The 131,757-nt window shown below is 39.8% G+C and overlaps 2 protein-coding genes and 1 pseudogene across 2 annotated transcripts; 1 reads left to right on the top strand and 2 right to left on the bottom strand.

Annotated features, from left to right (window-relative positions):
* The first annotated feature begins 29,832 nt into the window (after window positions 1–29,832).
* LOC149121419 (phosphatidylinositol N-acetylglucosaminyltransferase subunit Y-like) lies at window positions 29,833–30,034 on the top strand (annotated as a pseudogene).
* A 20,637-nt stretch (window positions 30,035–50,671) lies between these two features.
* On the bottom strand, window positions 50,672–58,120 carry LOC127486311 (vomeronasal type-2 receptor 116-like). The gene is made up of 5 exons (XM_089316318.1): window positions 57,857–58,120; window positions 56,687–57,493; window positions 56,053–56,280; window positions 55,583–55,706; window positions 50,672–51,606 (listed from the first exon to the last, which is right to left on the bottom strand). Exons 1-5 carry the CDS (start codon window positions 58,055–58,057, stop codon window positions 50,672–50,674), a joined length of 2,295 nt encoding a protein of 764 aa, XP_089172444.1. The 5' UTR covers window positions 58,058–58,120.
* Window positions 58,121–59,419: 1,299 nt separating this feature from the next.
* On the bottom strand, window positions 59,420–129,743 carry LOC149121418 (vomeronasal type-2 receptor 116-like). Its single transcript, XM_089316317.1, has 8 exons — window positions 129,732–129,743; window positions 114,180–114,343; window positions 110,785–111,070; window positions 109,612–110,418; window positions 107,752–107,979; window positions 107,285–107,408; window positions 101,827–102,719; window positions 59,420–59,563 (listed from the first exon to the last, which is right to left on the bottom strand). The coding sequence occupies exons 1-8, from the start codon at window positions 129,741–129,743 to the stop codon at window positions 59,420–59,422; spliced, it is 2,658 nt and encodes an 885-aa protein (XP_089172443.1).
* Window positions 129,744–131,757: the final 2,014 nt, after the last annotated feature.

Here is a 131,757-nt window from a genome sequence, read left to right as displayed (position 1 = left end):
GTACAATATAGGACATGCTCAAGCTAACTTGCCCCAAATGGTAGAGTTAGAAATATACCAGGGAAGGCCGGCGCCACGGCTCACCAGGCTAATCCTCCGCCTAGTGGTGCCGGCACACTGGGTTCTAGTCCCGGTTGGGGCGCCGGATTCTGTCCCGGTTGCCCCTCTTCCAGACCAGCTCTCTGCTGTGGCCAGGGAGTGCGGTGGAGGATGGCCCAGGTGCTTGGGCCCTGCACCCCATGGGAGACCAGGAGAAATACCTGGCTCCTGCCATCGGATCAGCGCGGTGCGCCGGCCGCAGTGCGCCGGCCGCGACGGCCACTGAAGGGTGAACCAACGGCAAAAGGAAGACCTTTCTCTCTGTCTCTCTCTCTCACTGTCCACTCTGCCTGTCAAAAAATAAAAATAAAAAAATAAAAAAAAAATAAAAATAGAAATATACCAGGGGACTCCAATTTAATCCCATCAAGGTGACATGCACCAATGCCATCTCACTAGTCCAAGTGATCAATTTCAGTTCACAATTGATCATAATGAAAGGACTAAGAGTCAAAGGGAGCACATAAACAAGTCTAATACCTGCTAATACTGACCGATAGAATAAATAAAGGGGAGAGTGATCCAACATGGGAAGCAAGATATTCAGCAGACTCATAGAATGGCGAATGTCCTAAACAGCACTCTGGCCTCAGAATCAACCCTAAAGGCATTCTGATCTGGCTGAAAAGCCCATGAGAATATTTCAGGCATGGATAGCCACACACTCTGGCAAAAAAAAAAAAAAAAAAAAAAAAAAAAAAAAAAAAAAAAAAAAAAAAACAAAACCTAAATGAATGATCTCTGTGAGTGAGATCCCAGTGGAAAGAACAGTCTTCAAAGAAGGAGGTACCTTTCTCTGAAGGGAGGAGAGAACCTCCACTTTGACTATGACCTTGCCTAAGCAAGATAAGAGTCAGACAACTCAAGGGGCTTCCATAGCCTTGGAAACTCATGACTGGTGCATAGGGAGATTACTGATGCCATAAACAGGAGTGTCAATTTGTAAATTCAACAACAGGAGTCACTGTGCACTTACTCCTCATGTAGGATCTCTGTCCTTAATGTGCTGTACCTTGGGACTTAATGCTATAACGAGTACTCAAACAGTATATTTCACTTTGTGTTTCTATGGGGGTGCAAACTGTTGAAAGCTTTACTTAATGTATAATAAACTGATCTTCTGTAAAAAAAAAAAAGAAATTATCAATTCCCAACTTGACTCTCACTGGGATTAAACATGACAATAGGTCTGATCTGATTTCATCATCATTTAAAAAATCATCTATTATTTTTCACTATATGTTTCTGTGTGGGAGCAAACTGTTGAAATCTTTACTTAATGTATGCTAAACTGATCTTCTGTATATAAAGGGAATCGAAAATGAATCATGATGTGAATGGAAGGGGAGAGGGAATGTGAAAGGGGAGGGTTGCGGGTGGGAGGGACGTTATGGGGGGGGGAAGCCACTGTAATCCATAAGCCGTACTTTGGAAATTTATATTCATTAAATAAAAGTTATAAAAAAGAAGTGAGCAAGAAAAAAAAAAAAGAAAAGGAAAGGAAAAATGTCTCTTCTCGAGGCAGGAAATATGTCTTTGACAGAGGCCAAACTCATGTAACTTGATCCCAATCTTCCCAGCCTCAGCAATTCAAAAAATAAATTCCTGTTGTTAAGTAAAAAAATCATGGTATTTTGTTACATGGAAACTCCAGTTGACTAACACATCAAGGGAGATTATTAGGAAAATGGAATATTCTAGTCTCCCACCACTTTAAAGCATGATTAATAACTTTTGGTGTTGAGATTGTACATTATGGCTGTCATTTTATGCTGCATGTTTTTTTTCTCCCCTTGTAGCTGACCTTTGGGCATTTTGAGCCTGTCCTCTGTGACCATTCAGTTTTCATTCTCTCGGCTGACATTGAAAAACACACCTCTAATCCATGCATGGTCTCTTAGATGCTGCATTTCAGCCCAGCCTGTGTGGGACTGGCCATCTCTTCACCTGAAGTGTATTCAATTTCTATCAGACTTGAAAGTTAGAAATAGGAAAGAATGGCATATATGTAGCCCTTGGGGGACTGATACCAGTGACCAAGAAGACGTGTTATGCAACAGCCTGGCCATCATCAGCAAATGTGGTTATTCTTTGCTTAGACAACAAAGTCTAAAATCTGGGCCCCCATCTCCCAGTGGGATTTTGACAACAGTGAGACACATTTCCTGCTCTACTCATTCCATTTTGTGCTCATTCTATTCCATTTACTCATTTGCTAGCTTTCAAAATTTATAGGCAGCTAACACTTCCAAAAATCCAGAAGACATTTACATCACCAGATTCTGGTTGAGGTTTTTATTGCTCAGTTTCTAAGGGCATCCTGCGACACCTTCTAATTCTGTCTACTGAATGCCTCCTTGGAATGAAAGATTTGGCATGAATTTGAAATGACCATGGGTGATGAGGGTTACAGGATAGACAATACTATATATGCTGTGGCCCACAGCATTCATGAGATGCTTCCACAAGAATTAGAAATGCAGCCATGAGCAATGGGTCAAAGGTATCATTTTCTGCCTGGCAGGTAACCATTTCCATTGCATGACATGCACCTTTGAAGTTTAAAAACTTTAACTTTTATATTTTTCTTTTTTCTGTTATTTATTTGTTTAAGGTATACAAACTTCATGTAAAAACCAATATTGGGGCTGGTGTGGTGGTATAACAGGTAAAGCCTCTGCCTCTAGTTCAGGCATCCCATATGGGCATTGATTCCAGTCCTGGCTGCTCCATTTTCAATCATTTTGGACTTGGAGAGAAGTAGAAGACAGTCTAAGTGCTTGGTCCCCTGCTCCTGCTTTGGAGATCTGGAGGAAGCTTCTGGATCCCACTTAGATCTGCTCAGCTCTGCCCCATTGTGGCCATTTAGAGAGTGATACAGGGGATGGAAGACATTCTCTCTCTTTCTAACTCTCTCAATCTCTCATTCTATCACTTCTCATTCTATCTCTCACTCTCTCCCTCTGCTTTTCCAATGAAATCTTTAAAACAATATTATTGTAGCCAATGGAGAATATGTGAGGTGGTATATCAGTGTGGCTTTGAATAGTATTCAAAGTTTACTGATGATTAACACCCTCAGTGAGGCCTTTTGCTCATCTATTTGTGGAGAAATGTCTGTTCAATTCCTCTACACATTTTTGATGATATTTTTATTGTTTCTTCTGCTTTTTAAAATGTAAGTCTTAAAATGTATCTGGAAGAATACGTAGCCGTATTCTCCCATTTTCTATCAGGTGTTTACTTGAAACACTCCTCCGGACTTATGTAACCAGTGGCCCAGGACTGTAGTCTGATCTTCCCTCCCTCTCTAGGCTGTTGCTTTCTCCAGCTCTCGGCTGCTGGGATTGTGTGTTGTGTCCTTGACCATATTGAATGTCTGCACCTTCCACACTGATCCACAGCATTATTCTTCCTTCCATAGAATTCCAACTGCGGTTTTCTCTCCAACTATCAACTGAGAACTTATTTCCTCCACTTTTACTTTTACTGTCTACACCTAGCCTAGAACTGTAAGCCCTTACCTATTCAGCCATCTTGGACTCTTCCCAGTAATCAGCAGTATTAGTCCTAGGTTAGATGGATATTGGTAGAAGCAGATTCTGTTACATTCAGAGGAGCTATATAAGATTCAGTATGTAAGATGGATGGTGTGTGGCTTCTTGGGTGGGACATAATACAAAAATGCACTTGTGTAGACTTTACATACCAGCATAGCTAATTTGGAGCTAATGAGAATTGATACAGTGAGTGCTGACATGATAGATCACCTCTGCATTGTGAATTTTCTTAGTTTCTTTTTCTGCTTACTATGACATTAATCTTTTTTTAACTTTTATTTAATGAATATAAATTTCCACAGTACAGCTTATGGATTACAATGGCTTGCCCCCCCCATACCTTCCCTCCCACCCACAACCCTCCCCTTTCCCACTCCCTCTCCCCTTCCATTCACATCAAGGTTCATTTTCAATTCTCTTTATATACAGAAGATCAGTTTAGCATATCTTAAGTAGATTTCAACAGTTTGCACCCACATAGAAACACAAAGTGAAAAATACTGTTTGAGTACTAGTTATAGCATTAAATCACAATGTACAGCACATTAGACTTCTGCACTATTCTCTACAACAAATTAAGCTTTTTCATTATATACATTTTCTGACCCCTTTGAAGATTGCTCTATTTGGGGGTTTCAAAAGTTTTGCAAAATAAAATTATCTTAAATTTAATTTTTCTTTAAACTCTTTGAAGTACTCTCTTTACACACACACATACATAATGCAAAAATGAATCATATTCAGGAATGAATATCTGAAGTGGAAAACTCCAGAACCACATGACTTGCAGGAGTTAACAAATGAAAAATTGCATAGTTGATTGAATGGTGGCCTTTCTTCAAAGACTTACTATAGTAAAATGAAAACATACTTGTGTACTGAAACTGAATAACTGATTGCCCAAAAACATGTATGTCTACCCTTAGCATTTCCTGTAGCCAGGGAAAGCACCAGGATTACACTGACTAGAATATTAATTTAATTAACTTAATTCTTTTTTTATTGATTTTATCCAGTGGGCAAACTTTATTTCTATTCCATTGCATTATTTAGGATTAACAGAATGTTATTGAATAGGATTATGAGAATACTTTTTACAATGTCATCTTATTGCTATAAGAACAAAGATATAACCTATCAAATTTTAATGTGCAATTGACTATTGTTGACTGTGCAATGTTATACAGCATGTTTTTGGAAGATATTTCTTTTGTTTAGCTAAAAGTTTATGCTAATTAGCAACCCCCGTGACTTTGCCATGACCCGAGCAAACACCAGTCTTCATTTGTGTTAGTGTGTGTTTGTTTGTGTGTGTTCAAATATTTTTTTAAAACTTTTATTTAATGAATATAAATTTTCAAAGTACAGCTTATGGATTATAATGGCTTCCTCCCCCATAACGTCTCTCCCACCCGCAACCCTCCCCTTTCCCACTCCCTCTCCCCTTCCATTCACATCAAGGTTCATTTTCATTTCTCTTTATATACAGAAGATCAGTTTAGCATACATTAAGTAAAGATTTCAACAGTTTGCTCCCACACTGAAACATAAAGTGAAAAATACTGTTTGAGTACTAGTTATAGCATTAAATCTCAATGTACAGCACACTAAGGACAGAGATCCTACATGAGGAGTAAGTGCACAGTGACTCCTATTGTTGACTTAACAAATTGACACTCTTGTTTATGGCATCAGTAATCACCCTAGGCTCTTGTCATGAGCTGCCAAGGCTATGGAAGCCCCCAGAGTTCACTGACTCTGATAATTTTTAGACACTGCCATGGTCAAAGTGGAAGTTCTCTCCTCCCTTCAGAGAAAGGTACCTCCTTCTTTGATGACCCGTTCTTTCCACTGGGATCTCACTCGCAGAGATCTTTCATTTAGTTTTTTTTTTTTTTTTTTTCCCAAAGTGTCTTGGCTTTCCATGCCTGAAATACTCTCATGGGCTTTTCAGCTGGATCCACATTCCTTAAGGGCTGATTCTGAGGCCAGAGTGCTGTTTAGGACATCTGCCATTCTATGGGTCTGCTGTGTCTCACTTCCCATGTTGGATCATTCTCTCCCTTTTTGATTCTATCAGCTAGTATTTGCAGACACTAGTCTTGTTTATGTGATCCATTTGGTTCTTAGTTCTATCATTATGATCATTTGTGAACAGAAATTGATCACTGGGACTAGTGAGATGGCATTGGTACATGCCACCTTGATGGGATTGAATTGGAATCCCCTGGTATGTTTCTAACTCTACCGTTTGAGGTAAGTCAGCTTGAGCATGTCCCGAATTGCACATCTCTTCCCTCTCTTATTCCCACTCTTATATTTAACAGTGATCACTTTTCAGTTAAGTTTCAGCACTTAAGAAGAATTGTGTATTGATTACAGTATTCCACCAAAACTATTAAGTAGAACCAACAAAAAAAATACTAAGAGGGATACCATATCAAGTTGCTCATCAACAGTCAGGGCAAGGGCTGATCAAGTCACCGTTTCTCATAGTGTTCATTTCACTTTGACTGGTTTCTTTTTTGGTGCTCAGTTCGTTGTCACCTATCAAGGAGAACACGTGGTATTTTTCCCTTTGGGATTGGCTTATTTCACTAAGCATAATGTTTTCCAAAATCCTAACAGGGATCACTTTTCAGTTAAAATTTAAACACCTAAGAATAATTGTGTGTTAATTACAGAGTGCAACCAATGGTACTAGAAAAAAATACTAAAATGGATAAAGTATTACATGACATTAATCTTACAACTTGCTTACAGTAATTTCTACTTTTGATTTGGCATGTGTTGAGCCTGAGAAGTTATTCCAGGATAGAGTCCATTGGAGACAGTGTTCTCAATGCAGACTGAGTGTAAGTTCTTGTGTGTATTCCCTGTTCACACAGAGATATCTTTACCTACCAACTCAAGTGTTCATGTTTTTATTTTTGGAAATTGCTTTACAATAACCTAGATGTTATTGGACTTCAATAGAAATTATATTAAGTCTCAAAGAAAAATATATGAACTTTCAAGATAGTTTTGCTAAAATTCAATTTATACAGAAATGTATGATCTCAGATTTTTATACATTTATTCAATTGGAATATATATTTCCCTATAAAAATACTGAAGTTCTACATTTGAGGCCTTCATTTCAAGCTATAAAAAACATCAAATTCAGCATGAAGAATGTAGAAGATAAAAATGATAAATATGAGAGAAACACTTAATCAAAGTGATGAATTTATCTGGCTGCTAAATTTTTGAAATTATTTCATAACACACATTTTCCATGAGTTTTCTGAAGCCTCCTCATTGCATGGAGTTATTTCTCTCCATTCCCAACCTTTGTTCAGTGAATCGTGTACATTCAGAGTGACTCTACTTTTAGTTTCTACACATTACAGAGAGCAAGAGATAATCGCTCTCTGATTTAGATTTACTGAATAGACAACAAGTTCCATCATTTTACAGGTAATAAGTCTAACTCGTCAAGACATTATATTTTCATTTTTATACAAGTCATTGAATTCTGTTCTATATTTTGGGCCTTTACTGCGTCTTCATTTGCATGAGCCACTATTCAAAATCTCACTAATTGCATCAGAATGGTGGCTAGGCAATGAAAAATATGTTTTGCTTAAACTCTTAGGCATCTCATCGATTGCAGTTTCAGTTTAGAAAACTTTTGAGTGGAATAATAGAGCTCTCTTATATGCTCTCTTGTCCCATCCTTATTAGATATACTCAATTAGCAATATATCACACTGGTAAGGAAGCACAAATGATTAGCCAATGTTGATCATCATTATTGCTTACAGGACATGCTATCCATTGTGTATTGTGAGTCTGTGAATTTGGCAAAGGTTTAATGGTAAATAGCTCTCCTGATGGTGTCCATAATAATCTTGAGAGTCACTTGCATTCAAGAAGTACAGGTGTCTGCAGGCTTCATCCTGCTCTTGGTGTTTCTGGTGGTGGGAATAAAAAGATGACTTCCAATGGGTATTTCCTGCTTTAGAGTAAAAAGTGAAAAGTACTGAAATCATCCCTAGCTCTTCTGAGAGCATCAACCAAGGTTGTAGGTGCAAAACCATATCATGGGATTACCGTGGTTAACAGCAATGTGGAAGGGTTTCATGATTTACAACTAAAAATGAAGTGATTTGACATCCTGAATGGGAACTTCTGAATTCCGGGTGATTACTGGATCCACAGTGATTGAAAACTGCATGTCCTCATGGGTATCTCTGTAAACAGGATTGGTTTGGGGTCTGTGTGGCATCAAGGCAATGGATGGCTGCCCAGAACAATGGCATGGGAGGCTGCCCTATTGCTCTTTGACTCTTTGAAGTGTGTGACACTGGAGTTTTCTGGTATGAAACTTGACTGAGAACCTTGCCTGATGCATCCCTTTGTGCCCTCTCATGCAATCCAGGTACATAATTGCAAAAAAAAATCATGGAGTGGTTTATTGATAAGCCAATGGGCCATAAGTAACTAATAGGAGTTTCTCCCTGAGTCTTTGTATCCATGGACTTGGAGGAAATTCTTCACCTTTTGTGAAGAGAATGATTCACAAACATGTTTTCCTTCTTGTGTTTTCACCAGAACAGAAGACCTGAGCTGTAGAGCTTTGGGTCAGAAAGGGTTTCAGATTCCCCCATGGGTGGGTGGACAGCTGGTGGAAAGAAGTCAGACAGAACAGTATTAAAGTGCCTTGATTCAAGCAATCACACACACACACACACACACACACCTACATACGTGCATGCTATATGTATGCACCTGCATGACACTGCATGTTCCACTGCAGTTGTGATCTAGGGTTTTTCACAGACTTCAAAGATATTTCTTTTGATTTTTCTGTTGCTCTTTATGCAGCTGTATCTCCTTATGTTTTCATAATGATCTCAACTGCTTTTTCCAGATCGAACGGAGTTATTACAAAGATGGAGATATTAGGCCAGCACCATGGCTCAATAGGCTAATCCTCAGCCTGCGGTGCCAGCACACCATCTTCTAGTCCCAGTCGGGGTGCCAGATTTTGTTCCTCTCCCAGTCAGGCTCTCTGCTGTGGCCCAGGAGTGCAGTGGAGGATGGCCCAAGTCCTTGCGCCCTGCACCAACATGGGAGAGCAGGAGAAGCATCTGGCTCCTGGCTTCAGAACAGCATGGTGCACCAGCAACAGTGCACCTGACACAACAGCCATTGGGGATGAACCAATGGAAAAAAAAAGACCTTTCTCTCTGTCTCTCTCACTGTCCACTCTGCCGGTCCAAAATAAAACAAAACAAAAAAAAGGATGGAGATATTGAGGTCAAAGCTGTGCCCACCATTAGCGAAGCAGAAAAAAACTGACTCTGGTGGGGAGAAATAACAGGAGGTTAGAACCTAGTGAATGTGTGAAGCTAATTAACTGAGACTGTGAAAAAATAAAACAACTGAGGGTGTGTGAGAGAACTCACGGAGTACCCAAGACGTGAGTACTCTCCAGAGACGCCACAAACTCGGTTACCTTGGCACCTGCTGGCAGACTGCAGGGAAATTTGAGCTTACAATGAAGACTACACAGATCCTTTGTGTGGTCCTTGGGACAGAGCAGATGAATATTATATCCACAGTGGCTAGAGCTCAAACACTGTGCATTCAATTCCACTCAGCTATGCGGAATTACTTCCCTTCTGAAAAAAAGAGAGAGAGACAGACAGAGACAGAGAGAGGATTTACCAAGCCTAACATGGGTGTGTCACCTTTGGCACACCCTTTTTTTTACTTTTATTTAATGAATATAAATTTCCAAAGTACAGCTTATGGATTACAATGGCTTCCCCCCCATATCGTCTCTCCCACCCGCAACCCTCCCCTTTCCCACTCCCTCTCCCCTTCCATTCACATGAGGATTCATTTTCAATTCTCTTTATATACAGAAGATCAGTTTAGCATACATTAAGTAAAGATTTCAACAGTTTGCTCCTACACAAACATAAAGTGAAAAATAATAGATGATTTTTTAAATGATGATGAAATCAGATCAGACCTATTGTCATGTTTAATCCCAGTGAGAGTCAAGTTGGGAATTGATAATTTCTTTTTTTTTTTTTTTTACAGAAGATCAGTTTAGTATACATTAAGTAAAGCTTTCAACAGTTTGCACCCCCATAGAAACACAAAGTGAAATATACTGTTTGAGTACTCATTATAGCATTAAGTCTCAAGGTACAGCACATTAAGGACAGAGATCCTACATGAGGAGTAAGTGCACAGTGACTCCTGTTGTTGAATTTACAAATTGACACTCCTGTTTATGGCATCAGCAATCTCCCTATGCACCAGTCATGAGTTTCCAAGGCTATGGAAGCCTTTTGAGTTCACCGACTCTTATCTTGTTTAGACAAGATCATATTCAAAGTGGAGTTTCTCTCCTCCCTTCAGAGAAAGGTACCTCCTTCTTTGAAGACCTGTTCTTTCCACTGGGATCTCACTCACAGAGATTTTTTTTTTTTTTTGCCAGAATGTCTTGGCTTTCCATGCCTGAAATACTCTCATGGGCTTTTCAGCCAGATCCGAGTGCCTTTAGGGCTGATTCTGAGGCCAGAGCACTGCTTAGGACATCCACCATTCTATGAGTCTGCTGAGTATCTCGCTTCCCATGTTGGATCACTCTCCCCTTTATTTATTCTATCGGTTAGTATTAGCAGGTACTAGACTTGTTTATATGCTTCCTTTGACTCTTAGTCCTTTCATTATGATCAATTGTGAACTGAAATTGATCACTTGGACTAGTGAGATGGCATTGGTACATGCCACCTTGATGGGATTAAATTGGAGTCCCCTGGTATGTTTCTAACTCTACCATTTGGGGCAAGTCAGCTTGAGCATGTCCCAAATTGTACATCTCTTCCCTCTCTTATTCCTACTTTTATGTTTAACAGGGATCACATTTCAGTTAAATTTCAACACTTAAGAATAACTGTGTATTAATTACAGAATTAAAACAGTCATATTAAGTAGAACAGACAAAAAAACTACTAAGAGGGATAATGTATTAAGTTGTTCATTAACAGTCAGGGCTATGCTGATCAAGTCACCATTTCTCATAGTGTCCATTTCACTTCAGGAGGTTTCCTTTTTGGTGTTCAGTCAGTTGTCACCGATCAGGGAGAACATATGGTATTTGTCCCTTAACCCTGAAGAACCCAACAGAGCTCTCTGGCCACACCCATCAGAAGCCTCTAAGGATCCATCAAAAGCAGACAGATCACTTAATTTAGAGTCATAGTATAATGAGAAAAAAACAGCACAGTGAGGAAAAAAAAAGAAACCAATGAATATCTCTACAATGCCAAGCAAAAAACGCAGAAACCAAGGAAACTAGAATAAGGAAGACACTATGATGCCCTGAAATGAACAAAGCACCCAAGTCAAGATTATGAAGGTGATGAGATAGAAAATGCAAGATAACAGATTTAAAAAACTTTATGATAAGAACATCTAGAAATTCTCAAAAACAACTTCTTGAACTACAGAAATCCTTACTGGACAGGAAATAAAATCTCTCTCATGAAAGTGAAATCTTGAGGAGGAATCAAAATGAAATGAAGAAACTAGTAGAACATGAGCTTATGATAGTGAAGGGACATAAAAATGAAATGAAGAACTCAATAGACCCAATGACAAACACCTTGGAGAGCCTTAAAAACAGAATCAGTGAAGCAAAAGAGTGGGCACATTTACAGTCCGGGAAAAGACAGTTTAATAAAAGTGGAGATACTGCAGTTTCAAGGAAGAATTAGGGAAGAAACAGCAGAGGAACTCTTTCGGAACTGCAGGTTCATGGTGGACCTACATGGAGGGCATGGCCACCCACAGCTAGGGACCCCAGCCACAGAATTTATGCACCAGTGCTGGAAAGGGAGGTGAGCCAGAACCTCAGTAGCCCAAGATACCGGTGGGAAAGCTAAAGGAGCAGCTTAGAGGGAATGAGGCTTGAGGCCCCATGGGGGAAAGTTCACCAGGCTAACTAGAGGAGAGAGGGAAAAAAGGGACAAGTATGGACACGAGTCTCTCTCTCCCCTCAACTTTCAAGGGTGAGCAAGACAAAGAGCAGGCACCATTTTGGACAACATAGGGGTTGCACTCGGCATTAGCCAAGCAGAAAAACCTGACTCTGGTGGTGTGAAATGACAGGAGGTTGGGACCTGGTCAAAGTGTGGAGCTAATGAATTGAGACTGTGAAGGACTGAAGGTGTGGGAGAGAACTCATGGAAATGTGAGTGATCTTGGGAGAGTACACAACCTCAGTAACTTTAGCAACCCAGTGGGAGACAGCAGAGAAATTTGAGTTTACACTGAGGATTGCATAAATCCTTTGTGTGGTCCTTGGGATAGAGCAGAATATTATACTCACAGGAGTCAGAGATCAGAAATTGATTGCCTTCAGTTCACTCAGCTGTGCAGAATTACTTCCCTTCTGAATCAAAAAAAAAAAGAGAGAGAGAGAGAGAGAGATTTACCATGCCTAATCTGGGTGTGTCAGCTTTGTTGCAAGCTTAAGTCTGAAGAATCAAACAGAGCTCTCTGGCCACACCCATCAGAAGCCTCTAAGGATCCATCAAAAGAAGACAGTCCACTTCATACAGTCATAGCATAACGAGAAAAAAACAGCACAGTGAGAGAAGAAATAATCAAAGAATATCTCCACAATGCCAAGCAACAAATGCAGAACCAGAGGAAACAAGAACAAGGAAGACATTATGATGCCCTGAAATGAACAAAACACCCCAATCTAAGACTATGAAGATGATGAGATAGAAGAAATGCAAGATACAGATTTAAAAAACTTTATGATAAGAACATCTAGAAATTCTCAAAAACAACTTCTTGAACTACAGAAATCCTTACTGGACAGGATATAAAATCTCTCTCATGAAAGTGAAATCTTAAGGAGGAATAAAAATGAAATGAAGAAACTAGTAGAACATGAGCTTTTGATAGTGAAGGGACATAAAAATGAAATGAAGAACTCAATAGATCAAATGACAAACAGCTTAGAGAGCCTTAAAAACAGAATCAGTGAAGCAAAAGAGAGAATACCAGACTTAGAAGACAGAGCACAGGATAGTATACACTGAAACCAAAGAAAAGAAGAGGAAATTAGAAATCTAAAAAATATTGTGGGGAATCTACAGGATACTATTAAAAAACCCAACATTCGGGTTCTAGGAGTTCCTGAAGGTATGGAGAGGGAGAAAGGATTAGAAGGCCTTTTTAGTGAGATACTAGCAGAGAAATTCCTGGGTTTGGAGAAGGACAGAGACATCCTGGTACAGGAAGCTCATAGAACCCCTAATAAACATGACTAAAAGAGATCCTCACCATGACACGTTGTAGTCAAACTCACCACAGTGAAACCTTCAGAAAAGATTCTAAAATGTGCAAGAGAGAAATGTCAGATTACTCTCATAGGATCTCCAATTAGACTCACAACAGACTTCTCATCAGAAACCCTACAGGCTAGAAGGAAATGGTGAGATATAGCCTAGGTACTAAGAGAAAAACTGCCAGCCCAGAATATTATATCCTTCAAGCTCTCATTTGTGAATGAAGGTGAAATAAAGACCTTTCACAGCAAACAGAAATTGAAAGAATTTGTCGCCACTCATCCAGCCCTGCAAAATATGCTTAAAGATGTGCTACACACAGAGACACAGAAACAGGGCCATCTATATGAAAGAAGGTAAAGGAAGAAAACATCCCAGTAAAAGATCACAGGAAACAAAGCATATACTAGAAATGTGCCAGGGATTCCAGTACAATCCCATCAAAGTTGCATGTACCAATGCCATCTTACTAGGCCAAGTGATCAATATCAGTTCACAATTGATCACACTTATTTTGACTAAGAGTCAAAGGGATCACACAAACAAGACTAGTGTCTGCTAATACTAACTGATGTAATAAAAAAAATGAGAGAACGAACCAACATGGGAAGCAGGATACACAGCAGACTCATAGAATAGCAGATGTCCTAAACAGCACTCTGGCCTCAGAATCAGTCCTTAAGGCATCTGGATCTGGCTGAAGAGCCCATGAGAGCATTTTAGGCATGGAAAGCCAAGACACTCTGGCAAAAAAAAGAGGACCTAAATGAAAGATCTCTGCGAGTTAGATCCAAGTAGAAAGAACAGGGCCTTCAAAGAAGGAGGATGGCCAGTGCCGTGGCTCACTTGGCTAATCCTCCACCTTGCGGCACCAGCACACCAGGTTCTAGTCCCGGTTGGGGCACCAGATTCTGTCCCAGTTGCCCCTCTTCCAGGCCAGCACTCTGCTGTGGCCAGGGAGTGCAGTGGAGTCTGGCCCAGGTACTTGCGCCCTGCACCCCAAGGGGGACCAGGATAGTACCTGGCTCCTGCCATCAGATCCACGTGGTGCACCCTTGGAGGGTGAACCAATGGCAAAGGAATACCTTCCTCTCCGTCTCTCCCTCACTGTCCACTCTGCCTGTGAAAAAAAAAGAAGAAGGAGGAGGAAACCAGCCATCCCACTCCTTGGAATTTAACTAAAGGAAATTAAATAGGCAAACAAAAAAGCTCTCTGCACCTCAATGTTTTTCTTCTACTTAATACTGTTGGTTGAACTCTGTAATTAACCCACAATTATTCTTAGGTGTTTAAATTTAACTGAAAAGTGATCTCTGTTAAATATAAGAGTGGTAATAAGACAGGGAGGAGATTAAGAATTTTAGGGAAATGGTTAGATATTTAGAAACATAAAACTGACCAAAATTGAGTCATGAAAATATAGAAATCCTAAATAGACCAATAACCAAAGCAGAAACTTAATCAGTTAAAAACACCCTCCCAGCAAAGAAATCCCCAGGACCAGATGGCTTCACTGCTGAATTCTAACAGACATTTTGTTAAAGATTTATTTATTTATTTGAAATCAGAGTTACATAGATAGAGTAGGAGAAGTAGAAAAAGAGAAGTCTTCTATCTGCTGGTTCACTCCCCAATTGACAGAGGCCTGAACTGCGCTGATCCGAAGCCAAGAGCCGGGAGCTTCTTCCAGGTTCCAGTGTGAGTGCAGGGGCCCAAGGACCTGGGCCATCTTCCACTGTTTTCCCAGGCCATGGCAGAGATCCAGACCAAAGTGGAGCAGCTGAGACTCGAACCAGCACCCATATGGGATGCCAGCACCACAGGCAGAGGCTTAGCCCATTGTCCCAGAGCATTAGCCCCTCTACCAGACATTTAAAGAACTAACTCCAATTCTTCACAGGTTATTCAAAACAATTGAAATGGAGGGAATTCTCTCAAACTCCTATGAAGCCAGCATCACCTTAATTCCTAACATGAAAAAGCTGCAACAGAGAAAGAGAACTATAGACCAATATGCCTGATGAACATAGATGCAAAAATCCTCAACAAAATCCTAGCTAATCAAATCCAACAACATGTCAGAAACATCATTCATCCAAAGTGGGCTTTATCCCTGGGATGCAGGGTTGCATTCAATATTCACAAATCAATCAATGTGATATATGACAGTAACAAACTCAAGACAAAACCATATGATTATCTTAATAGATGCAGAGAAAGCATTTGATACAACACAATACCCTTTCATGGTGAAAACCTTAAGCAAATTGGGTATAGGAGGAACATACCTTTGCTTAAGGTAATGTATGACAAACCGAGGGCCAGCATCCTGTTAAATGGGGGAAAGCTGGAAGCATTCCACCCAATATCTGGAACTAGACAAGGATGCCCACTGTCACCATTGCTATTTAATATAGTCCTGGAAGTTTTAGCCAGAACCATGAGGGAAGAAATAAAAACAAATTGAAAAGTAGGAAATCAAACAACCTCCATTTGCAGATGACATGATCCTATATATAGGGAATCCAAAAGACTCCACCAAGAGACTATTATAACAGCCTAGTACTGGCACAAAAGCAGAAGGATAGACCAATGGAACAGAACTGAAACACCAGAAATCAACCTACACAACTATGACTAACTACATCTGACAAAGGAGCTAAATTCAATCCGTGGAGCAAGGACAGTGTCTTTAACAAAAGGTGCTGGGAAAACCAGATTTCCACATGCAGAAGTTTGAAACTAGGCACCTACCTTACACCTTACATAAAATTCCACTAAAAATGGGTCAAAGTCCTAAATCTATGACCCAATACCACTACATCATTAGAGAACATGGGGAAACTCCACAAGACATTGACACAGGGAAAGACTTCTTGTAAAAGACCCCAAAATTTTGGAAATCAAAGCCAAAATTGACAAATGGAATTACATCAGGCTGAGAAGTTTCTACACTGCAAAAGAAAACATTCAGCAAAGTGAAGAGACAACCAATAGAATGGGAGAAATATTTGCAAACTACACAACTGATAAAAGGTTAACATTCAGAATCTATTAAGAGAGCACAAGGGGCCGGCACAGTGTCGCAGCGGGTTAAAGCCCTGGCCCATATGGCTGCTGTTTCTAGTCCAGGCTACTCCTCTTTTGATCCAGCTTCTGCTATGGCCTGGGGAGCAGTAGAAGATGGCCCAAGTCCTTGGGCCCTGCACCCACATGGGAGACCAGGAAGAGACTCCTGTCTCATGGCTCCTGGCATTGGATTGGTGCAGCTCTGGCCATTGCAACCATCTGGAGAGTGAACCAGCAGATCAAAGACCTCTCTCTGTCTCTACCTCTCTCTGTAACTCTGTCTGTTCAATAATAAAATAAATCTTTTTTAAAAAAGAACAGCAGCTGATGTTCAACAACTAAACAAACAATCCAGTGAATAAATGGGCAAAAGACTTAAACAGACATTTTTCAAGATTGTAAATTAAAATGGCCAGCAGGCACTTGCAAAAATGCTCAGGATCACTAACCTCAGTGTAATGCAAATCAAAATCACAGTGAGGTTTTCCCTCACTCCAGATCATTTTTACAATGATCTGTTTTTAGTATACTTAATGATCATATAGTTAACCCTACTCTAAAGGATTTCAACAAATAGTATGAACAGAAAGCAAGCAAAACGAAACACTGTTCCTCAATGGAAGAGACAAGGGCTATAAACAAACATTTATTCTCAAAATGTCTATTCCACTCTAGTACATTACTGTTGCTCCCCCATTCGCGTAGGAATGACACAGGACACTGCACTGTTCTTTCGTCTGCTCGGCCCTTCCCGGGTTTGCTGCTGGTCCTTCCTGGGTTGGCTGCCGACCCTTCCACCTCCGTAGAAGGGCGGCTCCCCCTGCCACTTTCCCCACTTCCGCGGGGGAGCGGCACACCGCCGGCCAGCTCTCTCGGGGGCTGCTCAGATGTTATCCGGATGTTCCTGGTGCATGTTGTCTCTCTCCTCCTTTATAGTCCTCTTCCACCAATCCCAAATCTGCTACCCACACGCTGAGAACGCTGCTCTCCTCCAATCAGGAGCAGGATCAGCTCCTGCAGGTCATCAGTCAAACTGGCGAGAGGCAGCTGTGTAGAAGTTGTTTACTCCTCTCCCAGCGCTATATTGTAGGAGAGCAGATGAATAGAATAAGTCCTAATTCCAGTAACTTAGTCTAGTCAGAGTTGCTCCCCACACATTACATTTCAGATAAACTATTAGTTACATCAGATCAGGGAAAACATGATTTCTGTCTTTTGGGGACTGGCTTGTTTCATTAAGTGTACTGGTTTTCAGTTGTGACAGTCATATTGCAAAAGACAGGCTTTTGTTGCTTTTTGTGACAGCTGAGTAATACTCCATAGTGTATATATACCATAATTTCTTTATCTAGTCAACCCTTGATGGACATCTGGGTTGATTCCATATCTTTTTTATTGTAAATTGTGCTGTGATGAACATGGGGGGAAGATAACTTTCATAAACCAATTTCATTTCCTTTGGATAAATTCACAGGAGTGTATGGCTGGATCATATAGCAGATCTATATTCAGATTTCTGAGATATCTGCATAATGTCTTCCAATGGCTTACCAGTTTACATTCCCAACAACAAAAGATTAAAGTACCTTTCTCCCCACATCCTTACCAGCATTTGCTATTTGTTGATTTCTGTATGAGGGGCATTCTAACGAGGATGAGGTGAAACCTTGTTGTGGTTTTCATTTGCATTTCCCTGATGGCTAGTGATCCTGAACATTTCTTCATGTGTATATTGGCCATTTGAATTTCCTCTCTTGAAAAATGTCTGTTCAGGTTATTTGTACATTTCTTGAGTAGGTTGTTTGTTTTGTGGTTGTTTAGTTTCTTGAGCTGTTCATAGATTCTGGAAGTTAATCCTTTGTGTTTCATAGTTTGCAAATATTTTCTCCCATTCTGTTAGTTGCCTCTTCACTTTGCTGAGTGTTTCTTTTGCAGTGCAGATGTTTCTTACTTCAATGTAATCCCAGTTGTTAACTTTGGCTTGATTGCCTGTGCTTCTGGGGTCTTTTCCAAGAAGTTTTCCCCTATGTCAATGTCTTCTAGGGTTTCCACAATGTTCTCTAGTAATTTGATGGTATCGTGATGTAGATAAATATCTTTGATCCACTTTGAGTGGAATTTTGTGTAAAGTGTAAGGTTGGAGTCTTGTTTCATGCTTCTGTATGTAGAGAAATCCAGTTTTCCCAGCACCATTTGTTGAAGAGACTCTCTTGGCTCCAGGGGTTGTTTTTGCTCCTTTGCCAAAGATAAGTTAGTAGTAGGTGTGTGGATTAATATCTGGAGTTTCTATTCTGTTCCAATTGTGGTCTCTCTGATCTGCAGTAATTAATAGAGTACCTAAAATGTAATCTATAGGAGCGAAACTGACACTTTGAGATACAATGATTTTGAACAGCCACTGCCTTGACAGTTGAGGAAGAATATTTTTTTGTGTTTGTCTGTTTTTGTTTTTTCTTCATAGTAATTGGTGAACTCTCTAGTTAGTGTAGAGTTAATTTTATGAGTAGAAAAATTAACTGAAAAAGTGATCTCTGTAAAAAATAATAATGAGAAAGGAAGAGGAAGGAGGAAGAAAGGAGAAAGTATGGGTTGGGGGGCAGATGGGGGAAATCATCATCATGATCCTCACTTGGTGAGGAATGTGAATCTAGTTCATTCGTTCTGTATACAGATATCCAGTTTACCAAATCCTATTTAGTAAATAAATTTCTGGCACCTTTGTGGAAGACCACTTTGCTGCAGATGCATGGTTTAATGCCAATGGTATATTGATAGAGATTACAATGAATTTGTAAACAGCTTTGGAAGCATGAACATTTGATATATGTGGAGTCTTCAAGAACTTCATGGAAAATGCACATTATTCTCTAATTTGATTTCACCATGGACATGTTGACATTCCATCACATTCAGTCTTCTAATCCATGAACATTGGAACTCTTCATTTTTTATCCATCAGAATTTCTTACATCACTCCTTTTTTGCAATTTTCATTGTAGAGATGACCATCTGCCTTCATTAAATCTTCTCCTAGGTAGCTTTTCCCTAGCTTTTATGAATGAGATTGTCTTATTGATTTCTTTGTGAGAAAATTATTTTTGGTATATAATGCTAATGATTTTGTCTGTTTATTTTGTACCCTGCAACCTTCTGAATTTGCTTGAGCTCTAACGAAGTTTTTTGGATAAGTCTTCAGATTTTTCTGTGTATGGAATCCTATTATTTGCCAACAGAAATAATTTGATTTTTCTGTTTCCTGTCAGTATGCCTTTTGCTTCCTTCTCTTGCCAAATTGCTATGGCTAACACTAGTAGAATCAATTTTAATAAAAATAAAATGGAAATCTTTCTTTTGCTTCAGATTTAGAGAAGATGCTTTCAAGCTTCACTTCATTCAGGACAATGTTGGAATGGGTGTGTCATGGATAATCTCCAGTATATTGTGATATACATTTGTATCTAATTTATTAATTTTATCACAATGCAATAAATTTCATTGAATAACTTTTTATAAGGATAGAGATGTTCATAGGATATCTAACCTTCATTCTGTCTATATAATATATTAAGTTTCTTGATTTACATAGATTGAAACATCTTTGCATACCTAGGATAAATCCCACTTAAGTATGATATATAACTTTTTGATGTGCTCTTTCATTCAGCTTCCTAGTATTTTCATAAGTTTTTTTGGATGTTTGCCCATCAAGGATATTGGTCTGTAATTTTCATTTTATGACTTTGCTATCAGGATCACAGAATGAGTCTGGAAGAATTCTCTCCAAGGTTTCAAAATAATTTGAGAAAATGAGTGTGAGTTCTTCTTCACAAGGCCTCAGAGAGTTGATACACTCAGGAGACTTCTCAGCATCCTGGTAAGCTTAGCCACTCAGAATGGGCTGCTGATTGCTAACCAAGGCTACTGAGGGTTAAGTGGGGCATCCTGGCTGTTTGGCAGAGATTTAGGAGAGTTGGAAGGGCAGTTGGTGGTTTCTGTAGGCACAGATGGGTACACAATGTGGCCATGCCACTTTCTGAAGACATGGCATGGTGGTTTCAGCCACTGAGGATGGAATAGTGCTTTACAGAGCTGCTAAAGGGTCAGTGGGTAGCCTGGCAATGGGGGAGGGTTAGTGATGCTGCTCACTCCATGGGGCTGCACGTAAATGGATGGAGTGGTCAAGCCTCTGGAGGCAACTGTTAGTTGCTTCCAAGATTGTGGCAGGCAAGGTCTCAAGATGGCACTGTGTCACAGAAACCTGGGTGTGGATGGAAGGGCACAGTAAAAACTTTGAAAGGCAGAGTTTCAGACAGAGAAGGAAAGACAGAGAGTGATCTTCCATCCACTGGATCACTCCCCAGATGGCTGCACTGAATGGGGCTAGGCCAGGCTGAAGGTAGTTGCCAAGAGCTTCTCCCAGGTCTCCCATGTGAGTGCAGAGCCCCATGGCATTGGGCATCCTCCACTGCTTTTCCAGGTGCATTAGCAGGGAGCTGGGTTGGAAATAGTGAAGCTGGGACTCATACCAGTACCCATAAGTATTGTGGCACTGCAGGCCACCACTTAACTTGCTGTGCCACAGTGGGGCCCCGATTCTGATTTCTGAGGAATCGACATATTGTATTCTATAATGATTGTGCTAGTTTGACTCCCACCAACAATGTACTAGGGTATCTTTTTCTCTACATTCTCACCAGTATTTACTATTTTTTTAGATAGCCATTCAAACTGGGATGGATGAAATTTCATTGTGGTTTTGCATTTCCCTCATGGCTAGTGATCCTGAGCATCTGTTCATATGTCTGTTGGCAAGTTTTATTTTCTCTTTAAATTTTGAAAAAACATAAATTCAGTCCATTCTATAATCACAGGCTAACTGTACCAATAACCACTCAACAAATAAAAAGTAGAAAGAACACAGTTCCACAGGGCTATACACAAAAGCAGAAGGAATACACTCCAAAGTAATGATAAAATTTAAGTTATAGCATGCACACAAACCAGTAGCAAAATTGTTTATCATAATTGATTATTACGTAGAATACTGAATTGTATGTGCTACTTATATGACTGGTAATGCAGTAGGTTTACTTATACCACATTACCTTAAACACACAGGAATGCATTAATGCATTGTGCCTGGATATTAAAAAGGCTGCAGGCACCAGGTAATAGGAATTTTCCAGCTGCATCATAATCTTATGGGGCCACTGTTGTAATGTGATCAAAACACTGTAATGTAGCACGTGGCCGCACATCTCTCATGGCGGAGGTTGTGTTTTCATGTTGTTGGCTGTTTGCTTTGCAGAAGCTCTTTAGTTTGATGGAATGCTATTCATCTGTTTTTTGCTTTTATTGCGCTGGCTTTGAGGTCATTTCCAAAAGCCATCATCCATATTTAGTAGCTTTATAGTTTCATGTCTATGTCCAAGTTCTTAATCCTTTTTTAAATATTTATTTATTTGAAAGTCTGAGTTAGAGAGAGAAAGAGACAAAGAGAGAAAGAGAGAAAGTGAGGGAGAGAGAGAGAAAGTCTTCCATCTGTTGATTCTCTTCCTAGGATGGCAGCAACAGCTGAAGCTGGGCTGATCCAAAGCCAGAAGCCTGGAGCTTCCTCCAGGTCTCTCATTCAGGTGCAGGGGTCAAGGACTTGAGCTGCCTTTCACTGCTTTTCCAGACAATAGCCGAGAGCTTGCTCAAAGGTGGAGCAGCAGGGACTTGAATTGGTGCCCATAGGGGATGCCAGCACTGCAGGCAGCAGCTTTACTGTTTCATCACAGCACCAGCCAACTTAACCCATTTTGAGTTAGTGTTTGCATGTGGTTTGAGGTAAGGATGTGATCTCACTTGCTACATTTTGATATCCATGTTTCTCAGCACCATTTTTTAAAACAGAATGTCATATCCTCATTCTACATTATTGAAATCTTTGGTGAAAATCAACTTAGCTGTAGTTGAAGTGACACTAGCAAGATGGATGCAACTGGAAACCATATACTCTGTGAAATAAGCCAGTCCCCAAAAGACAAATTTCATATATTTTTCCCTGGTATGTGACAGTTAATATAGAATACAAAAAAATCTACAGGAATCAAATAGATATCCTATTGTTTTAGACCTTATTTACATTCCTGTGAACTTCCTACATTTTACTTGTTAAGTATCATGGTCAGTAGTGAATTAAGCCTGTGATTGTAGAGGGGACTGAAAGGATCTCTTTGAAAAAATAAGAAAAAAAGGGAGGGAGGGAAATATGGGTATCAAATATTATCAGTCTCCGAGTGCAGTAGACACTTCACTGTCAGACTTGTGTAAAAACATGTCATGTTGTTTGCACAGCAATGAAATTACTCAATGATGCATTTTTCAGAACATATTGCCACCATTAAAGAATGTTAAGATTATGGTTGAAAATAATACATACTGTAATCTGTTAATAACTAAACTATATAAGCAGTTCAAATAATTCAATAGTAATAAGGCAAATAGGATTACTTAAGCAGGGCAAAGGGCCTGAATATGTTTTTCTAAAAAGAAGATATATACATGAACAACAGTTACATTTAAAAAACTCAGTATCACTAATCAATAGAAAAAATATAAATATTATAATGAGATTGTGCCTGGGCTATCATCAAAATCATAACATAAAATAAATTAGTTCTGATAAGAAAATAAGGAAATGCTTGTACACTGCAAGAGGGAATGTGAATTAGTACACCTATATGAAAACAGCATGAAGATGCCTCAAGAAATTCAAAATAGAATGACCAGGGCCAGTGCCGTGGCATAGTGATTAATCCTGTGCCTGCAGCACCAACGTCCCCTATGGGTGCTAGTTCCAGTCCAGGTTTCTCCACATTCAATCCAGCTCTCTGCTATGGCCTGGGAAAGTAGTAGAAGTTGGCCCAAGTGCTTGGGCCTCTGCACTCACATGGGAGACCAGGAGGAAGCTCCTGGCTTTGGATTGGCACAGCTCTGGCCATTGCAGCCATCTGGGGAGTGAACCAGCAGAAGGAAGGCCTTTCTCTTGGTCTCTCCCTCTCACTGTGTGTAACTCTACCTCTCAAATAAATAAATAAATAATCTTAAAATATAGAATGACCATATATTCCATCAATAGATATGTACATATGGTCTATGTGTATGTACATGTGTATGTGTGTGCATGTATGTATATTGCAAGGCACATATCCAAACGATAAAACATCGGTATACCTAAGCATTTTCTACACTTTCATTTTCACTGCTGGATGATTCACAATAGCCAAGGTATGGAATGAACCTAAATATCTACAAAGAGATGGATGTGTGAAGAAAGGGTGCTCTAGAGAGACAACAGGATATTATTCAAGCCTTTGAAAAGGAAGGAAATCTTGCCATTTTTGGCAGCATGGATGAATATGGAAGACATTACATTTGCTGAGAAAGCCAAGTACAGAAAGACAAATACTGTCTGATGTCATACACATGCAGATTGTTAAAAAGGCAAACTCCCCAAAACTAAGAGTAAAATATTGCTTACCAGAGGCTGGATGGTAGGGAAAATGGGGAGATGTTGGTAAAGCCATGCAAAAGTTCAGTTAAACAGAATAAATAACTTCAAGATAACTGGTGGACAACATTATCAGTACACTTAGTTACAATGTGTGTATGAGATGAACCACACGCTGCACTCTTTTCACACCACAAGGAGGAAGTCCTTGGTCTCAAACACTTTCTCAAATCAGTAAACCCCTCCCAATACCCATAAGACTTTTACTTCAGTAAATTGTGGATTCATATTTTTGGCTGCTCATTTGATGGGTTGCTATGTGGAAAAACTGGAGTCCCACCAAATGCTTCCCTAGAGTTTTCTCCAGGAAACATTAACTTGCTGACCTTATCAGACTCCATCTCTTTCATCTACAATGTTATGTATGCAGTGGATCATGCTCTCCATGAAACACTTTGGGAGAGAAGTAGAAATGGGATCTCCATGAAATGTAGACTAGATTGTGCTTCTTCCCTGGCAGGTAAATCTCCTCTAGAAGCAGGATATGAATTAAGCACCTGGTAGCATCTACAGGTATTTTTATTGAGGTACAACACCATGACCCGGTTTTCATCTCAAGATCAGCAGGATCAGGCAAAATGAAAGATGGGTTCTTCCCCATCTTTCTGCACTTTTGTTTTCACTGCCAAATGATGCACAATAGCAAAGATATGGAATCAACCTAAATGTCTACAAAGAATGGATATGTGAAGGATGGTCTAGACAGACAACAGGATACTATTCAAGCCTTTGAAAAGGAAGGAAAGATGGGATCTTCCCATATTTAAAGATATGTCTTTAAACACTATCAGTATTGGGAGAAGTTTGCCACTGAAGCACCCATTTTTAACTATTTAATTACAAACTGTATAGCAGGACATTCATCAAGTAGGACAAAATTGTGTAAAAATGTCCAAAACAATTCAGGGCAAATAATGGTAATTACAAGTTGGTCAAATCTGTATTTTCCCTTGAAATATTTTTAATGTCAGCAAATATGGACATAATGACTGTATCTTACAGCAAAATTTCCTCCATAATACTGCCTATGTTATGGCCTACATCCTGAAGACTTCTGATAAAACAGAAATAGATTCCAAGTAATGTCGTAAAGTGGCTATGGGAAATGCAGTGTTTAAAGACATGAGTATTGGGCTGGCACTCTGGCAAAGTAGGTTAATCCTCGCCTGCAGTGCCAGCATCCCATATGGATGCCAGCCCTAGTCCTGGCTGCTCCTCCTTTGATCCAGCTCTCTCCTATGGCCTGGGAAAGCAGTGGAAGATGGCCCAAGTGCTTGGGCCCTTGTACCTACATGGGAGAGCTGGAAGCAGCTCCAGGCTTCTGGCTTCAGATCAGCCCAGCTCCAGTCATTGTGGCTATTTGGGTAGTGAACCTGTGCATGGAAGATCTTTCTCTCTGTCTCTCACTCTCTCCGTCTGTAACTCTACCTCTCAAATAAATTAAATCTGAAAGACATCAGTATTCACCCAAAACCAGAAAACATAATTGGAGCATGGACCACATCACACCTTTATAAATGAGACCACTGATGATGTATATAAGCTCATGCCACCCTCCATGGGTTTCGTGAATATATATAAATTTATCTGAATGTTAATTGAGTTTTCAGAATATATAAGCCATACACAGAATATATTTATGAACTCCTGTTCTCATTCAAGGAGCACATTAACGAAATTTGTTGAATAAATCATTAATATTTAATCATACAAAAGGCTACATGTGTTAATGCTACAAAGTATAATTCACCATCTAATTTTATTTTTTCTCACAACAATGACACTCACTACCCTATTTAATAATTGCTTAGAGTTGACATTTACCAAGTAGGTGATTTTCCCAGGATGGTTTCAATGATGTGATGATATCTTATTTAGAATGCTTTCATTATTACAGATAGCTATATTCTAAGCTAACACTTCTTAGAGAATAACAGATTGATTATTTCCCACAACTGACTGTCATGGCACCAAAAGGTCAAGGGTGAGCACACTCTACTTAAAATCTCTTTAGAATCAATGGTCTTGAATTTTTAAGTTTGAGCACAGATTGCTCCCTACATTATCTCCAAAAGAATCACACTGTTACCTGAAGAAAAGTCTGGGGTGGGGAGTTCTCACCCTTTTTAAATTTATTAAGGCATGACTGATATACCAAAAATTACACACTTTTGATGAGTCTAGATATATCCATACACTCATGATATCATCACCAAAATCAAGAAATTAAGCAGGGTCTGGCACTCTGGCATATGGGGTAAAGCCATTGCCTGCAGTGCCAGCATCCCATATGGGCACCAGTTCTAGTCTTAGCTGCTTCTCTTCCAACCCAGCTCTCTGATGTGGCCTGAGAAATCAGTAGAAGATGGCCCAAGTTCTTGGGCTCCTGCACCAATGTGGGAAGACATGGAGGAGGCTCCTGGCTTTGGACTGGTGCAGCTCCGGCTATTGTGGCCAAATGGGGGGTGAACCTACCAATAGAAGACCTCTGTCTCTCTTTTTGACTCTCCTTCTCACTCTGTGTATCTCTGACTTTCAAATAAAAAATCTTTAAAAAAGAAATTAAACATATGATCTATGTTAACTCTCTTTAGAAGTACACATGTAAGGTTCTAAGAAGACCCAAAGAGACCCAACTAGCCAGGATTGCAGCACAGCCCAAGCCTCAGCCACCTTCTCTACAAAAACCCAGAATATTTCTGGTTAGATTCAAGTATTCCTGCAGAGTTTTCATGAGAAGAGATCTTATTTGAGGCCATGAGATGATGACCATCCAAAGTAAAGTAAGTCTCTGGCAAAAAGAAAACCTCGGAGTCAGGAGGAAAAAAATAAGATTATTACATATGAATTTTCAATCAGTTATTTGAATGTATTCCTCATTTCTGAATTATGCCTGCCTTCTAGCTCCATCCATTCATAAGGAAACTCCAATTTACAAACAGCACTGGGGACCACATCTCCTTAGATGAACAAGAAAACACATGTCACAATATGATATCCAGAATGTTTTAAATTCCCCAGTTGGTCTTGGTTTTCTGGCTAAAGTTGGAGAGAATTCCCCTAAGAGTTCGTATAAGCAAGCTTACTCATCAAAGAAGGCATGATAGAATGGCCTATTGCATTCAAAGAGGTATACTTCCACTTCAATACTGGATATCAACAGAGAGATCTGAATACACTCCTCAAATCAGATATAGTGTGAACCCTTCAATTTAGTAGTAAACCCACTTTTCACATGTTGTCTGTGTACTCTGTGGTATTTCTTATATATATATTCTGATTAACTGCCTGTTAAAAGATCAAGTTTGATTGGGGAAACTCTGAAAGACACTGGCACAGGCAAAAAAAAAAAACATCTTGGAAAAGACCCCAGAAGCAAGGCAATCAAAGCCAAAATTGACAAACAGGATTACATACATCAAGCTGAGAAGCCTCTGCTCTGCAAAAGAAACACTTGGCAAAGTGAAAAGGCAACTGGCGGAACTATAAAATTGATAAAAGATTAATATCCAGGATCTATAAAGAGCTCAAGAAACTCCACAACAACAAAACAAACAATTCAGTTAAGAAATAAGCAAAGGATTTCAACACGCATTTTTCCAAAGAGAAAATTCAAATGGACAACAGATGCATGAAAAAATGCTCAGGATTACTAGCCATCAGGGAAATGCAAATCAAAACCACAATGAGGTTTCACCTCACCCCACTTAGAATGGCTGTCATACAGAAATCAACAAACAATAACTGCTGGCAAGGATGTGGAGGAAAATATACCATAATCTACCATTGGTGGGAATGTAAACTGGTATATCCATTGTGAAAGACAGTATGGAAATACCTCAGAAAGCTGAAAACAGATATAGCACACAACCCAGTATCCCACTCCTGGGAATTTACCCAAGGGAAATAGAATCAGCCTGTGAAAGAATTATCTCTGCCCTATGTTCACTGCAGCTCAATTCACAGTAGCTAAGATAGGTTATCAATCCAGATGTCCATCAACTGATGACTGGATAAAGAAATTATGGTACATATACACTGCAGAACACTACCCAGCCATAAAAAGGATGAAGCCCTGTCTTTTGTCAACAAAATAGATACACCGGGAAACCATTATACTTAGTAAAATAAGCCCATTTCAAAAAGACAAATACCATGTTTTCCCTGATTTGTGGTTAACTAATAGAGCTCCAAAAATGTAATGTATAGGAGTGACATTGTCATTTTGAGATTTAATGATTGTTTAGAACACTTGTCACTACTGTTGAGGAACAGTGTTGTTTTTCTTCTTACTATTTGTTGAACTATTTTCTGAGTGTAGGGTTAATCTTATGAGTATAAAGTAAATGAAATTAGATCACTATAAAAATTAAGAAGGAATAAGAGAGGAAGGAGGATGAAGGGTGGGGGCCTGGGCAGGAGGGAGTGTGGGAGAGGAAGTATCACTATGTTCCTAAGTCTGTATACATGAAATACATGTAATTTGTGTATCTTAAATAAGAATTTTTAAAAAGATCCAGTTTGAATAAGCCATTGTTTTTAAATCTGGTCTTTTTAGTCTTGCAGCACTTGAGTGAATAAAATGAACAAAGGTAATGAATACATAGAGTTCAAAACACAGACATACAAATACCAAACATATCTCTCCATGTGTCTTGAAACTCTTAGCCATGCATGCTAAGAATCCTTCTTATGTACTGACACACTATAAACACAAGTAGATTATGAACTGACACACCACACACTTCTTTGTAGACACTACTTCCATTGTCCTGGAAGTTGTACGCACCATTCAGTCCTCAATCTTTGTTCAACTAAGCATCTCTAAGCAATGATTTATGCCATCCTAGGCATAACTTGGACTATCCTAGGTAATTCTGTAGGCTATTTATATAACAAGTGTACTTGCAGCCCTAATGTGTTAATTTATGGAATAAAGTGCTCTACATGGCCTCCAAAGCCCAGAAATGGATTAAACACAATCCACAGTTCATAAAACACATTTCATTTTAGTACTGGCCTACATATTTTGTGCAGTCACATTTGGTGGTATGAAGACTTATCACAACCTTAGGTTCTTTTACCTACTCTTAAATAAGTCTTCTACCCAAGCAAGGTTGAGGACATGGTAAAAAGATGAAGACAATTCAAAAAGTTAGCAGCAGTTTTAATGGCATAATAGAGAGGCACCTTACTCCTCTAGTCTAGAGGAAGATAGTTTTAAAAAGAGGGAGAGAGCAATCTCAGAGAACCCTTAGTTTTTTAGGATGGATTAGATGGTTATTAACATCACTTACAAAACTGTCTTGAACTTAATGGAGCTTATGTTGAGAGAGCATATTTATATTTTTTATTGTTCTCTTATAGTTCCATTTTGCCATGAACATTGTGATGTCTCCAACTCTTGTAGAATTTGCTGATTTTTCACCTTCAATTATGTCTACATTTGCTTATTTCTAGGCAAGGTGGTTTACTGAGAATATTTCCATAGTTGTTCCTTCTGATAAACTGATACATTCATCAACATAAAATAACCTTTCTGGTTTCTTACAAGCATTTCTGAATTAAAGTCTGTTATATCTGAAATTAGAACAGCTGCCTCAGCTCTTCCAAGAACATTCAGGATAGTTTCCAGTTATTTTATCAGTTCTTACCAGACACATAATGTAAGACGCAACTTAACACAAGACTCTAGTGTGATTTGATACTACATAAACTCCAAAAGCAGCAGCAGGGAGCGTGCACCAAGGGGTGGTCGCCAGTGGCCAGGCCATGCTGAGTGGCAGATGGCATGCTTACCTCAGTGCTGTGGGTGTCTAGGGTGCCTGCAGGAGACAAGGTCACGGCCCCCAGCGGATCAGAGCGAAAGGGCAGGGCCGATGCCCAGCATTTTTCCACACAACCCTGCTGGAGTTTCTGATTGCCCCCTCTCCAAGAAGCCACTCGGATATGAAGCATTAATCGATGACATGAGTAATGAAATGCTGAGAAAAGCCTATCCCACTACTGACAGGATTCCTAACATCATGCCACAGGCAGCAAGGACAACCCAAAAAATAAAAAAAAAAATAAAAAAAAAAAAACAGAGCAGCAATAGATTATACTTTTTAAAAAACACACCTACATTTTCTCAATACCATATTCCTTTTGAAACAAGGTGACAGGTAATAAGTTCAAGAGAATGTTTCTGTCTCTTCTTATGCTGATAGTCCTTATTCCACTGATTTCTCCAGCTGGACTTAGGGGGAAGAAAATGTCCCACAGGGTATCACAGTACCACCAGCCTGTGCTTCTACAGTTTGTTCCTGCCATGTCCCATAACAGACTATGTGTTCTTGCACCTTTAGACTTGGATGGGCATTAAACTCTTCAGGCCTAGCTAAGGCAACCAGAGTCAAGGTGGTATACAAATTCATGACATGTTGGGCATTCATCTCTGAAAGTTCTACTTGGTAGAAATACTGGAGATCACTAATTGAGAAAACCAATTATCATGTTCATCTTGATGCAATGACAAGAACACAATGCAATTTCTCTGACACTGTGGTTAAAACATAAAAAAAAGTATAACCTGAATCCAATCTTCTATCTATCAAAGCAATCTGAAGAATATTTTACAAAATTCTATGAAATAATGACTTCACTTTCAAAGCAGTCATGGTCATGAAAAACAAAGGTTGAGAAACCATTCTGTTCAGTACTTAAAGAAACATGTTTTCTAGGAAAGCAAACAAAAGCAACTAAGTATACGCAATGTCTAGGAGTAAACAGAGCCCATAATATTTCATGATAATTAAAATTTTAATAGCCTGAAGAAAGAACCAACCCATGGAGAGCTATGCCACTTTCAAAGAGGAAGAATTAACTTGAAAAACATGCCAATTTTCCCAAAATTCACTTCGGGAATCAGCGTAGTTTAAGTCAGCAGCCACGTACCTTCCTGGACCTCCATTCTTGACGTGTGTGCAAGGGAAGATGTCAAAGGCAGACGACAAGCAGGAGCTGGCCACTGGACAAGGAGCAGCCATTCACACCTGGAGCTGCTGTGCTTCCCAGAGCTCCACCCTAGACCGAGAAAAGCCCCACCTGTGGAATGGGCCTCCCTCTCCAGTCTTGCCCTCTGAGCCCCAGAGCTCAACCCCAGGCCCTACCCCCCACCACACAGACGTGGTCAGCCACACCCCCGGGCCAGGTGCTGCTCACACGCAGGCTCCCGCTCAGTGCCCAGGGAGTGAAATGGGTCTGGCATCACGGCCCAGGCCTAGTGTTCTCAGCTCACCACAGTATTGCCTGGAAGCCCCCCCCCCCCACCTCCCAGTCCTCCTCTGAAGCAGGCCAAGCCCATTCCTCTACTCAGGAACAAACCAGAAGACCTCTGCTGGGGGCTGTAGGAACTTGTAGAGACCACCTCAGGCCAGAACTCTGCCACAGAGACTGCCATCTGGGACCTCCCACACCGGACCGGAAACAGAAGCTCTGTGTGCCTACTCACTTTAGCCAGAAGCGGAAATGCAGGGCAGCCCTCCCAGGGCCGGAAATGCAACCGCCATGCATGCATTTCACCTGCCACCAGGGGTCCAGTGGGTGAGCAGCGGATGGGAGGCAGGGCCACTGCTTGCTTGTGACCGACCCTCGTGGGGCCCTTTCTTCCCCCACACCCACACCACAGACATGTTTTGATTGTTACCAGCTGTGGGAAGCTGCGCAGGACAGCTCCTGGCTTCCACAAAGAAGAATTATCAGTAGATCCACGGTTGGGAAAGACTGCAGAGGGGCCGGTAAGTCTCTGACATTCTGAATAAAGTGGAAATGGTTCAGAATTCAACAGAAACAAGACGTGTTTATGGGGTCTAGGGTCACCGTGAAGTGGAATGCGCACAGTGTTAAGTCACTTTTTCCTATTTTAGGGAGTAGATGACTGGACAAGAAACAGGTGAATCCAGTCACAGCCAATGAGCAGATTCCTACTACCCTTTAACAAATCCTCTTTAATAGGGAGTGATGTCAGGGACCGGCACTGGGGCGTAGTAGACTGAGCCTCCGCATGCAGTGCCGTCATCCCATATGGGTGCCAGTTTGAGTCCAGGCTGCTCTTCTTCTGATCTAGCCCCCCGCTATGGCCTGGGAAAGCAGTGGAAGATGGCCCAAGTCCTTGGGCCCAGGCAGCCACGTGAGAGACCTGGAAGAAGATCCTGGCTCCTGGCTTCGGATCAGGCCAGCTCTGGCCAATGTTCCTCTGGGGAGTGTAACAGTGGATGGAAGACTCTCTTTCGCAAGCACTCTCTCTCTCTCTCTCTCTCTCTCTCTCTCTGCCTCTCTGTAACTCTACCTTTCAAATAAATAAATCTTTTTTAAAAAATTTTCATGGAATAATTGAATTATACGTTTAGGGGCAGATGTTGTGATGCAACTGGTTGCACTACTGATTACAACTGCATCCCATATGGAGAGTGCCAGTTCTAGTCCCACAAGCTTCACTCCCAATGCAGCCTTCTGCTAATGTATCTGGTGAGGCAGCAAATGATGGCCCTAGTGCTTGGCCCCTGCCGCCCACATGAGAACTGGAGGGAATTCCTTGCTCCCAGTCTGCCTCACCCAGTTCTGGTTGTTGCAGGCATTTGGAGAGTAAATCAGAAGGTGGGAGTTATTCTCTCTCTCTCTGTGTGTGTGTGTGTGTTGCTCTCAGTCCCTTTCTCCTTCAAGTAGAGGAAAATAAACCTTGCTAGAAAAGAGAAAAAAGAAAATAAACATTCTTTAAAATAAAGTAATTTTAGGCTGGCACTGCTGCTCACTTGGCTGATTCTCCACCTGCGGCACCAGCACCCCGGGTTCTAGTCCCAGTTGGGGTGCCGGATTCTGTCCCGATAGCTCCTCTTCCAGTCCAGCTCTCTGCTGTGGCCTGGGAAGGCAGTGGAGGATGGCCCAAGTGCTTGGGCCCTGCACCCACATGGGAGACCAGGAGGAAGCACCTGGCTCCTGGCTTTGGATCGCCGCAGCACTCGGCCGTGGTGGCCATTTGGCGGATGAACCAACGGAAAGGAAGACCTTTCTCTCATCATACTCTCTCTCACTTTCTAGCTCTGCCTGTCAAAAAATATAGTAATTTTAGATTTTTTATTTATAGTAATACTCCTGGATTCCTGCCTCTGCCGACTACCACCATTTACCATCTTCTTCCAACTACCATCCTCTCTCACTGAGATCATCCCAAATATCCCAAGAGCCTCCAAACTTCCCCCTTTGCCTCTCTTCAGACTGTTCTCAGCACAGCACACCAAGGGGTTCTTTTAAAGCATGTAAATTACATTTCGTTCTATGTCAAATCCATGTTAGGCTTGCCAGTGACACCTTCCATTTCCCAGTCTGGGATTCGCACTCCCCACTGGTCTATGGCTTCTCACACTTCTCCCCATCTCTTTACCTCTCCTTGAACAAACCAAGATACACACACATCCAGACTTCTGTTTGTACTTGAAATTCCTGTCGGGAATGCTCTTCTATCAAAAATATTTATGGAGGGCCAGTGCTGTGGTATAGTAGGTAAAGCCACGGCCTGTGACTCCAGCATCCCTTATGGGTACCAATTCAAGTCCCAGCTGCTCTACTTCCAATCCAGCTCCCTTCTAATGGCCTGGGGAAGCAGGAGAAAATGATCCAAATGCTTGGGTCCCACCACCCACCTGGGAGACCTGGAAGAATCTCCTGGCTTCTCACTTCAGCCTGGCTCAGCCATGGCCATTGTGGACATTTGGGAAGTGACCCAGCAGATGGAAGATCAATATCTCTATTTCTTCCTCTCTCTGTGTAACTTTGCCTTTCAAATAAATAAATCATTTACAAGGAAAGAAGAAACAAACAAACAAACGTCCATGGGCTCACTTCAACCCCTTCTTCCCACTGTTAGTGTTTCTGTGATTGAGCTCCCTCCACATTCCCTGTGGTGAATGCCGTGTGCCCCTCTAATTCACATCTGGAAGTCCTAACCTCCAGGGTGCCTCTACAAGGGCACCCCAGGGCACGTGGAACATGTATGCCACCTTTTCATCCCAGTATTCCTGTGGATTTTTTGCATTTGGAGATCCTCCCTGGGTGGATGTACTTAAAGTTAAACAAGATTGTGAAGACATGATGTATTAGGAAGAGAATCTTCATGAGGAATGGAATCAGCCAGCACCTGGTGCTTGCATTTCTGTCCTCCAGGGCTGCAAGAAAATGGATTTCTGCTGTTCAAACCACCCCATCAGTGGCAAATACCTGAGCTGACAAATACCTTCCTTATCTACTTGCGCCTTACTTTTCTCTACAGCACACATCTCCTTCTAACATGCTATCTGTCTTATTTATTTTCCATAGTCATACAGGAGTAGACCAGAATTGAAAAGAAAAAGATTGGGGCTGGTGCTATGGCACAGTGGGTTAAAGTCCTGGCCTGAAGTGCCAGCATCCCATAAGGCACTGGTCCTTGTCCCGGCTCCTCCTCTTCTGATCCAGCTTTCTGCTATGGCCTGGAAAAACAGTGGAAGATGGCCCAAGTCTTTGGGCCTCTGTATCCATGTGAGAGACCTGCAATAAGCTCCTGGCTCCTGGCTTCAGATCGGCACAGCTCTGGCTGGGCTGTTACAGCCATCTGGGGAGTGAACCAGCAGATGGAAGACCTCTCTCTGTGTCTCTACCTCTCTCTGTAACTCTTTCAAATAAATAATATCAATCTTCAAAAAGAAAATAAAAAGGCTAAAAACAAACAATAACCAGCTTAAAAAGTACAAACAGAAAACACACTACACCCGACTCCACTAGACTAGAGAATATAGCCAAGAGCACAAAATGATGAAATTTATAACAAAGGCAGAGCAGCTAAAGCTGCCGCTGCAACACCTACATTCTGTGGCAGGATGCTGCTCCAGTTCTGGCTATTCTGGTTCTGGTCCAGCTCACTGATAATGCACCTGAGAAGGTGAAAGAGGATGGCCCAAGCACTTGAGCCCCTGCCACCCATGTGGGAGATGGAGTTCCTGGCTTCTGGCTTTAGCTTAGCTCATCTGGGGTTGTTGCAGCCATCTGGAGGAGTGAACCTGTGGATGCAAGATACCTCTCTCTGTGTGTCTATCTCTCTCTGTCTCCATCTCTCCTGTCTCTGTGTGACTCTGCCTTTCAAATAAGTAAGTAAACCCCTTTTTTAAAACCAAAGATAAAAAAAAATCAACAAAGATGAAAGTTAGTTCTGAAAAACTTCTAGGATCGTGATTAGGGAAGAAAAACATGACCAAAAGCAAAAAATGAACATTTGAATGTAACTTCAAAGGCTAAAAAAGATGAAGAGAAATTATTTTGAACTCCAGGATCCGAACTTGGAAAAATAAAATTTCTTAGAAAAACATAATTTACTGAAACCACGAGGTGGCGCTACAACATCAGCTTCCAGATGCGTCATGTCTCTCCAGGAATTTTTTGTGTCTTCATCTGGAAGAGCTCAGGTATGCATAAGGAGCATCCTGCACCTCTGGTTCACTCTTCAGGGAGAGGAAGAATACAGGTGGAGGTGCCTTCGACTAAGACAGCAGGGACAATGTCGATGTTATTGATGAACAGGAAAGATACAAGAGATAACTCCTCACACCACAGTGACACACATCAGGCCACTATGCTGTTTTCTATTGTTGAGTTACACAATTGATGGCTTAAAACAATGCACACACTTAATTATCTTGCCGTTTCTGAGAACTGGAAACCTGGGCACAACTTAGCTGGGTCTTGGGCTCTCAGAAGCCTGGAACCAATAAGGGCTGTGGTTTCATCTTAAGTCTCAACTGCTGAAGAACCCTCCCCCAAGCTTGATCAAGTTGTCACCAGAATTCTTTTCCTTGTTGTGATAAGAATGAGGAATATAGCTTCTCACCAGCTCTTGGCAGGGGTGGAGGTGGGAGTGGGTGGTGGTGGAGGGTGGGGTGGGGATGGGGATAGGCTGCCTCTGGCCTTGGGGACTGTTGTAGTGCCCTGGTGATTGCCTTTTCCATAGACAATCCACAGGATTGATTTGAAAGGCCACTGGGATAATCTTTCTCTCCCATCTGGCAAGACCAGGTGTTATATGAGGGTACTTCAAAAAGTTTGTTGAAAATAAAGTTAGATGATATGTTAGGGGTGAACATTTGGCTCAGCAGTTAAGATACTGCTTAGAATGGCCATATGCCATGTCAGAGTGCCTGGTTCAAACCCTGGCTCCTCCATTTCCTATGCAGCTTCCTGCTAATGCACTCTAGGAGGCAGCAGGTGATGGCCCCATGTGGGAGAACATCTGGGCTCCTGGCTTCAGCTTGCTGTTGTGGCATTTGATGAGTGAAATAGCAGATGGAAGCTCTCTTTGTCTGTCTCTCTCCCCACCCCCATCACTCTTTCAAAGAAATCAGTCTTTAAAAATGATGATGGTTATGTCAGGGACAGTGATGACATGATGATGATAATGATAATGATGATGGTGATGACAATGATGATGAAGGTGATGCTGCTACTGACAATGATCATGATGGCAATGGTAATGGTGAAAATAATATCAATGATGGTGATGATGATAATGCTGGTGCTGGTGGCAAATTAAATTCATTGAGTACTTACCATTTGCCTGGCATAGCTTTATTTCTTTCACTTGAAACTCTTTTAACTGAAGTATAATGTATATATAACAAAAGTCATGAATTTTAAGTACACAGGCATGCGGATGGAAGACCTTTCTCTCCCTCTCTCTCTCTCTTTGCCTCTCCTACTCACCTACTCACCCTGACACTGAAGCATGCCTTGAGACTCCTTCCTCTGAGAAAACACTTCATTTCCCAAGAGGTTCCCATTAAAAGCCATGAAATCAGGAGGCACCACTCCAGCGGCCACTCCTGCCAGTTAGCAGTGGCATCCATTTCCCCAAGAACTGGGGAGCTTACAGGGATGGAGAGTGTGGGGAAAGCCATCTGGTAGGAGCATGGGGGACAGGGATTACCTCAGTGGATACTTGGAGTTTTGGCAGCTTTGAGAACCAGCATGAAAGTTGAGCTGAGGCAAACAGGGCCGTTGCCCTACCTGCCAAACCTCGCTGTTCTCACTGTCTTTTTTAAAGGCTCTGCTGGTGAAGACTTACCTTTCTCCACCTTCTCTGGAAAGAGATGGAACATGGGGCCCACCCTGTGCAAAGGGGAGCTCACCAATTCATTGACACTGCTGCAATGTAAGAGAGAGCAGCTGTCAGTTTGGGTCACCAACAGTACTGATCCTTATCCACAGATGCTTTCCCAGTAGTCAATGGAACCTTGTTGCTGCTGAAATACAAGTAAGGGGGCACATTTATATTCTAGACACTGAAACAACTGCATGATTTCTGGTGTTTTGAGAAAATATCCCAAGCTGCTTGGAATGACCACCTGAAGAAGCTCTTAAGGGGATCAGTCAGGACTACATGCCATGCAATGGAAACCAAGTTATCTGCCAGGGAGAAAATGTCACTTTTGCCTCATTGTTCATTGGCTGCATTTCTAACTCTTGTAGAAGTATCTTATGTACACTGTGGGCTACAGCAAACACAGCATTGTATATGTGATAAATCCCATCACTCATGGTCATGTCAAAATCATGTGAAAGCAATGATTCCAAGGAGGTATTCAGTGGACAATACAGCAAGATTTTGCAGGATGCCCCAGAAACTAGGCATCCAAAAGCCAGTGACTAGAATCTAGAGAGGTAAATGTCTTCTGGGTATTTGGATGGGTTAGCTGTCCAAAGAAAGTTTTTGAAACCAGAGATCTCACTCCAGTGCTGTGAAAAAATAAGAGACCCATGGATGAATGGAACAGGAAGTTTCTCACTGGTGGCAAAATCCCATTCTGAGGTGGTGACTCAGACTTTCCGTGTCATTAAATGTTTCCATGTTTTAAAACTGATGACTATGAGGGATCAGTGTCACAGAAAAGAATCACCACATTTGCTGATGATTTTAGGATCTGGATATGAAACCTATTCTCGAGTGAAATACATGACTCCTCAGTGACTGGAATCAATTCCACAAAGTCCACAAAGATGTCATTCTTCTGCATTTCAACTTTTAAATCAGAATTAAACTGAATGCCTTTTGGGCAGTCTGTTATGGCCAAAGACACCCAGAACCACCTGAAATGAAGCATCAAGGAGACCATGCCAAGGGCCAGAGAAGTGTCTTTGGGGGCCATCTGATAGAGGGAAGGAAACTGACCACTGTCACTCAGAAGAGGTTCAAAACACCCAAGAGTCAGCTGAGGGAAAATGCGAGAAATCTCTGTAAGGTTATTGCTATATTGAACAAAATTATTCCTGAAGAAATTAAGCAAATGATGGATGTATCAGAAGATTTTAGAATATTTCATTTTTCTCATCTCCCACTGTATATAAACTTCCTAGTTCATGAGTCATTAGACTCACACGTTCAGGAAACCATTTCTCATTTTCACTCACCCACACTACTTAAGGACAAATGTGGCTACTCCACCAAATCTCTGCACACCTTCTCTTTAGATCACACACTGTGGCAAATGTATAAGGTCACTGTAATGTAAATTTTTGTGTCTAATTAAGGCAGCTAAAGGTGATGTGCTTTTCTCCCTTTCCCTTGCACACTCACCTGTGGAACTTCGTAGAGTTCCCGGAGTGTTCCCATGTGGATAGTAATGCTTGTTCCTGATATTACAGCTATAGACTTTCTCTGTTTCTGACACGTGTTATTGGGAATGGGCTTTTCCAGTCCAGCAAGCCAGATGAAGGGAATCTCCATCACCACAACATCACTCTGCATGACATTATAGAGGTCGAATCCTAAGGTCACATTGGGTAAAAGATGGGGGTTTTTTGTGATCTCCTCAATAGTGAAAACCAAGGCCAGAACATAACTTTTTTTTGGGACTGGAACCTGCATGAAAGGCACAAGGATCTTAAGGAAAAAGCCTCCAATCCAGATTATCCTCAATTTTACTGCAATAACTGTTACAAATGGATTGGTTGTGGCCAAAAGTTCATATGATCTAATCCTTTTCTGTACATTAGCAGAGGACAGAGTGTGAAAACTGCTGTGTTCGCAGGACAGAATCCTCAAAAGAACAAAAGCTGATATGACCTTGATCCTGACCCCCCAGCCTATATAATTCTGAAAAACAAGATCTGCTTTTACACCACATGGTTGTCCATTCAGCCAAAGAACATGATCTCATTTATGGATGCACACCTCATCAATTTAAATCATCTCTGGCATTTAAATCATCTTCTAAGTTTTTATATTTGCCCTCTTGAATGTTCGTAAACAACTAGGAAGAACATTCCAGTTGTCCAAGAAAGCATGACAAGGAAAGTCACATCATCTTTAGCATGCCTCCATACATGTTTCCTCAATTCACAAACTACAATGATTCTTCTGATCACATCAGTAAACGCTTCTTGAAATAGGAGTCATATGATCATAAGGCTGCAGGTTGTAATTGGAAGAAAGAACAATTCAACTGAAGGCTATGTGATCAGAAAGAGGGATGATGTCACAGCACTGAGAATGGTAGAGTGAAAGCCTGCCATGTACCCAGAAAAATCTCTTCCTCATCAAACTTACCCATCAACCAGCATCACAAGCCAGCATAATGAAATCAGATGCAGAGTTACAAGGAGGGAAACAGTGAAAAGGGGGAGCTCTTTAGAGAAGCCTAAACAATCACTGGGTGGACTTGAAACCTTGTGCTGTGAGACCTGTGATGCTTTACAATTAAGACAGTCATCCATTTTTAGAACACTAAGCATATCTTAAAGTAAATCATTAACAGTGGTATCAGTGTATTCCAAACAGGCCTTCTTCACTCAATTTTCCCTACAGAATTGATCATAAATAGTCTTCCATGCAAAGAACATGATGCATTTCTACTTTCTGGGTTGTGGCATTTCACAAAAATGTAAATGAGGAGTCCTTTGTATTTATTTCTGATGTCCGGTGTGTTGAGTCTTGATGAATGGACTAGATCATGCACAGTTTGTTAAGGGTTATTGTGTGCTCCAGAGAAAGTGACAGTTTTTCAGGTCTTGGTTCATGCTGCAACATAATATGTATGTATGTATGTATATATGTGTGTATGTATATTATATACATATTCTCTCTATATATTTATATATAGGTATTCTATAACCATGTAAACGGTTGCTTTATATTGTTTTATATATAGTTTCTATAAATATTTGTTATCCAAATATGTCATTAATACTTTCTCTGCAGAATGAGGAAATTTGAAAATTCTTGCTAAATGAATCAAATAATATTCAGTTTTGTGTTTCATGTATCTCTGTTCCTCTCCTCATTCTTCTACACTTCTGTCAATTCCTCATCCTCTCGTTTCTTTCTCCAATTCCTGTCCAGTACGAAAATGTCTAGAAGGCTCTTTAACACACTAGGTATTTGTGAGCTTCGCCATTTCAAATTGTTTTACGCTGCCTTTATTATCTCTAAGAACAGTTTATCAGGAATTACTGTTTATTTGAGTTTTGGTGAATCCAGCATTAGACGGTATAGTGTCTAAATCTATTGATAGTCAATATGGCTTGTTTTTCCGAGTATCATCAACACAGGTATTTTCTTTTGGGTTTGCTAAGATTAGATTATGATCTCCAATTTGCATGGCATACATCTTGGAGGAATCTTGCTTCTATTCATAGAATCTACTCTTGATGCTGGAAATTCACTATCTCCTTATCTGTGCCATTTAGGGTACACTTAAATGATGTGCTGCAGGCATAACCATGGGGAATACAACCACTAAAATAAATAAATATTTCATAAGTTGGATGCCTTGTGCACATATCAAATTAGGCAAATTTTTAAAAATCAATGTGAGTAAAATCATAACACCAAGCCAATTTCCATTAGATATTTTCTGGAGAGATCTCTGGACAAATGCCTAAAATACTCAATCAGTTGCATCACCTTGGTGGCACCAAATATGCTTCTCAAATCCATTGGCGCTAATGATAGTGCAATAATCTATGTCCTAATATCTACCTTCTATCAAAGATCTATGCAGTGTCAACCTACTTCCTGGAGCATTATAGTAAAAAGCACTTAGAAAATTAGCACCTTCATAAACAGGTGAGACGAAAATTATGCTGTCCTACAAGATAGTATAATTTGTAAGCATAAAATTTATAAATATATGTATATACATATGAAGCATTTATATTAAGCTACGAAAAGAAAGTATCCTAAAGAGCGGCAGAAGCAGAATAAACCCCCTTCTGAAATGTATTTCTACAGAATAAGATAGAATCAGGGGCACATTGTGAATGTTGTAGATTTCAATCATTGAAGTTCTTATGGTATATTCATCATTAAAATATAATTATTATTGTAGTTGTGCAAAGCTGTTGCCCTGAGATTACTTTTACCCAGTAAAAAACTTACTTTCTTGAATATATTCTCCTTTAAAACTGTAGAAGAAATGAAATGTTCTCATAGCCCCAAATCAAGCACATAGAAGAAACGTTTGTGAGCACATGTGGAAGAGCTCATGTAATTCAGGTTGGTTCATTTCAGTGTATGGGTTCTGTAAGAATCTGCTACTGAGGTGCATAGGCCCCTGAGCTGATGAACGGGGTCAGGGAAGGACAAGAAAATACCAACCAGACTCTGTTTCCTCCTATGATGAGATAACATTTCCTGAACCATTCAAGGTGCTAGGCAAGAAGAAATGTCTTCTTCGTGTCCAGAATTAATTGTCAGTTTTTACAAGGGACAGATGATGGACAAGAAGAGACAAAGAACACATTTCTTTATTCATTTACACACCCAAAAAAAATAGCTGTTATGTAAATTAATGGAAAATGATTTTAGCAAGAACTTACCATCTGCGTGTGAGAATATTCTGGAAATTATACATGGTTCTTGGAAAGAAGTATGTGCAAAGGGGGAAAAGCAGCAATCTCAATACATCCATCCTTGTAAAAACTCCATTCCATCTGGAAAAATGTTGTTGCAATCATCATAACAAGAAACAAAGAGATACAGCTGCAGAAAGAGCAACAGAATAATCAAAGTAAAGATCCTCAAAATCTGTGAAAAACCCTAGGGCAGGACAGCATTTCAACATGCAGTGTCATGCAGATGCATACATATAGTGTGTGTGGGTGTGTGTGTGTGAGAGAGAGAGAGAGATTGCCTGAATCAAGCTACTTTAATACTGCTTCATCTGATGTCTTTCCACCAGCTGTCCACTCATCCATGGGGGAATCTGGAACCCTTTCTGCAATGAGGTCCGTAGCTCAGGTCTTATGTCCTGGTGAAAAACACAAGAAACAAAACAACATGTTTGTGAAGATCCTCTTTACTCCAGGTGTCAGGATTTTCCCCAAGTCCATGGATGCAAAGACTCAAGGGAGAAACCCCTGTTAGTTACATTTGGTCCAAGGGCTTTGTCAAAAACCTTTCTATGAACTTTTTACAATTATGTACCTGGACTGCATCAGAGGACATGAAGGGAGGCATCAGGTGAGAATCTCAGTAAGGCTTCAGACCAGAAATCTCCAGTGTCACACACTTCAAAGACCCAGAAAGCAACGGGGCAACCTCCCACACCCAGTGTTCTAGGCAGGCCCACATTACCTAGATGCAACACAGACTCCTAACCAATCCTGTTTAAGTTCCCATTCTGTATGTCAAATCACCACATCTTCAGTTGTAAAACATGACACTCTTCCATGTTACTGTTAACCATGGTAATGTTGTGTTGATCTCTTTTTACACCTTCAACCTTGGTTGATGCTCTCATTCGCACTAGGGACTCTTTGAATACTTACCACTTTTTACTACAAAGCAGACAATACCAGCCAGAAGTCACCCCTTTATTCCCACCACAACAAACACCAAGGGCAGAGTAATGCCTGCAGACTCTTGCATTGCTTGGATGCAAGCAACTTTCAGGACGTTTATGTAGGTCACCATCAGGGCAGCTACGTACCTTTAAACTCTGTTAAAACCCACAGACTGCACAACAAGAATGAACACAATGGATAGCATGTGCTGCAGGCAATAATGATGATTAACACTGACTAATCATTTGTGCTTGCATGCCAGTGTGATCTATTGCTAATGAAATGAATCTAAAAGGATGGGGTAAGAGGGCATATGAGAAAATGCTATTATTCCAATCTGAAGTTTTCTGAACTCAAACTGCTGTCAATGAGATGCCTAATATTTTCAGCAAAACACATTTTCCATTGCCTAGCCACTGCTCTGATGCCATAAGGGAGATTTTGAATAGAGGCTCGTGCAAATTGAAAATGACTATAGCCACAAAGCACACAAAATTCACTGACTTGCATAAAAATGAGAACATAATGACTTGATGAGTTAGATTTATTACCAGTACAATGATGAAACTTTTGCCTATTCAGTTAAACAAGAAAAGTCAATCTAAATCAGAGAAAATATCTCCTATTTTCTCTCCTGTGTAGAAACTAAAAGTAGAGTCATTCTGAATGCACACAGTTCACTGAACAAAGGTTGAGAACAGAGATGATGAAGTCCATGCAATGAGAAGGCTTAGAAAATGCATGGAAAATGTGTGTTATGAATATGTGTGTTTGTAATAAAATATGAAAATGTGTGTTTGCAATAAAACTGACTAATGAGAAGAGATTTCACATAGTGTTACATGCCTTACACCTTGGAATTGCAGAGCAAGGAAGAAGCAGGATTGGGAAGAGGCACCATATCACTGCCAGGGGCAGGTGCTCATCCTCTGACCTCCACAAAGTCCTATGGGATATAAAGGCAGAGAGCACATCTACAAGCGGTCCTACTGTTTCAATACACCTGCCTTGCTAATTCTGATGCTGTATAAGCTTTGAAAGCTCTGAGGGCTCCTGTGCAAGGTGAAACTCTTGCTGAGGGCTGCTGTTGCCTGAGGAACCTCACCTGAGTCTCTGGTGCACAAACACCTATTTGGATGAAGTCTCAACCTAGGGGCAAGTGGTGGTCTACACAAGGGCCTCCGTAAACTCCCAGAGTTGCACCATAAAGATCTCTGGAGGTGGTACTGTGGTGCAACAGCATAAGTCTGCACTTCTGGCACCGGCATCCTACATGAGTACTGATTCATGTCCAGCTGCTCCTCTTCTGATTCAGCTCCCTGCTCTATCACCTGGGAAAACAGTGCAGGATGGCCAAGTTCTTGGGCCCCTCCATTCAAGTGGGAGACAGCAGAAGCTCCTAGCTTCTGGCTTTGGATCAGCCCAGCTCCAGTCTTATTGGCCATTTAGGTAGTGAACCAGTGGATGCAAGATCTCTTTCTCTCTCCCTCTTTCTCTCTCTCTGCTTTGCAAATAAGTAAATAAATATAATCTAATAAAACATTAATGAAGAGACCCAATGGTCTCCCTAGGTGGCATTTAGCACAGTCCTGTGGAAAAATTCCAATCCATCGTCAGCCATGGGTGTGCTCCTAGGGTCTGAGGGTTACCTTGAGCCCCTGAAGGAATCCAGACTTGTGCAGAAGAGCAAGAACAGACTCCCTAACACCCACCATTGTTGGACTGCAAAGACAACCTGAATGTTGTTCTGCAGCACCAATGTTCATCTGATTTCAATGTAAGGGGATCCATAAGATCCCAGAAGAACCAAGAAAAAACATATCTGTATACAACATTCTCTGAATAATATGATAATTATTATTGCTTCTGAGGAATATGATTGTGCATGATTTATCTATTTTTCTTTATATCTAATTTTGGATTTAATTTCCCATGTCTACATCTTGTACAATAAAGGGATAAATGATGCTGTCACATTGAAAATAAATGCCCATGCATTTATACCTAAACTATGAACACTCCTATTTTAAAACAGAAAAAGGAAACAAGCCAAGTCAGAATAGAATAGAGTCTTCATATAATGAATACACATATGTGCGACTGAATTATTTCTAATAAATCAAAGTATCAATGAGACACTATTTGCACATACCAACTCAGGCCACCTGTTAAGATAACCAATGTGAAGGGAATAATAGTGTTATAACTGTCTAGAATGCATCATTTTAATTTTTGAGGATTTTGGACATATGCCTGAAATACTGCATCACATGAATTGCTTGGTTAAACCAATTATATAGTCCATTATACTGGATTCTCAGAATGCATTGGCTTAAACCATAATGCAGGGGCCAGTGCCATGGCTCACTTGGTTAATCCTCTGCCTGTGGTGCCAGCACACCAAATGTGTGCCAGGTTCTATTCCTGTTTGCTCCTCTTCCAGTCCTGCTCTCTGCTGTGGTCTGGCAAGGCAGTGGAGGGTGGCCTAAGTGCTTGGGCCCCTGCACACACATGGGAGACCAGGGAGAAGCACCTGGCTCCTGGCTTCAGATCGGTTCAATGCCGACTATAGTAGCCATTTGGGGAGTAAACCAATTGAAGGAAGACCTCTCTCTCTCTCTCTCTCTCTCTCTCGCTCTCGCTCTCTCTCCTCTCTCTATCTCTCTCTCTTACTGTCTGTAATTCTACCTGTCAAATAATGAAAAATCATAATGCAAAGAACGATTTCCTAATATCTATCTTCTATCAAAGATCTATGTACTGCCTTCTTACTAACTGGATTATTAAAGTAGAAGTCAGTTTGAAAGTCAGAAACCTTCAGAAATTGGTATGATAATAAAATTATGCTAGACCTAAAAGATATACTTAGGTCTAAATTAAATATAAAGGTAGTTACATGGAAGAAAAATATCATATTTTACTACAGAATGCAAACCTAAGAGAGGAGGAGGCAGAATCACCACAAATTTCAAATATCTATATATTTATGCAGTTGTCTAAGCACAAAATTATTACTTATGAACTGAAACATTTTCTTTCTTGGCCTATCTTTTATTTTCAATGGGGATTTTTTAAAATGCATTCTATGGTCCCCAAATCAAGTGCAAGGTAGAAAATTTGATCAGCACATGTAGAAGAACTCAAGTAAACACAAGGATGTTCATTTCAGTGCCTGGGCTGGGAGACAGTGTTTTTTCAAACTGATCAAATTGGAGAATGGAGGACAGTAAGTATAATACATACCCTTTCATTTCTTCTATGAGGAGATGCAGTCTAACTCCAACATTCTGAGATTAGTCAAAAGAAATGTCTTAATGAGGCCACAAGCATCTAGAGATTCACAAAAGAAGACAGTTCACTTAATCAAGAGTCATAGTATAGCAAGAAAAGCCACCAGAGGAAAAAAAAAAAAAGAAGAAAAATGCAAAGAATATCTCCACAATGCCAACAAGAAACAAGGAAAACATCATGATGCTCCCAAATGAACATGACACTCCAGTACATGATTATGAAGATGATGAAAGAGAAGATTGCAAAATATGGAATTGAAAAATTTATGATAAGAACATTTAGAAATTATCATAAGCAAATGCATGAACTACAGACCCAAACAGGACATGACAGAAAATCTCTCTTATGAAAATGAAATATTAAGGAGGAATCAAAATGAAACGAGGAATTCAGTAGAACGTGAAATTGAGATACTGAAGAGAAATCAAAATGAAATGAAGAATTCAATAGAACAAACAAACACATTTGAGAGCCTTAAAAATAAAATCAGTGAGGCAGAAGAGAGAATATCTGACTTAGAAGACAGAGCACAGGAAAGTATACAGTCAAACCAAAGGAAAGAAGAGGAAATAAGAAATCTCAAAAATATTGATACACGATACTATTAAAAACCCAACATTTGGGTCCAGGGAGTTCCTGAAGGTGTGGAGAGAGAAAGGATTAGAAGGCCTTTTTAGTGTGATACTAGCAGAAAATTCCCCAGGTTTGCAGAAGGAAAGAGAAATCCAAGTACAGGAAGCACATAGACATCCCAATAAACAGACCAAAAGAGAGCTTCAACATAACACGTTGTTATCAAGCTCACCACAGTGAAACATAAAGAAAAGTTTCTAAAATGGGCAAGAGAGAAACATCAGATTACTCTTAGAAGTAAGAGACTGAACAACATGCTCTGAAATGAACAGTGAGTCATAGAAGAAGCAAAACAGAAATCAACAACTTTATGGAAGTTAATGAGGATAACAACACAACATATAAAAATTACAGGATAAAGCAAAATGAGTGTTAAGAAGAAAGTTTATAGCAATAGGTGCCTACATCAAGAAATTGGAAAGAGACCAAATAATGAGAGCCAATGCATCTCAAGGATCAAGAAAAACTAGAGAAACCAGATGCAAAACTATTAGAAGAAGAGAAATAATTAAAATTAGAAAAGAAATCAACAGAATTGAATCAAAAAATACAAAAGATCAGCAAAATGAATGGATGGTTTTTTGAATAAAAACTCAATTGCCACACAATTGGACCAACTAACTAAAAAAAGAAGAGACCCAAATCAATAAAATCAGAGATGAAAAAGGAAATGTAACAACAGACACCACAGAAATAAAAAGAGTCATCAGAAATTATTAGAAAGAGTTGTATACCAGTAAACAGGGAAATCTATCAGAAATGGATAGATTCCTGGACACATACCACCTGCATAAATTGAACCATGAAGACCTAGAAAATCTAAACAGACCCATAAGTGAGACAGAAATTGAATAAGCAATAAAGTCCCTCCTAACAAAGAAAAGCCCAGTGCCAGATGGATTCACTGCTGAATTCTACCAGACATTTAAAGAACTAACTCCAATTCTTCTCAAACTATTCAGAACAATCAAAAAAGAGGAATCCTCCCAAATCCTTCCTATGAAGCCAGCATCACCTTAATTCCTAAACTTGAAAAAGATGCAGCAGAGAAAGAGAATTACAGACCAATATCTCTGATGAACATAGACATAAAAATCCTCAATAAAATCTGGCCAATAGAATGCAACAACACATCAGAAAGATCATCCACCCAGACCAAGGAGGATTTATCTCTGGTATGCAGGGATGATGGTTCAATGTTTGCAGATAAATCAATGTGATACACCACAGTAGCAAACTGAAAAAACAACATATGATTATCTCAACAGATGCAGAGAAAGCATTCGATAAAATACAACACCCTTTCATGAAGAAAACTGTAAGCAAATTGGGTATAGAAGGAACATTCCTCAGTACAATCAAATCAATTTATGGGGGCCGTCGCCGTGGCTCACTAGGCTAATCCTCCGCCTTGTGGCGCCGGCACACCGGGTTCTAGTCCCGGCTGGGGCACCGGATTCTGTCCCGGTTGCCCCTCTTCCAGGCCAGCCCTCTGCTGTGGCCAGGGAGTGCAGTGGAGGATGGCCCAGGTGCTTGGGCCCTGCACCCCATGGGAGACCAGGAAAAGCACCTGGCTCCTGGCTCCTGCCATCGGATCAGCGCGGTGTGCCGGCCGCAGCGCGCCGGCCGCGGCGGCCATTGGAGGGTGAACCAACGGCAAAGGAAGACCTTTCTCTCTCTCTCTCACTGTCCACTCTGCCTGTCAAAAAAAAAAAAAATCAATTTATGAAAACTCACGGACAGCATCCTATTGAATGGGGAAAAGTTGGAAGCATTTCCACTGAGATCTGGTACCAGACAGGGATGTCCACTCTCACCACTGCATTTCAATATAGTTCTGGAAGTTTTAGCCAGAATAATTAGGCAAGAAAAAGAAAATTTTAACTTTTATTTAATGAATATAAATTTCCAAAGCACAGCTTATGGATTACAATGGCTTCCCCCCCATAACTTTCCTCCCACCCGCAACCCTCCCCTTTGCCTCTCCCTCCCCCCTTCCATTCACATCAAGATTCATTTTCAATTCTCTTTATATACAGAAGATCAGTTTAGCATATATTAAGTAAAGATTTCAACAGTTTGCACCCACATAGAAACACAAAGTGAAAAAGACTGTTTGAGTACTAGTTATAGCATTAAATCACAATGTACAGCACATTAAGCACAGAGATCCTACATGAGGAGTAAGTGCACAGTGACTCCTGTTGTTGACTTAACAAATTGACATTCTTTTTTGTGGCATCAGTAATCACCCTAGGCTTTTGTCATGAGTCACCAAGGCTATTGAAGCCTTTTGAGTTCATCAACTCTGATCATATTTAGACAAGCTCATAGTCAAAGTGGAAGTTCTCTCCTCCCTTCAGAGAAAGGTACCTTCAAGAAAAAGAAATTAAAGGGATACAAATTGGGAAGAAAGAAGTCAAACTATCCCTCTTTGCAGACGATACGATTCTTTACTTAGAGGATCCAAAGAACTCTACTAAGAGACTATTGGAACTCATAGAAGAGTTTGGCAAAGTAGCAGGATATAAAATCAATGCACAAAAATCAACAGCCTTTGCATACACAGGCAATGCCATGGCTGAGAAAGAACTGCTAATATCAATCCCATTCACAATAGCGACAAAAACAATCAAACACCTTGGAATAAACTTAACCAAGGATGTTAAAGAACTCTATGATGAGAATTCCAAAATCTGAAAGAAAGAAATAGAAGATGATAGCAAAAAATGGAGAAATCTTTCATGCTCATGGATCGGAAAAATCAGTATCATCAACATGTCCATTCTCCCAACAGCAATTTATAGATTCAATGCCATACCAATCAAAATACCAAAGACATTCTTCACAGATCTGTAAAAAATGATGCTGAAATTCATATGGAGACACAGGATATCTCAAATAGCTAAAGCAATCTTGTACAACAAAACACAGCCATAGACTTCACAATACCAGATTTCAAGACATACTACAGGGCTGTTATATTCAAAACAGCATGGTACTGGTACAGAAATAGATGGGTAGACCAATGGAACAGAATAGAAACACCAGAAATCAATCTAAACATCTACAGCCAACCTATATTTGATCAAGGATCTAAAACCAATGCCTGGAGCAAGGATAGTCTATTCAACAAATGGTGGGTGCTGGGAAAACTGGATTTCCATGTGCAGAAGCATGAAGCAAGACCCCTATCTTACACCTTACACGAAGATCCACTCAACATGTATTAAAGATCTAAATCTATGATCCAACACCATCAAATAATTGGAGAACATTGGAGAAACCCTGTAAGATATAGGCACAGGCAAAGAATTCTTGGAAAAGAGCCCAGAGTCACAGGCATTCAAAGCGAAAATTAACAATTGGGATTACATCAAATAGAAACTTCTTATGTCTGGCACTGGCAAAAGAAAATCAAAGCAAAATTTATAATAAACAAAATGAACAAATGGAAAAGTTTGCAGAATCACTTCTACATATAATGAAATCTTGGTGTGTATCACATCATTTGAAATTCATATGAAATGATATATAATTAAGGAGTTTCTGGACAATGAATTATACATATTATAATGACAACATGTCTAATGATTGCACTGAAATATTCCAACTATATTACTAAGCTGATTTTAGTATAGACTCCAATGAATGATTAAAAGTAGCAACCAAATGTATAATTCATTTTATCAAAATAGGAAGATAACAAGGTCAATGAGTTGACAATGAAAATACAGGATTGAAAAGAAATGAGATGGGTTTGTGATTATGAACATAAAACCCAGGCTAAGAAATTAGTACACAGTATTATTTTGAAGGAGGAGGATTAGGACCACCATGAGGGTGTAGTGGATATAACCACCACCTGTAAACCTAACATCCCATGTTGGTGCGAGTTCATGGCCTGTCTGCTCCACTTGCAACTCAGCTCCTTGTTAAGATCTAGAAAAGGCTCTGGAAGATGGCCTAAGCCTTTCCGTCCCTGGTACTCACATGGACACCTGAATTAACCGCCTTGCTTTGGCATGAACCAGCACTGGCCACCTACAGATATCTTCACATTCCATCACAAGATGGAAGGTTTATCCCACTCTCTCTTCATTTTCTGTGGATTGGTCCTTCAGAACAAAAACATTTTAAGAAAAGTATAAATTGTTCATAAGGAGGTCACATGCTGCAAGTTATTTTATAACATCACAATGCAAAATCGGTTTTATAAATTTTAGTTTCTAACCATTGAAAACAGAGAGAGCCTAAGAGCTATTCCTGAGAACATCTGTTTCCTTGGAAATTATTCTATCCCTGAATCCTTTCAAAGCATTCTTCTCAGGTCTTAGGAGAATAATGTAGCACTTGGGAACAAAGATGCAGCCCAGGAGCCCTGCACTGGAGCACAAGATGGAGAAGACCTCCACAGCCACCATGACCTTCCCCTTGGTGCTGTGGTAGACAGGCAAGAAGGTCACCCAGACACTGCAGAACACCAGAATGCTGAATGTCAGGAACTTGGCTTCATTGAAGGTGTCAGGCAGATTCCTGGCTAGGAAAGCCACAGTAAAGCTCAGCAGGGCCAAGGAACCCAGGAAGCCCAGGACACAGTACAAGGCAGTGACGGAGCCCTTGTTGCACACCAGGATGATGTGGCCATGCTCAGAGTGTGCATCTGTGTCAATAAAGGGAGGAGAAGTCCCAAGCCAGAAGCCACAGAGAGCCAGTTGGATCAGGCAGCAGATGGGAATAATGGAGTTAGGTAACCCTGATATCAGACACTGTCTCATTCTTCTCCCTGGGCCAGTGACCCTGAAGGCCAGAAGCACAGTGATAGTTTTGGCCAGGACAGTGGAAATAGCCACAGTGAATACCACTCCAAATGTGGTCTGCTGGAGGACACAGGTGGTTTTGTTGGGACGACCAATGAACAGTAAGGAGCAGAGGAAGCAGAAGATGAGGGTGATGAGCAGGATGTAGCTGAGACAACGATTGTTGGCCTTGACTATGGGAGTGTCTTGGTGCTTCACAAAGACCCCAAGGACAACAACGGTGAGGACAGAGAAGCACAGAGCTGTGCAGACCAGGATCATCCCCAGGGGATCTTCAAACGACAGAAAGGTCACTCTTTTGTGGAAGCACTGGTTTTGCTCTGTGTTGGCATACTGAAGGTCTGCACACTTCACACACTGGTCCATATCTAGTGAGTAACATACAATAACATCATCCCAATTTCCTGATTCACAAGGACCCGACTTAGCCAGTTTAAGCAAGTAGTCCTTATTTGGTGTTGAAATAGCATATAAGATGACATCTACAAATTATTGGCCATTATTCATGCCCATCTTCCTCATGTTAGCCAGAGTTATTACTCCATCTCCCTAAGTACCTTACATACTCATGAGTACATGCTCTTTTTGTCCTAACAAAGTACTAAGGGCTACTCTCTGAACCTACTCATGGTACTTTAAAAACCTACCTTTTTGACCCGTTTCATTTTAACACCACATATTCATTCTTCACAGTTTCTTCAGATTGGGAAGTGATGATAAAGATGCCAGGGGTTTCTATGTGTGGTAAAGACTACTCTGACCTTTATACATTGCACATGCTTGGTACATCCTCACTTTGAACAAGAGCAAGCAGCAGTCCTTGTTTTCTTAATGAATACATTCTTTCATAATTCAACTTTTTTTTTTTAACTAATGCTTTTTTTCATAGATAGAACTTTGGGAATATAGTGGTTCCTTCCCCTAAACCCACCTTCCCATCCCAACTCTCATCCCACCTCCCTCCCCCTCTCCCATCTCCTTCTTTTTTTTTAATTTTTTTTTTGACAGGCAGAGTGGACAGTGAGAGAGAGACAGAGAGAAAGGTCTTCCTTTGCCATTGGTTCACCCTCCAATGGCCGCCGCGGCTGGCGCGCTGCGGCTGGCGCACAGTGCTGATCCGATGGCAGGAGCCAGGAGCCAGGTGCTTTTCCTGGTCTCCCATGGGGTGCAGGGCCCAAGCACCTGGGCCATCCTCCACTGCACTCCCTGGCCACAGCAGAGGGCTGGCCTGGAAGAGGGGCAACCGGGACAGAATCCGGCGCCCCGACCAGGACTAGAACCCGGTGTGCCGGGGCCGCTAGGTGGAGGATTAGCCTAGTGAGCTGCGGCGCCGGCCTCCCATCTCCTTCTTTATTATGGTTCATTTTTAGTTTGATTTTAAATATAGAAGACCAACTCCATATTAAGCATAGATTTGAACAGTTTGCATCCATGAAGACAAACTACATATAGAATAGAGTTTGGGGAAAAATTGCAGTCAATTCTCAAAGCACAACTCATTATGGATGGAGTTCCTACATGGGGTATAAATGCACAGTGACTCTGTTATTCCTTTAACAATTAACACTCTTATGTATGACATCAGTGATCAGCCGAGGCTCTTGACATGGGCTGCCATCAATATTTGGACATTGCCATAAGCAGTTGGATGTTCTCTCCTCCCTTCTGAGAAGAGTATATTCTTCTTTGATGACCATTTCTTTCCATTGAGGTCTCACGGAGATCCTCCATGGAGGCTATTTTTTGCCAGTCTTGGCTTTCCATGCCTGCAGTAAGCCCTTGTTTTAATGGTGTTATTCCCTCTGGATTCTCATGGCCCTCTCAATGACCAAAGGATCCCAGTTTTATTTCTAATGAGTGTTTATTTATTCATTTATTTATAATTTAATGAAAGGCAGAGTTTTGGAAGGAGGGGAGAAGTAGGAGAGAGGGAGAGTGAGAGGGAGAGAGAGAAGGACAGGAGGACAGGGAAAAAGAGAAGGGGAAAGACAAAGAGGGAAAAAGAGAAAGGAAGAAATCTTCCACCAGTGATTCACACCCCAAATGATGGTAATAGATGGAACTAGGCTGTCTTAAGGCAATAAATGGGAGCTTCTTCTGGGTCTCCTACATGGTGTGGACTCAGAAACTTGGGCTGTCTTCTGCTGCTTTCCTAAGCATCAGCAGAGAGCTGCATTGGAAGTGAAGCAGCTGAGACTGGAACTGCAGCCCAACTGGGATGCTGGCATTCCAGCCAGAGGCTTCAACTCCTAGTCACAGTACTGGCCCAGGTTCCCACTCTAAATTTCATGCACTGGGATATTTACTGTGTGAATTTGGGGTGCACAGAAAGTACCCTGTTATCTCACTAAACCACATCTCTCTAAGGTAGGATCTGGATAGCCATTCTATGGGCAAGTACTGATTGAGAGATCACCATTAGAAAGCAGATGGTCAAGTTCTAGAGAAACGCAGAAGAGTTGCACACTTGATACCTTCTGGATAAGGTGCCACCCTTGAGCAGATTTCCATCAAGGAACACACTGGGATGCTGCCTGTAATCAAAGTCAGTCTGGAGATCACCTTGAACCCTACTGGCATAGTTCCACTTTGCTACCTTTTTATCCTTGAACATGAATTTTCTTTCTCTGTCAGTATCCCCTTCTATACATTGCTCCATCGATGTCAGATATTGCAACTTGAAGATGTCTTCCAAAATTTAGGTGGTCTTATCTTTGGATAGTTCCTACTTTTGAGATATTACATGTGCTCATTTTCAGAGCTTTGTTTTCCAGAATTGGTAAGCAAAAATAACTGTTTTTTTTTGTATTTAATCTATTATTCCAGCACTACTTAACTCAGTTACTGATTTTTGATTGTATTACACCATCCCAAGATTAGTTGAAAATGATTCCACTTTTATATCTTCCTTTATAATAAGTTGCATGGCTTTCATTTCTATTATATGCACAAAGCAGACCATCCTGGTAATTTCCTGCATAAGTTGCACTCTTTCTTCAACTTTGTATCCAATCTTCAGCCATAACTTCCATGATTTTAGCATTCTAAAGCACACTTTAGGATTGAAAACTGATCCTTCTTTTTGGCATTTTTGAGTTGTCTTGTTCTTCTTGTATAATTCTCAGATCACTTAGATTTGTTAAATGTTTTTGTTCAGTTATGCTATTCTTCTTATTATTATTGTATGCAAGCCATTGGGCATGATGTAAACTATTTAAAAATACTGTTGGATTTATGTTGTTTAAATTTCAAATCTGTGTATTTATTTCAACAACAGTGTCTTACAATTTCATTTTACTGAAATATCTGGCAGTATTTGACCAACAAATTAAGATGTTTCTGTAGAAGAAACAGAATTTTTCCATTTTTCCTATTCTGTACAGCAGTTGAGAAAGAGTTCCTTTCCTATGTGAAAGTGTTTATCACAATAAAAGTATTAAGAATTGTTTAAATAATCTTCAAGATACTTGGATTTTTAAAAAATTTCTCAATGTATTTCATCATTTTTATATCTGGAAATTTCTGAATTTCTTCTCTATTCAAACTATCACCATTAAATGATTAAAAAGTTCTAGTATTACTATTTTTATATCTGTGCAGAGATCTCTTCACCTCTCTTTGTGTAACACACACAGACATTGTAATCTTGTTTTTAGTACTGTTCCAACTTTCTGAGGTTCATAAATTTTGCTTGTTTTATGAGCACCACCTATAAGCTCTTCCAATTTTTATTTACCTCAGTTTCCTTTTAATATCCACATCCTATCTTCAAGGGTTTGTGTTGAATTTGATGTCATTAACCTACCTTGCTATGTATTCTTTTTACCATGCATGTCAGCATGTATTATTTTGAAATAAATTTTACTCATGAGTGTATGTGTGTATGCATAGGAATGTTCCTGAAGATATATATTTTCATAAGCAATGATTTTTCTCAAAGGCTAAGCTTAGCTCATTTATGATATCTGATGAGTGTTATCCTTAGCATGATATACTATATAATTTCTAATACAGCTTTTCGTCTTACACACAGTTTGATGAGAGTTGTGCTTTCTCACTGCAAGCATGCTATATTTGAATTTGGTGAAAGCATTTTATCTAAACACGCACAAGGAATGCAGACATGAATTTACCTAAATGATTTTGCAAATACTACATGTGGTAAAGTATAGTGTGCAAAGTTTTATCCTTTTAGGGATTATTACTGAATATAAGGTTTAATTTCCACCAGAAGGTGAAAAGAATCTTCTCAGCAGTCATAATCCACATCCTTTTCTTTTCATGGAGAAGAGGAAATTCTAAGAAACAGGTGTTAATTTCTCCATGAAGCTGGCACTGACATACCTGTCTGATTGGAAATCTCATTCTCAGAACAAGGTGTGCAATCAAAACAACAGGTAGGCTTCCCCTCCAGAGGGGCTTTCCTGAATCCAGGGCTGCAACTCTCACTGCATACTGAACGTGGAGTCTGAGAAAAATCAAATGAATATTGGTCATATTGGGAATGTTACTTCTGTTCCAAGTAGAGGGTTTTCAAGTCCTGCACAACCTATTCACTGAAACTGTAAACACCTATTTCTGACACAATCATGGCATGCAAGTTTATTTCCTAAATAAAAAGATTCAAAACATGTGGAGGAATAAGTGTGTGTACTGTCCATCCTCAGACACTAAAAACATAACAAAGTATTTAGATTGGGAGGGGTGTGGTTTAATGTCTCTAAGTATGTTATAATAAGCCAAGTTGCACAAATCCCCATATAAATTGGAGGGTAACAATGTATAGTGTGAATCTTATGATCAGACCAACTTACCTCTGTAATTCCTGTGGCCCACTCTATCAAATTCTCAGAGAGAGACAACTGTTGGCTCTGTGGAACATACGGGGAAAACTGTCCTACTTTAACCTTATGTCCAACACCATACGGAAAATTCAGAAAGTTGAGAATGTCATATTCAGCTTCCAAATTCCTCATGTGATTCAAATTCACTAGGTCACCCGCAGGATTGGTAAGTTGGAGGTTCTTGAGAAACGGGTGCAACTGAAAAAATGCATCATATTCTCATGAAGACTGCCCAAGCAATAACACATCAAACCCAGGTTAGAGAAAGCCTTTTGTCTGTAATCACAAATAAACAAAGGGAACTTTTTATAGTAATAATTTTTTACTGCGGAGACTGAAAATGGAATGACACAGTCTAGGTATTCACAAGTCATAATTAAATTGTCAGGATGGGAGAGTAATTTTTAAGATACAGCACTGATGCTTATCTAAGTTACCTTCCCAATTGAAAAGGGAACCCTGTTTCTAATCACAAATTACAAAAAAAGGCTCATTTATATCTTGTGATTGAAGGAAGGATCCCAAGTTATTGGTTTGAAAACCCGCAGAAGCTTTTAAGGGGATCATTCCAATAATACAAGTCATGCAAAGGAAACCAAATTACCTGCCAAGGAGAAAATTCCACCTTTGACCCACTGCTCACTGGCTGCATTTCTAACTCTTGTAGAAGCATCTCATGTACACTGTGGGCCACAGCATACACAGCATTGTATATGTTGTAACTCCCATCACTCATGCTCATATCAAAATGATGAAAAGGCAACGATTCCAAGGAGGCATTCAGTGGACAGTTTTGCAAGGTTTTGCATGATGCCCCAGTAACTGAGCAATGAAAATGTAGTGACCAGAATGTAGAGAGGAAAAAGTCTTTTGGGTATTTGGAAGGGTTAACTGTCTGAAGAAAGTTTTTGAAACCAGAGATCTCACTATGGTGGTGTGAAAAAATGAGAGTCCCATGGAATGAGTGCAGCAGGATATGATGCTCATCGCTGGCAAAATCCCATTGTGAGGTGGCGACCCAGACTTTCCATGTCATTACACGTTCCCATGTTTGAAAGCTGACACCTATGAGTGAATCAGTGTCACAGAAAAGAATCACCACATTTGCTGATGATTTTAGGATCTGGATATGAAACCTATTCTGGAGTGAATTACGTGACTCATCAGTGACTGGGATGAATTCCACAAAGTCTACACAGATGCCATTCTTCTGCATCTCGACTTTCAAATCAGACATAAACTGAATACCTTTTGGGAGGTCTGAGATGGCCAAACCCACCCAGGTCCAGCTAAAATGAAGCATCAAGGAGACCATGCCAACAGCCAGAGAAGTGTCTTTAGGGGCCATCTGATAGAGGGAAGGAAACTGACCACTGTCGCTCAGAAGAGGTTCAAAAGATCCAAGAGTCAGCTAAGGGAAAAGGCAAGAAATCTGTGTAAGGTTATTGCTATAGTGAATAATCTTATTCCTGAAGAAATTAAGCAAATGATTGATGGATCAGAAGATTTTAGAATATTTCATTTTTCTCATCTCCCATTACATATAAACTTCCTAGTTCATGAGTCATTAGACTCACAGGTTGAGGAAAACATTTCTCATTATCACTCACCCACATCACTTTAGAACAAATGTGGCTACCTCACCAAATCTCTGCACACCTTCTCCTTAGAATATGCACTGTGTGAAATATATAAGGTCTCTGTCACTTAAACTTTTGGGTCTAAGTAAGGCACCTAAGGTGATGTGCTTTTTCCCTCTCCTTTACACACTCACCTGTGGAATTTTGTAGAGTTCCAGGAGTGTCCCCATTTGGACAGCAATGCTTGTTCCTGATATTATGGCTACAGACTTGCTCTGTTTCCTACACGTGTAATTGGGAACATGCTTTTCCATTCCCACAAGCCAGATGAAGGGATTCTCCATCACCATCATGTCACTGTGCATGACATTATAGAGATCAAATCCCAATGTCATGTTGGGTAAAAGATGGGTGTTCTTGTTAATCTCCTCAATAGCAAAAACCAAGGCCAGAACATATTGGTAGTTTTTGGATTGAAACCTGCACGAAAGGCACAAGGATCTTTAAGGGAAAAGCCTGCAGTCCTGATTATCATCAATTCTACTGTAATTACTCTGACAGATGGATTGGTCATGGTCAAAAATTCAAATGTTCTAATCTTTATATGTACATTTGCTTAGGACAGAGTGTCAAGAGCATCGCATTTGCAGGACAGTTGTCCTCACCAGAACCAAAGCTGCTAGTATCTTTATCCGGGTCACCCAGCCTAAAAGATTCTAAAAAATAAGATCTGCTTTTACACCATAATGTCACATCATTAAATGCTTCTTGAAATAAGAGTCATATGATCATAAGGCTGCAGGATGCAACGGGAAAAGAGAATAACTCAGCTGAAGGCTATGTGATCAGAAATTTGGATGACATCAAAACATGGAGAATGGTAGATGGAATCTTGGAGTTTATCGAGAAAAATCTCTTCCCCATCAAATGTACTGATCAACGACCATCCCAAGCCAGGAAAATGAAATCAGATTCAGAGCCTGAAAGAAGGGAAACAGTTAAAGGGGAGGAGCACTTTGGAGAAGCTGGAAACACTCCCTGGGTGGACTGGAATCGCTTTATATATATATATATATATATATATATATATATATATAAAACATTTATATTTAGCTATAAAATGTATCTTAAAGAGGGGTGGAAGCAGAATAACCCCCCTTCTGAAATGTATTTTTCCCAGAAAAGGAAAGAATCAGGGACACATCATGAGTGTTGTAGATTCCAAACATTAAATTTCTTATGTTCATCATTAAAATATATTTTTTATATTTGTGCAAAGGTGTTGAGCCAAGATTACTTTTAACTAGTGAAAACTTACTCTCTTGAATATCTTTTTTTCTTTACAATGTAGAAGAAATGAAGTGTTCTCATGGCCCCCAAATCTAGTACGTAGCAGAAAAGATTGTGTGCACATGTAGAAGAGCTCATGTAACTCAGTTCATTCATTACAGTGCATGGGTTCTGTAAGAATCTTCTACTGAGGCACAGTAGGCACCTGAGTAGATGAACATGGACAGGGAAGGACAGGAAGATCCCAACCTGACTCTCCTTCCTCCTACGATTAGAAAACCTTTCCCTGAACCGTGCATGAACACAAGAAAGAAAATGTCACCTCATGCCCCAAATTAATTATCAGCACTTTTTAGGAGAGACAGAGAATGCAAAGTGTAGGAAACCACATATCTCTATCCATCTGCAGACCCAATAACAAGTAGTTATTATGTAAATCAAGGGAAAATGTTTATGGCAATGGAAACTTACCGGATGAATGTGAGATCTCTTTGGAAAATATTCATGAGTCTGTTAACGAGGTGTATGTAAATGGGGAAAAAGGCAGCAATCTCAATATCTCCATCCTTGTAAAAACTCCGTTCCATCTGGGAATAGCACTTGGGACCATCCTGACAAATCACAAGGAGATATAGCCGCAGAAAAAGCAACAGAAAAAATCCAAGGAAACATTTTCAAAGTCTCTGAAAAACCCTAGGACACAACCACAGTGGAACGTGCAGGGTCATGCAGGTGCATACATATAGCATGTTTGTGTGTGTGTGTGTGTGTGTGATTCCTTGAATCAAGCTACTTTAATACTGCTCCATCTGATTTTTTCCACCAGCTGTCCATTTCTCCATGGGGGAATTGTAAACCCTTTCTGCCCTCAGGCTTTGCAGCTCAGGTCTTCTGCCAGGTGAAAAATACAGGAAGGAAAACATGTTTGTGATTCATCCTCTTCACCCCAGGTGCCAGGATTTCCTCCAAGTTCATGGATAAAAAGACTCAAGGGAGAAACTCCTCTCAGTTACATTTGGTCAATGGGCTTTTTCAATAAACCTCTCCATGAACTTTTGGCAATTATGTACCTGGATTACATCAGATGGCATGAAGGGCAGCATCAGGCAAGGTTCTCATAAAGGTTTCAGACCAGAAAACTCCTGTGTCACACACTTTAAAGATAAAGAGCCACAGGGCAGCCTCCCACACTGCATTTTTGGGCAGGCACATATGGTCTTGATGCCACATAGACCCCAAACAAATCATGTATAGAGATACCCACTAGGACATGTGGTTTTCAATCAATGTGGAACCAGTAATCACCCTGAATTCAGAAGTTCCTATTCTGTATGTCAAATCACCACATCTTCAGGTGTAAAACAAGAAACCCTTCCACTAGTGTTAACCACGGTCATCTCATGTGGATCTGTTTTTGCACCTTCAACCTTGGTTGATGCTCTCATGAGAACTAGGAACTATTTGAGTACTCTTTGCTTTTTACCATAAGACAGACAACAGCAGCCAGAAGTCACCTCTTTATTCCCACCACCACAAACACCAAGGGCAGGGTGATGGCTGTAGACAACTGTACTGCTTGAATGCAAATGACTTTCAGAACTATTATGATGGACAGGGCAGCTACATACCTTTAATCTTTTGCAAAACCCACATACTACACAACACGAGAGTGAACACAATGGATAGTATGCCCTGTAGGTAATAGTGATGATCAACACTGACTAATCATTTGTGCTTGCATATCAGTGTGATGTATTGCTAATGAAGTAAATCTAATAAGGATGGGACAAGAGGGCAATAAGAGAACTCTAGTATTCCACTCAGAAGTTTTCTAAACTCATACTGCTATAAATGAGATGCCTAGTATTTTAAGCAAAACACATTTTCCATTGGGTACTCACTGCTCTGATGCTACTAGTGAGGTTTTTAATAGAGGCTGATACAATTGAGATGAAGTATAGCCACAACACACACAGAATTCACAGACTTACATAAAAATGAAAGTTCATTGTCTTGATGAGTTTGATTTATTACCAGTACAATGATGAAACTTATAGTCTGTTCAGTTAACAAGAAAAGTAGGCCGGCGCCGTGGCTCAATAGGCTAATCCTCCACCTTGCGGCGCCGGCACACCGGGTTCTAGTCCCGGTTGGGGCGCCGGATTCTGTCCCGGTTGCCCCTCTTCCAGGCCAGCTCTCTGCTATGGCCAGGGAGTGCAGTGGAGGATGGCCCAGGTGCTTGGGCCCTGCACCCCATGGGAGACCAGGAAAAGCACCTGGATCCTGGCTCCTGCCATCGGATCAGCGCGGTGCGCCGGCTGCAGCGGCGGCCATTGGAGGGTGAACCAACGGCAAAGGAAGACCTTTCTCTCTGTCTCTCTCTCACTGTCCACTCTGCCTGTCAAAAATAATAAAAAAAAAAAAAAATAAATAAATAAAAAAAAAAAACAAGAAAAGTAAATCTAAATCAGAGAGCAAATATCTCCTGTTCTCTCTAATGTGTAGAAACTAAAAGTAGAGTCAATCTGAATGCAAATGATTCACTAAAAAAAGATTAGGAATGGAAAGGATGCACTCCATGCAATGAGAAGTCTTCAAAAATTCATGGAAAATGTATGTTATGAAACAATTGTGCAATTTTTTTTAACTTTTATTTAATGAATACAAATTTCCAAAGTATAGCTTATGGATTACAATGGCTACCCCCCATAACTTCCCTCCCACCCGCAACTTTCACCTTTCCTGCTCCCTGTCCCCTTCCATTCACATCAAGATTCACTTTCAATTCTCTTTATATACAGAAGATCAGTTTAGCATATATGAAGTAAAGATTTCAACAGTTTGCACCCATATAGAAACACAAGGTGAAAAATACTGTTTGAGTACTAGTTACAGCATTAAATCACAATGTACAGCACATTAAGCACAGAGATCCTACATGAGGAGTAAGTGCACAGTGACTCCTGTTGTTGACTTAACAAATTGACACTCTTGTTTATGGCCTCAGTAATCACCCTAGGCTCTTGTCATGAGTCGGCAAGGCTATGGAAGCCTTTTGAGTTCACTGACTCTTATCTTATTTAGACAAGGTTGTAGTCAAAGTAGAGGTTCTCTCCTCCCTTCAGAGAAAGGTACCTCCTTCATTGATGACCCGTTCTGTTCACTGGGATCTCACTCATGGAGATCTTTCATTTAGGTCCCTTTTTTTGCCACAGTGTTTTGGCTTTCCAAGCCTGTAATACTCTCATGGGCTTTTCAGCCAGATTGGCGTGCCTTAAGGGCTGATTCTGAGGCCAGAGTGCTGTTAGGACATCTGCCATTCTATGGGTCTGCTGTGTATCTCACTTCCCATGTTGGATCATTCTTTCCTTTTTTATTCGATCAGCTAGTATTTGCAGACACCAGTGTTCTTTGTGTGCTCCCTTTGGCTCTTAGTCCTATCATTCTGATCAATTGTGAACAGAAATTGATCAGCGGGACTAGTGAGATGTCATTGGTACATGCCACCTCGATGGGATTGAATTGGAATCCCCTGGTATGTTTCTAACTCTACCGTTTGAGGTAAGTCAGCTTGAGCATGTCCCAAATTGCACATCTCTTCCCTCTCTTATTCCCACTCATATTTAACAGCGATCACTTTTCAGTTAAGTTTCAACACTTAAGAATAACTGTGTATTTATTACATTATTCAACAAAAAGTATTAAGTAGAACAAACAAAAACTACTAAGAGGGATAACGTATTAAGTTGTTCATCAACACTCAGGGCAAGGGCTGATCAAGACATCATTTTTCATTGTGTTCATTTCACTTTAACAGGTTTCCTTTTTGGTGCTCAGTTAGTTGTCTCGGATCAGGGAGAACCTATGGTATTTGTCCCTTTGGGACTGGCTTATTTCACTCAGCATAATGCTTTCCAGATTCCTAGCAGGGATCACTTTTCAGTTAAAATTTAAACACCTAAGAATAATTGTGTTAATTACAGAGTTCAACCAATATTACTAGAACAAAAAAAAATACTAAAATAGATAAAGTATTACATTCTTCATCCCATAACCACTCACCCTCCCACAAACCATCCCATCTCCTACTCCCTCTCTCATCCTATTCATCATTAAGATTCATTTGTAATTATGTTTCTATACAGAAGATCAACTCTATACTAAGTAAAATTTCAACAGTTTGCACCCACACAGACACACAAACTATAAAGTAAAGTGGTTTTTTTTTTGTAAAGTAAATTTTGAAGATTCGTTTTAGCGATAATTCTCAAAGTATAACACATTAAAGACAGAGGTCCTACAAGGGGTGCAAGTTCACAGTGACTCCTGTTGTGGATTTAGCAATTGACACACTTATTTATGACATCAGTAATCATCTGAGGCTCTTGTCATGAGCTTCCAAGGCTATGGAACCCTTTTGAGTTCACAAACTCTCACCTAACCTATTTAGACAAGGTCATAATTGAAGTGGAAATTCTCTCCTTCCTTCAGAAAAAGGTACTTCCTTCTTTGTTGGCTGCTTCTTTCAATGGATCTCACTCACAGAGATTCTTCATTTAGGCCTTTTTTTTACCACAGTATCTTGGATTTCCATGCCTCTGTTGCAATCATGGAATTTTCAGCCAAATCCAAATGCCTTAAGGGCTGATTCTGAGGCCAAAGTGCTGTTAAGGGCATATGAGTCTGCTGTGTATCCTGTTCCCATGTTGGGATCGTTCTCTCCTTTTTAATTCTATCAGTTATTATTACCAGACACTGGACTTGTTTATGTGATTCCTTTGACACTTAATCCTACCTTTATGATCAGTTATGAACTTCAACTGATCAATTTACCTAGTAAGATGGCATTGGTATCTGCCAACTTAATGGGATTTGGAGCCCCATGGCACCTTTTTAGATTTACCATTAGGGGTAAGTCCAAGGGTGCATATGGCAATATGTACATCTCCTATCTCTCTTATTCCACTCCTATTTTTAACAGGGATATCACTTCAGTTGGATTTATACCCCTAAGAAAATTTCTGTGTTAATTAAAGAGTTCGAAGAATGCATTGAATAGAAAAAAAAATACTAAGAGGAATAAAATAGTAAGCTGTTCCTTGAAAGTCAGAACAAGCGTAGATCAAGTCATTGCTTATCATAGTGTCAGTTTCACTTCTACAGGTTTCCATTTAGGTGATCAGTTAGTTGTCACAGATCAGGGAGAGCATATGATATTTGTCCCTTTGGGACTGGTTTATTTTACTCAGCATGATTTTTCCAGATTCCTCTGTTTTGTTGCAAATGACTGCATTTCATTTTTTTTACTATTGTGTACAATTCTATAGAATACATATCCATAGTTTCTTTATCCAGTCTTCCATCGATGGGCATTTAGGCCCATTCCATGTCTTAGCTATTGTGAATTGAGCTGCAATAAACATTGAGGTCCAGATAGCTCTTTTATTTGCCAATTTAATTTCACTTGTGTTAATGTTGAGGAGTGTGATGGCTGGGTCGTGTGGTATGGCTATATTCTGGTTTCTGAGAAGACTCCAAACTGTCTTCTATAGTGACTCTACCAATTTGAATTCACAGCAACAGTGGATTAGTGTGCCTTTTCCCACACATCCTCACCAGCATATGTTGTTAGTTTATTTCTGTATGTAAGCCATTCTAACAGGGTGAGGTAAAGCCTCATTGTGATTCGGATTTGCATTTCCCTGATGGCTAATGATCTTGAACATTTTTCATGCTGGCTGTGAGTTCTTCATAAATTGCTTTGATTGTGTTGAGGAATGTTCCTTCTATACACAATTTGTTTAGAATTTTCATCATAAAAGAGTGTTGTATTTTATCAAATGCTTTCTCTGCATCTATTGGGATAATAATATGGTTTTCCTCTGCAGTTTGTTAATGTGGATATCACATTGATTGATTTTTGAACATTGAACCATCCCTGCATACCAAGAATAAATCCCACTCAGTATGGGTGGATAATCTTTCTGATATGTTGTTGAATTCTACTGGCCAGAGTTTAATGAGGATTTTTGTATCTACGCTCTTGAGGGAAATTGGTTTGTAATTCTCTTTCTCTGTTGAATCTTTTTCAGGTTTAGAAAATAATGTGGTCCTGGCTTCAAAGACAGAATCTGGGAGGATTCCCTCTTTTGATTGTTTTAAATAGCTTGAGAAGAATTGTAGATAGTTCTTCTTTAAATGTCTGGTAGAATTCAGCAGTGAGTCCATCCGGTCCTGGGCTGTTCTTTGTTGGGAGGGCTTTTATTACTGATTCCATTTCTGTGTTGGTTATGGGTCTGTTTAGGTTTCCTATGTCTTCATAGTTCAATTTAGGTAGGGTGTATGTGTCAAGGAATCTATCCATTTCTGTTAGATTTCCCAGCCTGTTGGCATACAACTTTTTGTAGTAATTTCTGATGACTTTTCTTTCTATTTCTAAGGTTTCTGTGTTAAACTCTTTTTCTTCTTTTTTTTTTTTTTTTTTTTTTTTTTTTTTTATTTTATTTTATTTTGACAGGCAGAGTGGACAGTGAGAGAGAGAGACAGAGAGAAAGGTCTTCCTTTGCCGTTGGTTCACCCTCCAATGGCCGCCGCGGCCGGCGCGCTGCGGCCGGCGCAGCGCGCTGATCCGATGGCAGGAGCCAGGAGCCAGGTGCTTTTCCTGGTCTCCCATGGGGTGCAGGGCCCAAGCACCTGGGCCATCCTCCACTGCACTCCCTGGCCACAGCAGAGGGCTGGCCTGGAAGAGGGGCAACCGGGACAGAATCCGGCGCCCCGACCGGGACTAGAACCCGGTGTGCCGGCGCCGCTAGGTGGAGGATTAGCCTAGTGAGCCGCGGCGCCGGCCTAAACTCTTTTTCTTCTCTAATTTTATTGGTTTGAGTCTTCTCTCACCTTTTCATGGTTAGTTGGGCCAAGGGTGTGTCAATTTTGATTATTTTTTCAAAAAAAGCTTTTAATTTTTCTGATCTTTCGTTTATTATTTGGATTCAATTTTGTTGATTTCTTCTCTAATTTTAATTATTTCTCTTCTCCTACTAGTTTTGTGTTTGCATTGCTGTGTTTTATACAAGAGCCTAGAGATGCATTGATGGCTCATTTTTTGGTGCCTTTCCAATTTCTTAATGTAGGCACCTATTGCTATAAGCATTCCTCTTAACACTGCTTTTGCTGTATCCATAAGTTTTGATATGTTGTGTTGTTTATTTGCTTCCAGAAAGTTTTCAATTTCTCTTTTGATTTTTTCTATGAGTCTGTTCATTTTGGAGCATGTTGTTCAGTCTCCATGTGTTTGCATATGCGCTAGGGATTCCTGAGTTGCTAATTTCCAGCTTAATTCCATTGTAGTCTGACAAGATGCATTGTAAGATTTTGATTCTTTTGAATTTGCTGAGATTTGCTTAATGGCCTAGCATATGGTCATTCTTGGAGAAAGTTCCATGCACTGCTGAGAAGAATGTGTATTCTGCAACCGAAAGATGAAAAGTTCCATAGGTATTCATTAGATCCATTTGTCTGTAGTGTCAATTAAATCTGCTGTTTCCTTGTTGATTTTCTGTCTGGTTGATCTGTCCATTGCTGAAAGTGGATTATTCGAGTCCCCCAATACTACTGTATTGTAGTCTAAATCTCCCTTTAAATCACTTAACATATCTTTTAAATAGTCCAGTGCCCTGTAATTATGGGCATAAATGTTTATAATGGTTACCTCTCCCTGTTGAATTGATCCCTTACTCATTATATAGTGCCCCTTTTTCTCTCTTTTAACACTTTTCATGTTAAAGTCTATTTTGTCTGATATTAAGATGGCTACACCAGCTCTTTTTTGGTTTCTGTTGGCATGGAATAACTTTTTCTAACCTTTCACTTTGAGTCTGCATGCTCCTTTGTTGGAAAGATGTCTTTCTGGTAAGTAGCAAATAGATGTGTTTTGTTTTTTAATTCATTCAGACAGTCTCTGGCATTTAACTGGAGAGTTGAGGCCATTTGTATACAATGTAACTATTCATAAGTAATGACTTTGCCCTGTCCTTTTTCCAGAGATTTATAATATATAATTTGAACTTCCCATGATTATTTACTGAGAGATTTTCTTCCTTGACCTTCTTTTGTATTGAGGACTGTGTTTCGGTGTGTTACATATCTGTAAGCATCTTTTGCAGAGCTGGAAGCCTGGTGACAAATTCTTTCAATTTCTGTTTGCAATGGAAGGTCTTTAGTTCACCTTAATTTACAAATGAGAGCTTTTCAGGTTATAATATTCTGGGATGACAGTTTTCTCTTTAGTACTTGGGCTATATCTTGGCATTCCCTCCTAGCCTGTAGGGTTTCTGATGAGAAGTCTGCTGTGAGTGTAATTGGAGATCCTCTGAAAGTAATCTGGTGTTTCTCCCCTGCACATTTTAGAATCTTTTCTTTATGTTTCACTGTGGTGAGTTTGATTATAATGTATTGTGGCGAGGATCTTTTCTGGTCATGTCTACTGGGAGTTCTGTATGCTTCCTATACTTGGACGTTTCTTTCTTTCTCCAAACCCGGGAAGTTTTCTGCTAGTATCTCACTAAAAAGGCCTTCTAATACTTTCTCTCTCACCATGCCCTCATGAACTCCTAAAACCTGAATGTTGAGTTTCATAATAAATACTGTCAATTTCCAACATTTTTTATATTTCTAATTTCCTCTTCTTGTCATTGGTTTGACTGTATACTTTCTTGTGCTCTGTCTTCTAAGACCAATATTCTCTCTTCTGCCTCACTGATTCTGTTTTTAATGCCCTCAATGGCATTTTTTCCTTGTTCTCTTGAATTCTTCATTTCATTTTGATTTCTCTTCAGCATCTCAATTTCATGTTCTACTAAATTCCTCATTTCATTTTGATTCCTCCTTAGGATTTCATTTTCATGAGATAGATTTTCTTTCATTTCCTGCATGGATTTCAGCAGTTTGTGTATTTGCTTTTGATTCCTTCTATGTAATCTTATCATCAGTATTTTAAGTTCCATTGCTTGCATTTCTTCTACCTAATCTTGTATTGAAGTGTCATTTTATTTTGGGAGTGTCATATTTTCATCCTTCTTCTTATTTCCTGGATTGTTGCATTTGTTGTTTTGCATTTTATGAAATAGTGGTTGCTTTCTTCTTTTCCTTCCACTGTGTCAGCTTTTATCATTGTACTATGACTCTGTAGATAAGTGGACAGTCTGTTTTCAGTGAATCTCTAGAGGCTTGTGGTGGGTGTGGCCAGAGAGCTCTGTTTAGTTCTCCAGGATCAAGAGTGTGCATAAAGTGAAAAACCCACTTTGGGTGCGGTCAATCTCCTCTCATTTTAATCAGAAGGAAAGTAATACCTCGCAGCTGAGCTATTCTCCTCGATGGAGACCAATGCAAAAGCAGGAGCCCCAGTGGGTATAATATTTATCTACTCTGTCCCAAGGACCACACAAAGGATCTGTGCAGTCCTCAGTGTATTTCCCCAGAAATGTCTCTCACAGAGTTACGAGGACCACCCAAGCTCGTGGCATCTCCCACTGAGACTGCTTAAAGTCTCAGCCACACATTGAGTTCTCCCACACAACCTTTTTTTTTTCACAGTCCCAGTACAGAAGCCTCACACAATCACAAGTTCTTATTCGCCTGTTATTTCTCCCAACCAGAATCAGGAGTTTCCACTCAGCTGATTGCTTGGTGCAGACACGAGCAAGTGCAGCTGTTACTTATGTCCAAAATGGCAACTGCTCTATTGGCTTGTATGTCTTTGTAGGGTGATCAGTGAGAGTGAAACTTGTCTGCACCATCCTCTTTTTTCTCTCTTTTCTAGTTAGGCTGGTGAAATTTCACCCATGGGGCTTCAAGCCTCATTACCTCTAGGTTCTTCCTACCACTTTTTCACCAGTGTCTTGGGCTACTGTGGTCTCATCTCACCTCACTTTCCAGCACACATGTGTAGCTCTCAGCTATTGGAGTCCCAAGCTGTGGGCATTCACATCCTCCCCATGGGTCCACTGTCTCTCTCTAATTTTGGAAGAGTTTCCTCTGCCTTTTTTTCTCAACTCTTCCCTGAGAATACACTATCTCCACTTTTTTACAACTATTTTATCCTGAGATGGATCAGTAAGCTCCCTCACTATTCCACCATCTTGGAACTCCATCTTCTACATTCTTAATGCTGAACATTATGGTTTTTATAGCCCAGGCCAATGCAGTCTGATCTCCTCTCCTTACCCAAGATGTTATTTTCCGTGGTTCTTTGCCGCTAAAGTTCAATTTAGACAGAAATGTATGATCAGATTCTATACTTTTTTACAATTAGAATGTATATTTTCCTTAAATAAGTTTGAAGTGCTACATTTGAATCATTCATTACAAGCTATAAAATCCATAACTTTCAGCAGAGAGCTGGAACACAAGAAAAGTGCCAGAACTGGAAACAGTGCCAATATGAGATGCCAGCACTGCAGGGAGTGGGTGTACCTACTATGACAATTTGCCAGCACCAGTTTGAGAGCATTATAGATCACAACTCTTATAAAACATGTCCAGGAAAGTCCTTTTCTCCTTTACCATTTTCTTCTCTCTATGTAAAATAGAGAAAATATCACTACTCCTATCTCTGAGTGCTTCCTCTTTATATTCTACCTTTGGACAAAGAAAATTTTCATTTTACATCTTTTTGTACACTTGAGAAGGTCACCCAGATGAATGTGGGTTTTCTGTCTCCCCTTCTTACCAATCTGTGGGAATTTGTAGAGTTCCAGGAGTGTCCCAATCTGAGTAGAAATTCTTGTCCTGGAGAGTACTGCTACAGTAGAGGTCTCACTCTTCTTTAGCTGTAATGTGGGAAGTCTTTGTCCAGCCCTGAAAGCCAGATGAGGAGACTCTCCCTTGTCCTTAGGTCACTGTGCATGACACAATACAGATCAAATCCCAGAGTCATGTTGGGCAAAAGAGAGGGGTTCCAGCTGATGTCCTCATTGGTAAATACCAGAGCCAGAACATACTGGGAGTTCTAGGATGCAAACCAACATGGAGGACACAGAGATACTTAGGGAAAAGATTCCAACCATGATTATTACCAACTACAATCCTATCACTGCTATAGAATGAATGTGTTGTGCAAATATACAGAGGCTGAAATACTGCTCTGTTGTGTGATCATAGCTGATGAGGTCTTTGGGAGGTAATTACAATTTTTTATGACTTACCTACCCACTTTCTTGGATGTTTTCAATATGAGAATGTGGAGAGAGATTGTACATCTCCACCTGGTGAAGACAGTGTGAAGAGGAAAAGAAAAAAAATGTCTTTCTTTGAGGCAGGAGATGTGTCTTTAACAATCACCAACCTCATGTATCTTGACCCTTGTCTTCCCTCTGTAATTCTAAAAATAAATTTCTGTAGTTAATTCACAACGTCATGGTATGTTGTTATACGGAAAATCTAGGTGACCAACACAACAATCAAGTTTGGATGAACATTAGTTGATTTCTTTTGTGTCAACGGCTGGCTCTCCCATCTCCTTGGATTTGTAGCAAATGCCAGAACAGGCTCTGGAATGTTCTGTCTAAATTCCATACACCGCGACGAGGATAAACTAATTTTCAAAGGAAAGGATAATGAATTAAATGCAAATCACTCTTGGTAAATTACTGCACATGTGCCATTCATGGGCCAAAATGGTTAAGTTAGCACAGCATTATATGATTCCCTGAACAGTGTCAACATGAACACAACTTTTTGCAAGGTCATAGGATTGAAGAATAACTCACCTGAAGGCTATGTGGTCAGCAGAGGCAGGATATCAAAGTGTGGAGAATAGTGAGTACAAGGCTTGGCATTTACAATGGTTAATCTTTGCCTTATAAAACCTAGGCATCAGCTCCCATTCCAAATCAGAAAACGAACTCAAATTCAAATCCTGAAAGAAGGAGGATCATAAAAATACAGAAATTTAGAAGATGTCAGAATCACTGTGTGGGTTCAAGTACTGTAGATCAAAATGCACTGCACCTAGTGAATTTGAAGGCCTGCCGTCTATTTTATATGGAAATCTGAAAAGTACTTTCATATAAAAATTACTATTGGTAGCAGTTCTAACTACAAAAAGGTCTTATTCTCTGAAGTTTTTTCAAGACTTGCCTGTAGATAGAATTGCATGCCAAAAAACAAACAAACAAACAAACAAACAAAAAAAACACCACACATTTCTACAGACACTGACACAAAATTTCCTCAAGGAGAAAACACAGGTGCCCCTTGTATTTCAAATGCCCTGTGTATTCAGTTGTGATGAACTGTCTACTTCATGTTGAAGACTTGTTCACGCTTGCTGTGCTCCTGACAGAAGAGCCATCTTTCAAATGTTGGGCACAAAATTTTATATGTTTCCAACAAATGAAATTGTAAACTTGACTTTTTTTTTAAACTTTTGTTTAATGAATATAAATTTCCAAAGTACAGCTTATGGATTACAATGGCTTCCCCCCCATAACGTCCCTCCCACCCACAACCCTCCCCTTTCCCACTCCCTCTCCCTTTCCATTCACATCAATATTCATGTTCGATTCTCTTTATATACAGAAGATCAGTTTAGCATACATTAAGTAAAGATTTCAACAGTTTGCTCCCACACAGAAACATAAAGTGAAAAATACTGTTTGAGTACAAGTTATAGCATTAAATCTCAATGCACAGCACACTAAGGACAAAGATCCTACATGAGGAGTAAGTGCACAGTGACTCCTGTTGTTGACTTAACAAATTGACACTCTTGTTTGTGCCATCAGTAATCATGAGCTGCCAAGGCTATGGAAGCCCCCTGAGTTCACTGACTTATCTTATTTAGACAATGTTGTAGTCAAAGTGGAAGTTCTCTCCTCCCTTCAGAGAAAGGTACCTCCTTCATTGATGACCCGTTCTTTCCACTGGGATCTCACTCATGGAGATCTTTCATTTAGTTTTTTTTTTTTTTTTTAGAGTGTCTTGGCTTTCCATGCCTGAAATACTCTCATGGGCTTTTCAGCCAGATCTGCATGCCTTAAGGGCTGATTCTGAGACCAGAGTGCTGTTCAGGACATCTGCCATTCTATGGGCCTGCTGTGTATCTCACTTCCCATGTTGGATCATTCTCTCCCTTCTTTATTCTATCAGCTAGTATTTGCAGACACTAGTGTTGTTTATGTGATCCCTTTGGTTCTTAGTCCTATCTTTATGATGAATTGTGAACAGAAATTGATCACTGGGACTAGTGAGATGGCATTGGTACATGCCACCTTGATGGGATTGAATTGGAATCCCCTGGTATGTTTCTAACTCTACCGTTTGAGGTAAGTCAGCTTGAGCATGTCCCAAATTGCACATCTCTTCCCTCTCTTATTCCCACTCTTACATTTAACAGTGATCACTTTTCAGTTAAGTTTCAGCACTTAAGAAGAATTCTGTATTGATAACAGTAAACTTGACTTTTGAGGTTTCTTTTTTATTGTCTTTGTTGCTTTCTCGCTATGTTAAGTTGAAAATTCTCCTTCTACATGAAAATATATTTCCTCTTATATATTGTTTTTTTCTCTTCCTTGTCATTCTTGCAGTTTTCTTCTAATTCCTCTGTCCTCTTCATCTCCTCCCCCTCCTCCTCTTTTCTACTCACAATTCACAAGGAGAACCCCAGGGGAACCCCCCTACTCACACATCTCCACTCTTCCCCAGGTCTCACCACTTGGGATAGAGTCTGGGAGGGCCCATTGAGCTGCAGAGCAGTGAGGAGCTTACAGGGGGCAGTGGCAGGAACACACTTTGCTCCTCTGCAGCTTGCCCCTTGGTGACCACACACATAAAGCCCCATATCCTCAGATTTTGCACCAAAGAAGCAAGGCAAGGTGGGGCATCTTCTCATTCTCCATGCCTCATGACCCATATTCCTGTACAGGACATGGTTCCTACCTCTGTCCTCACAGAATGTACTATTTAGTTAATACAGAAACATATGATCTAGTTATAAATGATAGAAATTATAATCAGAAATATCATTCACACATTAACTCAGGACTTAGTTTTTTCATGCAAAGAATATGGAATTTCAGTTCCAGTGATCTTGCCTTTATAATGAATGAATAATGAGAAGAGAATCCATATGTTGCTACATGCCTTACACCTTGGAACTACAGAGCAAGGAAGAAGGATTGGGTTGCATTTTCACAGAGTTCCTCCATGTAGTCTATTTTTGCTAGAAAGTCTTGACTTTCCATGCCTGCAATGAGGACTTGTTTTAATGGTGCTATTCACTCTGTATTTTCATGGTGTATTCAACCACCCAAGTGTTGCAGTCTTTGTTTTAATGAGTATTTATTTATTTATTTATTTATACTTTACATGAGAGTCAGATTCAGAAAGAGGAGGAGAAGCAGGAAGGAGGAAGAGGGAGAGAAAGGAGGACAGGAGGACAGGGAAAAAGGGATGGGGAAAAATGGAGAGAGGAAAAAGAGAAAAGGAGAGAACTTTTGACCCAGTGATTCACACGCCAAATGATGCTAATAGCTGGAACTGGGCCATTTTGAAGCCAGTAACTAGGAGCTTCTTCTGGGTCTTCTACATGGTGTGGGCTCAGAAACTTGGGCTATCTTCTGCTGCTTTCTCAAGCATCAGGAGAGAGCTGCATTGGAAGTGAAGCAGCTGGGACTGGAACTGCTGCCCAACTGGGATGCTGGCATCCCAGCCGGAGGCTTAACCTACTATGTTACAGCCCTGGCCCCCTGTTCCCACTTTAAGTATCATGGACTGGGAGGTTTACTTTGTGAATTTTGAATGTGCAGGAAGCACCCAGTGATCTCACTAAAGCACATCACTCTAAGGTAGAATCTGGATCATGTCATTCTAGGGGTAAGCACTGCTGGACAGACCACCATTAGAAGGCAAATGGTCAAGTTCTAGAAAAATGCAGAAGAGCTGTCTACTTGATACCAAGTGGAGTAGTTGCCACCCTTGAGCAGGCTTTCATAAAGGAGCACACTAGGATGCTGCCTGTAATCCAAGTCAGTATGTAGAACACCTTGTACCATACTGACATCTTTCCACTTTTCTGTCTTTTTATCGTGAACATGAATTTTCTTTCTGCATCCTCTTTTTTTCTATACATTGCTCCAGCATTGTCGAATGTCTGAACATGCAGATGTCTTCCAACATGTATTCTTACTTTGGGATATTTCCTACGTTTGAGACATTACATGTACCATTTTTCACAGCTTATTTCTCAGAATTGGTAAGCAAAAATAACTGTTTTGTGTGTTTAATTTTGTGTTCCAGCACTACTTAACTCAGTTACTGAATCCCTGATTTCATTACACCATCCCAGTAGCAGTTGTAAATGATGCCACTTGTATATCTTTCTTTTTAGTAAGTTGTATGTCATTTTTTGACAATATGCATGGAGCCAAGCCTCGGATAATTACCTGCAGAAGTTGCATTTTTTCTTCAACTTTGTGTCCAATCTTCAGCCATAACTTCTATGTTATTGAATTCTGCAAATACTCTTTAAGAATGAAAACTGATTCTTCTTTTTGTTATGTTTGAGTTGTTTTGTTCTTTTTAACAATTCTTAGATCAGTTAGATTACATCAAGTGTGTTTCTTCCATTATTCTAACTAGTATTACATTTTTTCAGGGACTATAAACTGAATTAGATTGTATACATCACTTTGGCATTATGTAACCTATTTAAAAATACTGTTGGATTTACATTGTTTCAGATTTCAAATGTGAGAATTTATTTCAACAGTAGTGTCTTACAATTTCATTTTGCTGAATTGTCTGGCAGTATTTGATCAATCAATTTAAGATGTTCCTGTAGAAGAAACAGATTTTTTCCATTTTTCCTGTTCTCTACAGGAGTTGAGAAAAGAGTTCCTTTCCTATGTGAAAGTTTGGTAAAATTCATCTTAAAATTGTGGAACACATATAAGTACTGGGAATTATTTTAATAACTGTGAGGATATTTGGATTTTTCAAATATTTCTCAATGTATTGGACAAGATTTCTATCAGGAAATTTCTGAATTTATTCTGTATTCTTCAATGTATCACCATTAAATGATTAATATGTTCTAATATTACTATTTTTAATATCGACAGAGACCTCTTCAGCTGTCTTTGTGTATACGCACACACACACACACATACACCCACACACATAGTGTGATCTTATTTTCATAGTGTTCCATCTTGCCTGAGGTTCATAAATTTTGCTTGTTTTCTGATCACCAACTTGAAATTCTTCCAATTTTTATTTACTTCAGTTTCCTTATAATGTCCACATTTTACCTTCAAGGGCTTGTGTTGAATTTGCTGTCACTGACCTAACTTGCTATGCATACTTTCTTTTTTTAAAGACAGAATTACAGAGAGAGGTAGAGACAGAGAGAGAGAGGACTTCTTTCTGCTGGTTCAGTCCCCAGATGGCTTCAGTGGCTGGTGCTGTGCTGATCTGAAGCCAGGAACCAGGAGCTTCTTCCAAGTCTCTCATGTGTGTGCATTGGCTTAAGGACTTGGACCATCTTCTACTGTTTCACAGGACATAGCAGAGAGCAGGATCAGTAGAGGAGCAGCTAGACTAGAACCGGGGCCCATATGGGACACTGGCACTTCAGGCCAGGGCATTAACCCACTGTGCCATGGCTCAAGCCCTGCAATGCATACTTACTACCATGTATGTGAGCCTGTGTTCTATTGATATAATTTTTATACATGTGTGTACATGTGTAAGCATATGAGTATTCCTGAAGATTTATGTTTAGAGCAACAGTGACTTTCTCAAAGCTTAAGGTTAGCACTCTTCATGATATTTGATGAGTATTATCCTCAGGATGATATACTGTATGATTTCTAAGACAGTTTTTCATATAACACACAGTTTGTTTAGGGTTGCCCTTTCTCACTCCAAGCATGCTACACTTGAATTTGGTGAAAACATTTTTATTTATACATGCACATGGAACAGAGACATGATTTTCCTATACTGAATTAGCACATACACTACACTAATCCCACGAGTTATACTCTGCTGCTATAACCTTTCACTATCAACAATAAAACCTTTCACTATCAGCAATAAATATTAGAATAATACTAAGTATATGGTGCAAATAACTACTCATACAACACAAGAAAAACTGTAAAATCTTTATGATACATGTGATGATAGCAAAGTACTGCTTCATGGAACAAATCTCAGAAATCCCACACCATTTAATGTGGTTGATATTCTCCAATTTCTGATTCTATTCATTTTTTACCATATATTTCACCATGAACTCCAACATGGTCAGCCTTCCTGTGACAATCATTCTTTCACATGCCTTCATAAATACATAGAGTAGAGTGCCATGTAAAGTTTTACCTTTTGAGAATTATTACTGATTATAAGGATTAATTTCTAAGTGAAGGTGGAAGAATTTTCTTGGCAGTCATATTCCACATCTTCTTCTTTCCATGGAGAAGTTGAAAATTATTGGAAACAGGTGTCAACTTTCCATGACGCAGGCACTGACTGACTTACCTGTTAGATTGGAAATCTCAGTCTCAAGACAAGGTGTGCAATCAAAACAAAATGTAGGCTTTCCTTCCAGAGGGGTTTTCCTGAATCCAGGGCTGCAACTCTCAGTACATACCTGTAGGCAGCCTATGGACAAGACAAGGCCAATCTTGGGCTGTGGAATTCCTGGGATAAGAAAGTCACATACTGCCATCCTGAAGGAGAATGTTGATCAAGAACACTCTGTTAAAATTATCTGTGTTACAGGAGGCCCGATAAGTTGTTTGCGTATGTTGTTATCTTTTGTGCTTCTTTGTGCTGCAGCTGGTTATGTATAAATATCACTGAGACACTGGAATAAATGAGCCTTGATCAACCCTTTCTCTTGGCTCTGTTCTCTGTGCCCTTGTCCCTCTTTTCATTCCTATTGCTTCCTTCATGTTCTGTTTGGCTGATGTGGCAGGCCTGCACAGGTGGCACCTGAACAGGGACCTGAATATGGGGGAACTATGTGAGGAATGCCAAAAAAAGAAGGAAGCTGCAAGCTCGGTTATGTGGAGGAGTAGGTAAGTACCCACTACCGATAATCCTCAGTAAGCAACAGCACAGTATGGGACAAGCACAAGGAAAAAGAGAGGTAATTAAAGCTGTTAAAGGTTTACTTCAGATGCAGGGAATGGGGTTAAAGAGCAAACTGTAGAGCAATTTGTCAGTGCTCTGGAAAGGAAAAAAATTATCAGCACAAAAAGGAAAGGCTAGTGTTTGATCAGCTGTACAGAATCTTCAGGAAACAATTGAGGAGGCACGCAGTCAGATATCAGAGGCAGGAGAACAGCTCTCTTGTGACACCGTGCCACAGAAATTAGCAAACCCAGAAGAGAAAAGTGTAGAATATGGACCATAGGAAAGGGACACTCTGGGTCCTTTCAGACAGGAGCCATGGCCTGAAGCTTCCCATATATCAGTCAGTTGAAAGAGGAGGTTGAATGATTAGAGAAACAGGTTTTATTGGAAAAGGCCAAACAAGATTAGTTAGACAATTCCAAACTCTTCATAATCAACAGGAACTTTCCCCCCCCAGACCTTTCTTATTCCCATTGCACTCTTGTTGGGGTTGAACAAGTTATTCAAAATGCTGTAATGGCAGGAGAAGATGGGGCTGAAGTATTTTTTGCATCTTTCCCTGTGGAGGAATATCAGCAAGATGGGCAGAACATGAGGAAACATACTCCCATATCATTTAAAATGTTGAACGAATTAAAATTTGCTTGTGATTCTTTCAGCCCTATAGCCTCATATACAATGACATTGCTACAAAGCTTAGAATCCAGGGTCCTTGCACCAGCTGGTTGGAAGACCATAGCTAGAGCATGTCTTTCTGGGGGAGATTACCTGGTATAGAAGTCAGAATTTTTTGATCAATGCCGCAAAACTGCTCGACTTAATGCTCAGGGAGCTAATGCTGGCTGGACTTTTGATATGTTGGCAGGGGAAGGGTCATGTGAGGATATCTTAGCACAAATAGCACAGCCCATTGCTGTTTTTCAGGAGACAGCTGTGGCTGGGCACCAAGGTTGGATCACTCTCCCCTCAAAAAGAGCAATCATGGGAGAGTCACTTTCAAAAACTATACAGGGGCCTGATGAGACATATGCTGACTTTGTTAATCTCTTGTTGCAAGTAGCAGGAAAGATCTTTGGGGATCCACAAGCAGGAATGGATTTTGTAAAACCATTGGCTTATGAAAATGCCAATATCCCATGTAAGCAGGCTATTCTTCCTTATAGAAGAAAAAAAGACAGATTTGGATGGGTATATTAATCTATGTGCTGACATAGGACCTTCTTATACTAAAGGATTAGCCATGGCTGCCTCTCTGCATGGTATGTCATTACAAGAATCAGCAAGGAGGGCTATGCCCAATAAACAAGGGTGCTATGAATGTGGGCAGCAGGGACATGTGCGAAAAAATTCTCCAAAGGTAAAAATTAAAATAGGACTCCTCCTGGGATTTGCTCCCAGTGCAAAAGGGGAGGGCATTGAGCCAATGAATGTCACTCCAAAACTGATAAATAAGGTAATTCATTAAAAGAACAGAGTTCGGGAAACTGGAAGTGGAGCCAGCCCCAGGCCCTGGCCTGACAGAACTGACAAGTCTTTGGGGCCATGACATTTGTTCCTCAACAAAACACCTTAAATCAGTGGTACCTTGCAGCGAGCAACTAGGGGGAGTGTAGGACTGGACCTCAGTACCTCCACCTACACAGTCCTAATGCCCAAAATTGGAGCTTAGGCCCTCCCCATGGGGATCTGTGAGCTGTTGCCCAAGGGATTCTTTGGACTTCTGCTAGGAAGAAGCAGTACTACTATGTTCGTTATCTGAGAACTGCGATGACAATATCATCCTAATCAGAGAAGACACTGCCTTTACCATGGCTATATCAGTAGCAGGAGTTCCTGGATTGGCTTATGGAAATAATCATGGACTACGAAGTCTTGCATATTTGGTGACCAAAACAAACAATCTTACTGCTACTGCATTGTCCAATATAGCCAAAGAATTGGATCATGTTCACTCAGGAGTACTTTTAAACCATGCAGCTATCAATTACTTGCTGTTGAAAGATCATATAAGTTGTGAATCTGTGCCTTGGGGATGTTGTTTTAACATTACTAACAATGTGCCTTATATAGAGTCTGTTATCGATAAGCTTAAGAGTGAAATACGACATATGTTCATTACCAAACCCCTATAATTTGGAGGGTTTCAGTGGATCCATTGGTTATTAATGTTGGCTGGACCACTACTGCTTTTCCTACTTTGTATGGGAAGTTTTTGGTGTGTTTTACAACTTACGTTAACTTCACTACAATCTATATGGGCTGAGATCCATCATTTAAACTTCACACTAAACCTCCTTTGTAATAAAAATAATTGATATTTGGCCAAATATCGTATCCATCCTTGACTCTCACCTAATGCCTAGCTGGAATGGTCCTCAGATATGGGTAAGACATTCAGAATCCTGTACCAACCTAAGACAGGGCTCTACGCCAAGCTGCCAGAGTTAACAATGACGGGTAAGAACAGAGATGACTGAGGGCAACCTAAGACAGAGGCCATTCTCAATAAAATAAAAAAGGAGGAGATGTAGGCAGCCTTTGGACAACTCAAGGCCAATCTTGGCTTGTAGAATTCCTGGGATAAGAAAGTCACATACTCCCATCCTGAAGGAGGATGATGATCAAAAACACTGTGTAAAAATTATCTGAGTTACTGGAGGCCTGATAAGCTGCTTGCATATGTTGTTATCTTTTGTGCTTCTTTGAGCTGTAGCTGGTTATGTATAAATATCGCTGAGACACTGGAATAAATGAGCCTTGATCAGCCTTGTTGTCTTGGCTCCATTCTCTGCACCTTTGTCCCTCTTTTCATTACCACTCCCTCCTTTGGGTTCTATTAGACTGGTGCAGCAGGCCAGCACAATTACTAATAAATCAAAGTATCTCAAAGTATCAATGATACACTATTTGCACATACCAACTCAGGCCACCTGTTAAGATCATCAATGTGAAGAGAATAATATTGTTATAACTTGCTAGTATCCATCATCATAAAAGTGGAGTGCTCTGCGGGCATATGTCTACAATACTGTATCACACGAATTGCTTGGTTGCACAAAACATATGATTCATTATCTTGGATTCTTGGAAACCATTGTCTTAAGTCATAATGCAAAGATTGAAGCCCTAACATATATCTTCTATCAAAGATCTATGTACTGTCTTGCTAATAACTGCATTAAGGTAGAAGCCAGTTAGAAAGTGAGGAACATTCTAAAATTGGTTTCAAATAAAATTATGCTAGACCTAAAAGATATATTTAGGCCTGAATAATCATAAAGGAAAAATATTTTTCATATTCTACTGTGGAAGGAAAACATAAGGGAGGAGGCAGAATAACCTATATTTTGAAATATCTATATTTAGGTAGTTGTCTAAACACAAAAATGTTAATCATATGTAATGAAACATTTTCTGTCTTGGTCTATCTTTTATTTTCCTTGGGATTTTTTTTAAAAAATGCATTTCCATGGACTCCAAAACAAGTGCCTTGCAGAAAAGTTGATCAGAGCAGGAAGAAGAGCTCAAGTAAACACAAGGATGTTCATTTCATATCAACCATTGGGAGACAGTGTTTTGCCGAGGCATAAAGGATTTCTGAGCTGATCAAAGTGGAGAAGAAGAGAAGCCAATTCCTCTCTTTTCTTCTATGAGGAGAAGCAGTCTCTCACTTCCCCAATAAGAGATAGGTGAAAAAGAAATGTGATCATGAGACCACAAATAAATTATCAACAATTTCTATGTGAGTTAAGGGATGGACAGGCCAGGGACACAGAACTTTATCTAACCATTTATCTAAGCATTTGCAGAATCCTCAAGAAGTAACTGTCAGGACAGCCATCAGAAATAAGAATAAAGCAAAGGCCACTTACACTTGGCATATAACATGGGATTATTGATGCTTCTGTTGGTGATGTATCTATACATGGGGGGATCAGCAATCTCCATATCTCCATCATTATGAAGGTTGTTTTGTATCTCAAGAAAGCACAAACTATCAACCAGTGAATACACAAAGAAGGGAACCTGCAGTAGGGGAATGAGAAAAAGCAAAGGAAGCATTTAGGAAATCTGTACAAAACCCTAGAACACAATGGCGGAGGAACCTTCAGTGCTAGGCAGGTACACACACATATTGTATTTTTCTGCATTCATGTATGCACATCTGTGTGTGTTTCTACTGGACTGGAGAGGCCATTCAAATGCTTTTCAATCTAACTCCTTTCTGCCAAGCCACCTCCCTTTCCCTAGAGTAAGGGATCCTTTCTTCTCTGGGGCTCTGCAGCTCAAGTCTTGTGTCCAGGTGAAAAATGCAAGATGAAAAACCTATTTTTGGCCCATCTTTTCTACCCCCAGGTGCTTTGACGATATCAAAGTCTATGGTTAGCAAGATCCTAGAGACACACTGCTATTAGATTTGATCCAAAAACTTTGCTGTTTAATATGACACAAATAGACTGCCTCACAGGGTGCAATGGGGGCTGTCAGGTGAGAACCTGGAGGGGCCAGTCTCAGTCAGCACATAGCCAAGAGCATTCCAGCATCAGACTCCCCAAAGGACAAAAGAGGAAGGGGTAGCCCCACACACCCAGTATCCAGGGCAGCCACAGAACATTTCCTTGTTTCCCACACAAATCTCATAGCAATCTTGTGCACACAGAAACCCATAAGTACAGGTTTCCCAAGTACTGTGGCCCCACCTATCACTCTCAGTTCAGAGTTTCCTAATCAGTGCATCAACATCAGTCTATTTGATGTTCACATATCCATGCATGACACCTTTCCCCAATGTTCTAATATCCACACTAATTCCATGAAGATTTACACCTACAACCATGGGTATTTCTCATTTAAGCCCTTATGAGGCCATGGGAGCTAAGTGCCAAAGTCTCCATTTTCACCCTAAAGTGGAGAAATCAGCTGGAAATCATCTCTATTCTCACCATGATAACCACCAAAGGCATGATCACACCCTACAGATATCTATGTCTTTGGAGTGCAAGTGGTTTTCAGGACTACTCTCTAGACTACTGCCATAGAGAATACATATAATTATTCCACTGCCAAAACTTGTGGATTATGCAACAAAAAAGCAACCCTAAAGTAAACTAGAAACTTTAGGCAAAGTGATACATCAACAGTGGCTTATCAATTATCCATTTTATCCTACTATTTTACTGACATGAGATGTTATCAATAAAGGATAGCTAAAGGAGTTGGGGACACATAAGAAAACTCTAGTATTCTGCTCAAAAACTTTGTAAGTTGAAACTGCTGTAAAACAGAAAGTCTAATGATTTTAATATAAGCATATTTTTCATCCAGTCACCACTGGTGCCTTGACTTTATTAAGCTTTGAATTAAAATAGTTCAATTGTCTAAGATCCTTCCATTTTCTATGAATAATTTGAGGTATTCTGGACATGTTGCATACATACACTAAAATATCACAGAACTATTAAGTGTTAATCAAAGCTGTAAATTAACTTAAGAACCTAAAAGCATAAGATGTTATTATCATCTACTGAACACATGGAAGAAATGATCATTCTGTATCTCCTAAACATAATCAAAGTAATAATATATATTTACATACGCACATACGTAGACAATTGCTTTAAAATGCAAAGGACTCAGATACCAACTGACTTGGATATTAGAAGAAACATCTGCTAATGGCTACTCATAAACAATTGAATATGACTCAGGAAGCGTTCCTATGATCTGAGATAATGCCATGAAGTTATGATATCAATAAATTTCAACACCACAGAATGAAGATGGCGGAATAGTGAGGGCTCACACCGACAGTCCGGGAAAAGATAGTTTAATAAAAGTGGAGTTACGGTAGCCTCAGGAAAAGGATCAGGGGAAAACTGCAGAGGAAACTCTTCCAGATCTAGTGGCTTTGACTCAGAAGATCTAAGGGGAGAGCAAGGTCACCCACCACATGGAAGCTGAGCCATGGGAGCCACCAGGGCCACAAGACCCGCCGGACCCGCCAGAGCAGCCGGACCCACCAGAGCTGCAGAGTCTGCGTGCCAGCGCTGGAAGGGGAGGTGAGCTAAAAACTTCTTGGTAACCCGAGACATTGGTGGGGAAAGGCAGAAAAAGCCTGCAGAGAATGAGGCCTGAAACCCCATTGGGGAAAGTTCAACAGGCTGGCTGGAGGAGAGAAAAAAATCGAATAAATAAGGGGAACCTGCAAGGACATTTAGCCTCTCTCTCCACTCACCTTAAAAAGCTGAGCAAGACAAAGGGCAGGTGCCATTTTATGTAAGTAAAGCTCTGTGCACCATTTTGCATATGTAAAGCGGGTGTCTCTCATTGGCCAAGCAGAAAAACCTGACTCTGGTAAACAAACATACCCACAGGGGCTAGATTTCATACATCAACTACTCTCAATTCCACTCAGCTGTGTGGAATTACTTCCCAATTGAGTCAAAAAAAGAAAAAGAGAGAGAGAGAGAGCAAGAGAACAATCAGGGTGAATCACCTTTGGCACACCCTTAACCCTGTAGAACCAGAGCTCTCTGGCCACACCCATCACAGCCTCAAAGGATCCATCAAAAGCAGAGAGTCCTCTTAATCTAGAGTCACAGTATAATGAGAAAAAAAAAAACAAAGAATATCTCCAATATGACAAACAAATGCAAAAGCCGAGGTAACGAGAACAATGAAGACACTATGGCACCCCCAAATGAAATAGATACCCCAATACAAGATTATGAAGATGATGAGATAGAAGAAATGCAAGAAGCGGGTCTCAAAAAGTTTATGATAAGAACATTAAGAAGTTCTCAAAAATGAATTCTCAAACTACAGAAATCCTTAATGGACAAGATAGAAAATCTCTCTCGTGAAAATGAAATATTAAGGAGGAATCAAAATGAAATGAAACAACTAGTAGAACATGAAACTGTGATAGTGACGAGAAATCATAATGAAGTGAAGAATTCAATATATCAAATGAAAAACACATTAGAGAGCCTTAAAAACAGAATGGGTGAAGCAGAAGAGAGAATATCAGACTTAGAAGACAGAGCACAGGAAAATATACAATCAAACCAAAGAAAAGAAGAGGAATTTAGAAATCTAAAAATCTTCAGGATACTATTAAAAAAACCAACATTCGGATTGAAGACAGAGCACAGGAAAATATACAATCAAACCAAAAAAAAAGAAGATCAATTTAGAAATCTAAAAATCCTCAGGATACTATTAAAAAAAAACAACATTTGGGTTGTAGGAGTTCCTGAAGGCATGGAGAGGGAGAAAGGATTAGAAGGCCTTTTTAGTGAGATATTAGCAGAAAATTTCCAAGGTTTGGAGAAGGACAGAGACATCCTAGTACAGGAAGCTCATAGAACTCCTAATAAACATGACCAAAAGTGATCCTCAATATGACACATTGTAATTAAACTCTCCACAGTGAAACATAAAGAAAAGATCCTAAAATGTGCAAGAGAGAAACGTCAGATTACTCTCAGAGGATCTCCAATCAGACTCACAGCTGACTTCTCATCAGAAACCCTACAAGCTAGGAGGGAATGGTGAGATATAGCCCAGGTACTAAGAGAGAAAAACTGTCAGCCCAGAATATTATATCCTGCAAAGCTATCATTTGTGAATGAAGGTGAAATAAAGACCTTTCACAACAAACAGAAATTGAAAGAATTTGTCGCCACTCGTCCAGCCCTGCAAAAGATGCTTAAAGATGTGTTACACACAGAAACACAGAAACACGGTCATCAATATGAAAGAAGGTAAATGAAGGAAATTTCACACCAAAAGATCACAGGAAGTTCAAAACATATATCAGAAAATATCTTTGGCAAATGGCAAGGCAAAGCTACTACTTATCAATATTCAAATTGAAAGTTAATGGCCTGAACTGTCCAGTTAAAAGACACCAATTGGCTGACTGGCTTAAGGAATAAAACCCATCTATTTTCTGATTACAAGAAACACATCTTTCCAACAAAGATCCATACAGACTAAAAGTGAAAGGCTGGAAAAAGATGTACCATGCCAACAGAAATGAAAAAAGAGTGGGCATAGCCATCTTAATATGGGACAACATAAACTTTACCACAAAAACTGCTAGGAGAGACAAAGAGCAGCACTATATAATGATTAAGGGATCAATTCAACAGGAAGATATAATGATTATCAATGTATATACACCTAATTACAGGGCAACGGTTTATTTAAAAGATTTGTTAAGGGACTTAAAGGAGACTTAGACCCCAACACAATAGTACTGGGGGACTTCAATACTCCACTCTCAGAAATAGACAGATCAGCAGGACAAAAGATCAACAAGGAAACAGTAGATTTAAACAACACTATAGCCCAAATGGTTCTAACAGATATCTACAGAACTTTTCATCCTACACAGGAAGCATTTACATTCTTCTCAGCAGTAAGTGTAACCTTCTTTAGGACTGACCACATACTAGGCCATAAAGCAAGTCTCAGCAAATTCTAAAGAATTAGAATCATACCATGCAGCTTCTCAGACCATAAAGGAATGAAGTTGGAAATTAGCAACTCAGGAATCCCTAGAGTGTACGCAAACACATGGAGATTGAACAACATGCTCCTGAATGAACAATGGGTCATAGAAGAAATTAAAAGAGAAATCAAAAATTTTCTGGGAGTAAATGAGGATAACAGCACAACATACCAAAACTTATGGGACGCAGCAAAAGCAGTGTTAAGAGGAAAGTTTATATCAATAGGTACCTACATCAAGAAATTGGAAAGGCACCAAATAGAGGAGCTTTCAATTCACCTCAAGGATCTAGAAAACCTACAGCAAACCAGACCCAAATCTAGTAGGAGAAGAGAAATAATTAAAATCAAAGAAATCAACAGGATTGAATAAAAAAATTACAAAAGATAAGCAAAACTAGGAGCTGGTTTTTTAAAAAAATAAACAAAATTGACACGCCATTGGCCCAACTAACTAAAGAAAGATAAGACCAAAATCAATGAAATCAGAGATGAAAAAGGAAACGTAACAACAGACACCACAGAAATAAAAAGAATCATCATAAATTACTATAAGGACTTGTATGGCAGCAAACAGGGAAAGCTATCAGAAATGGATAGATTCCTGGACACATGCAACCTACCTAAATTGAACCTGGAAGACATCGAAAACCTAAACAGACCCATAACTGAGACAGAAATTGATACAGTAATAAAGGCCCTCGCAACAAAGAAAAGCCTAGGACCAGATGGATTCACTGCTGAATTCTACCAGACATTTAAAGAAGAACTAACTCCAATTCTTCTCAAACCATTCAGAACAATCGAAAATGAGGGAATCCTCCCAAATTCTTTCTATGAAGCCAGCATCACCTTAATTCCTAAGCCAGAGAAAGATGCTGCATTGAAAGAGAATTACAGACCAATAACCCTGATGAACACAGATGCAAAAATCTTCAATAAAATTCTCGCCAATAGAATGCAACAACTCATCAGAAAAATCATCCACCTACCAAGTGGGGTTTATCCCTGGTATGCAGGGATGGTTCAACATTCGCAAATCAATCAATGTCATTCACCACATTAACAGACTGCAGAAGAAAAACCATATGATTATCTCAACAGACACCAATAAAGCATTTGATAAAATACAACACCCATTCATGATGAAAACTCTAAGCAAACTGGGTATGGAAGGAACATTCCTCAATATAATCAAAGCAATTTATGAAAAACCCACGGCCAACATCATATTGAATGGGGAAAGGTAGGAAGCATTTCCACTGAGATCTGGCACCAGACAGGGATGCCCACTCTCACCACTGCTATTCAATATAGTTCTGGAGGTTCTAGCCAGAGCTATTAGGCAAGAAAAAGAAATTAAAGGGATACAAATTGGGAAGGAAGAACTCAAACTATCCCTCTTTGCAGATGACATGATTCTTTATTTAGGGGACCCAAAGAATTCTACTAAGAGACTATTGGAACTCATAGAAGAGTTTGGCAAAGTAGCAGGATATAAAATCAATGCACAAAAATCAACAGCCTTTGTATACACGGGGAATGCCATGGCTGAGAAAGAGCAGCTAAAATCAATCGCATTCACAATACCTACAAAAACAATAAAATACCTTGGAATAAACTTAACCAAGAATGTAAAATGTCCTACAATGAAAATTACAAAACCTTAAAGAAAGAAATAGAAGAGGATACCAAGAAATGGAAAAATCTTTCATGCTCATGGATTGGAAGAATCAATATCACCAAAATGTCCATTCTCCCAAAAGCAATTTACAGATTCAATGCAATACCAATCAAGATACCGAAGACTTTCTTCTCAAATCTGGAAAAAATGATGCTCAAATTATATGGAGACACAGGAGACCTCGGATAGCTAAAGCAATCTTGTACAACAAAAACAAAGCCGGAGGCATCACAATACCATATTTCAGGACATACTACAGGGCAGTTGTAATCAAAACAGCATGGGACTGGTACAGAAACAGATGGATAGACCAATGGAACACAATTGAAACACCAGAAATCAATCCAAACATCTACAGTCAACTTATATTTGATGAACGATCCAAAACCAATCCCTGGAGTAAGGACAGTCTATTCAATAAATGGTGCTGGGAAAATTGGATTTCCACATGCAGAATCATGAAGCAAGACCCCTACCTTTCACCTTACATAAAAATTCACTCAACATGGATTAAAGACTTAAATATATGACGTGACACCATCAAATTATTAGAGAGCATTGGAAAAACCCTGCAAGATATAGGTACCCACAATGACTTCTTGGAAAACACCCCAGAAGCACAGGCATTCAAAGCCAAAATTAACATTTGGGATTGCATCAAATTGAGAAGTTTCTGTACTGCAAAACGAAGTTAGGAAAATGAAGAGGCAACCAAAAGAATGGGAAAAAATATTTGCAAACTATGCAACAGATAAAGGGTTGATAACCAGAATCTAAAAAGAAATCAAGAAACTCCACAACATCAAAACAAACAACCCACTTAAGAGATGGGCCAAGGACCTCAATAGACATTTTTCAAAAGAGGAAATCCAAATGGTCAACAGACCCATGAAAAAATGTTCAAGATCACTAGCAATCAGGGAAATGCAAATCAAAACCACAATGAGGTTTCACCTCACCCCAGTTAGAATGACTCACATTCAGAAATCTCCCAACAATAGATGCTGGAGAGCATGTGGGGAAAAAGGGACACTAACCCACTGTTGGTGGGAATGCAAACTGGTTAAGCCACTATGGAAGTCAGTCTGGAGAGTTCTCAGAAACCTGAAGATAACCCTACCATTCAACCCAGCCATCCCACTCCTTGGAATTTACCCAAAGGAAATGAAATTTGCAAACAAACAAGCTGTCTGCACCTTAATGTTTATTGCAGCTCAATTCACAATAGCTAAGACCTGAAACCAACCCAAATGCCCATCAACAGTAGACTGGATAAAGAAATTTTGTGGCATGTATTCTATAGAATACTATACAGCAGTCAAAAACAATGAAATTCGTTCATTTGCAAAAAGATGGAGGAATTTGGAACACATCATGCTGAGTGAATTAAGCCAGTCCCACAGGGACAAATATCATATGTTCTCCCTGATCCGTGACAACAAATGAGCACCAAAGGGGAAACTTGTTGAAGTTTAATTGGCACTATGAAAAACAGTGACCTGATCAGCTCTTGTCCTGACAGTTGATGTACAATCTAATATTTTATCCATTTTAGTATTTTTTATTCTAGTATTATTGGTTGAATTCTGTAATTAACACACAATTATTTTTAGGTGTTTAAATTTTAACTGAAAATTGATCCCTGTTAGGAATCTGGAAAGCATTATGCTGAGTGAAATAAGCCAGTCCCAAAGGGACAAATACCATATGTTCTCCCTTATCGGTGACAACTAACTGAGCACCAAAAAGCAAACCTGTTAAAGTGAAATGAACACTATGAGAAACGGTGACTTGATCAGCCCTTGCCGTAACATTGATGAACAACTTAATACGTTATCCCTCTTAATATTTTTCTGTTTATTTGTTCTACTTAATACTTTTGGTTGAATACTGCAATCAATACACAATTCTTGTTAAGTGCTGAAACTTAACTGAAAAGTGATCACTGTTAAATATAAGAGTGGGAGTAAGAGGAAAGAGATGTGCAATTTGGGACATGCTCAAGCTGACTTACCTCAAATGGTAGAGTTAGAAACATACCAGGGGATTCCAATTCAATCCCATCAAGGTGGCATGTACCAATGCCATCTCACTAGTCCCAGTGATCAATTTCTGTTCACAGTTTAGCATAATGATGAGACCAAGATTCAAAGGGAGCACACAAACAAGAATAGTGTCTGCAAATACTAGCTGATAGAATAAAAAAGGGAGAGAACGATCCAACAATGGGAAGCCAGATACACAGCAGACCCATAGAATGGCAGATGATTCTGGCCTCAGAATCAGCCCTTAAGGCACGCCAATCTGGCTGAAAAGCCAATGAGAATATTACAGGCATGGAAAGCCAAAACACTCTGGCAAAAAAAGAAAAAAACCTACATGAAAGATCTCCACAAGTGAGATTCCAGTGAAAAGAACAGGTCATCAAACAAGGAGGGATCTTTTTCTGAAGGAGGAGAGAACTTACACTTTGACTACAACCTTGTCTAAATAGGATCAGAGTTGGTGAACTCAAAAGGCTTCCATAGCCTTGGCGACTCATGACAAAAGCCTAGGGTGATTACTGATGCCATAAACAAGAGTGTCAATTTGTTAAGTCAACAACAGGAGTCACTGTGCACTTACTCCTCATGTAGGATCTATGTTTTTAATGTGCTGTACATTGTGATTTAATGCTATAACTAGTACTCAAACAGTATTTTTCACTTTGTGTTTCTATGTGGGTGCAAACTGTTGAAATCTTTACTTAATGTATGCTAAACTGATCTTCTGAATATAAAAAGAATTGAAAATGAATCTTGATATGAATGGAAGGCAGAGGGAGAGGGAAAGGGAAGGTTTGCGGGTGGGAGGGAAGTTATGGGGGGGAAGGTATTGTAATCCATAAGCTGTACTTTGGAAATTTATATTCATTAAATAAAAGTTAAAAAAAAATTAGAGTGGGAATTCCAGAGGGAATAGATGGAAAATTTGGGACATGCTGAAGCTGACTTGCCCCAAATAGTAGAGTTAAAAACATACCAGGGGATACCAATTCAATCCCATCAAGGTGGTAAGTACCAATGCCATCTCACTAGGCCAAGTGATCAATTTCTGTTCACAATTGATCTCACTGATAGGTTTAAGAGTCAAAAGGAGCACAAAAACAAGACTAGTGTCTGCAAATACTAACTGATAGAATAAAAAAGGGAGAGAATGATCCAACATGGGAAGAGATACACAGCAGCCTCACAGAATGGCAGATGTCCTAAACAGCACTCTGGCCTAAGAATCAGCCCTGAAGGCATTCAGATCATGCTGAAAAGCCCATGAGAGTATTTCAGGCATGGGAAGCCAAGACACTCTGGGAAAAAAAAAAATGACCTAAATGAAAATCTCTGTGACAGTGATCCCAGTGGAAAGAACAGGTCATCAAAGAAGGAGGGATCTTTCTCTGAAGGGAGGAACTTCCGCTCTGACTATGACCTTGTCTAAATATGATCAGAATTGGTGAACTCAAAAGGCTTCCATAGCCTTGGCAACTCATGACAAGAGCCTAGGGTGATTACTGAGGCCATAAACAAGAGTGTCAATTTGTTAAATCAACAACAGGAGTCACTGTGCACTTACTCCTCATGTAGGATTTCTGTCCTTAATGTGCTGTATATTGTGATTTAATGCTATAAGTTGTACTCAAACATTATTTTTCACTTTGTGTTTCTGTGTGGGAGCAAACTGTTGAAATCTTTACTTAATATATACTAAACTGATCTTCTGTATATAAAGAGAATTGAAAATGAATCTTGATGTGAATGGAAGGGGAGAGGGAGCGGGAAAGGGGAGGGTTGCAGGTTTGAGGGAAGTTATGGGGGGGAAGCCATTGTAATCCATAAGCTGTACTTTGGAATTTTATATGCATTAAATAAAGTTAAAAAAAGAAGACTTGAACCAGAGGCATGCAGCTAAGCTGTACCATATTCCTGACCCACAACACCCCACATATAATCAATAACTTTATTTTAAAATGAAAAAAAGCCTTAAAAATAAAATAAAAATAAAAAATAATGGAAACTGGAGGTGCGCTGTGGTGTAGTATATTAAGCTTCCACAAGCAGTGCTGGCATCCTATATGTCAATGGCTTTAAGCCTGGCTGCTCCACATCCCATCCAGTTCCCTGTAAAAGCAATAGGAACAAAACAGCAACAAACTAAACATCCAGTTAAGAAATGGAAAACGACTTCAACATGCATTTTTCAAAAAGAAGAAACTGAAATGGCCAAAAGCACTTCAAAAAATGCTCAGGACCACTAGCCATCAGGGAAATGAAATCAAAACCACAATCAGGTTGCACCTCACACATCAGAATGGCTTTCATACAAAAATCAACAACCAAGCTGTGCTGGAGAGGATTTCTATGAAAAGGCACCCTAATCCACAGGTGGTGGGAATGTAAACTGATGCAGCATGGTGAAAGACAGTATGGAATTCTCTGAGAGCTGAAAAGAGATCTGCCATATGACCCAGCCAACTCTCTCCTAGAAATTAACCCAAAGAAAATAAATCAGCATGAAAAGTGGTCATCTGTATCCCCATGTTCATTGCACCTCAATTCAATATAGCTAAGTATGGAATCAACCCAGATATCCATCAACTAATGAGGGGATAAAGAAACCATGGTATACATACTCTAAGAATATTAATTAGCAGTAAAAAAAGAAATTGTGTCTTTTGTAACAATGAATTATTACAAGGAATTATCATTTTGTCATAAAAATGTAAATACCTGCAATAATGTGGAGGCCTCTTGAAAACACCATGCTAAATGAAAGGTCACCTAAATCCACTGAGTTCAATACTTCATTTATATGAAGCACTCAGGACCATTAAATCCACAGAAATAGAAACAGATTGGTGGTTGTGTTACCAGCAAGACAAGAAACTGAGAGAGAGCATAATGCATAAGCAACCTGATTTATAGTGATGAAAATATTTTAAAATCTGACAGAGATAATAGTTGCACAATAGAGTGAAAGGTCTAAATGTCATTAGATCACTTTAAATTGCTATTTCTTTTGAATTACTTTCAGGTTGAGATGTAAAATCACTTTCTTTTGTCTGGTATTGGCAAAAGTAAATCTAAAGCCAAATCGATAATAAACAGAAATGAGCAGATGGAAAAGAAGTCTGCATAATCACTTCTATGTATAATGAACACTTGTCATGTGATTATCACATCAGTTCAAATCTATATGAAATGGTATAAAATTAAGGAGTTTCAGGACAATGCATTATACACATGAAAATGATTTAACATGTCTAATATTTGCACTGAAATATTCCAACTATATTATAAAGCTGACATTAATATTAAATGAATAATGAATGAATAAATACAGTAATGAATGAATAAAAACAGCAAACAGGGGCACAGCAGGTTAGCGCCCTGGCCTGAAGCTCTGCCATTCCATATGGGGGCTAGTTCAAGACCCGGTGCTCTATTTCTCATCCAGCTTTCTGCTACAGCCTGGCAAAGCAGCAGAAAATGGACCAAGTCTCTGGGACCCTGCACCAGGAACCCCTGGCTCCTGGCTTCAGATCAGTGCAGCTCTGTCGAATGTGGCCAATAGTGAAGTGAATGAACAGATGGAAGACCTCTCTCCCTCTGCCTCTCCCCCCTCTGTGTAAACTCTTTCAAATAAATGAATAAATCTTAGAAAACAGCAAATGTGTAATTCATTTTATTAAAATATGAATATTACAATGTCCACCAGGTGACAATGAAAACACAGAAATGAAAAGTTTCATGGAGAGACTTTATCTGAGATCAGTTTGTGTTTGTGAACATGAAACCTAGGCTAAGAAATTTATACACAGTATTATTTTTGAAGAGAGGAGGATTGGGGCCAGTGTGCGGGTGTAGTGGTTATAACCACCACTTGTAACTATGACATTCCCATGTGGGTGCCAGTTCATATCCTGGCTACTTCACTTGGAATCCAGCTCCCTGTTAGTGATCCAAAAAAAGCAGTAGAAGGGGGCCTAAGATGCAGACACTCAAATGGACAACTGAATTGATGTCCTTGCTTTGGCATGAACCAGCACTGGGCCACAGCAGATAACCAAATAAAGGATAGAGAAGAGCCAAATCAACAAAATTAAAAATGAAAAAGGAAATGTAACAACAGACACAAGAAAAATAAAAAGAATCCTCAGAAGTTACTACAAAGAGCTGTATGCCAACAAACTGGGGAAGCTAGAAGAAATGAATAGGTTCCTGGACACATACAACTTAGCTAAACTGAGCTTTGAAGACAGAAAACCTAAAAAGACCCATAACTGAGATGGAAATTGAGTCAGTAATAAAGACCCTCCCAACAAAGTAAATCCCAGGACCAGATGAATTCACTGCACAATTCTACCAAATATTGAAAGAAGAACTAACTCCAATTCTTCTCAAGCTATTTAAAACAATTGAAAGGCATGGAATCCTCCCAAATTCCTTCTATAAAGCCAGCATCACCATAATCCCTGTAGCTGGAAAAGATACAATAGAGAAAGAAAATTATAGACCAATTTCCCTGATAAACACTGATGCAAAATCCCTCAACAAAATCCTGGCAAGTCAATTTCAACACCACATCAGGAAGATCATTCACCCAGACCAAGTGAGATTTATCCCCGGTATGCAAGGATGGTTCAACATTCACAAATCAATCTATGTGATACATCACATTAAGAAATCAAATTACAAAAACCATATGATTATCTCAATAGATGTAGAGAAAGCATTTGATAAAATACAACACTCTTTCATGATGAAAACTCTAAGCAAATTTAGTCTAGAAGGATCATTCCTCAACATAATTAAGGCAATTTATGACAAACCCACGGCCAGCATCCTATTGAATGGGGAAAAACTGGAAGCATTCCATTTAGATATGGAATCAGAAAAGGATGCCCACTGTCTCCATTGCTATTCAATATAGTACTGGAAGTTTAGCCAGAGCCATCAGGCAAGAAAAAGAAATGAGAGGGATTCAGATTGGTAAGGATGAACTCAAAATATCCTTATATGCAGATAACATGATTATATATATATATATATATATATATATATATATATATAGGGGAACTGAAAGACTCCACAAGGAGACTACTGGAACTCACAAAAGAGTTTGGTAAAATATCAGGATATAAAATCAATACACAAAAAAGCTACAGCCCTTGTATACACAGACAATTCCATGGCTGAGAAAGCACCTTCCTACAGGGCACCGGTTTATCTAAAAGATTTGTTAAGGGACTTAAAGGGAGACTTAGACCCCAATACAATAGTTCTGGGGGACTTCAATACTCCACTCTCAGATATAGACAGATAATCCAGACAGAAGATCAACAAGGATACAGTAGATTTAAACAACACTATAGCCCAAATGGATCTAACAGATATATACAGAACTTTCAATCCTACAGCTAAAGATTTTACATTCTTCTCAGCAGTACATGGAACCTTCTCTAGGATTGACCACATACTAGGCCATAAAGCAAGTCTCAGCAAATTCTAAAGAATTAGAATCATACCATGCAGCTTCTCAGACCATAAAAGAATGAAGTTGGAAATTAGCAACTCAGGAATCCCTAGAGCGTACGCAAACACATGGAGATTGAACAACATGCTCCTGAATGAACAATGGGTCATAGAAGAAATTAAAAGAGAAATCAAAAATTTTCTGGGAGTAAATGAGGATAACAGCACAACATACCAAAACTTATGGGACGCAGCAAAAGCAGTGTTAAGAGGAAAGTTTATATCAATAGGTACCTACATCAAGAAATTGGAAAGGCACCAAATAGAGGAGCTTTCAATTCACCTCAAGGATCTAGAAAACCTACAGCAAACCAGACCCAAATCTAGTAGGAGAAGAGAAATAATTAAAATCAAAGAAATCAACAGCATAGAATCCAAAAAAAAAAACATTACAAAAGATAAGAAAAACTAGTAGCTGGTTTTTTGAAAAAATAAACAAAATTGACACCCCATTGGCCCAACTAACTAAAGAAAGAAGAGAAAAGACACAAATCAATGAAATCAGAGATGAAAAAGGAAACATGACAACAGACAACACAGAAATAAAAAGAATCATCAGAAATTACTACAAGGACCTGTATGCCAGCAAACAGGGAAATCTATCAGAAATGGATAGATTCCTGGACACATGCAACCTACCTAAATTGAACCAGGAAGACATCAAAAACCTAAACAGACCCATAACTGAGACAGAAATTGAAACAGTAATAAAGGCCCTCCCTACAAAAAAAGCCCAGGACCAGATGGATTCACTGCTGAATTCTACCAGACATTTAAAGAAGAACTGACTCCAATTCTTCTCAAACTATTCAGAACAATCGAAAAAGAGGGAATCCTCCCAAATTCTTTCTATGAAGCCAGCATCACCTTAATTCCTAAGCCGGAAAAAGATGCAGCACTGAAAGAGAATTACAGACCAATATCCCTGATGAACACAGATGCAAAAATCTTCAATAAAATTCTCGCCAATAGAATGCAACAACACATCAGAAAGATCATCCACCTACCAAGTGGGGTTTATCCCTGGTATGCAGGGATGGTTTAATGTGCACAAAACAAACAATGTGATACAAACATTAAGAGACTGCAGAAGATAAACCATGTGATTATCTCAATAGATGCCGAGAAACCATTTGATAAAATACAACACCCGTTCATGATGAAAACTCTAAGCAAACTGGGTATGGAAGGAACATTCCTCAATATAATCAAAGCAATTTATGAAAAACCCACGGCCAACATCCTATTGAATGGGGAAATGTAGGAAGCATTTCCACTGAGATCTGCTATCAGACAGAATGCCCACTCTCACCACTGCTATTCAACATAGTTCTGGAAGTTCTAGCCAGAGCTATTAGGCAAGAAAAAGAAATTAAAGGGATACAAATTGGGAAGGAAGAACTCAAACTATCCCTCTTTGCAGATGATATGATTCTTTATTTAGGGGACCCAAAGAACTCTACTAAGAGACTATTGGAACTCATAGAAGAGTTTGGCAAAATAGCAGGATATAAAATCAATGCACAAAAATCAACAGCCTTTGTATACACAGACAATGCCACAGCTGAGGAAGAACTTCTAAGATCAATCCCATTCACAATAGCTACAAAAAAGTAAGTACATTGGAAAAAAATTAACCAAGGAGAAAAAAGATCTCTATGATGAGAATTACAAAACTCTAAGAAGATAAATAAAAGATGACATTTAAAAATGGAAAAAAATTTCCATGTTCACAGAACGGAATAATCATCATCATCAAAATGTCCATTCTTCTGAAAATAATTACAGATTAAATGCAATACCATTCAAAATACCAAATACATTCTTCTCAGATGTAGAAAAGATGATGCTGAATTTCGTTTGGAAACCTAAGAGGTCTAGGATAAGTAAACAATCTTATACAACCAAAATACAGCCAGAGGCATCACAATACCAGATTTAAAGACATATTACAAAGCAGTTATTATCAAAGCAGCATGGTATTGGTACAAAAACAGATGCATACACCAATGGAACAGAATAGAAATGCAGAAATCAATTCAACAATCTATAACAGCCAACTTATATTCATTCAAGTAGCTAAAACCACTCCCTAGAGCAAGGACAGGGATTTCCACAAGCAGAAATATGAAGCAAGGCCCCTTCCTTACACCTTACACAAAAATCCATTCTAAATGGATTAAAGACCTAAATCTATGACCCAATACCATCAAAGTACTAGAGAGCATTGGGGAAACCCTGCAATACATCAGCCTAGGCACAGTGTTCCTTGAAAAGACCCCAGAGGCACAGGCAATAAAAATCAAGATTAACAAGTGGGATTACATCAACTTGCAAAGCTTCTGTATGGCAAACAAACAGGAAAGTAAAGAAGCAACAAGTAGAATGGGAGAAATTATTTGCAAACCACACAACTGATAAAGGATTAATAACCAGAATATATGAAGTGATCAAAAAACTCAACAATAGCCAAGCAAACAACCCAGTCAAGAAGTGGGCAAAGGATGTAGACATTTCTCAAAAAATGAAATCCAAGTGGCCTACAGACACAAGAAAAAATGCTCAGGATCACTAGCCATCAGGGACATGCAAATGAAAACCACAATGAGGTTTCACCCCACTCCAGTTAGAATGGCTCTCATACTGAAATCAATAAACAACAAATGCCAGTGAGGATGTGGGGAATAAGGTATCCTAATTCACTGCTGCTGGGAATGCAAACTGGTAAAGCCACCATGGAAAACAGTTTTGAGATACCTCAGAAATCTGAATATAGCCCTACCCTAGGATCCATCCATCCCGCTCCTTGGAATGTACCCAAAGGAAATGAAATCAGCAAATAAAAGAGACATCTGCACCTGTATGTTTATTGTAGCTCAATTCACAATAGCCAAGATATGGAATCAACCTAAATGCCCATTAACCAAAGACTAGATAAACTATGGAGCCGGTGCCACAGCTCACTAGGCTAATCCTCCACCTGCGGTGCCAACACCCTGGGTTCTAGTCCCAGTTGGGGCACTGGATTCTGTCCTGGTTGCTCCTCTTCCAGTCCAGTTCTCCGCTGTGGCCCAGGAGTACAGTGGAGGATGGCCTAAGTGCTTGGGCCCTGAAACCACATGGGAGACCAGGAGAAGCACCAGGCTCCTAGCTTCAGAACAGCATGGAGCATCAGCCACACTGCTCCAGCTGCATCAGCCATTGGTGGGGGTGAACCAATGGAAAAGGAAGACCTTTCTCTCTGTCTCCCTCACTGTCCATTCTGCCTGTCAAAAAAAGAAAGTAACTATGGGATATGTACTATATGGAAAACTATTGGCAGTTTAAAAGAATGGAATTTGGTCATTTACAACAAATGGATGAATCTGGAAAATATCATACTTAGTGAAAGAAGCCAGTCCCAAAGGGACAAATATCACTATATTCTCCCTGATCTGTGACAACTAACAGAGCACCTAAAAGGAAACCTGCAGAAGCGAAATAAACACTATGAAAAGCAATTACTTGAACTGCCCTTGGCCTTGGTTTGACTGTCGAGGAGCACTTTATTATTTCACTTTATCTAGTTCTTCATTCTTTTTTGCTTCTCTACTTAATACCATTAGCTAAACTCCTTACTTAACCTAGAATTAATCATACATGTATTATCAATTGAAAATAGATTCCAGTTAAAAATAAGAATGTGAATGGAAGAGGGAGGAGCTGTACAGATCAGCACACATTCACACAGACCTACCCCTAATGGTGATGCTAAAAATGTTCCATGGACTCCAAATCCCATTTATCTGGGTGGCACTATTCCCATCTTATGTGTAAAAGTGATCATATTAAGAATCAACTTGATCATGTACATGGGAACATCAGACAAAGGGATCACATAAATAAGAACAAGTGCCTGATAATAACAATAGACAGAATTACAAAGAAGGGAAAGTTCTAAGATGGGAAGCAGTCCATACAGCAGACATATAGAATGACAAACACCCTAAACAGCACTCTGACCTCAGATTCAGCCCCTGAGGCCTGAATGAAAACATGATGAGAGAATTTCAGGCATGGAAAGCCAAGACATAGTGGCAAAAATGGTTCTGCATGAAGGATCTCTGTGAGTGAGACCCCAGTGGAAAGAAAAAGCCATCAAAGAAGGATGTACTTTATGCTGAAGGGAGCATAGAACTTCCACTTCATATATGCCCCTGAATAAAAAACTGATGGAGTTTGTGAATTCAAAAGGCTTCCATAACCTTGTCAGCTCATGACAAGAGCCTCAGGTGATCACTGACATCATAGCTAAGAGGTCAGTTGTTAAATCAACAACAGAAGTCACTGTGCACTTGCTCCCCATGCTGGACCTCTGTCCTTAATGTGTTGTACTACAAGAATTAAAGGGAAAACTTGTCTTCAAACTGTGCTTCATGTTGTGTGTGTCTGGGTGCAAAGAGTGGAAATCTCTCTTAGTAAAGAGTAGGTCTTCTATATATATGAAGTCAGTTGAAAATGAATCTTAATAGAAAATGAATGGGAGAGGGACCAGGAGTACGGGTGGGAGGGTGGGAAAGGGGACAAGAAACACAATAAATCTAAAAGCTGTACATATGAAAATTTGTAGTCATTAAATAAAAACCTTGAAAAATAAAATAAAAATAAAATATAAAAAGTAATGGAAACTGGAGGTGGGCTGTGGTGTAGTATATTAAGCTTCCACAAGCAGTGCTGGCATCCCATATGTCAATGGCTTGAGTCCTGGCTGCCCCACATCTGATCCAGTTCCCCGTAAAAGAAATAGGAACAAAACAGCAACAAACTAAACATCCAGTTAAGAAATGGAAAACGACTTCAACACTCATTTTTCAAAAAGAAGAAACTGAAATGGCCAAAAGCTCTTCAAAAAATGCTCAGGACCACTAGCCATCAGGGAAATGAAATCAAAACCACAATCAGGTTCCACCTCACCCATCAGAATGGCTTTCATACAGAAATCAACAACCAAGCTGTGCTGGAGATTTGTGTGAAAAGGTACCCTAATCCACAGGTGGTGGGAATGTCAACTGATACATTCATTGTGGAAGACAGTATGGAAATCTCTGAGAGCTGAAAAGAGATCTGCCATATGACCCAGCCAACTCTCTCCTAGAAATTAACCCAAAGAAAATAAATCAGCATGAAAAGTGGTCATCTGTACCCCCATGTTCATTGCACCTCAATTCAAAATAGCTAAGTATGGAATCAACCCAGATATCCATCAACTGATGAGGGGATAAAGAAACCATGGTATACATACTCTAAGAATATTAATTAGCAGTAAAAAAAGAAATCGTGTCTTTTGTAACAATGAATTACTACAAGGAATTATCATTTTGTCATAAAAATGTAAATACCTGCAATAATGTGGAGGCCCCTTGAAAACACCATGCAAAATGAAAGGTTACATAAATCCACAGAGTCCAATACTTCATTTATATGAAACACTCAGGACCATTAAATCCACAGAAACAGGAACAGATTGCTGGTTGTGTAACTGGCAAGACAAGGAACTGAGTGTGAGAATTAATGGATAAGAAACCTGATTTGTAGTGATGAAAATACTTTAAAATATGACAGAGATAATAGTTGCACAGTAGAGTGAAAGGTCTAAATGTCATTAGATCACTTTAAAATTGTTATTTCTTTTGAATTACTTTCAGATCGAGATGTAAAATCACTTTCTTTTGTCTGGTATTGGCAAAAGTAAATCTAAAGCCAAATCAATAATAAACAGAAATGAGCAGATGGAAAAGAAGTCTGCATAATCACGTCTACGTATAATGAAAACTTGGTGTATAACTATCAAATCCATATGAAATGGTATAAAATTAAGGAGTTTCAGGACAATGCATTATACACATGAAAACGATTTAACATGTCTAATATTTGCACTGAAATATTCCAACTCTATTATAAAGCTGACATTAATAGTAAATGAATAATGAATGAATAAATACAGTAATGAATGAATAAAAACAGCAAACAGGGGCAGACGCTGTGGCACAGCAGGTTAGCGTCCTTGCCTGAAGCTCCCCCATTCCATATGGGGGCCAGGTCCGGACCCGGTGATCCATTTCTCATCTATCTCTCTGCTACAGCCTGGGAAAGCAGCAGAAAAAGGACCAAGTCTCTAGGACCCTGCACCAGGAACCCCTGGCTCCTTTCTTCAGATCAGTGCAGCTCTATCCAGCGTGGCTAATAGGAAGTGAACTGAACAGATGGAAGACCTCTCTCCCTCTGCCTCTCCTCTCTCTGTGTAAACTCTTTCAAATAGATGAATAAATCTTAGAAAACAGCAAACATGTAACTCATTTTATTAAAATATGAATATTAAAATGTCCAGCAGGTGACAATGAAAACACAGAAATGAAAAGCAATGAAAAGTTTCAGGGAGAGCCTTTATCTGAGATCAGTTTGTATTTGTGAACATGAAACCCAGGCTAAGAAATTTATACACAGTATTATTTTTGAAGAGAGGAGGATTGGGACCAGCATGAGGGTATAGTGGATATAACCACCACTTGTAACTATGACATCCCATGTGGGTGCCAGTTCATATCCTGGCTGTTCTACTTGGAATCCTACTCCCTGTTAATGATCCAAAAAAAGCAGTAGAAGATGGCCTAAGATGCTGACACTCCAATGGACAACTGAAATGATCTTGCTTTGGCATGAACCAGCACTGGGGCACAGCAGATATCTTCAGAGTCTATCACCAGATGGAAGGTTTCTCTGATTATCCCTTCCTTTTCTGTAATTGGTGCTTCAGAACAAAACCATTATAAGAGAAACATAAACTGTTCAAAAGAAGGTTATATTCTGCAAGTTATTTTATAACATCAGAATGCAAAATCGGTTTTAAAATCTTAATCTCTAACAACTGAAAACTGTGAGAGCCTTAAGAGCTACACTTCAGAACATCTGTTTCCTTGGAAACTACTCTATCCCTGAATCCTTTCAAAGCATTCTTCTCAGGTCTGAAGAGAATAATGTAGCACTTGGGGACAAAGATGCAGCCCAGGAGCCCTGCACTGGAGCACAAGATGGAGAAGACCTCCACAGCCACCATGACCTTCCCCTTGGTGCTGTGGTAGACAGGCAGGAAGGTCGCCCAGACACTGCAGAACACCAGCATGCTGAACGTCAGGAACTTGGCTTCATTGAACTTGTCAGGCAGATTCCTGGCTAGGAAAGCCACAGTAAAGCTGGCCAAGGCCAAGGAACCCAGGTAGCCCAGGACACAGTAGAAGGCAGTGACTGAGCCCTTGTTGCACACCAGGATGATGTGGCCATGCTCAGAGTGTGCATCTGTGTCAATAAAGGGAGGAGAAGTCCCAAGCCAGAAGCCACAGAGAGCCAGTTGGATGAGGGAGCAGATGGGAATAATGGAGTTAGGTACCCCTGATATCAGCCAGTGTCTCATCCTTCTCCCTGGGGCAGTGACCTTGAAGGCCAGAACCACAGTGATAGTTTTGGCTAGGACTGTGGAAACAGCCATGGTGAACACCACTCCAAACGTGGTCTGCTGGAGGACACAGGTGGTTGTGTTGGGATGACCAATAAACAGTAAGGAGCAGAGGAAGCAGAAGATGAGGGCGATGAGCAGTATGTAGCTGAGACAACGATTGTTGGCCTTGACTATGGGAGTGTTTCGGTGCTTCAAAAAGACTCCAAGAACCACAGCAGTGAGGACAGAGAAGCACACAGCTGTGCAGACTAGGGTCATCCCCAGGTGCTCTTCAAAAGACAGAAAGGTCAGTTTTTTGTAGAAGCACTGGTCTCGCTCTGTGTTGGCATACTGAAGATCTGGACACTTCACACACTGGTCCATATCTGGTGAGAAACATAATTAACATCATCTCAAGTTCAGTTATTCCTGATTCACAAGTACCTTCTAGAATGCCCAACGTAGCTAGTTTAGGCAAATGGTCCTTATTTGATGTGAAAGACAGCATATACAGTGACATATGAAATTATTGGCAATTATTTATGTCCATCTTCCTCATGTTAACCAGTTAATACTTCATCTTCCTAAGTACCTTACATAATGATGAGTACATGCTCTTTTTCTCCTAACAAAGCCCTAAGGGCTACTCCCTGAACCTATCCATGGTGCTTTAAAAGCATACCTTAGCCTGTGTTATTTTAACACCACAAATTCCATCTTCATTGTCTTTGGATTGGAAACTGATGATCAAGGTGCCAGAGGGTTCCATGTGTGGTGAGGGCTACTCTGCCTTTATACAGGGCACATTCTGCTGCATGCTCACTTGGAACAAGAGCAAGCAGCAGCCCTCAGTTTTTAAGTTTTTATTTAATGATTGCATTTTTCATACATTCACCTTTAGGAATATAGGGGTTCTTTTCCCTATACCCACACTCCCACTCCCACTCCCATCACATCTCTTTTTCCCTCTTTTTATACATCTCCTTCTTCATATGGTTCATTTTTAGTTTGATTTTAAATACAGAGGACCAACTCCATGTTAAGCATAGATTTCAACAGTTGGTATCCACACACACAGATCACATACAGAGCACCGTTTAGGAACAAAATTTGCAGTCGATTCTCATAGTACAACTCATTAGTGACAGCGGTTCTACAAGGGGACTAAGTACACAGTGACCTCTGTTGTTACTTTAACAATTAACATGTTTATATATGTATGATGTCAGTGATCACCTGAGTCTCTTGTCATGGTCTGCCAAGGCTATGTAAGCCTTTTGTGACCAGAGACTCCATCGGTATTTAGACAGGGCCATATGCAAATTGGTTGCTCTCTCCTCTCTTCAGACAAGAGTACATCCCTGTTTGATGACCCTTTCTTTCAACAGAGGTTTCACAGAGATCCTCCATGTAGTCTATTTTTTGCTGCAGAGTCATGGCTTTCCATGCCTGAAATGAGCCCTTTTTGTAATAGTGCTATTCCCTCTGTACTCTCATGGCCTATTCAACCACCCAATGGTTGCAATCTTTGTTTAAATGAGTATTCATTTATTTATAATTTACATGAATGTCAGAGTTTCAGAAAGAGGAGGAGAAGCAGAATGGAGAGAGAGAGAGAAAAAGAAGGAGAGGAGGACAAGGAGAAAGGGAAAGAGGGAAAAAGAGGAGGGGCAGATCTTCCCCCAGTGATTCACACCCCAAAAGACATTAATAGCTGGACCTTGTCTGTTTTGAAGCCAGTAACTGGGAGCTTCTTCTGGGCTTCCTGTATTGGTGTGAGCTCTGAAACTTGGGCCATCTTCTGCTGCTTTCCCAAGCATCAGGGGAGAGCTGCATTGGAAGTGAAGCAGCTGGGACTGAAACTGCTGACCAACTGGGATGCTGGCATCCCAGCCAGAGGCTTACCCTACTATACCACAGCACTGGCCCCGGGTTCCCACTCTTAATATCATGGGATGGAAGATATACTTTGTGAATTTGGGTTGCACAGAAATCACCAGGTATCTCACTAAAACATATCTCTTTAAGGTAGAATCTGGATTATGTCATGATAGGGGAATACACTGATTGACAAACCACCATTAGAAGGCAAATGGTCAAGTTCTAGAGAAACACAGAAGAGCTGTACACTTGATAACAGCTGGATTATTGGCCAGCATTGAACATTTTCATCAAGGAACACACTAGGATGCTGCCTGTAATCAAAGTCAGTCTGTAGATCAGCTTGAAACTTACTGGCATATTTCCACATTCCTTTTTATCCTTGAACATGAATTTTCTCTCCAGCCCTGTCTGTATCCTCTTATGTTCAATATATTGTTCCATTGAAGACTGATGTCACAACTTGCAGATTTCTTCCAATATTTAGTTAGTCTTTCCTTTGGATATTTCATAATTTTGAGACATTACAAGTGCCACCTTTCATAGCTTTGTTTTCTAGAATCGGTAAGGAAAACTAACTGCTTTGTACAGTTGTGTATACCAGTACTACTTATTTCAATTATCAATTCACTGATTTCATTACACCATCCCAATATCACTTTTTTTTGACAGAGTGGACAGTGAGAAAGAGAGACACAGAGAGAAAGGTCTTCCTTTGCCGTTGGTTCACCCTCCAATGGCCACCGCCGCTGGCGCACTGTGGCCGGTGCACTGCACTCATCCAAATGCAGGAGCCAGGTGCTTATCCTGGTCTCCCATGGAGTGCAGGGCCCAAGCACTTGGGCCATCCTCCACTGCACTCCCTGGCCACAGTAGAGAGCTGGCCTGGAAGAGGGGCAACCAGGACAGAAACCGGTGCCCCGACAGGGACTAGAACCCGGTGTGCCAGCGCTGCTAGGCAGAGGATTAGCCTATTGAGCCATGGGGCCAGCCAAATGTCATTCTTTTTTGACAATATGCATGGAGCTGAATCTCCTGTTAATTTTTTTTGGTAGAAGTTGCGTTCTTTCGTCAACTTTGTATCCAATCTTCAGCTGTAATTTCCATGTTTTGTAGCATTCTAAAATACTCTTTAGGATTGAAAGCTAATCCTTCTTTTTGTCATGTTTGAGTGGTTTTGTTCTTTGTTTACAATTCATAGATCACTTAGATTTTATTAACTATTTTTCCTCAGTTATGCTAATTATTATTACATTTTTCATGTATTATAAACTGAATCAGATTTTATGAAACTCTTTAGGCATGATGTAGCCTATTTAAAAACACTGTTGGATTTACATTGAGATTTCAAATGTACGAATTTATTTCAACAACAGTGTCTTACAATTGCATTTTGCTGAAATATCTGGCAGTATTTGATCCATCAACTTGAGATGTTCCCATAGAAGAAACAGAATTTTTCCATTTTTCCTGTTCTCTATAGGAGTTGAGAAAGGAGTTCATCTGAAAATTGTTTATCACAATTCAAGTATTGGGAATTATTTTAATAACTGTGAGGATATTTGGATTTTTCAAATATTGCTCAACAAATTTCATAATATTTCTATTTGAAAATATCTGAATTTCTTCTATATTTTTCAATGTATCAGAATTAAATGATTAATAAGCTCTAATATTAGTATTTTTATATCTAAATAGACCTCTTCAGCTCTCTTTGTGTATACACACACACACACAAAGTAATCTTATTGTTCGCACTGTTCCATCTTGCTGAGGTTCATAAATCTTTCTTGTTTATGATCACCAACTTTAAATTCTTCCAATTTTTACTTACTTCAGTTTCCTTATAATGTCCACATTTTACCTTCAAGGGCTTGTGCTGAATTTGCAGTCATTGACCTACCTTGGTATGCATACTTATTTTTTTAAAGACAGAGTTACAGAGGGAGGTAGAGACAGAGTGAGGTCTTCCATCTGCTGGTTCACTCCCCAGATGGCTGCAGCGGCCAGAGCTGTGCTGATCTGAAGACAGGAGATTCTTCAGAGTCTCTCATGTGTGTGCATTGGCCCAAGGACTTGGGCCATCTTCTACTGCTATCCCAGGCCACAGCAGAGAGCTGGATCAGAAGAGGAGCAGCTGGGACTAGAACCGGTGCCCATATGGAATGCTGGTGCTTCAGGCCACGGCTTAAACACACTGTACCACAGTGCCATGCCCACTATGCATACTTATTACCGTGTATGTCAGCTTGTGGTCTTTTGATATGAATTTTATAAATGTGTGTACATATGTAAGCATAAGAAGGTTCTTGAAGATTTATATTTTGAGCAGCAATGACTTTTGTCAAAGGCTAAGATCAGCCCCATTTATGATATTTGATGAGTATCATGTTCAGGATGATATACTGTATGATTTCTAAGATAGTTTTTCATATAACACACAGTTTGTTTAGAGTTGTGCTTTCTCACTCCAAGCATGCTACACTTGAATTTGGTGAAAGCACTTTTACCTATACAAGCACAAGGAACTCAGACATGAGTTTCCCTATACTGAATTAGCACATACATCACACTACTCCTATGGACTGTACTCTGTTGCCAGAACCTTTCATTATCAACAATAAGTTACACAAAGTTTGAATGATACTAAATATATGGTACAAATAACTACTCATACAACACAAGCAAAAACTGGAAAATCTTTATGATACATGTGATAGCATAGTTCTGATTCATGCAATAAATCTTAGAAATGCCACACTGTTTTCTGGGGTGAATATTATCCAATCTTGGTTTCTATTCATTTTTTACTATATGTATATCAGCCTGAACTACAACATGGTCAGCATTCCAGAGACATTCAGTCTTTTGTATGCTTTCATAAATAATACAGAGTGTATTGTGGAAAGTTTTATCCTTTTGTGGATTATTATTGATTATAAGGATTAATTTCTACTGTAAGGGGAAAAACTGTTCTCAGCAGTCATATTCCACATACTTTCTTTCCATGGATAAGTTGATAATTTAAGAAACAGGTGGTAACTTCTCCAAGAGGCAGGCACTGACTTACCTGTCTGATTGGAAATCTCATTCCCAGGACAAGGTGTGCAATCAAAACAACAGGCAGGCTTTCCCTCCTGAGGGGTTTTCCTGAATCCAGGGCTGCAACTCATACTGCATACTGAGCGTGGAGTCTGAGAAAAATCAGATGAGTGTTGCTCATAGTTCAGACTATTACTTAAGTTCCAAGTAGAGGGTTTTCAAGTCCTGCAAACCTGTTCACTTAAACTGTAAATATCTGTTTCTGACTCAATGGCAACATTCAATTTGATTTTCTTAAATAGATTCAAAAGATGTGGAGGAACAAGTGTGTGTACTGACCATCCTCAGACACTAAAAACATAACAAAGTATTTAGATTGGGAGGGGTGTGGTTTAATGTCTCTAAGTGTCTTTTGAATAAGCCATACTGCACATACTCCCTTAGCAGTTGGGGGTAACAATGTGTCATGTGAACCTTATGATCAGTCCAACTTACCTCTGTAATTCCTGTGGCCCACTCTATCAAATTCTCAGAGAGAGACAACTGTTCACTCTGTGAAACATATGGGGAAAACCGTCCTACTTTAACCTTACGTCCAAAACCATATGGAAAATTCCAAAAGTTGAGAATGTCATATTCAGCTTCCAAATTTCTCTTGTGATTCAAATTCACTAGGTCACCAGCTGGATTGGTAAATTGGAGGTTCTTCAGAAACGGGTGCAACTGAAAAAATACATCATATTCTCATGAGGATTGACCAAGTTATAACACACCAAACCCAGGTTAGAGAAAGCCTCTCTTTGTCTGTAATCTCAAATAAACAATAGAACCTGTTTAGGACCACCCAATGAATTGAAGTAAAAAAAAAAAAAACTGATGAGAACTACATCAAGGTAAGAATGATTTCACTCATTTTTCTTTTTTTTAACTTTTATTTAATGAATATAAATTTCCAAAGTACGATTTATGGATTACAATGACTTCCCCCCCATAATGTCCCTCCCACCCGCAACCCTCCCCTTTCCCACTCCCTCTCCCCTTCCATTCACATCAAGATTCATTTTTGATTCTCTTAATATACAGAAGATCAGTTTAGCATACATTAAGTAAAGATTTCAACAGATTGCTCCCACACAGAAACATAAAGTGAAAAATAATAGATGATTTTTTTAATGATGATGAAATCTGATCAGACCTATTGTCATGTTTAATCCCAGTGAGAGTCAAGTTGGGAATTGATAATTTCTTCTTCTTCTCCTTTTTTTTTAACAGAAGATCAGTTTAGTATGCATAAAGTAAAGATTTCAACAGTTTGCACCCCCATGGAAACACAAAGTGAAATATACTGTTTGAGTACTCATTATAGCATTAAGTCTCAATGCACAGCACATTAAGGACAGAGATCCTACATGAGGAGTAAGTGCACAGTGACTCCTGTTGTTGACTGTACAAATTGACACTCCTGTTTATGGCATCAGTAATCTCCCTATGCACCAGTCATGAGTTTCCAGGGCTATGGAGGCCCCTTGAGTTCTCGGACTCTTATCTTATTTAGACAAGGTCATAGTCAAAGTGGAGGTTCTCTCCTCCCTTCAGAGAAAGGTACCTCCTTCTTTGAAGACCTGTTCTTTCCACTGGGATCTCACTCACAGAGATCTTTCATTTAGTTTTTTTTTTTTGGCAGAGTGTCTTGGCTTTCCATGCCTGAAATACTCTCATGGGCTTTTCAGCCAGATTGGAATGCCTTTAGGGCTGATTCTGAGGCCAGAGTGCTGTTTAGGACATCTGCCATTCTATGAGTCTGCTGAGTATCTCCTTTCCCATGTTGGATCACTCTCCCCTTTATTTATTCTATGAGTTAGTATTAGCAGGAGTCAAAAATTTCTAGCTGTGAGATTCAGACCATTTCCAACAGTGCGTTCGAAGCTACCAACACTCTTTTCCTCAGTGTACGTAGGACAACTATCTGTAATAAAGTTACTAGAATAAAGAACTGTGCAAATTATATGAGATCCCTTATGTTCATTGTACATGAACATCCTCAGAAACATTTGAACCTTAAAATAATTACAGTACTGCTGAAGTTGAAAATGGAATAACACAATCTAGGTATTTCACATGTCAAAATTAAATGGACAGAATTGGAGAATATTTTTAAGTCACAGCATTTATGCTTATTCAAATTAGCTTCCCACTTTTCATTGGAGCCCTTTTGTTAATGACAAATTACAGGCAGAGGCTCATGTTTATCTTATGTTTTGCAGAAGGGTTCCCAAGCTACTTGGATTGAACACCTGCAGAAGCTCTTAAGGGGATCACTTCAGGAATACATGTCAACCATGGAAAGCAAGTTACCTGCCAGGGAGAAAATGCCACCTTTGCCCCCTTGTTCCCTGGCTGCATTTCTACATCTTGTAGAAGCATCTCATGTACACTGTGGGCCACAGCATACACAGCATTGTATATGTTGTAACTCCCATCACTCATGGTCATATCAAAATGATGCAGAGGCAAGGACTCCAAGGAAGCATTCAGTGGACAGTTCTGCAAAGTTTTACAGGATGCCCCAGAAACTGAGCAATTAAAAGCCAGTGACCAGAATTTGGAGAGGTAAGAGTCTTCTGGGTACTTGGAAGGGTTAGCTGTCCGAAGAAAGTTTTTGAAACCAGAGATCTCACTATGGTGGTGTGAAAAAATGAGAGTCCCATGGAATGAGTGGAACAGGAAAGGTTCCTCAGAACTGGCAAAATCCCATTGTGAGGTGGTGACCCAGACTTTCCATGTCATTAACTTCCACCATGATTGAAAGCTGGCGCCTATGAGTGACTCTGTGACACAGAAAAGAATCACCACATTTGCTGATGATTTTAGGATCTGGATATGAGCACTATTTTGGAATGAAGAAAGTGTCTCTACAGTGGCTGGGATCAATTCCACAAAGTCTACACAGATGCTATTCTTCTGCAACTCTACTTTCAAATCAGTCATAAACTTAATACCTTTTGGGAGGTCTGAGATGGCCAAACCCACCCAGGTCCACCCAAAGTGGAGCATCAAGGAGGCCATGCCATGGGCCAGAGAAGTGTCTTTGGGTGCCATCTGATAGAGGGATGGAAACTGACCACTGTCACTCAGAAGAGTTTCAAAAGGCCCAAGAGTCAGCTAAGGGAAAAGGCAAGAAATCTGTGTAAGGTTATTGTCATAGTGTAAAACATTATTCCTGAAAAAATTAAGCAGATAATCGAAGTGTCAGATTTTAGAATATTTCATTTTTATCATGTCCCAGTACATAAAAGCTTACTAGTTCATGAATCATTAGACTCACAGGTTGAAAAAAACATTTCTCCTTTTCACTCACCCACACCCCTGCTTCAGAACAATTGTGGCTAATCCACAAAATCTCTGCATGTCTTCTCTTCAGATCACATAATGTGTCAAATGTATAAGGTCTCTGTCCCTTAAATTTTTGGTTCTAAGTGAGGCACCTAAGGTGATGTACTTTATCCCACTTTTTCACTACACACTCACCTGTGGAATTTTGTAGAGTTCCAGCAGTGTCCCCATTTGGACAGCAATGCTGCTTTCTGATATTACAGCAATAGACTTACTCTGTTTCTTACATGTATAATTAGGAACATGCTTTTCCAGTCCCACAAGCCAGATGAAGGGGTTCTCCATTACCGTCATATGACTGTGCATGACATTATAGAGACCAAATCCCAAGGTCATGTTGGGTAAAAGATGGGGGTTTTTGTTGATCTCCTCAATAGCGAAAACCAAGGCCAGAGCATACTGGTAGTTTTTGGACTGAAACCTGCATGAAAGGCACAAGGATCTTTAAGGGAAAAGCTTCCAATCCAGATTATCTTCAATTCTGTGATTACTGTGACAGATGGATTGGTCATGGCCAAAAATTCATATGTTCTAATCTGTATGTGTAGATTTGCTGAGTACAGAGTGTGAACTGTTGTATTTGTAGGACACATGTCCTCACCAGAACCAAAGCTGCTACCAACTTTTACTGGTTTCCAAGCCTAAATGATTCTGAAAAATAAGATCTGCTTTTACATCATAATGTCTTGGGTATGTTATCCCATGGTTGTCCATGCAGCCAAAGAGCATGATCTTATTTTTGGATGCAAACCTCATCAATTTAAATCATCTCTGGCAACAGCTACCTCTTCTAAGTGTTTGTATTTGATATATAAAGTAAATGCTACAACAGGTTCTGGAATGCCCTCTCTAAAGTTCATGCACACTTAGGAGTACACTCCAGTTGTCAAAGAAAGCATGAGAAAGAAAGTCACATCATCTTTAGCACTGCCTCTAAATGTTTCCTACATCCACAAACTACAATGATTCTTCACCTTACCATATCATTAAGTGCTTCTTGAAATAGCAGTCATACAATCATAAGGCTGCAGGTTGTAAATGGAAAAGATAGTAACTCAATTGAAGGCTATGTGTTCAAAAAGAGGGATGATGTCACAGTACTGAGAATGATAGATGGGAGTCTGTAATTAATCCTGAAAAATCTCTTTCCCATCATACTTACCCATCAACAAGCATCACAAGCCAAGAAAATAAAATCGAATTCAGAGCTTGAAAGAAGGGAAATAGTGAAAAGGGAGGAGCACTTTAGAGAAGCTGGAAACACTCCCTGGCTGAACATGAATCACTGGGCTATGAGGCACCTGATGCTTTACAATTAAGCCAGTCATGCATTTAGAACACTAAACATATGTTAAAGTAAATCATTATGAGTAGTATCAGTATTTACTCCAAACTGGCCTTCTTCACTCACGTTTTCCTACAATATTGAATATAAATAGCCTTCCATGTGAAGGAAATGATGAATTTCTACTTTTCATTATGAGTGATATCAGTATTTACTCCAAACAGGCCTTCTTCACTCAACTTTTCCTACAATATTGAATATAAACAGCCTTCAATGCAAAGAAAGTGATGCATTTCTACTTTCTAGGATCTGACATTTCACAAAGAATGTAAATGAGGAGCCCCTTGTATTTATTTCTGATGTCTTGTGTGTTAATTCCTCATGAATAGACCAGGTCATGTACACTGCTTGTTAAGGGTCACTGTGTGCTCCAGAGGAAGTGACAGTTTTTCAGTTCTTGGTCCTTGCTGTAACATAATATGGATATATGTATGCATATTATATATGTATTCTCTCTATATATCTATACATAGGTATACTATAACCATGCACACAGTAGCTATATATATATATAGTGTTTTATGTATATATAATTTGCATACATATTTGCTATCCAAATATGTCATTCATACTTTGTAGCATGAGGAAATTTGAAAATCATTGCTATGAATCAAATAAAATTCGGTTTTGTATTTCATATATCTGTATCTCTCCTCATTACTATGACACTTCCATTATTCCGCATCCTCTCATTTCTTTCTCCAGTTGCTGCCTTATACCAAAATGTCTAGACGGCTCTTTTACACACTGGAATTTGTAAGAGTTTATCTCTTTTATGCTGTGTTCTTTATCTCTAAAAACAGTTTATCAGTAACTGTTGTATATTCTAAAGTTAGTGAATCTAACATTGGAGGGTATAGCACCTAAATCTATTGACAGTTCAGTATTTCTTGTTTTTCCAAGTATCATCAACACAGATATTTTCCCTGGGTTTATTAAGATTTGATTATGGTCTTCAGTTTGCATGCCATACATCTTGGACGAACTTGGGCTCTATTCATAGCCTCTTTTCCTACTACTGGAAAGTCACTATTTCCTCGTCTCCATCATTAAGGGTACACTTAAATGATGTGCTGCATGCACAACCATGGGGAATACTACTACTAATGAATGAATATTTCATGAATTGGACCCCATGTACACATATTGTTAGGTAAATTTATAAAAATCAATGTGAAGTGAGTAATATTGCTACAGCAAGCTAGTATCCATTAGATTTTTTCAGCAGAGATATTTGGACAAATGCCTAAAATACTTCATCAGTTGCATCACCTTGGTGGCAACAACTATACTTCTCAAATCCATTGGCTTTAATGATACTGAAATGATCTATGTCCTAATACCTACCTTCTACCAAAGTTCTATGCAGCTGCAACCTACTTCCTGTAGCCTTACAGTAGAAAACAATTAGAAATTTGTCACCCTCATAAACAGGTTTGAAGAAAACAATTCCACTGTCCTACAGATACTATATTCTGCATGCATGAAATTTATATATGTTATATATGTATATGAAATATTTATATTTAGTTACAAATAAAGGTTCTTCAAGAGGGGCAAAAACAGAATAATCCCCCTTAAGAAATCTATTTTGCCCAGAAAAGGCAGAATCAGGGAAACACTGTAAATGTAGTAGATTACTACCATTGAAATTCTTATGGGTATATTTATCAGTAAAATATAATTATTATATTTGTGCAAAGCTGTTGCGCTGAGATTACTTTTACATAGAAAAAAATTTTGAATCTTTTCTCCTTTACAACTGTAGAAGAAATGAAGTGTTCTCATGGCCCCAAATCTAGTATGTAGCAGAAAAGAGTGTGAGCACATGTGGAAGAGCTCATGTAATTCAGTTCATTCATTTCAGTGCATGGGTTCTGTAAGAATCTACTACTGAGGCACAATAGGCCCCTGAGCTGTTGAAAGTGGACAGGGAAGGATAGGAGGATACTGACCAGAATCTGGTTCCCCCTCTGATGAGACAACATTTCCCTGAGCCATTCATGGTGCCAGGCAGAAAGAAATGTCTTCCTCATGCCCCAAATCAATTACCAGCAGTTTTTAGGAGGGACAGAAGATGGACAGGGCAGGGATACAGAACATATTTGCCTATCCATTTGCAGACCCAATAACAAGTAGCTAATATGTAAATAAATGGAAAATGGTTATGGCAAGGAGAACTTACCAGCTGAATCTGTGATATTTGATGAAACTTCTCTCAATTCTGGGAACATCATATGTGTAAATGTGCAAAAAAGCAGCGATCTCAATATCTCCATCCTTGTAAAAACTCTGTTCCATTTGGGAATAGCAGTCGTGACCATCCTGACATGTCACAAGGAGATACAGCTGCAGAAAGAGCAAGAGAAAAATCAAAGAAAACATCTGTGAAAAACCCTATGAGACAAGAGCACTGGAATATGCAGGGTCATGCAGGTGGATACATAGTGTGTGTGTGTGTGTGTGTGTGTGTGTGTGATTGCTTGAAACAAGTCACTTTAATACTGCTCCATCTGACCTCTTTCCACCAGCTGTCCACTCATCCATGGGGGAATCTGATACTTTTCTGCCCTGAGGCTCTGTAGTTCAGGTCTTCTGCCCTGGTGAAAAACACAAGTAGAAAAACATGTTTGTGAATCATCCTCTTCACCCCAGGTGCCAGGAGTTCCTCCAAGTCCATGGATACAAAGACTCAAGGGAAAGACTCCTGCTAGTTACATTTGGTCCAAGGGCTTTGTCAATAAACCACTCCATGAACTTTTGACAATTATGTACCAAGACTGCATCAGAGGGCATGAAGGGAGGCATCAGGTGAGGCTTTCAGTAAGTTTTCAGACCAGAAATCTCCAGTATCACACACTACAATGACTCAAAGTGAAACAGGGCAGCCTCCCTCAACCAGTGTTCTGGGCAGCCACACATCACTTTGATAGCACATGGACCCCAAACCAATCCTGTTTACAGAGATACCCACTAGGACATGTGGTTTTCAATCACTGTGAAACCAGTAATCAGCCTGAATTCAGATATGTCCATTCTGCATTTCTAATCACTTCATCTTTAGTTGTAAAACATAAAAAACTTCCACATTGCTGTTAACCCTGGTAATCCCATGATGATCTGCTTTTGCACCTACAACCTTGGTTGGTGCTCACATGAGAACCTGGGACTATTTGAGTACTTATACCTTTTTTACTCTAAGCAGACAATACCAGCGGGAAGTCACCTCTTTATCCCACCACCACAAGCACCAAGGGCAGGATGATGCCTGCAGTCAGCTACACTTCTTGAATGCAAGTGACTTTCAGGATGCTTATGTAGGACACCATCAGGGCAGCTATGTACCATTCAACCTTTGCCAAACCACAGACTGCACAACACAAGAGTGAACAAAATGGATACCATGTCCTTTGGCAATAATGAGGATCAACACTAATCATTTGTGCTTGTATACCTGTGTGAGGTATTGCCAATAGAATAAATCTAATAAGGGGGGTAAGAAAGGGCATATATGCGAATTCTATTTTTCCACTCAAAAGTTTTTTAAACTCAAATTACTGTAAAAGTGGTGCCTAATATTTTAAGTAAAACACATTTTTCATTGCTTAGCCACTTCTCTGATGCCATTAGGGAGATTTTGATTAGGGGTACATGCAAAGTGAGATGCAGTATAGGAACAAAATACACAACAGAATTCAGTGACTTGCCTAAAATTGAAAATATAATTTCTTGATGAGTTAAACTTATTACTGGTACATTGATGAAGCTTGTTGTCTATTCAGTTAAACAAGAAACATAAATCTAAATCAGAGAGCAAGCATCCACTGTTCTCTCTAATGTGTAGGAATTAAAAATAGAGTCAATCTTAATGCACTCCATTCACTGAAAAAAAAATTGGGAATGGAGAGGATGAACACCATGCAATGAGGAGGCTTCAGAAAATTCATGGAAAATGTGTGTTATGAAACAGTTATGGACGATTTTTTTAAAAATTAGCCCCCAGATGTATTCAATATTTTTTGCTTAAGTGTTTCTTTCATATTTAACATTTTCATCTTCTATATCCTTAATGCTGCATTTGACATTTTTTTATAGTTTGTGATGAATGCTTCAATTATAGAACTTCAGACTTAATTCAGGGAAATATATATTCTAATTGCATAAACTTATATGGAATCTGAAATCATACTTTTATGTCAAATTGAACTTTAGAAACAACATCATAAAAGTTGATAATATTTTTTCTATTTGAGACTTTTTATAATTTATATTGAAGTCCAATATCATGTAGGTTATTGCAAAGCAATTTCCAAAAAAAATACGTGGACATTTGAGTGGGCAGGTACAGAGTTCTCTGTGTGTACAGGGAACACACACATGAACTTACACTCATTCTACATCGAGAACACTGTCTCCAATGGACTATCCTGGACTATCTTCTCAGGCTCAATACACTTCAAATCAAAAGTAGAAATTGCTATAAGTACATGGTAACATTAATGTGATAGCAAGCAGTAAAGGAAACTAAGAAAATTCGCAATGCAGAGGTGAGCTGGCATGCCAGCACTCACTGTATCAATTCTCAGTAACTCCAAATTAGCTATGCTGGTATGTAAAGTCTACAACACTGCATTTTTAACCATTCTGAATTATGTCCCAGACAAAAATCCCCAATTCCTCCAACTTCCAGCCATACTTAATCTGATGCAGCTCCTCTGAATATAACAGAACATGACACTTTGCTAGTTTTGCCATTTCTGGTAATCCATCAGGAATCTGTTTCTACCATCATCCATCTAACCTAGGAATAATACTGCTGATTACTGAAGAGAGACCAAGATGGCTGAATGACAAGGACATACTGTTATAATCTAGGAGGAGATATAAAAGTAAAAGTGGAAGAAATACATTCTCCTGGGATAGTTAGAGAGAAAACCACAGTGGGAATTCTATGGAAGGAAGAAGAATGCTGTGGATCAGTGTGGAAGCTGCAGACATGCAGTATGTTCAAGGACACAACAGACAATCCCAGCAGCCAAGAACCAGAGAAAGCAACAGTGTTGGAGAGGGAGGGGTGATCAGACTGCAGTGCCTGTGCCACTGGTTATGTAATTGGAGGGAGAGATTTCAAGAGTCAACCACCTGAGAGAAAATTGGAGAATATGGCTACATTTCCTTCCAGATACATGTTTCCAACATACAAATTAAAAAAAAAAAAAACAGAAGGGACAGTACAAATATCATTGAAACTGCATAGAGGGATTGAACAGACATTCCTGCACAAATAGAAGAGCCAAAGGCCTTACCAAGGGTGCTAAACATTAGTAAACTTGGAATACTATTCAAAATCACACTGAGATATCACCTCACATCTGCTCAATTGCCTAGAATAACTTTTGTTTTAAAGATTTTGTTTGAATGGAAGATTGAGAGAGTGAATGTGAGTGATACAGTCAGAAAGAGAGAGAGAAAGAAAATATCTTCCATCCCATGGTTCACTCTCCAAATGATCACAACAGCTGGAGCTGAGCTGATCCAAAGACAGGAGCCAGGGGCTTCTTCAGGTCTTCCAAATAGCTGCAAAGGACCAAAGACTTGGGACACCTTCCACTGCTTTCCCTGGCCACTAAAGGGACTTGGATCCTTAGGGATCTTTGGTAAATGTCTCCAACCATGATTATTATCAACTCCAAACTTAGAACTACTAGAGAATGAATGTTTTGTGCAAATATGGGGAGGTTGAAATACTGCTCTGTAGCATGATTATAGTTGGTGAGGTCTTTGGGTGGTAATAGCAATTTTTTATGGCTTACCTAGTTGCTTTCTTGCAATTTTCAATATGAGACTGCACGGAGAGTTTGTTACATCTCTCTAACAGGTGAAGACTGTGAGAAGAGGAAAGGAAAACTATCTTTAGTGGAGGCAGGAAACGTGTCCTGGACAAACACCAACCTTATGTATATTGATCCTGGTCTTACCAGCCTCAGCAATTCTGAAAAATAAATTTCTGTTCTTAGGTCAAAAAGTCATGGTATATTATGACTAACAAAACAAGTAAATTGGGATGAACACTAGTTACTCTCATTTGTGGCAACAGACGGCTCTCCCAAGTCCTTGGATTTTGTATTTGTAGCAAATGCCAGAACAAGCTCTGGAATTTTCTATCTAAATTGCATGTTCCACAAGGAAGAGAAACTGATTTTCAAAGGAAAGCAAAATGAATTAAATAAAAATCAGTCTTGCTGAATTTTGCACATGTGCCATCATGGACCAAAAATGGTTATATATATTAGCACATCATTAAATGACTCCTCAAACAGCATCATCATGAACATGACTTTGTGCAAGGTCTTTGGAAAGAATAACTCATCTGAGGGCTATGTGGCTAGCAGAGGCAGGATATCTAAGAGTGGAGAATGGTGGAGTACAAGGCTTGGCATTTATAACTGTTAAGCCTCCTCCTTTTCAAAACTGGGCATCAGCTCCCACCCCAAATCAGGAAACTAATTCAGATTCAAAGGCTGAATGAAGGAGAATCTTAAATGCAGAACATTTAGAAGATGTCAGAATCACTGGGGGGACTTCAAGTACTGTAGATCAAAAGGCACTGCACCTAGTGAAGCTGAATGGCTGCCATCTAGTTTTCTATGGAAATCTGAAAAGTATGTTCATATAAAGAATGACTATTGGTAGCAGTTCTAACTGCAAATAGGTCTTATTCTCTGAATCTTAACTCCAGATGTGCATGCAGATTGACTTGAAGGTAAAGAAACACATCATGCATTTCTACAGCCACTGACACAAAACTTCCCCAAGGTTAGAACAGAGGTGCCCTTTGTGTTTCAAGTGTCCTGAGTATTCAGTCATGATGAACAGTGTATTTCATGTTGACAGCTTATACACCCTCATATTTTCTGACCAGAAGAGGTATCTTTCAATTGTTGGGCATAGGATTTTATATGTTTCCAACATGACAAATTGTAAACTTGACTTTTCAAGTATCTCTTTATTATCTATGTTGCTTTCTGGGTGAGATAAGTGGGAAATTGCCATTCTAAGCAAAAATATATTTTCTGATCTGTATTTAGTCTTTCTCTTCTCTTCTTTGTCATTCTTCCAGTTTTCCTCTAATTGCTCTGTTCCTTTCATTTCCTCCTCCTCTTCTCAATAAAGCTGTATATGATGAGTGCCAAAGAGGCTTTATGGGAGTTTGCAAGTGGATACGCTATATCATTCCATCCTTTATCTCTTCAAACAGGTCATCAGTGGTAAGAAGAGATTATGACACTGGGAAATCTAACAGTTGGGGATTTAGTGGCTCAAGCAGTTATTTTAAATTTAATATTCTTTTATTCTGCTGTCATCAACAAACGTATATTTTTCCTTCACGTGTCTAATGAGGTTACTTTATAAGGTGCTTCTTGCATGAACTTTCACTTGCGATTTACCTGTGTCCTTATCACAATCTTTTCCTCCACTTAGGAACCATGAGAGGCTGGTACCGTGGTTGAATAGGCTAATCTTCTGCCTTGCAGTGCCGGCACACCGGGTTCTAGTCCTGGTCTGGGTGCCGGATTATGTCCCAGTTGCCCCTCTTCCAGTCCTACTCTCTGCTTTGCCCAGGAGTGCAGTGGAGGATGGCCCAAGTGCTTGGCCCCTGCACCCCCAGGGGAGACCAGGAGAAGCACCTGGCTCCTGGCTTTGGATCAGCTTGATACGCCGGCTGCAGCATGCTGGCCGCGGAGGCTATTGGAGGCTAAAACAATGGCAAAAGGAAGATCTTTCTCTCTGTTTATCTCTCTCTCACTGTCCACTCTGCCCGTGAAAAAATTTAAAAAAAAGAACCATGAGAGTTTCTCCTGGTCATGGAATAATCCCATGTTGAGTGATTTCATTTTCATCTCATGTCTCAGAGTTTATCTGGGATTCCCACATTAAGTTGCCCCAGATGCATAGTAAAATACACATAAATCTTTTCCTTTTAGGATGGTTCTTAGCCTTTGTCTGTTGTTTTGTCTGCAAAAACATTCAACTGTTTGCAATCCATTTCTTTCTTCCTGGGGTTTTCTCATCTAGCAAATTTAGGGAAATAATCCAAATCATACTCTTTGAAAGACCTTGATTTGTGTTAAATGAAGAAGGGAAATCTAAAAACACAAGGAAGTAGAATTGGGCAGAGTCTCCTACTTACCACAGGATTCCTGCCTCTGTCTTCTGATGAGAAAACTGTGTGCACATAGCTGAGGCTCCAGACTTTGGCTGAAGATCAATTTGGGGGCATTCATTGTGGCAGATGTGTGGATCTCTGCAAATTTCAGGTGTCGCTCTTGAGGAGCTGACCTGAGAGGTTCCACAAGAAGGAGCCCTTAAAACCATCCCCTACCCCTTCAGGTGCATTTACTGCAGTCTTGCAGGCAAGGTCAAATCCATACTCTGCCTCAGGCACCCTCTAGTGCCTGAGGGCAGTATTGACCCTGACTGAAAGGAAGGGAGACATGGGCATAAGAGCAGTAGACAGCTCCAAATCAAGACTGGGTCAACTGAAACATCCAAGTATAATGGAAAGGATCTCCATGGGAACATTAGATGGCTGTGCAGAAATAAATATGTATGTGTACAGGAAGTCTGAAAGACTATTTAGATAGGAGCTGCCTGTGAGCAATGGGCTTGTAGTTGGTTTCCTTTTCTCTTTATAAATACTTAGATTCATTTGCATAAGGATACTATTGAACAATAAATGATAACTGGCCAATTTCACATTGAATTTAAAAATGAATGCCCATGTGTTTCCTTCTTAATGAAATAAACAAGCCTATAATAAAACAGACAACTCATGCAAAGTAAGTCAGCATAGAATATACTATTCAGATAATACATAAACATATGATCTAACTATGATTGATAGAAATTATAATCAGATATATTCTTTTTTTTTTGACAGGCAGAGTGGACAGTGAGAGAGAGAGACAGAGAGAAAGGTCTTCCTTTGCCGTTGGATCACCCTCCAATGGCCGCCGCTGCAGCCGGCGCACCGCGCTGATCCGATGGCAGGAGCCAGGATCCAGGTGCTTTTCCTGGTCTCCCATGGGGTGCAGGGCCCAAGCACCTGGGCCATCCTCCACTGCACTCCGTGACCACAGCAGAGAGCTGGCCTGGAAGAGGGGCAACCGGGACAGAATCTGGTGCCCCAACCGGGACTAGAACCCGGTGTGCCGGCGCCGCAAGGTGGAGGATTAGCCTATTGAGCCACGGCGCCGGCTCAGATATATTCTTGGCACAGTAACTCAGGACTTAGTTTTTGCATGCAAAAATGTAGAATTACAGTGCCAGTGATCTTGCCTTTACAAACACACATACATACACAACAAAATTGTTTTGAAACTCAAGGACTCAGATACCAAATGACTTGGATATTAGAACACACACATGCTAATGGCTATTCATACACAACTGAGTATGACTCAGGAAGTGTTGCTATGTTCTGAGACAGCCACATAAAGTTATGATACCTCCCACCCAAGTGCTTCTCAGGCTATAGCTGCTGAAGACACTGTTGGAGGGTTTGGGGAGAAAGAAGTAATTGTATGAGGAACTGATGACTCTGCTGGAGATGATGGGGACATTTAATTTACGATGCCTCAGTTAGGGAAAAGGATCTCAAAAGGTAGTTGGAATTTGCATGATTTGGTGCTTCACCACTTATCTTTGAGAATAATGGAAATTGGAGCTGGGCAATGGTGCAGTATGTTAAGTTTCCACCTTGAGTGCACACACTTTACAATTTCTGCTGGAGAGCATTTGGGAAAAAGGTACCCTAATCCACAGTTGGTGGGAATGTCAAATGATGCAGCACTGTGGAATACAGTACAGAAATGTCTGTGAAAGAAAATAGATCTGCCATATGACCCAGTCAACTGACTCCTAGGAATTTACCCAAATAAAAGGAAATCAGCATGAAAAGGGGTCATCTGTACCCCCATGTTCATTGAAGATCAATTCAAAATAGCTAAGCATGGAATCAACCCAGATACCCATCAACTGATTACTGGATAAAGAAACCATGGTTTATACTCTAAGAATATTCATCAGCAGTAAAAAAAGGAATACTGTCTTTTGCAATAGCATTGATACAACTGGAAACCATGATACTTAGAGAAATAAGCCAGTATCAGAAAAGACATGAACTATATGCGTTCTCCTATCTGTCATAACAAGTTCCTAAAAAGTATTGTATTGGAGTGAAATTGACAATTGGGGATCCATGATTGTTTATAGCCTTTGTCTCTATTTTTGAGGGATACTGTTGGTTTCTTCCTACCATTGTAGAACACTTTACATATGGTAGGGTTAATCTCATGGGTACAAAGTAAACTAGAAAAGGGTTCTTTGCAAAAACAAAGAATGGGAATAGGAGAGGGAGGGGAAGAAGCATAAGATTGTTGACAGGAGGGAGGATTAGGTGGGAAGTATCACTACATTCCTAATCTGTATATATGAAATTCATGAAACTTGTATACCTGAACTAAAATTTGAAATATAAACACATTGAGTAACTTACAAACAACAAAAAAAAATTTAAAGGCAGAAGTTACAACAAAATACAAGTAATTCATGAACAATAGGAATAGGATACAATGGACATTTCTGCACAGTTAAATATATGACCAGAGGGCATTACAAAGGATCCTAATCAGCAATAAGTATGGAGAAACCATTCTACACCAGAAGGAGCCTCCACCTCACATCTACTACATTGGTACAGAGAAAAATTTTCCAAGTGATGTAGATAACACAGGGAATTTGGAATCTTTAAATGTGCTAGAAAGTAACAGCCCATATGGTATGGAAGGCAGTTGTCATCTCCTTAGCAAATTCAACACAAAATTAATTTATGACCAAAACATTCCACACCTGAGAGTACACTCAAAAATTAGAAAATATGCAAAAATCTCTTCCATATCAGTGCTTGTATCCAAACAGCCAAAATTGGAAATGGCACACAAATCAGTCTACAGTTAATTGGAGACACAAAACTCAAAAAAATTACAGCAAGGGTTTATCAGTTTGTCATGAAAAATGTAGATGCTTGCAATAATGTGGATGCCCCTTGAAAACACCATGCAAAATGAAAGGTCACCTAAATCCACAGAGTCCAATATTTAATTTGTACACAACATTCAGTACCATGAAATCCACAGTAACATAAACAGATTGGTAGTTGTGCAAAATCAGTTTTTCAATCTTAGCTTCTAACCATTAAAACTGAGATTGCCTTAAGACTTACAACTGAGAACATCTGTTTCCTTGGAAGCTATCCTATCCCTTAATCCTTTCAAAGCATTCTTCTCAGGTCTAAAAAGAATAATGTAGCACTTGGGGACAAAGATGCAGCCCAGGAGCCCTGCACCAGAGGCCAAGATGGAGAAGACCTCCATGGCCACCATGACCTTCCCCTTGGTGCTGTAGTGACAGGCAGGAAGGTCACCCAGACACTGCAAAACACCAGCATGCTGAACATCAGGAACTTGGCTTCACTGAAGGTGTCAGGCAGATTCCTAGCTAGGAAAGCCACAGTGAAGCTCAGCAGGGCCAAGGAGCCCAGGTAGCCCAGGACACAGTAGAAAGCAGTGACTGAGCCCTTGTTGCACACCAGGATGGTGTGGCCATGCTCAGAGTGTGCATCTGTGTCAATAAAAGGAGGAGAAGTCCCAAGCCAGATGGCACAGAGAGCCAATTGGATCAGAGAGCAGATGGGAATAATGGAGTTAGGTACCCTGATATCAGCCAGTGTCTCATCCTTCTCCCTGGGGCAGTGACTTTGAAGGCCAGAAGCACAGTGATAGTTTTGGCCAGGATGGTGGGAACAGCCATGGTAAACTGTTGGGAGCCACTGTGCTGGTTTCCTTGTAGAGGCCTTTGTTTAGAGTAACCTTCAGCTGTGTTCCCTTAAGGATTCACTAGAAAATTCCACTTGTACAGCTCACTGATATGGTTAGCACTTGGCCATCTGGGTGCTCTCTTTCTTGCACCTTGATAAGCACGTCTGGTAGCTGTAAGACCTCGCTGTAACTCCCTTTGTCAAATTGATACTGATTCCTTTGAAATTATTTTTTGTACTATCTTGTAAGATGACCCCTGCTTACCCTCAAATGTTAAAATCCTTGCCTTGTACTATATAAGCTACCTCCTTCTCCAATAAAGTGAGACCTTGATCAGTATATTGTCTTGATCTCCCTTCTCATATCTGGTTTGTCTCTCCATTCAGGTCTGCCCTCCTTGTGTCCTAGTTGATTACCCTGTGTGCCAGGGCAAGTGGCGCCCAACATGGGGCTCGCGGAATGGGAATTGAGCTGAAGGTCACTGGAAGAGCCGGCCATTTCATTTAGGTCACCGCCTTGTCTCATAACCGCCACCATGGACAATTGTCTGTGATACAGTCCCGAAGAAGGCGAGGGAAGACCTGCATGGTGGCCACTGTGTCCTGACCCATCCATGACACAGGCCACAAAGGTAAAAAGAGCGACACAATTATGGGACAAACACTCACTAAGCAAGAAATGTTTTAGAAGGGCTAAAAGCCTCACTCAAGGCACAAGGAGCAAGGGTTTAAAAAGGTGAGCCATAGAACAGTTCATTAATGCTACAGGAATAGTCAGTCCTTGGTTCGCAGAAGGAGTCGTGAATGAACAACATTGGGATTTGCTTGGAAAAGATTTAAATGTTCATTTAAAGAAGCAAAGCAAGCTGTGACAAAGGCTGCGAAAGCTTTATTGCAGATGTAGAGAATAGGGTTAAAGAAACAAACTGTAGAGCAATTTATCAGTGCTGTTGAAAAAATTAGTCCTTGGTTAGCTGAAGAGGGTGTTGTGGATAAGAAAGACTGGGAGTAAAAAATATAGATCAGTGTACACTGGACAGCCCTCACCCTGCATTTAAATATTTCATTTGAAGTAAATGTTACCTGTTGTGAAGTTAATATTACTATGTGAAAAGAGGAATTGTGGTGACAAAGTGTCCAGACTACCCATTCTGTTTTTGTATTATGTATTAACTCTATCCCTATTATCGATAGGAATGCTTGCACAGGTTATGCTTGGTTTGCTTCACAAAAAAATGTAAATCAAATTATGCCACAAATAGTTAAGATTCCACAAACCTGCAAACATATAACAATTACAGTAATAAGAGGCTAATTCCCCCTCAGATATGTTTCAATTTATCCTTAAAACACATTGAATATTATTGTGTTTGGTTGCTGAATGTATACTTGTATGAGAAATTTGTATTGTATTCTTACGATATGTTACTTATTCCTATACCTTGGTGCAACTCTAGGGCCAAATGTAGGGACAGATTTTTGGGATGGAGAGGCTTGTATCTAGGTTTGGCTCTGATAAACAAGTAACTTGTCTGCCAGATGACCTTCTCCTGCTCCTTGGGAGCCTGGCCAGTTCCCAGGGAGGAGGATAAAGGAATGTTTTTGATAAACAGGTAGGCATGCTTTGTGTCTCGGCTCTCTGGTCAAGATCCAGGATGGGACGCACTGCTCACCTAAAATCTTGGCAATGAGCCACCCTTGTCTTTAGGCACTTCAAGAGGGAGCCGGAGCAAGCCTCTGCTGCTGCTATTTCATCCCAGGGGAACATACAGTCAAGCTGAACTTTAAACATGCCTGTAATGATTACTGTTGATGTTTGATTCTCAGTATGGATCCCTTTCTGGTGCTGTGTGATGACTGCCTAGTAATGCCCACAGTACTGTAAATTCTACAAAACATAAGTACAATGCAGATATGGATCTATTGGCTATTGTGGCTGAGGTGTTCTGTGACAGCCTCTTTGATGAGTGATTAACAAAATGGATCAATTTAAAAACAAGATATTCAGGACCTGCCACTCTGCTTGGTATGTCATTAAAAGAATCAACAAGGAGGGCTATGCCCGATAAATGAGGGTGCTACAAATGGGGGCAGCAAGGACCTGTGCAAAAAAATTGTCCAAAAGTTAAAGATCAAAATAAAACTCCTCCTGGGATTTGCCCCCGGTGCAAAAGAAGAAGGCATTTGGCCAATGAATGTCACTCCAAAACTGATATAAAAAAAAGGTAATTCATTACAAGAATAAAGTTCAAAAAACTAGAAGCAGGGCTGGTCCTAGACCCCAACCCAACAAAACCAACAAATTTTTTGGGGCCATGACATTTGTTCCTCAGCGGAATGCCCTAAATCCATCAATTCCCTCCACAGAGCCTCAGAGGGTAGTGCAGGACTGGACCTCAGTGCCATCTCCTATACAGTATTGACCATTGAGATGAGCCCACAAGCCCTCCCTACTGGGATTTTTGGTCCTTTGCCAACTGGGTTTTTTGGTCTCCTACTGAGCAGAAGTAGTACAACTATGAAAGGGTTACAGGTTTTTCCTGGAGTTACAGACACTGACTTTACTGGTGAAATAAAAATTATGGCTCAAGCCAATAATGTAACTTTAACACCAGCACAACGCATTTCTCAACTGATTCTGCTCCCCTTCTCTACAATTGGTAAGTCTTTTTTAAATAAAAGAGGAAATAAAGGTTTTGGATCTTCTGATGCTTATTGCATACAACCCATAACTAAGGACTGACCCAAATTTTTCTTAAAATTAAATAAAAAGTTATTCAGTGGTCTTTTAGATACTGGAGCTGATGTCTCTGTTATTTCAGTAGCAAGCTGGCCCACAAATTGGAGAAAGGAAATTACCATGACTCAATTGCAAAGTATTGGTCAGAGTCAGAGATTAGACAAAGTTCCAAATTGCTGCAATGGGAGGATGAAGCAGGTATTACTGGAGCCTGTCGCTCCTATATTTTGGCTGCATTACTTGTTCATCTATGGAGACATTATATTCTAACTCAAATGGGGGCCTTAATGCGTAGTCCAAATAAGATTGTTACCATTAACATGCTTCAATAAGGTCATTTGCCAGGTAAGGGTTTAGGCAAACAACAACAAAGCATCACATCTCCAGTTACTTTAACTGTCAATCATGACCAAAGAGGCTTGGGTTTCCCTTGATGGCTACTGGTCAGCCTGTGCCCCATGCAAAATAAAATAAAATAAAATAAAATAAAATAAAATAAAAATCAGATAATCGTGTGTGGGTTGGATCGGTGGCCTTTACTGCAGGAAAAGATAAATGCTGCACAGATATTGGTGGAAGAACAATTAACAACAGGACATATAGTTCCATCTGATTCTCGTTGGAATAGTCCTATTTTTGTTATCAGAAAGAAATCTGGGAGATAGCAATTGCTTCAAGGCCTTAGGGCTGTTAATGCTACTGTGGAAATTATGGGGGCTTAACAACCAGGTTTACCATTGCCTACTGCAATTCCAAAGGAATCTTATACTGCAATAATAGATTTAAAAGATTATTTTTATACTATACCTTTAAATCCAGAAGATTGTCCCCGATTTGCTTTCAGTGTTCCATGAGTAAATTTTTAACTTTTATTTAATGAATATAAATTTCCAAAGTACAGCTTATAGATTACAATGGCCCTCCCCATAACTTCCCTCCCACCCACAACCCTCCCCTTTCCCACTCCCTCTCCCCTTCCATTCACATCAGGATTCATTTTCTATTCTCTTTATATACAGAAAATCTGATTAGTATATATTAAGTAAAGATTTCAACAGTTTGCACCCACATAGAAACAAAGTTAAAAATACTGTTTGAGTACTAGTTATAGCATTAAATCACAATGTACAGCACGTTAAGGACAGAGGTCCTACATGTGGAGTAAGTGCACAGTGACTCCTGTTGTTGACTTTACAAATTGACACTCTTGTTTATGTCATCAGTAATCTCCCTATGCTCCCGTCATGAGTTTCCAAGGCTATGGAAGCCTTTTGAGTTCACTGACTCTTACCTTATTTAGACAAGGTCATAGTCAAAGTGGAAGTTCTCTCCTCCCTTCATAGAAATGTACCTCCTTCTTTGATGACCTGTTCTTTCCACTGGGATCTCACTCACGGAGATCTTTCATTTAGGTCATTTTTTTTCCAGAGTGTCTTGGCTTTCCACACCTGAAATACTCTCATGGGCTTTACAGCCAGATCCAAATGCCTTTAGGGTGGATTCTGAGGCCAGAGTGCTGTTTAGGACATCCGCCATTCTATGAGTGTGCTGTGCATCCCACTTCCCATGCTGGATCATTCTCTCCCTTTTTTGTTCTATAGGTTAGTATTTTCAGACACTAGTCTTGATTATGTGATCTCTCCCATCAGTAAATTTTAAAGAACCTATGCAAAGATGCCAATGGAGGATCTTACCTCAAAGTATGACTAATAGCCCTACTTTGTGCCAACAATTCATTGATGCTGCTCTTCAAAAAATTTCCAAAATATATGGCAATTTATATATTATACACTATATGGATGATATTTTGATAGCTGGACCCGAGGAATTTTTGGTGATGCAATGTCTGACAGTAATGAAAGAGCAATTATCTGCTTTTAGTCTTATCATAGCCTCTGAGAAAATGCAACTTCAATATCCTTATCAATATCTAGGCTTCCAGTTGTACCCATGAAAAATACTTCCACTGAAAGTCACCTTACAATTGGATTCTTTACAGACTTGAAATGATTTTCAGAAACTTCTAGGGGATAATAATTGGCTTCATCCACATTTCCACCTCACAACAGGAGACCTTAAACCTTTATTCGATATCCTAAAGGGAGATAGTTCCCCTACCTCCCAATGAGTGCTTACTCGTGCAGCATGCCTAGCCTTGGAAAAGGTACAACAAGCCTTATCTCAGAGCTTTGTTTCTTGCATTGATTATAACCAACCTTTAATTCTTATTATTTTGATTACAGATTATTTATCCACCGCTCTGTTGTGGCAAGAGGCCCCTTTACTTTGGATATATTTACAGGCTACCCTTAAAAAGAATGTTGTACCATATTATAATGCAATAGCTGAGATTATAGCTAAAGGGAGACTAGCATGTAAAAAGATATTTGGAATAGAGCTGACATGTATATGTCAACCAACCATATACTAACAAACAGCTAATATGGCTCCTGTCTTTCACTGAAGACTGGCCTCTTGGATTATCTTCTTTTTCAGGACAAGTTCATAATAACTATCCAGCAGATAAAGTGATACTATTTTTATGACATCATTCCTGTGTATTTCCATGAAATACAAGCTTTCAACCCTTAGAGAATGCTGGCTTGATATTTATAGAGGGTTCCAACATTGATCAAGCTTCAGTAATTTGTGATGGTCACCGTACAGTTATTAACACCCTTTTTCATCTCTACAGCTAGTTGAATTAGCTGCTGTTGCACTTCCATAGCAGTCTACTTTGGATGTAGCAGTTAACATACACTGATAGCAAATATGTGTTCCTATCGGTGCCTCAACTGGAAACTTGTTCATTCCTTCCTGAATCCTCTGCTGCTTCTCCTTTGTTTTCTTGCATTTGCACTGTCATTCGACAGCATACCTGCCCTTTCTTTACAGGTCATATTAGAGCACATTCCAATGTTCCTGGACCTTTGGTAGAGGGCAAACATTTGGCAGATTCTGCTCTATGCATATATTCTATTGATACAGCAACAAAAGATCACATTTTACATCATTTAAATGCTCATACGTTATGCTTAAAACATAATATTACTTGAAAACAAGCTTGACAAATTGTAAAATTCTGTTCAACTTACTCCATCCAGTTACCAGTACCTCACTTTCAAATTCATCTTTGCGGTTTATTCCCCAATAAACTCTGGCAAATGGATATCACCCACTTCATGAAATTGGGTAAATAAAAATATATACATGTGTCTATTGATACTTGTTCTGGATGTATTTTTGCTTCCTTACATACAGGTGAAGCTACAAGACATATTATTGCCTGTTGCTTACAAGCTTTTGCTTCCCTAGGAACTCCAAAGCAGATTAAAATGGATAATGGAGCTGCTTATATTTCTGCCTCTTTTAAAAATTTTTGTGTAACTTTTTTATATCTCATGTTACTGACATTCCTTATAATCCTAGGGTTAAGGCATTGTTAAATGTACACATAACACTTTAAAGCAATATTTAAAAAAGGGGGGGGGAGTTTGTGGTTCCTGCCCATTCTCCTAACAAATGGCTTTCATATGCTTTATTCATTTTCAATTTTTTCACATTGGATAAAGATGGTCATTTTGCAGCTGATCAAAACTGGCATCCACAAACAGCTATGACTATGGGAGTGTCTTGGTGCTTCACAAAGACCGCAAGAACAACAGCAGTGAGGACAGAGAAGCACAGAGCTGTGCAGACCAGGGTCATCCCCAGGGGATCTTCAAAAGACAGAAAGGTCACTTTTTTACAGAAGCACTGGTCTTGCTCCATGCTGGCATCTGATGTTCTGGACACTTCATACAATGGTCCATATGTAGTGAGAAATGTACAATAACATCATCCCAATTTCAGTTATTTCTGATTCACAAGGTCCTTCTGGAATACCCAACTGAGCTATTTCAGGAATATTCTTAATTGATGTTGAAGACAGCATATAAAATGGCATCTAGGAAATTATTGGCTGTTATTCATGCCCAACTTCCTCATGTTAGCCAAAGTTATTACTACACCTCCCTAAGTACATTACATATTGATGGATACATTCTTTTTTTCTCATAACAAAGGTCGTTCCTTCTTAACCTTTCTTACCAGGCACACATTTCTATACTTGTGATGTTTCCATCTCCAATTTCCTTGATTTCCATTTTCAAAATCACCTGTTAGGTCATCAAAGAAGGAGGTACCTTTCTCTGAAGGGAGGAGAGAACTTCCACTCTGACTACAACCTTGTCTAAATATGATCAGAGTTGGTGAACTCAAAAGGCTTCCAGACCTAAAGACATTATTGGGGGCGGAGCCAAGATAGCAGAATAGTGAGGGCATGCACTGATAGTCCGGGAAAATTTAGTTTAATAAAAGTGGAGTTACGGTAGCCTCAGAAAAAGGATCCTGAAAAAATTGCAGAGGAAACTCTTCCGGATCTAGTGGCTGTGACTCGGAGGACCTACAGGGTCGCCAACCACATGGAAGCTGAGCTGCGGGAGCTGCAGGGTTGTGCACCAGTGCTGGAAGGGGAGTGGATGTGACACAGACGACCAGTGGGGAGAGCAGGGACGCCCATGGTTCTGAATCCACACATCAGCGCTGGAAGGGGAGGTGAGCTCAGTAACCCGAGACATTGGTGGGGAAACGGTGGACAGAATCTAGAGGGAAGCGGGCTTTGAGGCGGGAAAGTTCACCAGACTGACTACAGGAGAGAAGGAAAAAAAAAGGTGGGGGGGTACTGGTACAGAGGAGTTTCTCTCTCCACCAACCTTGCAAAGGCGAGCAAGAGACAAAGAGCAGGCCCCACTCTGGATATACATAACAAAAGGGGAGAGCTAAGGAACTGAGGCACTACAATTCAGTAGCTTAGGCAACCCAGTGGGAGTCCGCAAGAGAAACTGAGCCCACACAGACTCTTTGGGTAGAAGTCAGAGATCAGAAGCTAAATACCATCAATTATGCTCAGCTATGCTGTATTACTTACCTCCTGAAAAAAAAATGAAATAAATAAATAAGTAAGAGAAAGGTTTACCACTCATAACCTGAGGGTATCACCTTTGCACACCTGTAACCTGGAAGAACCAAGCAGAGCTCTCAGGCCACACCCATCTCAAGTATCCAAGCCTCCTCCAACAGCAGACAGTCCACTTATCACAGACA

The sequence above is a fragment of the Oryctolagus cuniculus genome, chromosome 16, assembly GCF_051225735.1.
Source record: "Oryctolagus cuniculus isolate XC-2025 breed Fujian yellow rabbit chromosome 16, ASM5122573v1, whole genome shotgun sequence".
In the NCBI taxonomy this organism is placed as follows: Eukaryota; Metazoa; Chordata; class Mammalia; order Lagomorpha; family Leporidae; genus Oryctolagus; species Oryctolagus cuniculus.
The sequence above is the reverse complement of the archived record's forward strand: the minus strand, read 5'-3'. Positions and strand labels throughout refer to the sequence as shown.

What these genes read in the sequence shown, in the direction of transcription:
- LOC127486311 (XM_089316318.1), bottom strand. Translation starts at nt 58,057, where the DNA reads ATGACATTGGGATTTGATCTCTATAATGTCATGCACAGTGACATGATG. An exon ending in GGGCCACAGGAATTACAGAG is followed by an intron (nt 55,707 to 56,052) that starts GTAAGTTGGTCT and finishes GATTTTTCTCAG; the next exon opens with ACTCCACGTTCAGTATGCAG. An exon ending in TGAGATTTCCAATCAGACAG is followed by an intron (nt 51,607 to 55,582) that starts GTATGTCAGTGC and finishes GTTACTCACTAG; the next exon opens with ATATGGACCAGTGTGTGAAG.
- LOC149121418 (XM_089316317.1), bottom strand. An exon ending in TGAGATTTCCAATCAGACAG is followed by an intron (nt 102,720 to 107,284) that starts GTAAGTCAGTGC and finishes GTTTCTCACCAG; the next exon opens with ATATGGACCAGTGTGTGAAG. An exon ending in TGAAAGGATTCAGGGATAGA is followed by an intron (nt 59,564 to 101,826) that starts GTAGTTTCCAAG and finishes GTGATTTGTCAG; the next exon opens with GATGGTCCCAAGTGCTATTC.